Source organism: Scomber japonicus, chromosome 16 (assembly GCF_027409825.1).
Source record: "Scomber japonicus isolate fScoJap1 chromosome 16, fScoJap1.pri, whole genome shotgun sequence".
Lineage (NCBI taxonomy): Eukaryota > Metazoa > Chordata > Actinopteri > Scombriformes > Scombridae > Scomber > Scomber japonicus.
Genome location: NC_070593.1, coordinates 7,288,051 through 7,408,266, shown reverse-complemented (window position 1 = coordinate 7,408,266; position 120,216 = coordinate 7,288,051). Strand labels below are relative to the sequence as shown.

General features: G+C 37.9%; 3 protein-coding genes across 3 annotated transcripts; 2 read left to right on the top strand and 1 right to left on the bottom strand.

Annotated features, from left to right (window-relative positions):
- The first annotated feature begins 14,862 nt into the window (after positions 1-14,862).
- On the top strand, positions 14,863-38,325 carry LOC128375904 (M1-specific T cell receptor beta chain-like). Its single transcript, XM_053336317.1, has 7 exons — positions 14,863-14,911; positions 16,485-16,781; positions 31,480-31,542; positions 37,113-37,463; positions 37,558-37,581; positions 37,742-37,848; positions 38,021-38,325. Exons 1-7 carry the CDS (start codon positions 14,863-14,865, stop codon positions 38,036-38,038), a joined length of 909 nt encoding a protein of 302 aa, XP_053192292.1. The 3' UTR covers positions 38,039-38,325.
- An 8,916-nt stretch (positions 38,326-47,241) lies between these two features.
- On the top strand, positions 47,242-84,655 carry LOC128375840 (M1-specific T cell receptor beta chain-like). Its single transcript, XM_053336258.1, has 7 exons — positions 47,242-47,290; positions 47,380-47,683; positions 79,717-79,763; positions 83,649-83,999; positions 84,088-84,117; positions 84,278-84,384; positions 84,557-84,655. The coding sequence occupies exons 1-7, from the start codon at positions 47,242-47,244 to the stop codon at positions 84,572-84,574; spliced, it is 906 nt and encodes a 301-aa protein (XP_053192233.1). The 3' UTR covers positions 84,575-84,655.
- A 3,491-nt stretch (positions 84,656-88,146) lies between these two features.
- paplna (papilin a, proteoglycan-like sulfated glycoprotein) lies at positions 88,147-112,166 on the bottom strand. Its single transcript, XM_053335668.1, has 27 exons — positions 112,067-112,166; positions 109,495-109,557; positions 108,666-108,769; positions 104,905-104,965; positions 104,484-104,586; positions 104,194-104,324; positions 102,310-102,433; positions 102,065-102,145; positions 101,140-101,312; positions 100,590-100,713; positions 100,377-100,503; positions 98,206-98,410; positions 97,303-97,479; positions 96,980-97,130; positions 96,630-96,710; positions 95,293-95,425; positions 94,941-95,019; positions 94,578-94,704; positions 93,726-94,173; positions 92,010-92,168; positions 91,786-91,913; positions 91,173-91,227; positions 90,912-91,058; positions 90,211-90,338; positions 89,711-89,816; positions 88,742-88,917; positions 88,147-88,307 (listed from the first exon to the last, which is right to left on the bottom strand). Exons 2-27 carry the CDS (start codon positions 109,549-109,551, stop codon positions 88,147-88,149), a joined length of 3,546 nt encoding a protein of 1,181 aa, XP_053191643.1. The 5' UTR covers positions 109,552-109,557; positions 112,067-112,166.
- Between the last annotated feature and the right edge of the window lie 8,050 nt (positions 112,167-120,216).

The following is a 120,216-nucleotide window of genomic DNA, read 5'->3' as shown; positions in this document are numbered from 1 at the left end:
GACTGAGACAGCTGTACAAATACCCAAACTGCTGCTGTCACAGTTAATCGAAGACATCAGTGTCTATAATAAGCAGTAGGGGGCGCTTTAGACCTGTACACTAAATGCACTGTCAGATCTTGGTTAAATGTTATACTGCAGACTTGGCAAAGAACCACACGACTTTGGAGATTCCAACAAAGACAAATTCTCAGCCACCAAGCCTACCGATGAGAATGGGACATTCACAGTGAATGAACTGAAATCAGGAGATAACGGCTTGTATTTCTGTGCTGTGAGTCAACACAGTGATACAGATGCACTTGACAGCTGAACAAAAACCTCGGTGCACTGTTGGAACAACTGCTACCAACTCAGTTTATGTCCTGTACTGTACATCTCTCTCATACTGTAGGGGGACCTCCAGCACCACAAACACTCCCAGTAACACTTTCATGTCAAGTCTGATACAGCAGCTCACAGAAACATCACACACTGCAGAGACACTCCCACCTGCACCTCTTATTATCTGTCATTACATTGACAGTTACGGTATAAATAAGACTTGTATCACGTCATAATGCAGTGACACTCCCACCTGCAGCTCTTCATATCTCCAATTATATGAGACTCTGGCAGTTTGTGTCTAAGAAAACATGGAGATCATCATCATCAAACAAATCCTCTTCACATCTTCCATCTTTTTACTGTGGACTACAGGTAATTTACAAAAAGATCAACTATGGACTGAAGTCGTATTTATTTTTGCTTTTATAATAACTACATTTAATTTTGATGTGATGTCAGAGTTTATCAGAGTGCAACAAGAAAAAGTTCACCATGTTATCCTTTATTGTTAAACACACAGGTCTAACTGATGGAAATGATGTGAACCAGACCTCCATACTGTGGGAAGAACAGGGCACAAATGCAACAATGAGCTGCAGCCACACCAAGGGTGGTAGCTATTTCCAGATGTACTGGTACAGACAGCTGCCTGGAGAAACAATGAAACAAATTGTTTTTACAACAACCGCATCACCAAAAAAACACGACTTTGAACCAAATTTCAGTGAAGACGATTTCTCAGCCACCAAGACTAAGGCTGAGAGTGGGACATTCACAGTGAAGAACCTGACATCAGGAGATAACGGCTTGTATTTCTGTGCTGTGAGTGAACACAGTGATACAGATGCACTTGACAGCTGAACAAAAACCTCGGTGCACTGTTGAAACAACTGCTGCCAACTCAGTTTGTTTCCTGTACTCTTCATATTAGTTGTTTTATTATTTTATTTTATTTCTTTATTTTTCTTTTAATACCCCACCTCACATTTCTGGTTTTAATCACTTTATGTTATAGTTACTTTATTTTATTAATCTTTTATTTCATTTGGGCGCTCTGAATCTTTATATTTTTATTTTACCTCTGGTGTTTCCTCATTGCAGATTAATGAGAGTTATGATAGTGTTTCCTCAGTCCCTGTTTTTATTGAGTCATTATTTATATTTTATTTTGTTTGTTTGTTACTATGTAAAACAACTTCTGTTACATTACTATATATGCTATACAAATAAAGTCTGATTGATTGATCTCTAGTACTGTAAGGGGACCTCGAGCACCACATAGGTCATCATGAAGTCAAATGCTGGTAGATTTGTTTCACTCAGTAGCTAAAAAACAATGGTATTGTACTGAGTGTTTCATAACATTGGAAATCATTAACCAGTGGACAAAAAGATTAATTTTGAACCCTGTCTCTGTAGTTACATTAATGATTACAGTATATATAAGATTTTCATCTTAAAAATATGGACATTATCAAACATGGTCTCATCAGCTTCACTGTCTATCAGCTTCATACTGCGTTCAAAAAAATAACTTTTTACATTTACTGTAGATCATGGACTCATTAAATTTGGACGACCAAAATCCGAAACACAAACGTAGTACGAGTATTTCATCATGATATGACATTATTACACTAAAATTGCCACACACTCAAACACACACAAACACACGCATGCACACACACACACACGCACACATAAAAAGAAGTCGTATATACATTGATCAGAGGATCATGACTTCAGAGATTTTTTTTTCCACTGTTGGCAAAACTTTTACTGCAGAGGGACCTCGAGTACAATCACTGAACATCTCATCACACAGAGACACTCCCACCTGTAACTCTTCACATCTGTGCTGTAACGTCACACTTCTCATCACACAGACTGACAGTGACTCTGGTATCTAACTTCATTTTGATCACATCACAATAATGATCACAGCTGGTCTGATCAAACTCTCTGCAGCTCTGCTCTGTATTGTAGGTACGGTTCATCATCATGCTGACCACTGAAAGGAGAAGCTGTCACTTTACCTTTAAACACATAATGATGATTTTATATTCTGACTTTTATTTTTTACCTCCACAGGTCTAAGTAATGGGGATGATGTCACACAGACCCCACAGCTTTGGGGTGACGAGGGTCAGTCTGCAAAAATGAATTGCAGCCACAAAAAGGATTTTAGCTATACACAGATGTACTGGTACAGACAGCGGCCAGGAGAAGGGATGAAGCAAATAGTTTTCACAAGTACAACTTATTCACATCAATATGAGAATAACTTCAGTAAGGACAGGTTTCCAGCACAGAAGGACGATTATAAAACTGGATCTTTGACAGTAGATAAGCTGCTGCCTGAAGACAGCGGAGTGTATTTTTGTGCTGTGAGTAAACACAGTGATACAGATGACTGAGACAGCTGTACAAATACCCAACTGCTGCTGTCACAGTTAATTGAAGACATCAGTGTCTATAATAAGCAGTAGGGGGCGCTCTAGACATGTACACTAAATGCACTGTCAGATCTTGGTTGGTGTTCAGTGCTATTTCCATTACTTATGATTTTAAATGTTATACTGCAGTGTTGCAACATGTGGCTTCTTCACAGCACTGATAATGTTAATATGTGAAATGAAAGGTAATAACTGCAGAAAATGTTTCCTCTGTTGTACTCAATATAATCTCACTGAGATGCAACAGGGGTCATTTTAATTTTAATTTTTTAATAATTGGTTCAGCTTCACCCCTCTGCTATCTGTAGTGGTCACAGACTCTGTCCAAAGCTTCCAGTCTGTAGCTCTTCAACACGCTGTCAGCAGGACAGTGAGATGAGTTCAGTCCAGTGTGGAGGTCAGTGATGATGCCCTCAGGCTCTAAAGGGAATCTTTGTTGATAGATTCTGTTTCCTCTTCGATGTGTAAAATTTAAAAAGTTTGCGTGTCTGTTTGTGTGAGCGTGATGTCACAGAACTTGCCATCATGTGACACCTCACCTGAAATATTCATCAAATCCTCTCTGGTCACTTTATCAGTTGTTGTTTTCATCTTCCACTGCATCAGTCCCTCTTTTTTCAACTTGTTTATCAATGCATTCACAATTATCAGGCCTTTAAGAGAAACTTCAGACATTCAACTGCTGTGACATTTTGCCAGCGATGCCTAAAGCCACCTAGATAACAAGGTCATACACATGGAACATATTTGGTTTATGTGACCACTGGCCTGCAACTACTTTTATATGTTCTTTCCTAAATGTTGCATTTTTTCATTATACTTATATTAAAGCTGATGTCTCCTTTTAAGAACTGAGTTAACATTCTGCTTCATGTTTACAATGGTTTTCGGCGCTTGAACATTGTAACAAATAAAACTTTATCTATAAACTCAGATCACCTCTGTGTTTACTGCCAAAGATGGTGACCGGTACTTAGAAGCACCATCAAACATGTTGTAACCATGTTGTCTGACTAACAGAAGCTGATAAATGGCTGAATGTTAACTGACAACTATCACAAGTGTGTGTTATCTCACAGTAACGACACACCTTTTGTACAGAGGACTCCATCATGTGACAGGATGGATGAATGTCTCGCTGTACTGTAACAGTGTTCAGTAGTTCAACATGATCTCAGCTCTCATCATCTTCACTGTTTCTCTGCTCTGTACAGCAGGTATTATACTTCTGATAACATCTTTCAGTTAGTTTTGAACTCTGAAAAAGTAAAAAGTTAAAGTTGATTTTGAGCCCAACTGGTTTATGGTTTGTTTCCAGGTGGTCGTCATGTCAACCAAACCTCGAGACTGATGGTAGAGATGGGTCACTCTGCTCAAATGGACTGCAATCACAGCCTTGGCGGCATTTATTTTCAGATGTATTGGTTTCAACAGCTGCCAGGAGAGTATGAAACACATCGTCTACACCGTGCCTTTCAGCAAACAGCACGACTTTGGAAATTTTAGCCAGGAGAAATTCTCAGCTACAAAACCGGATTTTGAGACGGGATCTTTCACTGTGAAAAACGTGCAGCCAGAAGACAGTGGTGTGTACTACTGTACTGTCAGCGCTACACTGTGATGCAGATACTTGTGAGGCTGAACAAAAACCACAGACACATGACTGAATCTGACACTGAGACTGTTTTCACAATCATCAGACATAAAAACATGAAAATTAGAATAGTGAAAATGGGCACTTCATTAATGAAAGAGCAAAGTTACAATCTTCAAAAAGCTTCTTTGATTTAATTAGTTGGAAACCAACAAACGTTTGACATTTTGTATTGATATAGTCTCGCTCACATCAAAGAAATCTGTGTCTCCTCCCCTCTAAGTTTGTCCTGTAACATGTGTTCAGTCTGTCAGTCAGTGTGGAGACAAAGAGGAGGACATCATGATCACAAACATCAACAGCGTCACTCTGCTGCTTCTCTCGCTCTCTTGTAGGTTGGAATACAAAATGTTTGTTCAAAGATAAAATATTTCAGAACCATTTCTGTTCTCTTAATGTTTCTTTCTTTCTTAAATGCAGGTTGTTCGCTGAGCAGTCAAGTTCTTCAACTTCCATCATCAATTGTAGAAAGTCCTCACAATTCAGCAACAATCACCTGCAACCATTCAATCAGTTTACATGATGTAATATTGTGGTATCAGCAGTCAAGGGGGGACTCTGGACTTAAACTCATTGGATATGTTTGGAATACTGAACCAGCTGTTGAGGATCCATTCAAACAGCGCTTCAATGTGACTGGAGATGGTTCAACAAAGTCTCAACTTCATGTAGTAAAACTCAGAGAGTCAGAGGACAGTGGCATGTATTACTGTGCTTCTAGCAGGCACAGTGACACAGTTACCTTCTGGCCTCTACAAAAACCCTCCATCATCTATTTACACTGAGGAACAGCACACCTGCATCTGACTGCAGCCTGTCACAGGAAATCACTGATATCAGCATTAAAACCGCCTCTTCCTGTATCAACCAACACAACAGTGTACTGTATAAATCCTCCTCCTACTTTATATCCACACAGCTCTGTTCAGTTTGCAGTCATCACTCTTCTTTTGTGTTCATCTGCGTTTGGATCATGATCAGACTACTCATACGTTTAGCAGCTCTGCCGTTCTGTTTAACAGGTAGTATTACATTCACATCAAACACTGCAGAGACACTCCCACCTGCACCTCTTTATATCTATCATTACATTGACAGTTACAGCATAAATGAGATTTGGAGATTTAGAATATATTATGGACGTTAGCAAACATGGTCTCCTCAGCTTCTTACTGTTTCTACTGTGGAACAAATGTAAAGTACAGTGAGATCTAAGACTGGAAATATGGTTTAAGTCAATATCATGATGGAAATAGGAACGGTTTCAAAACAGTTTCAGACCAATAACAGTATATGAGTTTATCATCATGATATGGCACAATTCATCTGAAAGTAGAACAGTTAAATTACTGAATCATCATTGAGAACGAGAACAATGATCTCACTGCATTACAACTAAAAAACATTTTTTCACTCATGACAGCAGACAACAACAAGAGTTTTAAAATGGTGAACTGTATGTGAGTTCAAATATTCACTTGTGTTAACTTTAACCGTGTTTTACACACTGGTCTCAATGATGGGAGTGAGGTCACCCACACTTTTATACTGTTTAAAGACCAGGGTGACAATGAAACAATACAGAGCAGTCACAACAAGGATTTTAGCTACAACCAGATGTACTGGTATAGACATTTGCCAGGAGAAGCAATGAAGCTAAAACGTTTTACAAAAATGGACAAAATGGACAGGTTGTGACTTTGGAGATTTCAGCAAAAACTAATTGTCAGCCACAAAGACAGACATTGAGAGTGGGACTATCACAGTGAAAAATCTGGTTTGAGAAGAGAAAGGCTTGAATTTGTGTGCTGCCAGTGAAACAGTGACACAAACAAACTCAGCAGCTGAACAACAACCTCTCTGCACTTTTGGCACAAACACAGCTATTACAATTATCTAATGTAGAGGGACCTCGAGGACCACGAACACTCCTACTTACACTTTGATTCACCATGTGGATTACACAGCAGCTAACAGCATTAGAGAACGTCATCGATGAAACACCCACATGGACGCTTTTAGATCTCTGTAACTACACTGACTCTTAGATTAGACCTCCGTCAGTCTCTGACTCTAAAACATGGACATCATCAAACATGGTCGTCTGAGCTTGTTCACACTTCTGCTCTGGATAGAAAGTAAGACCAGTCCACTACATTTTTATAAACTTTAACTGTTATTATGTTATTATAAGCAGGTATAACAAGCAAGAGTTGAACATCAGTTTGATGGTCTACTAGTCTACATGGTTTCTGTAGGTGAGTTAAAATGTTCATTGGTAAACTTCAACTGTTTTACACACAGGTCTTATTGATGGAAATGATGTAACCCAGACCTCCATACTGTGGGAAGAACAGGGCAAAAATGCAACAATGAACTGCAGCCACACCAAGACTGCTGGATTTTCACAGATGTACTGGTACGGACAGCTGCCTGGAGAAACAATGAAACTAATTGTGTTCACCAGATTTGGCAATGAAGACCACGACTTTGGAGATTCCATCAAAGACAAATTCTCAGCCACCAAGACCGACATTTACTATGGTACTTTCACAGTGAATGAACTGAAACCAGGAGATAATGGCTTGTATTTCTGTGCTGTGAGTGAACACAGTGATACAGATGCACTTGACAGCTGAACAAAAACCTCGGTGCACTGTTGAAACAACTGCTACCAACTCAGTTTATCTCCTGTACTGTACATCTCTCTCATACTGTAGGGGGACCTCCAGCACCACAAACACTCCCAGTAACACTTTCATGTCAAGTCTGATACAGCAGCTCACAGAAACATCACACACTGCAGAGACACTCCCACCTGCACCTCTTATTATCTGTCATTACATTGACAGTTACGGTATAAATAAGACTTGTATCACGTCACAATGCAGCGACACTCCCACCTGCAACTCTTCATGTCTCCAACTATATGAGACTCTGGCAGTTTGTGTATAAGAAAACATGGAGATTATCATCATCAAACAAATCCTCTTCACATCTTCCATTGTTTTACTGTGGACTACAGGTAATTTAAAATATAATCAACTGTGGACTTAAGTCGTATTTATTTCTGCTTTTATATAACTACATTTAATTTTGATGTGATGTCAGAGTTTATCAGAGTGCAACAAGAAAAAGTTCACCATGTTATCCTTTATTGTTAACACACAGGTCTAACTGATGGAAATGATGTGACCCAGACCTCCATACTGTGGGAAGAACAGGGCAAAGAGGCAAATATGAGCTGCAGCCACACCAAGGGTGGTAGCTATAGATATATGTACTGGTACAGACAGCTGCCTGGAGAAACAATGAAACAAATTGTTTTTACAACAACCATATCACCAAAACACGACTTTGAACCAGACTTCAGAAATGATACGAGATTCTCAGCCACCAAGCCTGACGCTGAGAGAGGGACATTCACAGTGAAGAACCTGACATCAGGAGATAACGGCTTGTATTTCTGTGCTGTGAGTGAACACAGTGATACAGATGCACTTGACAGCTGAACAAAAACCTCGGTGCACTGTTGGAACAACTGCTGCCAACTCAGTTTGTTTCCTGTACTCTTCATATTAGTTGTTTTATTATTTTATTTTATTTCTTTATTTTACTTTTAATACCCCACCTCACATTTCTGGTTTTAATCACTTTATGTTATAGTGACTTTATTTTATTAATCTTTTATTTAATCGGGCGCTCTGAATCTTTATATTTCTATTTTACCTCTGGTGTTTCCTCACTGCAGATTAATGAGAGTAATGATAGTGTTTCCTCAGTCCCTGTTTTCATTGAGTCATTATTTATATTTTATTTTGTTTGTTTGTTTGTTACTATGTAAAACACCTTCTGCTACATTACTATATATGCTATACGAATAAAGTCTGATTGATTGATCTCTAGTACTGTAAGGGGACCTCGAGCACCACAAAGATAATCATGCAGTCAGCCAGTGTTGGCAAAACTTTTATTGCAGAGGGACCTCGAGTACAATCACTGAACATCTCATAACACAGAGACACTCCCACCTGTAACTCTTCACATCTCTGCTGTAACGTCACACTTCTCATCACACAGACTGACAGTGACTCTGGTATCTAACTTCATTTTGATCACATCACAATAATGATCACAGCTGGTCTGATCAAACTCTCTGCAGCTCTGCTCTGTATTGTAGGTACGGTTCATCATCATGCTGACCACTGAAAGCAGAAGCTGTCACTTAACCTTTAAACACATAATGATGATTTTATGTTCTGACTTTTTTATTTTTACCTCCACAGGTCTAATTAATGGGGATGATGTCACACAGACCCCACAGCTTTGGGGTGACGAGGGTCAGTCTGCAAAAATGGATTGCAACCACAAAAAGGATGCTAGCTATTCACAGATGTACTGGTACAGACAGCGGCCAGGAGAAGGGATGAAGCAAATAGTTTTCACAAGTACAACTTATTCACATCAATATGTCAGTTAGTTTTAAACTCTGAAAAGTAAAAAGTTAAAGTTTTTTTTGAGCCCAACTGGTTTATGGTTTGTTTCCAAATGGTCGTCATGTCAACCAAACCTCGAGGCTGATGGTAGAGATGGACTGCAATCACAGCCTCGGCGGTACTTATTTTAAGATGTATTGGTTTCAACAGCTGCCAGGAGAGTATGAAACACGTCGTCTACACCGTGCCTTTCAGCAAACAGCACGACTTTGGAAATTTTAGCCAGGAGAAATTCTCAGCTACAAAACCGGATTTTGAGACGGGATCTTTCACTGTGAAAAACGTGCAGCCAGAAGACAGTGGTGTGTATTACTGTACTGTCAGCGCTACACTGTGATGCAGATACTTGTGAGGCTGAACAAACAGACACATGACTGAATCTGACACTGAGACTGTTTTCACAATCATCAGACATAAAAACATGAAAATAGATAGAAATCACTTCAACAGTCGATTAGAGAGAGGAGGGAGAAAAAATAGCAATTTAAAGACCAAGAATTGATGAGAAGACGGATAACTTTGACGCAACATGAAAATATTACAACAGGGAAAAACACAAGTACCAAGCAGCTATGATCCACAAATGTTCATTTTCAAAAATATTTGATAACAAGTAAATTATATTACTGTACTAACTACATTTTTGAGTATTCTTTCAATTATTTGTTGATTAATTCATTTTTCTTTTAAAGTCCGTGTAAAGTCAATTCATTTAGTTACTTCTGTTGAAAAATGGTTACAGAAAACATGTGAAAAGGCTGATAACTATGCAGTGCTGAATTGTGGAGATAGAGCCTTAAACTGTTTCTCAACCTCTCATTTTTCCTGATTTTCTGAGCCTGCAAAAAATGGATACTCCATGACGTAGTGGCATGCCCGCGTGACCTTGGTCCCTCCCCTACTATGTAAGATCGAGAGTCCGCTCTCCGACGTAGTGTCCATGTTTCGGGTAGAGGTGGTGACTTTGATTGACAGGTGACACTTGGTAGGAGGCGGGGTTTCAGCAAACTCGGCAGGCACGCCCACAGCATTTGGGAGCCGAGACAGAGGCTGATTTTTACAAAACTTTGAAGCCTAATTTCATATATTTGGCGATTTTTTTAATCATTCCAATTTGGCATAACACACTTTTCTGTAGTATGTCAAACTCAGAACACATATTTATTCTTACTTTACATGTACTTTAAGCTCATTATTCATTTAAAAATGTGTGTTAAAATAGTGAAAATGGGCACTTCATTGAAATAGCAAAGTTACAATCTTCAAAAAGCTTCTTTAATTTAATTAGTTGGAAACCAACAAATGTTTGACATTTTGTATTGATATAGTCTCGCTCACATCATACAAATCTGTGTCTCCTCCCCTCTAAGTTTGTCCTGTAACATGTGTTCGGTCTGTCAGTCAATGTGGAGACAAAGAGGAGGACATCATGATCACAAACATCAACAGCATCACTCTGCTGCTTCTCTCGCTCTCTTGTAGGTTGGAATACAAAATGTTTGTTCAAAGATAAAATATTTCAGAACCATTTCTGTTCTACTAGTCTACAGGATTTCTGTATGTGAGTTAAAATGTTCACTGGTAAACTTCTACTGTTTTACACACAGGTCTTATTGATGGAAATGATGTCACTCAGACCTCCATACTGTGGGAAGAACAGGGCAAAGAGGCAAATATGAGCTGCAGCCACACCAAGACTGCTGACTTTTCTCACATGTACTGGTACAGACAGCTGCCTGGAGAAACAATGAAACTAATTGTGTTCACCAGATTTGGCATTAAAGACCACGACTTTGGAGATTCCAAAAAAGACAAATTCTCAGCCACCAAGCCTAACCCTGAGAGTGGGACATTCACAGTGATGAACCTGACAACAGGAGATAACGGCTTGTATTTCTGTGCTGTGAGTCAACACAGTGATACAGATGCACTTGACAGCTGAACAAAAACCTCGGTGCACTGTTGGAACAACTGCTGCCAACTCAGTTTGTTTCCTGTACTGTACATCTCTCTCATACTGTAGGGGGACCTCCAGCAACACCAACACTCCCAGTAACACTTTCATGTCAAGTCTGATACAGCAGCTCACAGAAACATCACACACTGCAGAGACACTCCCACCTGCACCTCTTATTATCTGTCATTACATTGACAGTTACAGTATAAATAAGACTTGTATCACGTCACGATGCAGCGACACTCCCACCTGCAGCTCTTCATGTCTCCAACTATATGAGACTCTGGCAGTTTGTGTCTAAGAAAACATGGAGATTATCATCATCAAACAAATCCTCTTCACATCCTCCATCTTTTTACTGTGGACTACAGGTAATTTACAAAAAGATCAACTGTGGACTTAAGTCGTATTTATTTTTGCTTTTATAATAACTACATTTAATTTTGATATGATGTCAGAGTTTATCAGAGTGCAACAAGAAAAAGTTCACCATGTTATCCTTTATTGTTAAACACACAGGTCTAACTGATGGAAATGATGTGAACCAGACCTCCATACTGTGGGAAGAACAGGGCACAAATGCAACAATGGACTGCAGCCACACCAAGGGTGCTGGCTATTACCAGATGTACTGGTACAGACAGCTGCCTGGAGAAACAATGAAACAAATTGTTTTTACAACAACGCAAAAAAACGACTTTGAACCAGACTTCAGTGAAGACGATTTCTCAGCCACCAAGCCTAACCCTGAGAGTGGGACATTCACAGTGAAGAACGTGACATCAGGAGATAACGGCTTGTATTTCTGTGCTGTGAGTCAACACAGTGATACAGATGCACTTGACAGCTGAACAAAAACCTCGGTGCACTGTTGGAACAACTGCTGCCAACTCAGTTTATCTCCTGTACTGTACATCTCTCTCATAATGTAGGGGAACTCAGTTTGTTTCCTGTATTCTTCATCTTAGTTGTTTTATTATTTTATTTTATTTCTTTATTTTTCTTTTAATACCCCACCTCACATTTCTGGTTTTAATAACTTTATGTTATAGTGACTTGATTTTATTAATCTTTTCTTTTATTTGGGCGCTCTGAATCTTTATATTTTTATTTTACCTGTGGTGTTTCCTCACTGCAGATTGCAGTTTCCTCAGTCCCTGTTTTTATTGAGTCATTATTAAAATTGTATTTTGTTTAGTTTGTTACTATGTAAAGCACCTTGTGTTATATTAGTATGTATGCTATACAAACAAAGTCTGAATAATTGATTGATTGATAGATTGACTGATTGATCTCTAGTAATGTAAGGGGACCTCGAGCACCACAAAGATAATCATGCAGTCAGCCAGTGTTGGCAAAACTTTTACTGCAGAGGGACCTCGAGTACAATCACTGAACATCTCATAACACAGAGACACTCCCACCTGTAACTCTGCATCTCTGCTGTAACGTCACACTTCTCATCACAGAGACTGACAGTGACTCTGATCTCTGACTTCATTTTGATCACATCACAATAATGATCACAGCTGGTCTGATCAAACTCTCTGCAGCTCTGCTCTGTATTGTAGGTACGGTTCATCATCATGCTGACCACTGAAAGGAGAAGCTGTCACTTTACCTTTAAACACATAATGATGATTTTATATTCTGACTTTTATTTTTTACCTCCACAGGTCTAATTAATGGGGATGATGTCACACAGACCCCACAGCTTTGGGGTGACGAGGGTCAGTCTGCAAAAATGGATTGCAGCCACAAAAAGGATGCTACCTATTCACAGATGTACTGGTACAGACAGCGGCCAGGAGAAGGGATGAAGCAAATAGTTTTCACAAGCACAACTTATTCACATCAGTATGTGAATAACTTCACTAAGGACAGGTTTCCAGCACAGAAGGACGATTATAAAACTGGATCTTTGACAGTAGATAAGCTGCTGCCTGAAGACAGCGGAGTGTATTTTTGTGCTGTGAGTAAACACAGTGATACAGGTGACTGAGACAGCTGTACAAATACCCAACTGCTGCTGTCACAGTTAATTGAAGACATCAGTGTCTATAATAAGCAGTAGGGGGCGCTCTAGACATGTACACTACTTATGATAACTGTGTGCATTTTAAATGTTATACTGCAGTGTTGCAACATGTGGCTTCTTCACAGCACTGATAATGTTAATATGTGAAATGAAAGATAATAACTGCAGAAAATGTTTCCTCTGTTGTACTCAATATAATCTCACTGAGATGCAACAGGGGTCATTTTGATTTTAATTTTTTAATAATTGGATCAGCTTCACCACTCTGCTATCTGTAGTGGTCACAGACTCTGTCCAAAGGTTCCAGTCTGTAGCTCTTCAACAAGCTGTCAGCAGAAGGACAGTGAGATGAGTTCAGTCCAGTGTTGAGGTCAGTGATGATGCCCTCAGGCTCTAAAGGGAATCTTTGTTGATAGATTCTGTTTCCTCTTCGATGTGTAAAATTTAAAAAATCCTCTCTGGTCACATATATCAAATAAATATGAACTATTCTTCAGCTGAAATTATGTACAGCAGACATGTATTACTCACATATGTGAACTTTAATTCAACTTTGATTAAGTAGATTCATGTATAAAAATATGTGGAGGACAACAAAAGGTCAAATCTATGATATAAGCAAGGTATAATCACTCCCAAATAATTGAGTTTATAAAATAGACTAGAATTAAAGATTAAGTTGTGCTTTGTAATATTCTGTTAAAAATGTATTCATTTTTTTTTTTTACTAGAAAAAAAACTATGTGGGTTTAAACAGGAGTTAAATAGTTATGTGGGAAATCCAAAAAGGACTAATTGGGACTTTCAGAATAAACTACACTATGAATAACAGACATGAGTGATTGAGTCTGAGTACTGATGATATTTATTAATCTGCACAATTTAACACACTAATGTCAACGTAACAGTTAAACATAATTTAGTACGAAAAAATATAACATCCTTTCACAACTATTATCTATTTATTATTATCATTACTGTATTGCTTCCTTTTATGAGGGGGAGTGTCTCTTGAGTCTTGACACAATGACACCACCCACATTATTTTACTGATGTACTCAGAGAAGGTGTCAGTGTGTTTAGTAATGAAAACACAGAAACAAGACGGCAGCTTTAAATTAAACCATAAAAAACACCATGATGTTCATCATCTGCTGCATATGTGTGAATGTTTTACTGGTTTCAGGTAATGAAATGAATTATTCTGAAATTCACTTTACAGTTTTTGCTTTTTTTTGTTTCAACAAATAGGATGTTGTTGCTTTTTTTAGGTTCATGCTATAGGCTCTGAGATATAAATTAATATAATTTAAGTGATTATTAGCACATGTATAACTGAGGATTTGATGTTTCTCCACAGGTTCCTCCCTCAGTGATCAAGTCCACCAGACTCCAGCTGTCACATACAAAACATTTGGAGAAACAGCCCAAATAAACTGTTCACATAGTATAGACAGCTACAACCACATCCTCTGGTACAAACAATTAAACAGCTGCAGTTCCTGGGATATGTTTACTTCAACAAAGGAAATCCAGAGCCTGGTGTAAATGTGACAATGAAAGGGGGGGCAGATAAAGGTGATATCAGCACATTAATAATTAAAGAAGTCGACCTGAGCAGCAGTGCAGTTTACTTCTGTGCTGCTAGTTTCCACAGTGCTACATATCACTGCTCCTCACTACAAAAACCTCCCCAACTGTATCACAGCTCCTCTGCACCTGTGTTCCTCCTATCATAAGGAGGCAGTGTATCTTTAATGAGACCTTTATACTGATGGTTATAATGTCAGGAGGAGGATTCATTATGACACCACCCACATACATGTTGATTTGTAGATGGGAGGTTTCCTCAAAGAAGAGGTTGGAAATAATCAGTAGAGCTGCTGATACACTGCTGATCATAGCAACAGTTCAGTTATTAAACTAAAGACAACATGATCATCTTATTTCTACAAATTACTTTTTACACTATTCTGGTTTCAGGTAATGTCATCACATTTTAGACATTTTAATAAAAGCTTTCAACAACATATTTTTATGGTTGGTTTAAATTACATTACCGGCTTTACCTGTGTTTAATTTTATATGGTATGTGTTATTTTGTTGATCCTTTCTCTACAGGTTCCTCTCTCAGTGACAAAGTCCACCAGACTCCAGCTCACATGTACAACAAACCAGGAGAACAAGTCAATATAAGCTGTTCACACAGTATTGACACCTACAACCAGATCCTTTGGTACAAGCAAGTAAACAAACAGCTGCAGCTCCTGGGATATGTGTATTTCGGCAAAGGAAATCCAGAGCCTGATGTAAATGTGACAATGGGAGGGGGAGCAGCTAAAGGCGATAATTGCACACTAACAATTAAAGAAGTCGACCTGAACAGCAGTGCAGTTTATTTCTGTGCTGCTAGTTTCCACAGTGCTACATATCACTGCTCCTCACTACAAAAACCTCCCTGTTAGTGGTTTTTCATCTCTGTATTACAGCTCTCAGCTCCTCTGCACCTGTATTAACTCACATCAGATATTATAACGGGAGTTTCTGTATGTGAAGCCACTTCCTCTCATCACACATGTCAGATCATCCACCTGCTTGTATGTTTACATTCAAAGTGATGATGAAAATATCTCACGATTAAATATATGAAACGTATTGTTACTATAAATGAGCTTTAAAGGAAAACTGTCCCATCATATGAACTAAACAACCATGTCTACATTTTAGACATGTCCTCTGATTTACTTTGTAATATTTAGACCAATAATAATTGATTACTCATAATAATATTTGTTTTATAGAGTACAATACTTTGTTCATCCAGTGGTTTGTGGTTTAATGATGTAACTGTTGCTATAATAGCTGTTATGAACTAAGAAAAATAAGCATGCATCATTTCATCCATTAGGGGCAATAACTAAATAAAATTAACTCTTAAAACTCAAATTTTAAAAAGTACTTTTGTCAAACTTCTTCTATTCCACTATCAGACAAATAAAAGATAATAGTTGAATACAAACCTTTATGAATATCTGGTGTGTATAAATGTTTGCAGAGTTTACTACAGGCTGTTTAGCTTCCTTTCATAAGGTGGCAGTATATCTTCATTGAGCCTGTGGTGTGTGACGTTCAGTGGTGGAGAATTAACTACGACACCTCCCACCTTTAAATAGTTGTGCTTGTTTTCCTGATCAAAGGGTTTACTCAGAAAAGGAGCTGGAAAGTATTAGCTACCAGAATATAGTGTGATGAAAACTTGGTCAGAACATAACATGATCCTTTTCTTCTGCATAGCTTTTAATATTATTCTGGTTTCAGGTACAGAAGTCTTTTCAGACATTTGTTCTTTAAAAAGGAGGATTTATATTTATTTAGCAAACCATCAGGTTTCTAAGTATAGAAACATTTTGGGTTTATTTTATGTGATCAAAATTAATTCATGATTTTTACACATATTCTCTAGTTATCATCTTCAGTTCCTGTCCTGTGCTTTCTCATTTTTCTATTTAACAGCATTCATCCTCACTTGATGTGATTGTTGATCCTTTTTCTACAGGTTCCTCTCTGAGTGACCAAGTCCACCAGACTCCAGCTCACATGTACAAAAAACCAGGAGAACAAGTCAATATCAGCTGTTCACACAGTATTCAGAGCTACAATCGAATCCTCTGGTACAAACAATTAAAGGACAGACGACAGCTGGACTTTTTGGGATACATGATGGGAGACAGTGGATTACCAGAGACTGGATCTGGTGTGAATATCACAGGGAGTGCAAATAAAGACCAAAACTGTACATTAACAGTTGAAGGACTGAAGCTGAACAGCAGTGCAGTTTACTTCTGTGCTGCTAGTTTCCACAGTGCTACATATCACTGCTCCTCACTACAAAAACCTCCCCATCACAAAGTGTTTCATCTCTGTATCACAACTCACAGTCTCTCTGCACCTGGATTAAACCATCATAACCAATGTTGGTCTCCTCTCACAAAGATCAGATATTAAAGGGAAGTTGCTTATATGAAGCGATGCAACACTTACTGTATCATGTCTCTCATTTCAACAGGATCATTACATTTCAGTGCTGCTGATGACGGTCAAAACTTTCATTTTATTAACCCTTAATAGTAATAAATAAGCATTGAAAGCAGGATTGTCCCATTATCTAAATACAAAACTCATTATTTAATACACACTTTTTTAAACATGCAGACTAAGTAGGCAACAACCAGTCCAGTGTCCACTAGTACAGATGCAGGAGTCCTTGGTCATGGATTTCACTTTCTGGAAAAAAACATCTAAAAAGCAAAAATCTTATCAGATGGACAACACTGTGACAAAATCTCATAAAGGGGGTTCTGTGGTCTAATTTGTGTCAGTTTAGGGGTCCATGACATGAAAACGTTTGTGAACCAACGCCCTATAGTTCTATTAAAGGTGTTTTTTTTTATAAATGAATATTGGTAGATACAAGTAAAGGGAGAAATATTTAAAACAATGAACTGTGAAAAGTTCTAATGCTAATATATCTGTAATGTATACGATCTAATTGATTGGGTCTTTAATTACAAGATTACTGCTTTTTCTAATGTCAAGTACGAGCATTCATTGTATTGACAACGGGGGCGGGTCATAATTGACATCACAATAATGTCAACGTAACAGTTAAACATAATTTCATTTAAAAACTATTTTCTTTTTGATCAAATAGCGTTCCTACATCTATTATCTATTTATTATTATCATTACTGTATTGCTTCCTTTTATGAGGGGGGAGTGTCTCTTGAGTCTTGACACAATGACACCACCCACATTATTTTACTGATGTACTCAGAGAAGGTGTCAGTGTGTTTAGTGATGAAAACACAGAAACAAGACGGCAGCTTTCAATTAAACCATAAAAAACACCATGATGTTCATCATCTGCTGCATATGTGTGAATGTTTTACTGGTTTCAGGTAATGTAATGAACTATTCTCAAATTCACTTTACAGTTTTTGCTTTTTTTTGTTTCAACAAATAAGCAGTATTTAAGGTTCATGCTATAGGCTCTGAGATATAAATCTATAAGAAGAATACATTTAAGTGATGATTAGCACATGTATAACTGAGGATTTGATGTTTCTCCACAGGTTCCTCCCTCAGTGATCAAGTCCACCAGACTCCAGCTGTCACATACAAAACATTTGGAGAAACAGCCCAAATAAACTGTTCACACAGTATTGACAGCTACAACCGAATCCTTTGGTACAAGCAATTAAACAAAGAGCTGGAGTTCCTGGGATATGTGATTTTAAACAATGGATATCCAGAGCATGGTGTAAATGTGACAATGGGAGGGGGAGCAGCTAAAGACGATAATTGCACACTAACAATTAAAGCAGTCGACCTGAGCAGCAGTGCAGTTTACTTCTGTGCTGCTAGTTTACACAGTGCTACATATCACTGCTCCTCACTACAAAAACCTCATCATAGTTTTAGTCTCTGAATTACAGCTCACAGCCTCTTTGCACCTGGAATAAACCATTCTAACCAATGTTAGTGTTTCTTTTGATTAAGATCAATTATTTTAATGGGAGGTTCTTTCTGTGGAGCGACGCCTTTAACTTCCCACCTCCTGTTATAAAAAACAGCCTCAGTTATTCAGCATGTCTACCGTGGCTGAATCTCATATTAAGAAGATCATTATGATGACTCTTATTCTCATCATATTTGTAGTCTCTTCTCTGTGGCTTCAAGGTACAAAAACTTAACAGTGTAACAGTGTAAGAGATGTGTAGGTTTTATAGTTTTTCATTAATTAAATATTTGTTCAAAAGGAACAAAAATTATATTTAATTTTGTATTTTCTCCCCACAGGTCAATCTCAGGATGTGACCCAAAATCCTCAAATAAGATGGACTTATGTGTCTGAATCAGCAGAGATGAACTGCAGCCACAATAAAGATGCTGGTCATAACCAGATGTACTGGTACAGGCAGCGTCCAGGGAAGAGCATGACCCTCATAGTCTACACAGTTTTTGGTGGGCAGTCAGACTACAAGGGGGCTCCAAACAAATATTCAGCTGTCAAAGATAACACACAGAGTGGAGCTCTCACTGTGAAAGAATTGAAGCTGGAGGACAGCGCTGTGTATTTTTGTGCTGTCAGTAAACACAGTGATGTGAGAAGTATGAGCAGCTGAACAAAAACTGCTTGACAATAAATTTGGTGATTTCTTTAATATCTTGACTTTTATATGTTCCCTGTAGGTGGAGCTGGAGCTCCAGCTCAACACATGTAACACCATGCAACTGATGAAGCTGGTTTAGAGAGGAAGGTGTTAACGCTCTTAAGTAACTGTTGTATTACTAAAGAGCTCAGAGTCATTCAGAAAGGAAGTCAACATGCATGCAACAGTGTTTCATCACTTCCTTTTCCTTCTCAAACGTCTGTCAGCCCCAATAAGTCATCAGTTGGATTTCTGTTACAAATTGTGACAGTTGTATCTGATGTCAGATCCCAGCAGCTTATATCCATAACACTTAAAATGTGTTTTGTTGAAGGTGTGAAAATGATCTGCTTCCTGGTTTTCTGTTGCCTGGCAGGTAATAACTTAAGCATTATTTTCTTTGGATATGTCATTAGTGTCATTTACCATAATTCTCTGGTTGTTTTCTGTCCAGGTGCTTGTCTGGGTCTTGAGGTCCGTCAGTTTCCCTCTGATGTCATCACAAAACCTGGTGATGTGCAGATTTCCTGCAAACATAATAAAACAGACTACAGATTGATGCTCTGGTACCAGCGCTCGCCTGGAGACACAGCTATGAAACTCATTGGATATTTGAACTATGAAAAAGTCAATATGGAAGACAATTATACTAAAGAAGAGTTCAATATCAGTGGAGATTTGAGTGTCAATACAGAAAAGACAAGCTCTCTTCTCATAAATATAACTCAACAGAAGCAGAGTGCAGTGTACTATTGTGCAGCCAGTAAAGCACAGTGACAAATCTTCCCTCTGAACTTTACAAAAACTCCACACAGTGTTTTATCATCTGTGGTTTGTAGTAAGACATGGAATAAACTGCTCCCACACACCTGCTTTGTGGTTGTATTTTAGTTTGATGAAATCATATCATCTTTACAGCAGCTAATGCAACTGTGTTTCTATTTCAGTGTTATTGGTTTATTCCAATTTTACTGGACAAGTCATCACAGAATAGTTTCTAATTCATGATGGAAAGAAAACATTTTTGTTGGGGAATCAGTTGAAAAGCAAAGAGATATCATAGATGAATGTTTGAAACTAAATGAAACCACTCCTCCTTTCTACACCTCACTTCACATTAACAGCAAAGACTATCATAACTTTTTTATCCACAACCTTCAAGTGACTCCACGATGATTATATTCGTCTTCTCTTGTTTACTCACAGGTAACAACTGATCATGGTGAAATAATACGTACTGTATTTACTTTCACATCTTATATCAACCATGTGTCAAACTCTGCTTACAGGAGGTTTTGCTGTTGGACTTCAGATCCATCAGTCTCCCTCTGCCATCATCAGAAATGCTGGTGATGATGCACGGCTCGTCTGCACCCATCAACAAACTGACTACAGAGTGATGCTGTGGTACCTGCAACCACCTGGAGGAGACCAGGCTCTGAAAGTCATTGGACCTGTGGGATACAGTAGAATAAGCTATGAAGAGTTATATAAAGCATAATTAAATATCACAGGAGATTTGAGTGGAAATACAGTAAAGAACAGTTCTCTATTTATAGCAAACCTCAGAAGGTCTGAGCACAGTGTGGTGTGTTACTGTACAGCTTGATATGCATGCTGAGGACAGATTTATTTTTAATGAGAAAAAAAAAACTAAACATCCTTTATCAACTGTGGTTTTCAATAAGGTCTTGAAAACACCTTTCATCAAACACCTGCAGTCAGGCTCTCAAGTGTCATGTGATCTCTACGTCACTTCCTCTTGTCTCTGCTGGTGTTTCATGTTCAGTCCAGTCACTCAGTCACAGCCCTCATCATCATAAGTGTCAACAGAGAATAAGCATGAGAGAAAGAGCCATAATGATGAGTTTTCTGCTGTATTATCATATTATAGGTAATGAGATTTGTTTTCTAGATCAACAAGTTTATATTTGGTTGTTTTAGTTTGAGCGGATAAACCCTGAGTCTGTTTGTTTTGTAGGTTTCTCTCTGGGGGTTCAGATCCATCAGTCTCCGTCTGATATCATCCAAAAGGTGGGTGACAACGTGGAGCTCATCTGCACCCATGAACAAGCGGAGTACAGAGTGATGCTGTGGTACCAGAAGTCTCCCGGAGACACAGCTCTGAAACTTATCGGATACGGATATTTACAGTTCTCAAATGACAACGTGGAAGAGCAGTTCAGGAAACATTTCAAATTAGATGGAGATTTGAGTGGAAACAAAAAACATGGTTCACTTTCCATAGTCAATCTAAATGCACTTGAACACACCGCAACATACTTCTGTGCTGCCAGGGAACCACAGTGTATCAAACACCCATCTTCCTGTGACAAAAACCTCCTCCTCTTAACACTCTGGATGTGATTGAAAATGATCCGTCCATCATCATGTGACATATGTGACTGTTTATCATGTTCATATTTTACTCCACTTTTCTTTCCTGCCTCACTCTAACACACTCAACAGCAGTATTTTTTTTTTATCCTCTCACCCAAAATTTTAAATACTTTTAACCGCTGTTTGATAAAGCCGGGTGCTGCAGACCAGAACCACATGATTCATATAGTCCAGATTTTGGTAATTACCATGAACTCGGTGAGACATGAGCCACATTTTTCCTCAACTCTTCCACCAAAAATATACAGATTTATAACATAAGTAACCAGTTCATTAACATTTCAGCAGTACAATCAATCTACTGCATCCCATCATTCCTCAGAAAGAAAGACAAAAAAAAAAACTGACTGAAAGACAGTTTCTTCGTGTCAGTGTGTGATTTCTCTACATCACTTCCTGTTCCTCCTTCTGAATCACAAAGATCCACTACAACAGAGACTCCAGTCTGTTCATCACATTCAACACGATGCCGTCTCATCTCATTATTTCCATCATCACTTTGTTTTGGATTAAAGGTAACACTCATTCATACAGACACCTTTTCACCTTAATTTGTAAATTAAGTCTCAAATATCTGAGGAACTGAGGTCTAATATTTATGTACACTTCACTGATTATTTCTTACAGCTGTTTCACTGTAATTTATCCAAGAATACAACAAAGTTTTATCACCTATGTGTAAGACACTACAGCACTACTTAACACTGTTTCTTTATCTCTTCACAGGAGTTTACCTCAATAACGAAAAACAAGTTTTTCAGGAGCCAAGAAATCTGCTGGGGAAACCGAACGATGAAGTCAAATTAAACTGCACCCATAAAATCTCGGGCTATTACACTATTCTGTGGTATCAGCGTTCAGCAGGAGACACAGCCCTGAAGCTGATTGCCTACATACAATACAAGGCTCCCAAAGTTGAGCTGTCTTTTCAAAGCCGCTTCAACGTGAGCGGAGATGGACAGACAACCGCTTATCTTCACATCCTGAACCTGAATCACAAAGAAGACAGTGGGGAATATTTTTGTGCAGCTAGTATGCACAGTGATAGAGACAGTGACTCTCTCATACAAAAACCTCTATAATGATGCAGCAGATAACAGCACACCAACACTACAGCACTGAAACCACACAATAGAAATTATTAATAGTTACAGTACAATTATTACTGTTAACTGGTTCAGTATGAAGTTGTTTTGTTCCATTTATATCACAGCACTGTATACATTTACTAAGTAAAAGAAAATGATGGAAATAATTATGTTTCAACTCATAATAACATCAATTTAATATTTAAATGTATATAGCACTGTTAACACTGCAAAATGTCAATAGATTTATGTTATTGTTTACTATTCAGCTCTCTCTAATCTGTGTAGATAAAATCACATGGATGTATTGAGTTGTTTCAGTCATTATGAATGCAGCCTCCTCCATTCATTTGAGTAAGACCAGTCATTAAAATGCAGGTTGGGGGGGGGGGGGGGGGGCTGCAGTGAAGCAAATATGTGCACATTTAGTACAAATTCCTGATAGATTAATATAAGTAGTATATTTCTGTTTATCTCACACTTTGTGCAACACAGAATAAAATGACATGACTGTAATAATTTTCCAGAATTGTAAAAACACCCACAAGGATCATTTTGGAAATCACTGAACAACCTATTTTAAGTTTGAGGTTCCAAGTCACCATTACGATGCTTAGCAAACATAATCAGCTGATCAAGTCTGCAAAATCCAGAATAGTCCAGCAGGATAGTGGAGAACAGATTCAACCAACAGGTGGAGACAAAACACACAGCATGAAGCTTTTATCAAGAGAACATGATGATGAGTTAACCAACACAGACACAATATCTCCCTGTTTTCTTTGTAAGATCTGAAAATAATCTTATATTATATTCAATGTAAATACTGTATCATATAGAACAGTTTAATCTAAATATGTTTTCTCCACAGGTCAGGTGAATGCTGTTACATTTCAGCAGTCTCCTCATCAGATAGTGATGGAGAGCACTAAGGTCCAGATTGAATGCAGTCATGATGACAGTAGCCTTGTATTAATGCTCTGGTACCAGCAGAGAAAGGACAGTGTGTCTATGACCCTCATAGGATATGGATATTAAACTTCTCAAAACTATGAGGGTCAGTTTGAAAAACAATACGAGTTGACAAGAGAAGACACGCTGAAAGGAGCTCTGACCATTCTCAAAGCAAACCTGTCACAATCTGCTGTGTATTTCTGTGCTGCCAGTAATGTGGTTTAATGCCACTCCCTCACTAAGACCCTGAACTCTACTCTGTAAATGAGACGTGTGCAGCGTCTCTCCTCATACAGACTCTCATTGGAAGAAGCTGCATTTCTCCTGCAGCAGCTCAAACTGTGAGGATGTCTGCTGCTGTCATCATTTTTCTTCTCATCTTACCTCAATGTAATCAAATTAGCTGCAACAACAGACAAAACAACTGTATGAATGATTTTTGTATTATGGCTTCTGTGTCAATCACTTTTCAAAATCTGTTTTCTCCACAGATCAAGCTAAGACTGTGACCTTTGATCCATCTCATCCAAGAATAGTCGCTGAAACTGTCAAAGTGGAGTTTAAATGCCATCATAATGATAGTGATCTAAATGTAATGCTCTGGTACCAGCAAACAGACAGCAGTGTGATGAATTTAATTGGATACAACTACATTGGCAGTAATCCTGAGTATGAGGAGCAGTTTAAAAATCGGTTTGAGATTACAAGAGAAGACACCCAAAAAGGAGCTCTGATCATTAAAAATGTAATTGTGTCAGACTCAGCTGTGTATTTCTGCGCTGCCAGTACACAGTGATGTGGTTTAATGTCACCACCTCACCAAAAACCCTGACGTCTTATTTTGTAGTTTTCAAATTCAAGATCCTGAGAGGCAGGCTGCAGGAATTTGCCTAAACAGCTGAAATATTGTTTTAAACTCTGATTTTAAACACTACAGATTGAGATTAACTTTGGTTATTTTTTTCAGTCTGAAAGTCTCAAAGAATAAAAGCAATTTCATCAAAAAAAGAAAAAAGTAATTAGTAAGTAAGACTTTAAGATTTGCCAAATTTGTCCAAATCCATTACTGGTGTTGTATATGCAGACTTTACAGAAAGTGACATCAGTGAAGATCAAAAACCAGATCAAGATCAGATTTCTATGGGTTTTTTGTGTGTGTAATTATGAAAATGAAATGCATGATCAATGAGAAAATCACAGTAAAAACACCTACGGAGTTTCTTCAAATGCCTAACAGAAAATAAAAGGAAAAAATTAACTACTTAAATTAACTCGCAATTAATCCCAATACTACAAAATCATGGATGACAAGCATATAGCAACATTTACACTTAAATCTGTGACCTACTTAATAATTCTAGCTTAGTTAGTTACATCATCACTGCAAACCTTTCTAATCAAACATTTTTAGGTGAAATGCATCCAAACCATCTAAACCATTTGCATTCCTTCAAAAGGCAGAGAGAAGCAAAGAGAAGAGAAATAATTGTCCAGGACAACTCAAGGTTTTCCAGGACATTTTACTTTTTCTCTTATTTACCATATGTTTTCCATGACTGGAAAATTTGTCAATCATTTTCCAGGTTTCTGTGTTTTTGGTGTACAGAAATGTGTGACCTGTCAGAATATGTGCCAGAGTCAGCTATAAAAGGCCAAAGAGTTCACCTGTCAGATGAGGCGTCAGTGTCCAAGAAAAGTTTTTTAAAAAAGTAGCGTCTCTTACCTTTCTTGCATTTCACACAGCACTTTGAAACAGCAACAACCCTTCCTCCCTCCTATGTCCCACCCCCGCACTCCTTTCCCCTCCACCACCAGTTTTCTTTTTCCCTGTGGGAGCGGCTGGAGGTGGAAGCCGTGACCCGCTTTTATCGGTCATTGTCAGTAACTACTGTCTGTTTACAGATATCTCCGTGGATCCACAACAGACTCTCTTCCAGGTGGGGATGTGCGTACGATTACGTAATGCAGAAGGGGAAAACAGGCAGGTCACTCGGCCAATCATATCATTGCGACCGAATGATATGATTGGTCAGAGTTTTCACAGAACTATATAAGAATTGAATAATGATGAGTTTCTATGCTAAGTTTCTCTCTAACATTTTAGAATTCCATTACCTTATTAATAGCATTTTAACCTAAATATAAAATGTGTAAAATGTAACAAAGGTAAGGATGCTGTTTTATCATGTAGCCTCTATAACTAATACTTACTAATACTTAACTTATGTACCTTAAAGTAGTAGTGTCCCTTGAATTTTGGGGGATTTAATCCTTTTTTCTTTAAATTGATGGCATTTCGAGTGGGCGGGACATTGCCGCCACATTCAGCATTGACCAATCAGGTTCCACTAAGACCCACCCGGTCCGCAGGTTCAGCCAATCAGCTCAACAGGTGATTTATAATTGAACACCTTTAGTACAAGCAAACAAGCAATGGGTGTTACTGTCAATGATAAAATATTATTCTCAACAACTAAACAACACCAACAGTGAAGGCGGTCAAATGAACTAAAAAGGCAGAGACAGTCAGGAAAAAAATATTTTTGTCAGTCACAAGATCAGTTGCAATTATGCAAGTAGAGGAAGAAGGTGTGGAAGAGGAGGAGTGATGTATGAGGAGAGGAAGTTAGCCATTTCTTATTTCTCAGAGCAGAGCAACATGCAGATGCTTCACCTGTAATTTTGAGGGAGTTGTGAAACATTGAAATTGTATTTGTTTTTATAGCCTACTCAACTGGTAATTGGTTGAAGTTGTAACTCCATGATGCCTCCAGCTTTATACATATATGGATTTTTACTGGTCATGCTTAAACGTAAGCCTGTAATCAATGTCAATGTATTGTCAATTATCAGTAATTTTCTCTGAATATATTGTGTCTGTACAGTATGTGTATCTTTCTCCTGAGATTCAGTGGTGAATCAGTACTTATGATAAAACAATGTATCTATAATACCTTGAATGTATTTTCTTCACAGGGACAGTGGAGAGTGTTACCTTTGAACAATCCTCCTCTCAGATTGTGAAGGAAGGCAAAGATGAGATCAGAATGAACTGCAGTCATGATGACAACAGCCTTCAAGCAATACTGTGGTACCAACACAAACAGAGTAATCAGTCTATGAGCCTCATCGGGTACACAGTCCTGCAGGGCAAACCAAACTACGAGAGCCAGTTTCAAGACAGATTCCAGCTGACAATGGAAGAAAGAGTGAGAGGATCTCTGATCATCCACACACTGAATCTATCCGACTCTGCTGTGTATTTCTGCGCTGCCAGCACACAGTGATGTGGTTTAATACAACTGCTTCACCAAAAACCTGCTACGGCATGGAAACTAATGACAGCTGCTGCTCATGGCTTCAGTTATTTTAGAATTGAAAATATGATGTGTTGTTGCTATTTACGGGACCTTTGACTAATTATTAGATATAATATTAGGTATAATACATGATGGAGAAACAAAACATGCTGCCTCTTAAAAATAAAAATAAGATGTAAATGATCAAGTTAACACATTGTGGAAGTTTCTTCATTATCTGAGATCATTGGAGTTGTTACATGAACTAACTCATTGAAGTTATGGTGTCATAATTGCACTTGCTAAGAATATAACATCTTGTTAAAATGAGCAGAAAACAATTACAACAAATTTGTAATTGTTGGTGAATGTACAAATAAAATGTTCAGTAATTCTATTAACCGTTCACATTTCTTTACACTTTGGATGGTGTTTTGCATGTTGTAAATTAAATACAATGATATCACCCACTTTCTCTTACTGAAAAATAGATGAGGTTCATCATCCTTCCTAAAAATATGTGTATATGTGTATATGTATGTGCACACTTCAAAGTAACAATTACAGTCAGTCCTACTCTCTAATCATGTGATCTTATGACCTCATGTTTCCCTTGCGTTTAACAAAGTGAGGTGTGACTCTGCATCATTCAGCTGGAAGAAGATTGATCACTAACATGTTTGTCACAGTGGTGTATCTGTCCCTTCTTTTACACTCAGGTGGGTTTTGTGTTTTCAAGTTTATCAACTTTCCATCATCTATCATCCATCGATGTGCGGCACACTGAAATATTATCCTTCATGTGCTGCAGGTCTGAGTGTTGAAGTTCTTCAGTCTGGAAATCAAATGTCTCAACCAGGAGGCACAGTGATGTTGAACTGCAGTATGGGTTCAGGGTTGAGCATGAGCAGCTACACCATGCTCTGGTACCGACAAAACCACTACGGAGGTCAAATGGATTTCCTACTAACAGGGTTCGACAAATCTGAGGGGCACTTCAGGTCTTTTCTAGACGCATCCAACAACAACTTCTCCCTACAAATCAATGAGCTGTTTCTCAATGACAGCAGCACCTACTACTGTGCTGCCAGTCACAGTGATGCACACAGGCCAGACACTCATACAAATATCAAGTCAGTCTGTCACAGATGGCACACAGCAGGAAGGAGCTGTGGCTTATTTGGTTTATTGTTACAGTTTAACTGTTCAATGATAATATGTTTTCAGTAGAGTTGAAGTCCTGAACTTTATATTACTGGAAGTTGGCTTGATATCCACACTGATTGATATCACTATAAAACATTAGTTATATATTGCTGGTACAACTGTAAAACTGTGAATATATCTCACCTGATCCAAATTATGAAACTATTAATAGAGAGCAGAATAAATAAATGACCTTAAGCTGGTTTCTTTTTTGTGTGCAGAGTAAAAACACAAAGATTGTGGAGATTTAAGATGTCAAATGCAACAACCTGTGATGTTTTTGATGACTTGAAGGGTTTGTAGCCATGTGATGAAAAGTTAAGTCATGTCATGATTGTGATTTTCTCTTTTATAACGTCCAGTATTCAAATATCTAAATGGGATGTCAACATTGACAGTTCATGACCCAATCAATTTATCACAAAATATTTTGCTGACAGTCAGGCTTTCTTTTGTATGTGTTTAATTCTCACAATCCTTGCGTATGACCAAAAACCCTTGAGAGGCAATTCTAAGTTACAGAAATTATGAGGACTTGATCAAAATCAGTTAGGCTGGCATGTCTGTGTTATGGTTTTGTATACCCTTATTGTCAAATGCTTTTTATAAAGCAACAGGTATTGTTTTACTTTTCTTATCCAAATTGAAATTAAATTATTTCAAGGCAAGAGGTCAATACAGTGTGTCAGTTCACTACATCATCATTACTGATGTTTCATATCACATAAAACAGATACGTTTGTTGTCTTATTTATTTCTTCTTAACACCCTGATCTGTTATAGATTCAGTAGTAACTTCACAATCTTCTCTAAAAACCTCCAAGAACATCTCACAGTGCTCTTTAGAAAAGCTGCAGTTGCTGGTCAGTGTCCACTAGGAGAGAGAAGCTGTACTGAGAAACTTCCTCCACATGACTGTGTGAAAGTGAGTCAATGTGGGCAGGGAGTTCTTAGTTAAAGTGTGAAAAACAGAGAGTACAGGGAGGATCAGATCATATTACATACAGTATGTTTTAACTGCAGTGGCAATAAATGAAGACAGGCAGAGTTATGACTGTGATGTAGACTGCTCTCATGTTTTTATACTTAAACATTTGACCACCGTGGAAATGAACGCTGTTTTGTTTGCAGTTCTAATATTCTCAAGTGAGAATGTTGTCATTAATTTGAAAGAACAATAATGATTTATCTTTTGCTGCAGTTATTGTATGCTAACTTGTTGTCTTCTTTCTTATTTTCCAGATTTCTCCTTCTGTGTAAAAATTGAACAGCCTCCATCTATATTCATCAATGAAGGAGACATGGCTGCAACTTTGCACTGTAAACAAGATGATAGCACATATTATAACATGTACTGGTACAAACAAAGCAGCGGTGGGGAAAAATTAGAGCTGTTATTTTATTCTACTGCTAAAAATTCATCAAAAATTGAACCTCCTTTCAAGGAAACAAAGTACAAAATGACCCGACCTGAGGTGCTTGATTCCACTCTGGAGATACTCAATGTTGAAGCCGGAGACTCAGCTGTGTATTACTGTGCCTCCAGTAAAGCACAGTGGTTCAGAAAGCTACAACAGCTAAACATAAACCTCAAGAGAAAACCAAGAGCAGGGATGAGTGATGAGGGCCAATGTGTTGAATTCTGAGGGTCACGATTTCGTTGGGATGTGAGACATGACAGACAACGACCATCTATGTGACATAAAATTGAGGATTGGGCCATTAATTTCAAAATAAAATATGTTATAAAAACAGCACAATGAATTTCTAACAGTTCACTGAAGGTATGAGAACTACTGCAAGTCACCACAAAGCAACACCACAAAGCTGATCGATTCAGATAAGGCACCAGGTGTTGAAATATTTGTCACATTCATTATTATTTTCCTCCATGCTTTCTCATCTGTGTCACTCTCTAATGAAGTCTCTACTTTATTATTTTATTATGATTTTCTAACAATATCAAAAGCACATTGGGTTTAAGAGTTTAGCAACCACTGACCTCTACTGGGCTCTTGTAGGATTACATATACATTTAAAATATCTTTTCAGTAGTCAGAATTCTTTAGTGTAATTAAAATACCTTTATGGTAAAGAATTATTATGATATAATTCAATTCCTTTAAAAAATGATCTCTCCTGAGCAGCTGTGACAGAACATCATATGAATGATGTTTCACAACACAGTAAGTTCCATTAAGAAGAAATAAATAGACAATGAAAGGTTTATAAGTTTGAGGTGTGTTTCACTATATTTCTTGTATCTTGTATCAACTGTGACTGTCTGATAAAGGTCATATACAATGTCTGTTTTCAAAAGAGGGTAATAATGAGCAATGTTTTTTGATATTAACTTAATATGTTTCATTTAATTAGTTTTTTTTATTTAGAGAATCACACACACACACACACACACACATATATGACTATATTGTTCACTGAATACACTAATGCGTAATGCATTATACATTGAAATGACAAACATTGAGCCTCATGATGTCATGACTCATGAGTGATTGATAATATACTAATTCACATTATGATTCTCCTCTTTCTCATATCAAACCATTAGAAAACATTATAACAACATGACTGAAATAAATCAATTAAAAAATGGATTGATTTAATGCATCGTAGGATCCATATCCTAAAGTATCAGTCACATCAGTCAGTGTATGTTACTGAGTAAATGTTCCTCCTCACTTCTCTGACAGCTGGGTGGGATAAAGAGGTGTGACCAAGAAAGATGTCACTTCCTCTGAGCAGCTAAAAACAAACACAGTTTACCTTTTCCTTCCATCCGTCTTGCTTCTTTTCTTAGCTGTCACAGAAATAGCAGCAGTCATGTTGGAGCTCGTTCAGCCGCCAGTCAGCCCAACCTCACAGCTGCTCCCACAGACAGAGAGAGATGGAGGCTGAGATATGGGGAAGCTGGGTGGGGGAGGCGGGGAGGAGAGAAAGAAAGAGTCTTTAGGTTTTTGTATTATGAATTTTCACCGTGGGGACAGGGGGCCACGGTGATACAATCCTATATAGCCGTCGTACAAAAACCTCCTCCCATTAAAAACCATTGTGTAGACTGCTACACGCTACTTTAGACACTTTTTAGAGCAGAAAACATCAAAATTATGATGGTTTGTGAGATGCCAGGCAACAATAGTATTGGGCAGTCGACTTTAATTTGGAAATTTGGCAATTTTTTTTTTTTTTATATAACTTTCAGTTCATATGTGCAGTACTTGCCGTTTGTTTAATTTACACTGACAAAAACAAAACATCTTTGGACAATATGAAGCTCATCTTCATGTGTGAACCTTCTTCATCCTGTGGATTATTAGACTGTGTCTAAACATGCTGATTATGGAAAGTTTAGTGACTTTTTGCTTGAGGAGGGATTCAGTGTGACACTGGAGCTGAAGCTTACTTTGGAAAGGGAACAAAACTCACAGTCTTGGGTAAGTCAGACCTCTCAACACTAAAGTTCACTGTATCAAATATAAAGCAGTAAAGTTGTTTGCATGACATTAAATGAAAAATCAGTTGTGATTAAAAAGCTGAGCTATTGAGCTAAAGTGAGAACACTGTGACCTACACTGAGCCGGCTTACTTTGGACAAGGAACCAAACTGACAGTTTTAGGTAAATATTTCAGTTCATTTATGTGTTTTGATAAAGTCACATTGCTTTAGAGTCTCTGTATTGATAAAAAAGATTTGTAAAAACTATCTAAAGGTAATTTTGGTAAAGAAAGGCAGAGGAGTTTCATGTTCTGTATTTCTGCACTGTGACAATGCCAACGAAGCATACTTTGGAAAAGGAACAAAATTGACTGTTTTAGGTACGTGAAAAATTATAAAGTTTGGACACGTGTAATACGCTTTGTAATTAGACCGGTGCATTAAGATACTGACTGTATTTTATAGTTTAAGTTCAGCTCAGTAGTTTTTGATGTTAAGCTTAAACACTGTGTCAATTATGAAGCTTACTTCGGCCAAGGCACAAAACTGACAGTTCTTGGTAAGTAAGACGATACAATTTCTTCTAATGAAATCATTTGTAAGGATAATAATATAATATTCATATTGATGTAATATTTGATACAATAAAAGAGACCAAAAAGTAAAGAAGCAAAGTACAAGCGGCACCTTGGCCTGTTTGAGCACTGATTGAGTGCACTGTGACACTGGTGGTGGTGAAGCTTTCTTTGGTGGAGGAACAAAACTGACTGTTTTAGGTAAGAAATCAGAACGATTGTAAAAAATTAGAAACTCTCTTTGTAAAGGAGTAGTTCCTATAGAAACTTACTGGATCTGAGTCTTTATAGTTCCAGTTCAGCTCAGTACTTTTTGATGTTAAGCTTAAACGCTGTGCCAATGTCGAAGCTTCTTTTGGCCAAGGCACCAAACTGACTGTTCTTGGTAAGTAAGACATCCACATTTCTTCTCATGTATCTATTTGTGAGGCAAATAAAACATAATGAAGTCTTACAGGTTGGTTGTTGAGGAAAACAGTTTAGAATTTTAAAAAAGCTGTAAAAATCAGACTACAGAGCAGCAGAAGTTGCTTTCTGGATTGAAATAAGGTGATATTTAACCAAAAGGTAAAGAAGCAAAGTAAAAGCAGCATCTTGGGATGTTTTAAGCACTGATTGAGTGCACTGTGACTCTGGTGGTGGTGCTGAAGCTTTCTTCGGTGGAGGAACAAAACTGACTGTTTTAGGTAAGAAATCAGAACAAATGTAAAAAGCTTTGTAGTTGACTGCACCTGAGTCTTTATAGTTCATGTTCAGCTCAGTAGTTTTTGATATCAAGCTGAAACGCTGTGTCAGAACGAAGCTTATTTCGGCCAAGGCACAAAACTGACTGTTCTTGGTAAGTAAGAGAGAAACTATTTTGTCTCGCTTACATCATGTGAAAGCTTTTGGTTTTTACTGTAAAATAAAGTTACATTTCATATGAAAGTAAAAAGTAAAGAAGCAAAGTAAAAGCAGCATCTGTTTTGAGCACTGATCCAGTGCACTGTGACTCTGGTACTGAAGAGGCTTACTTTGGTGCTGGAACAAAATTAACTGTTTTAGGTAAGAAATCATTTTAAAATTAATTAAATGTTGTTTTGGTGTTGGCTCCGATGTTGTCTTGTTAAGACTAAAAAATTAAAGAAGTAAAGTAAAAGCAGAATCTTGGACTGTTTTGAGTACTGATCCAGTACACTGACTCTGGTGTTGGTGCAGAGGCTTACTTTGGTGCTGGAACTAAATTAACTGTTTTAGGTAAGATTTCATTTTAAAATTCATTAAGTATTGCTCTGGTGTTGAGTCCTGTGTTGTTCCGTTAAGGCTAAAAAAAAGTAATGAAGTAAAGTAAAAGCAGCATCTTGAACAGTTTTGAGCATTGATCCAGTGCACTGTGACTCTGGTTATGAAGCTTTCTTTGGTGGAGGAACAAAATTAACGGTTTTAGGTAAGAAATCATTTTTAAAGTTTATAAGATATTGCTCTGATGTTGCTTTGTTAAGGTTTATTTGACACTGTAGAGTTATTTAAAGGCTTGACCTGACCATCCATGATCCAACCATGTGTTTAACAGTCACTGTGCTAAACACGCATTGAAATTCAGTAGTTCTTAAGAAACCTACTGCACAGTTCAGCTCAGTAGTAACAGAAATCAAATATGTACAACTAGTAAAACATTGAATACATTGGTTGGTTATGAAACACTTAATGGCAACCAAAAAGTGAAGAAGCAAAGTAAAAGCAGCATCTTGGACTGTTTTGAGCACTGAACCAGTGCACTGTGACTCTGGTGCTGGTGCAGCAGCTTCCTTTGGTGCTGGAACAAAATTAACTGTTTTAGGTAAGATTTCATTTTTAAGTTCATTAAATATTGCTCTGGTTTCATTTCATTAAGATGTTTTGACACGCAGTTACTTCAAAGCTGATTCTAAAACAGTATTAGTGATAAAAGTCTGTTTCAAATCATTACTAGGTTTAGTAGTTGTAAAATAGCCACAAAAAACATGAATATATGTTCAAAAGTAAATAATAAGTCTAGGATAAGTTACCTGTTTTGTTACAGTGGAAGTCTTTACATGTCAAAGAATGACAATGTTAGAATAAATTCAAAGTGTCACAGACAAAGAGAAGCAGTAGGAAGAGTTTTTGTTACGATAGAAACACTCTGTGCTCCTACAACGAGGCTTACTTTGGAGCTGGAACTAAACTCACTGTTTTAGGTAAGAAAACCTGCAAAAGTAATTTTATGATTCACAGCTTGTTCTACTTTATGTCAGTAAGAAAAATGTCATGTATGAAAAAATAATCCTTCAGACCTTCTATTTAATAATATAAAACTATTGATGCTGTAAAAGAAGTTCATCTTGGAGTTAGTTTATGTCTGTAATAAATAAGTCTGGTTTATGTTCTTCTGTAAAAGTACTGCAGCAATACAACATTTGGCTCAATGCCCAGATTATTACTCTCTCAGTGAGTTCTTATCAGCACTATATAATACTGTGAGTTCACAGTCAGAAGCTTACTTTGGAGCTGGAACTAAACTCACTGTTTTAGGTAAGACAAAACTATTATTGAAAACATAATGGCATAATATTCTCCAGGAAAAATGGCAAACCAGTTAGTTATACCAAGTTAAAGTTGAGTTTTTTTTTATTACTTTAAAATTGACCTTAAATCAGATGTTAGACCTTTTTCAGGTGCTGATTCAGTTTGGTATAGGATAGGTATTTATTACACATTTTTTGCCGGAGGGTTTTTCGTTTATGTGAAAAAAGAGCACAATGAGTTCACAGCTTTCAGTGCAGAAAGGTTGAAGAGCTTTTTTTGTAGCCTCGTATCAGTGTGAACAACTACGACCCTGCTTACTTTGGCAGTGGCACCAGACTGACAGTTTTAGGTAAGAAAATTACAGAAATCATATCAATAATGTTTGTTTTCTGAGCCTCAGTTAACCTTGATCTGGTAAATTATTGTTGTAAATGTTCAAAAATTCCTGGAGCGAAATTGTGTCAAAAGTGCCAAAGAAAATATAAAATCTACAGAATAAGATGAATCTCACATACGTGTTTGGTCTCGTCACCAGACTTTTACTTTTATAATTAATTCTTTACCTTTAAGCTGTGAGATGTTTGTAGTTTATAGTTCTCATGACAGCCAACATTGTCTCAGATTCAGTTTTTTAAAAACTGTACAAAGTAAATGAATCAGTGTGTGTTGTGACTGTAGTGTAGACAATCTGTTAATCATCAAAAAAAAGTTAAGTTAAGTTAAAGTGAGAGGTTCATGTAGTGCTTGAAGGTCTTTGTCAGTTTTTTACATGCAAGTCAGCAGTGTGCTACCGCGATCCTGCTTATTTTGGAGAAGGAACCAGGCTAACAGTTGTTGGTAAGATCACTGCAATAACTTAATAATATGAAATGAAACCTTCATTTTATTTAGTGAATTCTTGGAGCTGTAGTGTGTGTTTCTGTGCTGGTTTACTCTCAGTTCATAAATTTCAAATATATGAGCTGAGATAAATTGATAATAGCAGCAGGTCTTTGTTAGTTTTTTACATGCATGTTATCAGTGTGTTCTGGTACTTATCCTGCTGAGTTTGGAGAAGGAACCAGGCTAACAGTTGTTGGTAAGATCAGCTAATTTCATAAAACTAAACATTAATATGAAATTAAATCTTAAAGTGAGTATTGCCACCTGTAATGATCATGGTGTGTTTAGTGTTATTAAGATCACAGTTATACATTGTTTTGTTGTTTAGGTAAGAAAATGTGTCTCCTGTTAGGATTACTGTTGAGTGAAGTTTAAAAAAACTGCTGTTTTAAAGTCTTATTTATTTATTTCCTGAAAGTAAAAAATATGTTAGAGGTTCATTCGGCCATTGTAGATCTTTGTCAGTTTTTTACATACAAGTCAGCAGTGTGCTCTGACAACTACCCTGCTTATTTTGGAGAAGGAACCAGGCTAACAGTTGTTGGTAAGATCACTGCAATAACTTAATAAAACCAAATATTTATATGAAATGAAACCCTCATTTTATTTAGTAATTTCTTGGAGCTGTAGTGTGTTTCTAATTTATGAGCTGAGATAAATCAATAATAGCAGCAGGTCTTTGTTAGTTTTTTACATGCATGTTATCAGTGTGTTCTGGTACTTATCCTGCTGAGTTTGGAGAAGGAACCAGGCTAACAGTTGTTGGTAAGATCAGCTAATTTCATAAAACTAAACATTAATCTGAAATTAAATCTTCATGAAGTGAGTTTGGCCGCCTGTAATGATCATGGTGTGTTTAGTGTTATTAAGATTAGAGTTATACATTGTTTTGTTGTTTAGGTAAGAAAATGTGTCTCCTGGTAAGATTACTGTTGAGTGAAGTTTTAAAAAACGGCTGTTTTAAAGTCTTATTTATTGATTTCCTTGAGACAAAATGTGAGTGTGTGCAGGTTTGTTCTCAAAACTGCAAAAGAAAATGTAAATTTGAGATCAATCTTTCTGTTCTACGGTAAAAGGGCTTTGCTCTGCAGGCTAGGCATCAGACTTACTGTTGTAGTTGTAAAAATTGGCATTCAGAAGGTATTATAAAATCATTTATGATATCCATTTTCTAAGTTGCAAACATATGATAAAATGGTGTATTTCCTTTCTTGAATCAAAAAGTAAAACATATGTTAGAGGTTCATTCAGCCCTTGTAGATCTTTGTCAGTTTTTCACATACAAGTCAGCAGTGTGCTCTAACAACTACCCTGCTGAGTTTGGAGAAGGAACCAGGCTAACAGTTGTTGGTAAGATCATTTCTTATGGTAGTGTCATTAAACCTTTTTCTGAGGAAATCAAATCCAAATGACTTGAATCTATAATGATCATGTTTTATTTGGTGATGATGTTCAGTGTGAAAAAGTTCTTTATCTTTTTGTATGTCGGTATTCATGTCTAAAATGTGGTATCAGATGTAGATTAGAGGTTGGTTAGCAGTACATTATATGCAGCTCAATTGATTGATGCACTTTGTCTTTGCAGAACCAGACCATCCTATCACTAAACCAACAGTGAAAGTGCTTCCACCATCGCTACAAGAGTGTCGAAACTCAAAAGACAGCGAAAGGAAGAAGACCTTAGTTTGTGTGGCCTCTGGTTTCTACCCAGACCATGTCAGTGTTAAATGGAAGATCGGTGAGACAGAGACCACCGAGGGTGTGGCGACGGACAACGCTGCCCTGCGAAAAGGAAAGACCTACAGCATCACCAGCAGGCTGAGGGTTTCTGCTGAGAAATGGTTCAATCCTGACAATAAGTTCACCTGCATTGTCACCTTCTACAACCAGGCAGACAGTTATGAAGATTTTCCTGATGAAATTCGAGGCGTAGAAGGTATGTTCATTTATAATTCCAAAAATGATTTTTTGTAACAAATGTATATAAAGCTCATTTGTCCCTGTCTAATCTGTGTTTATTCTTCTATCAGCTGAAGGGGAGGGGATGACAAGAGGTAAATATATTATTTTGTGATTGTGTACACCTCAATGCATAAATTCTACCATGCTTATAATCACATACAGCATCTTATAGATTTGAAGAAGGATTTATGTATAACTGAATAATTCATCTTTGAATCGTGTCACTTATGTGAATGTTTGAACCTTCTGCAGAGAAATATTTGAAGGGCACACAGAGACTCAAACTCTCCTACGGTGTTTTCATCGCCAAGAGCTGCGTCTATGGAGCTTTTGTTGTGTTTCTGGTGTGGAAGCTTCAGGTTTGTTCCATATAATGTAGCATGATCTGTTTCTGTTGCTTAGACGCTTTGATTAGCTTTAATTTCCTGTACTTGACATAAAAACTAACTCATATATTTGATCATGTGCATGAACACAAAGTAAAAAGAGTTCATGACATTAAGACATTGTGTTTTTCTCTTTCTGTTGCAGGGAAAACACAACAAATGAGAGCTGAGCTGAAGCCTGAACTTCAGAGGTCGATTCTATATGTTTCTGTAAATAAAGACTGAAGTTACATATTGACTTTGTTGTATGTTGCAAAGTATTGGCTTTCAATATTCAGATGAATTATTCCTGCACACATGTAGAGGAACAGTCTTATGCATATTTTTGTTACAATGTCAAAGCTATAACTGGCATACAAATACTTTGGCATCAAGGTTTTATATTTGCTTCTATAATGTGTGTTAGTGTGTAGTTGTAAGCTGATGTTTGCTACATTTTCTTTCAATAAAAGTATTTCACATAATCTTGAAAAGCATGTTTTCTTTTTTTCTTCATAAATATTGAGCTACCTACTGAATGTTTATAGTTTGTGCTACAAATGATTTTCATGACATATTGAGGCAGTAAGACTTAGATCTACATATACAGTGTGTATCTAAACCAGATTCATCGTCATGTCAGACACTATTCATACTCAGTGGTTAACTGACAAAAAAAGCAACAAAGAAGAGATCACACAGACAAGATTGACAGTTGCTCCAAATTGCCCGCCCCCCCCCCCCCCCCCCCCCCACACACACACACACACACACACACACACAGCTCTCACAACTAATCAACTAATCTTACACTCAACTTCACTGTTTCCAGAGACAGTGTGAGGTATTTTTAGTAGGTCGCCTTTTCCTGCCTGTTTTCTGAGAAATCAGCTATTATTCACCCACATGTTGAAACAACTCAGCTCAAGAAAGCATCAGTTTTGTCATAACAAGATTTTCCAATGAGCAAACTGAAAGGTGTCTGAAGTGCTGTTTTCTGGTGACATTTACTTGATGATGAATTAAATTGAAACGAATTATCAGATTTTTTTTTTTTTTTTACTGATGCAAGTAGGTGCATCTGTTTTTCCCCTCACTTTGCACAACTGAGAATTACAGTTTATACTAACTTCATGAATAAAGACTCTCTTTCTTTAGGTTAAAGACCCACAGTAGAAAAGTAAATGTGAGAGTGTGAGTAAACCACATAACAACAGGAAATCAACGTTCTCATCTGTGTATAGAAGGATGTCAAAGCTGTTGTTGGTGAGGGAAACAAACGGGGGTTTGAAACCCTGCAGAGGAGTAGAGAGCGACAGCAGAGGAGAGGATGTGGTCACAGAGCAGCCTGCAGATCATTCTCTGTGCTGAGAAATGATGAAGGTGCAACCTTCCACTTTACCACAACCTCCGGCTCACAGAGTGCACCTGCATCTCTGCACCAACCCCTCCTCGACCGCTGCGCTGCACATCTCTGAGCAAACAGCTGGCAAAGTTTCCAATTCTGTGTCAACTGAAGCTACAGTATGAACATGAACATGTGTTTTAACACACAGAGGATGTTTAATGAGATCTGGTGCAAAAATATTGAAGTCAAATTTTTTAAGTTATGAATTTTATTGCAGTCAGAAAGATCAAAACCGTATCAGTTGGCCATAAGACAACTATCACACTTTAATTCAGTGGATGTTAGAATTAAATTGTAGTCTCATTAGTTTCATCTGAAATATTCTATGAGATGCTATAAGCCATGTGACCATGTCTGAAGCATACATTTTTGAAATGTATTAAATGCGTTTGTCCCACATCAAACAGTAAAAATATTTCTAAAGTGGGAATCAAAACATGTTTGTGCTCGCTGGAGTCAGATAAACAGGAAACAATGTCTGCTCTGACAACAGAAACATGGTGTGTTTGAAATCTGTGAGCAAGATATTGGTTATGAAATAAAAAAACAAAACAAAACATTGCTTCACAACCTCTGAAACTTTGCAGATCTGGTGCAAAAATATTGAATATTTTTTTTTAAAGGTGAATTTTATTGCAGTCAGGGAAATTAAACCCATATCACCAACTATTTAGCATTTATAAGCACTTAAAGATTTATAGTTTGGAGTCGATGTAATATAGTTGTAAGCAGATATACAGTAAGGACATTTAGGTGATTACTAATTTACAGCAGAAACAATTATAACTTGTTCTATAAACTTGTTCTAACCCTTATTAATGCTACACAGGAGGATTCAAATAAAGTGTTACAAAATGATGGGTTCATAATAAAAGACCATAGTAAATTCAATGCAAAAATGACATGTTAGTGTTTTACAAACTTTATGTTAGGATGTCAACTAAGCCAGCAGTTCACAGTCTGAGACCAGTTAATGCTCCCTCATTATGATACTTGGTGAAATTGACTGAAATTGGGAGAATAAAATGTATTCTACAAGATTTCAATGATTATTTGTCAGTAGTAGATTATTACACTTCAGCAACTAGACACGAGACACGAGGAAAAAGCTGCACCCACATGTTAAGTTTCAAGCAGCTAAATGAGACATTTGATTTGTCATATTGAAAGACTCCTTGTGGCACAAACTGAATATCAACTCACAAACAGGTTAAATCAAAATGTTTTTTTATAATCGCATAATTTATTTGAATAAATAAATAAATATTTAAAAATTACACGCTCCCTATATGTGATGATTTCGTGAGATTTATGTGTGAAATCATTTTAATAACCTGAAAATTATGATTTTCTAGAAAACAGAACAGGCTCAGTATGTTCAGTCAGTTATAACTTCATCAGTTCACACATACAGTAACAGTCAAAAGTTTAGACACATTTTTCCTTTCACTTAAATGAAAAAGTGTGACCAAACTTTAAACTGATCATGTATTTACTCTGAATGTCCTCAGGAGAAATTTAATCTCTAACATGGTCAGTTTTAAAAATATTTATATATGTAGAAAAGTAGATAATTATTTATTTATCTATCGACATACATTTGAAACAGACATGAGTGCTGCAAATGAAAAACTGAGCATTTAAGAAGCTTCAGAGAATCTACAAACTTTAATGACCCCTGCTGGAGAGAGTGTGAAATTACAGTATCAATTGAACTTGCTCCCACTACAAGTCTCTGGGAAACATGAATACACAGTACGCTGGTATATTATTGTGGATATGTAGTGATATAGATATACAGTAGAAAATATTAATGACATCTTTTCTTTTTTCCAAGTCTAACTCATAAAAACACATATTTGATAGCGAAATAAACATAAGAGTTTAATGGTACTTATGAATAAATACTTTCCTATATTATCATCAATAGACTCAGAGTCAGTTTGTCAGGCTAAGCTGTTCAATATCGGTCACTTTTCCTCTGTCTAAACTACGTAAGTACAAAGGGACCACTGGATTATTAACATGTTGATGTGCATGTGATTAGCGTGATGGCAAAGGTGTCACTAAAACTCACCTTGGACTGAGCTGCAGCTGTCTCTGCTCCAGCTGTTACTGAGAAGAGTCTGAGCTTTCAGCTGGCTGATCATCATGGTGCCATCTGCTGGATAAACCTGCAACACAGCAGCCAGTCAGAGCTGTGATACCATCAATGACCAATCCTCTGAGCCTTGATTTCAAGTGCTACGCCTCTGAATCACAACCGGACATACAAGTAGGATAAGAGTTTAGTAGCGCTTTATAAGAAATAATTTATAACTACATTGAATCTGCAGTTGTGAAAAAGAATCAATCAAATCAAATCAAGAGATCAAATCATCAATTGGAGGTGTCTTCCTGATGAATTTAAGATGACACTCTGACAAACACCTGCACTCATCTGAAGTTACAATCAGACGTTGTTTTTGTACATTTCTGTTGAATGGAAAAGCAGCTTCTCTCAGCCTTTTTCTTTTGGACTACATGTATAGTTTATGTTCACACCATCCTCCTCCTCTCTTCATTTTACTGTTACAGTGATGTTCTCTGGCCCACTGCTGATGAACTAACAGCACTTGAAAAGAAAGCTAGTAGATGACGTCTTTAACATGATATAAATGGTCTTCAGGTTTTCTTTTCATCTTCCGGAGATTAACGATGAGAAAGACAAAAGTATCCCAAACACTGTAAGACATTACAGAGCTAATGATGTGTCTCTCACATTAACAAACACCTCCTTCCATTATTAAGAGAACTGGTGATCTCTGAACATAATACTGTAACTATCAAGAATGAATAAAAAGGAACAATCTACTTTAATGTAGATGACATTAAGGCCTCATCATTTATCCTACATTAAATCCCAGCGATGTATTGTATATTTCTATATTGTCAATCAGCACAATGCTGCAGATTAAGAGATAAATCTGTCTGCAGGACAAACACGATGTTCACTTTATCAGTGTATTTATATGTTTTCTTTAGTGATGTCAGTTCAGTTAAATCATCTAATCTTCTGTGTGTGTGTCTCGGCATATAACTGAACATAACAGCACCAGGAGCTATGCAAAATGGAGTGGGGGTGGGCACTGTAGTAACATTTATACTCCTATGGAAACTTTGAATGACTTCACAGTAGTTGTGTGTACAGCTCACAGGATCACGTCACAATGCAGCAACACTCCCACCTGCAGATCTACATATCTTCAACTACATGAGACTCTGGCAGTTTCTGTCTAAGAAAACATGGAGATTATCATCATCAAACAAATCCTCTTCACATTTTCCATCTTTTTATTGTGGACTACAGGTAATTTAAAATATAATCAACTGTGGACTGAAGTGGGTATTTATTTTATAATAACAAACAAAATATAATTTTGATGTGATGTCAGAGTTTATCAGAGTGTAACAAGAAAAAGTTCACCATGTTATCCTTTATTGTTAAACACACAGGTCTAACTGATGGAAATGATGTGACCCAGACCTCCATATTGTGGGAAGAACAGGGCAAAAATGCAACAATGAACTGCAACCACACCAAGGGTGTTAACTATTTCCAGATGTACTGGTACAGACAGCTGCCTGGAGAAACAATGAAACAAATTGTGTTCACCAGATTTGGCAATGAAGACCACGACTTTGGAGATTCTGACAAAGACAAAATCTCAGCCACCAAGCCTAACCCTGAGAGTGGGACATTCACAGTGAATGAACTGAAATCAGGAGATAACGGCTTGTATTTCTGTGCTGTGAGTCAACACAGTGATACAGATGCACTTGACAGCTGAACAAAAACCTCGGTGCACTGTTGGAACAACTGCTACCAATTCAGTTTGTTTCCTGTACTGTGTATCTCTCTCATACTGTAGGGGGACCTCCAGCACCACAAACACTCCCAGTAACACTTTCATGTCAAGTCTGATACAGCAGCTCACAGAAACATCACACACTGCAGAGACACTCCCACCTGCACCTCTTATTATCTGTCATTACATTGACAGTTACAGTATAAATAAGACTTGTATCACGTCACAATGCAGCGACACTCCCACCTGCAACTCTTCATGTCTCCAACTATATGAGACTCTGGCAGTTTGTGTCTAAGAAAACATGGAGATTATCATCATCAAACAAATCCTCTTCACATCTTCCATCTTTTTACTGTGGACTACAGGTAATTTAAAATATAATCAACTGTTAACTGGTTCATAAATACACGTTTGCATGCTCATTTTATATTTGCTTTTATAATAACTAACTACATATCATTTTGATGTGATGTCAGAGTACAACAAGAAAAGTTCACCATGTTATCCTTTATTGTTAAACACACAGGTCTAACTGATGGAAATGATGTGACCCAGACCCCCATACTGTGGGAAGAACAGGGCAAAGAGGCAAATATGAGTTGCAGCCACACCAAGGGTATTAGCTATTACCAGATGTACTGGTACAGACAGCTGCCTGGAGAGACAATGAAACTAATTGTTTTTACAACAACACAAAAAAACGACTTTGAACCAGACTTCAGAAATGATACGAGATTCTCAGCCACCAAGCCTGACGCTGAGAGTGGGACATTCACAGTGAAGAACCTGACATCAGGAGATAACGGCTTGTATTTCTGTGCTGTGAGTCAACACAGTGATACAGATGCACTTGACAGCTGAACAAAAACCTTGGTGCACTGTTGGAACAACTGCTGCCAACTCACTTTATCTCCTGTACTGTACATCTCTCTCATACTGTAGGGGGACCTCCAGCACCACAAACACTCCCAGTAACACTTTCATGTCAAGTCTGATACAGCAGCTCACAGAAACATCACACACTGCAGAGACACTCCCACCTGCACCTCTTATTATCTGTCATTACATTGACAGTTACAGTATAAATAAGACTTGTATCACGTCACAATGCAGCGACACTCCCACCTGCAACTCTTCATGTCTCCAACTATATGAGACTCTGGCAGTTTGTGTCTAAGAAAACATGGAGATCATCATCATCAAACAAATCCTCTTCACATCTTCCATTTTTTTACTGTGGACTACAGGTAATTTACAAAAAGATCAACTGTTAACTGGTTCATAAACACACTTTTGCATGCTCATTTTATATTTGCTATATATTTATAATAACTAACAAACATATCATTTTGATGTGATGTCAGAGTTTATCAGAGTGCAACAAGAAAAAGTTCACCATGTTATCCTTTATTGTTAAACACACAGGTCCAACTGATGGAAATGATGTGACCCAGACCCCCATACAGTGGGAAGAACAGGGCACAAATGCAACAATGGACTGCAGCCACACCAAGGGTGCTGGCTATTACCAGATGTACTGGTACAGACAGCTGCCTGGAGAAACAATGAAACAAATTGTGTTCACTATTGCAAAATCCGATCCTGACTTTGAACAAGACTTCAAAAATGAGATGAGATTCTCAGCCACCAAGCTTAACCCTGAGAGTGGGACATTCACAGTGATGAACCTGGAACCAGGAGATAACGGCTTGTATTTCTGTGCTGTGAGTGAACACAGTGATACAGATGCACTTGACAGCTGAACAAAAACCTCGGTGCACTGTTGGAACAACTGCTGCCAACTCAGTTTGTTTCCTGTACTGTTCATCTTAGTTGTTTTATTATTTTATTTTCTTCCTATCCCTTTTTTATTATCTTTTATTTCATTTGGGTATTCTGAATATTTACATTTTTATTCTACCTCTGGCGTTTCCTCTGTTCCTGTTTTTTATTGAGTCATTACTTATATTTTATTTTGTTTTGTTTCGTACAATGTAAAGCATATTGTGTTACATTATTATATATCCTGGCCAACTGCATTACTGTCTACATTACCCTGCAAAGAGTAGTTTGAGTCGCAGAGAAGATCATTGGCGTCCCACTCCTAGCCCGAGCAGACATTTCCAAAGACCGATGTGCCAGAAAGACATCAAACATCATGCTGGACCCCTTTCAACCGTACCACCACCTCTTCGTGCTCCTGCCCTCTTCTAGGAGGCTACGAAGCTTCAGGGCCAGATCCTCCAGACTGTGTAATAGTTTCTTTCCCCAAGCCATCAGGGCAATTAACTCCCACCAAAAACTGCCCCTCATTCCTCCAGTCAGGGATTGAAATGGATGAGAACTGAATGCTAAATGCAGATGCACTTTACACCTAAGTAAATCAAACACTAAATTATGCTGCTATTGTGTTTTTTAAATCGTGTTGAATGTCTTGGTGGGTTTTTTTAAGTATTTAAATGTCCCTTTTATTTTGTTCCTTTTCTTTTTATGAGTGACTCTTCACAGTGTGACTGACGGTTGTTTGAACACCATGAATCTGGAAACAATAAATTGAACTGAACTGAATGAAAAGTGCTATATAAAGAAAGTCTGATTGATTGATTGATCAAATGATTGATTGATTAATTGATCTCTAGTACTGTAGGGGGACCTTTTTCCAACTATTCCCTTCCCAGTTTAAAACGGTGACTTTTACTGCAGAGGGACCTCGAGTACAATCACTGAACATCTCATCACACAGAGACACTCCCACCTGTAACACTTCACATCTCTACTGTAACGTCACACTTCTCATCACACAGACTGACAGTGACTCTGGTCTCTGACTTCATTTTGATCACATCACAATAATGATCACAGCTGGTCTGATCAAACTCTCTGCAGCTCTGCTCTGTATTGTAGGTACGGTTCATCATCATGCTGACCACTGAAAGCAGAAGCTGTCACTTTACCTTTAAACACATAATGATGATTTTATGTTCTGACTTTTTTTTTTTACCTCCACAGGTCTAATTAATGGGGATGATGTCACACAGACTCCTCAGCTGTGGGGTGACGAGGGTCAGTCTGTCACAATGAACTGCAGACACGACAAGGGCAGTTTATATTACCAGATGTACTGGTACAGACAGCTGCCTGGAGAAACAATGAAACTAATTGTTTTTACATCAATCACAACACAAAATCACGACTTTGAACCAGACTTCAGACATGACAGATTCTCAGCCACCAAGGCTAAACCTGAGAGTGGGACGTTCACGTTGAAGAAACTGGGGCCAGAAGACAACGGCTTGTATTTCTGTGCTGTCAGTGAGCACAGTGATACACATGCACTTGACAGCTGAACAAAAAACACAGCACACTGTTACCAACTGTGTTTACCTGCTGTACTGTAGGGGGGAACTTCAAGTACAACACAGAACAACTCACAATACAGTGACGCTCCCACCTGAAGCTTTCAACACAAACATGAACTCTGTTGTAACGTCACACAGACTGATACATAATGATGGTTTTATGTTGTGATTGTATACAGATGGCTTGCTGCTGCTTCTGTAACAGTTTTTAAACTATCACAGGTTTAATTAATTGAAGTGATGACATAAAGCTCCCTACGAAGATGCATGTCTGCAATTTCAAAACATTTGATAAGAAAATACACAGTAAATTATATTATGGTATTCTGAGGTTGTGAATATTATTTATTAATTCATTCATTATTCATTTCATTTCATTCATTATTTTTAAAAACATGTGAAATGAGTGAAAATATGTCCATCACCAAATAATAGAGAAAAGTTAACATTTTTAAATACAAAAAGATAAATTAGAAAAAAAATCTGAAAGTTTTCACATTTGAGAAGCTGGAACCACTGAATGTTTGACATTTTGTATTGATATATTATTTCACTGATCAAAATTATAGTTGATTAATTTGTCTGCTGATCAATGAACACCATGATAGAATACATTGTTGTAAGAAAGAAATTAATTGAAATTTTACAGCACAGCACAAGAGCTCACAGAGTCTCACTCACATCATACATATGTGTCTCCTCCCCTCTAAGTTTGTCCTGTAACACAGTTGAATCTGTCAGTCAGTGTGGAGACAAAGAGGAGGACATCATGATGACAAACATCAACAGCGTCACTCTGCTACTTCTCTCGCTCTCTTGTAGGTTGGAATACAAAATGTTTGTTCAAAGATAAAATATTTCAGAACCATTTCTGTTCTCTTAATGTTTCTTTCTTTCTTAAATGCAGGTTGTTCGCTGAGCAGTCAAGTTCTTCAACTTCCATCATCAATAGTAGAAAGTCCTCACAATTCAGCAACAATCACCTGCAACCATTCAATCAGTTTACATTATGTAATATTGTGGTATCAGCAGTCAAGGGGGGACTCTGGACTTAAACTCATTGGATATGTTTGGAATACTGAACCAGCTGTTGAGGATCCATTCAAACAGCGCTTCAATGTGACTGGAGATGGTTCAACAAAGTCTCAACTTCATGTAATAAAACTCAGAGAGTCAGAGGACAGCGGCATGTATTACTGTGCAGCTAGCAGGCACAGTGACACAGTTACCTTCTGGCCTCTACAAAAACCCTCCATCATCTATTTACACTGAGGAACAGCACACCTGCATCTGACTGCAGCCTGTCACAGAAAATCACTGATATCAGCATTAAAACCGCCTCTTCCTGTATGAGCCAACACAATAGTGTACTGTATAAATCCTCCTCCTACTTTATATCCACACAGCTCTGTTCAGTTTGCAGTCATCACTCTTCTTTTGTGTTCATCTGCGTTTGGATCATGATCAGACTACTCGTACATTTAGCAGCTCTGCCGTTCTGTTTAACAGGTAGTATTACATTCACTTATGAGATATGCTCTGAATGTTTGCTCTCCACTCATCATCATCTTTTTCCCCACAGAACTCTCAAAAAACAGCGTTCATCAGACACCTGCTGCCATGATCAAAGATCCTGGTGAAACAATCATGATAAACTGCAACCATTCAAACACTGATTTTAATATGATCCAGTGGTACAAACAGTCTGCAGGGAAAAGTGACATGGATCTTGTTGGTTATGCACGATTCACTAACCCATTTGTTGAAGATAAATTCAACAGGACTCTGTGGTGGGAAAAGTCGGTCATCTCTTCATATTCCAAAGCTGAGTCGATCCGAAAACGGAGCAGTGTATTTCTGTGCTGCTAGTGAAGCACAATGATACAAAAAGCCTCAGACCTCAACAAAAACCTTCTCTGATACACAGTCACAATCATCCAGCTGCTGATAACACAGAGCAGAGACACACTGAATGTTGAGCTGAGATACTGGATTTAATGTTATTACAGTTACATCCAAGGGGGTGCAGTGTTTCCCCACACATCTTTTTATAAGTGTGTTTTTTAACCATATTTGGGAAAACAAAGCAGCGTTTAAATCACAACTAACTTGTCAACTTGATAAATCTGGACATCTCCATGATGTAGGTTTAAGCAGGAGTAAAACTGTTATGTGGTAAAACAAAAAGTTTAATTAGGACTTTCAATTAGTGTACTATGAATAATAAACAGGAGGGGTTCATGAATTTTATGGTTACTTTCAGTGTGGTACGTTAAAGTGTGCGTACTGATGATAGTTAATAAGCTGCACTGTTTCATCACACTAATGTCAACATAACAGTCAAACATAATTTGATTAGAATTTTTTTTAATTTTTGATCTAATAGCGTTCCTTTCACATCTATTATTATTTATTATTATCATGACTGTATTGCTTCCTTTTATGAGGGGGGAGTGTCTCTTGAGTCTTGACACAATGACACCACCCACATTATTTTACTGATGTACTCAGAGAAGGTGTCAGTGTGTTTAGTGATGAAAACACAGAAACAAGACGGCAGCTTTAAATTAAACCATAAAAAACACCATGATGTTCATCATCTGCTGCATATGTGTGAATGTTTTACTGGTTTCAGGTAATGTAATGAACTAGTCTCAAATTCACATTACAGTTTTTGCTTTTAATTGTATGTGAACAAATCGGAAGTTGTTGCTATTTAAGGTTCATGCTATAGGCTCTGAGATATAAATTAATATAATTTAAGTGATAATTAGCACATGTATAACTGAGGATTTGATGTTTCTCCACAGGTTCCTCCCTCAGTGATCAAGTCCACCAGACTCCAGCTGTCACATACAAAACATTTGGAGAAACAGCCCAAATAAACTGTTCACACAGTATTCAAAGCCACGATCGAATCCTTTGGTACAAACAATTCAACAAAAAGCTGCAGTTCCTGGGATATGTTGACTACAACGATGGATATCCAGAGTTTGGTGCAAATATGACAATGAAAGGGGGAGCCAGTAAAGGCCAGACCTGCACATTAACAATTAAAGAAGTCGACCTGAGCAGCAGTGCAGTTTACTTCTGTGCTGCTAGTTTCCACAGTGCTACATATCACTGCTCCTCACTACAAAAACCTCCCCAACTGTATCACAGCTCCTCTGCACCTGTGTTCCTCCTATCATAAGGAGGCAGTGTATCTTTAATGAGACCTTTATACTGATGGTTATAATGTCAGGAGGAGGATTCATTATGACACCACCCACATACATGTTGATTTGTAGATGGGAGGTTTCCTCAAAGAGGAGGTTGGAAATAATCAGTAGAGCTGCTGATACACTGCTGATCATAGCAACAGTTCAGTTATTAAACTAAAGACAACATGATCATCTTATTTCTACAAATTACTTTTTACACTATTCTGGTTTCAGGTAATGTCATCACAGTTTAGACCATTTAATAAAACTTTCAACAACATATTTTTATGGTTTGATTTATATTACATTACTGGATTTACCTGTGTTTATTCATATGGTGTGTGTTATTTTGTTGATGTCTTTTCTACAGGTTCCTCTCACAGTGACAAAGTCCACCAGACTCCAGCTCACATGTACAACAAACCAGGAGAACAAGTCAATATCAGGTGTTCACACAGTGATGACAACTACAACAGGATCCTTTGGTACAAGCAAGTAAACAAAGAGCTGAAGTTCCTGGGATATGTGTTTGCAGGCAAAGGAATTCCAGAGCCTGATGTAAATGTGACAATAGGAGGGGGAGCAGCTAAAGGTGATATCTGCACACTAACAATTAAAGAAGTCGACCTGAACAGCAGTGCAGTTTACTTCTGTGCTGCTAGTTTCCACAGTGCTACATATCACTGCTCCTCACTACAAAAACCTCCCTGTTTGTGGTTTTTCATCTCTGTATTACAGCTCTCAGCTCCTCTACACCTGTATTAACTCACATCAGATATTATAACGGGAGTTTCTGTATGTGAAACCACTTCCTGTTATAAATAGCAGCTTCAAAAATTCAGGGCTCATTTCAACAGTATTGCTATAATGTTTCAGATTTTCACAACACATGTCAGATCATCCACCTGGTAATACAGGTCTTTGCTGTTTAGCTTCCTTTCATAAGGTGGCAGTATATCTTCATTGAGCCTGTGGTGTGTGACGTTCAGTGGTGGAGAATTCACTACAACACTTCCCACCTTTAAATAGTTGTGCTTGTTTTCCTGATCAAAGGGTTTACTCAGAAAAGGAGCTGGAAAGTATCAGCTACCAGAATATAGTGTGATGAAAACTTGGTCAGAACATAACATGATCCTTTTCTTCTGCATAGCTTTTAATATTATTCTGGTTTCAGGTACTGAAGTCTTTTTCAGACATTTGTTCTTTAAAAAGGAGGATTTATATTTATTTAGCAAACCATCAGGTTTCTAAGTATAGAAACATTTTGGGTATATTTTATGTGATCAAAATTAATTCATGATTTTTACACATATTCTCTAGTTATCATCTTCAGTTCCTGTCCTGTGCTATCTCATTTTTCTATTTAACAGCATTCATCCTCACTTGATGTGATTGTTGATCCTTTTTCTACAGGTTCCTCTCTCAGTGACAAAGTCCACCAGACTCCAGCTCACATGTACAACAAACCAGGAGAACAAGCCAATATCAAGTGTTCACACAGTATTCAGGACTACACCCGAATACTCTGGTACAAACAATCAACAGATAAAGTGCTGCAGTTCCTGGGATACATGAATGTAGACGATGGAAAACCTGAAGATATAGAGAATGTGAAGATAGAAGGGGGAGCACTTAAAGACCAGACCTGCACATTAATAATTTAAGCGGTCGACCTGAGCAGCAGTGCAGTTTACTTCTGTGCTGCTAGTTTCCACAGTGCTACATATCACTGCTCCTCACTACAAAAACCTCCCCAACTGTATCACAGCTCCTCTGCACCTGTGTTCCTCCTATCATAAGGAGGCAGTGTATCTTTAATGAGACCTTTATACTGATGGTTATAATGTCAGGAGGAGGATTCATTATGACACCACCCACATACATGTTGATTTGTAGATGGGAGGTTTCCTCAAAGAGGAGGTTGGAAATAATCAGTAGAGTTGCTGATACACTGCTGATCATAGCAACAGTTCAGTTATTAAACTTAAGACAACATGATCATCTTATTTCTACAAATTACTTGTTACGCTATTCTGGTTTCAGGTAATGTCATCACAGTTTTTAGACATTTTAATGAAAGCTTTCAACAACATATTTTTGTGGTTTGATTTAAATTTAGTTATTATCCTTTTATTTATTCTTATGGTATGTGTTATTTTGTTGATCCTTTTTCTACAGGTTCCTCTCACAGTGATGAAGTAAAGCAGACTCCAGCTCACATGTACATCAAACCAGAAGAACAAGCCAATATCAGGTGTTCACACAGTATTCAGAACTATGACCGAATCCTTTGGTACAAGCAAGTAAACAACGAGCTGCATTTCCTGGGATATGTGTATTTAGGCAATGGAATTCCAGAGTCTGGTGCAAATGTGACAATAGGAGGGGGAGCAGAGAAAGGCGAGAATTGCACACTAACAATTCATCGATTCGAGCTGAAAAGAAGTGCAGTTTATTTCTGTGCTGCTAGTTTCCACAGTGCTACATATCACTGCTCCTCACTACAAAAACCTCCCTGTTAGTGGTTTTTCATCTCTGTATTACAGCTCTCAGCTCCTCTGCACCTGTATTAACTCACATCAGATATTATAACGGGAGTTTCTGTATGTGAAGCCACTTCCTCTTATAAATAGTAGCTTCAAAAATTCAGGTCTCATTTCAACAGCATTGCTATAATGTTTCAAATTCTCACCACACATGTCAGATCATACACCTGCTTGTATGTTTACATTCAAAGTGATGATGAAAATATCTCATGATTAAATATATGAAACGTATTGTTACTATAAATAAGCTTTAAAGGAAAACTGTCCCATCATATGAACTAAACAACCATGTCTACATTTTAGACATGTCCTCTGATTTACTTTGTAATATTTAGACAAATAATTGATTACTCATAATAATATTTGTTTTATAGAGTACAATACTTAGTTCATAACAGCTATTACAGCAACAGTCATATCATTGAACCACAAACGACTTTACTATAGAATCTAAATGGACTGGGTGTTTAAAAAAACAGATTAAAGCATTTAACAAGCATTTAACAATTATCAACATGTATAGTTTTTAACTTTAATGTCAAGTTGCAAATTTCCTCATTGTGGGAGTCATAAAAGAATATCTTATATTAAGTTTAAGCATTCATTGCAGTGACAACAGGGGACAAAATTAATAAACAATGCTCGACTTCAAACAAATTAACATCTTCTATTCCATTATTAGATAAAAAGTTGCATTTGCTAGTTAAACCTTTGACAAACAAAAGTTAGTATGCTTCCTTTACGGTCAAGTATAAGCATTTATTGTATTGACAACAGGGCGAGAAAAATGATATCACTAAACATAATTTAATTCAAAATATATTTTCTTTTTGATCTGATTATTTATTAATTATTATCATGACTGTATTGCTTCCTTTTATGAGGGGGGTGTGTCTCTTGAGTCTTGACACAATGACCCCACCCACATTATTTTACTGATGTACTCAGAGAAGGTGTCAGTGTGTTTAGTGATGAAAACACAGAAACAAGACGGCAGCTTTAAATTCAAACATAAAAAACACCATGATGTTCATCATCTGCTGCATATGTGTGAATGTTTTACTGGTTTCAGGTAATGTAATGAACTATTCTCAAATTCACTTTACAGCTTTTGCTTTTTTTTGTTTTCAACTAATAGGACATTGTTGCTATTTAAGGTTCATGATATAGGCTCTGAGATATAAATTAATATAATCTAAGTGATTATTAGCACATGTATAACTGAGGATTTGATGTTTCTCCACAGGTTCCTCCCTCAGTGATCAAATCCACCAGACTCCAGCTGTCACATACAAAACATTTGGACAAACGGCCCAAATAAACTGTTCACATAGTATCAAAAGCTACAACCACATCCTTTGGTACAAACAATTAAACAAACAGCTGGAGTTCCTGGGATATGTGATTTTAAACAAAGGATATCCTGAGCCTGGTGTAAATGTGACAATGGGAGGGGGTGCCAGTAAAGACCAGACCTGCACATTAACAATTAAAGAAGATGACCTGAACAGCAGTGCAGTTTACTTCTGTGCTGTTAGTTTCCACAGTGCTACATATCACTGCTCCTCACTACAAAAACCTCCCCATCACAAAGTGTTTCATCTCTGTTTTACAGCTCACAGCCTCTTTGCACCTGTGTTCTTTCCTTTAATAATCTGGCAGTATATCTTTAGTCAGATCTGTATCCTGAGTCAGTGAGGTGTAGCGGTTGTTAATGTGACAGTTGTAATTTTTAGAAGAGGGTGGTGCACAATGACACCGCCCACCCAATGATTTCATGTTGGTTTGCTGATGGGAGGATTTACTCAAAAAGGAGGCTGAAAATAATCATCTGCTGATATGATGAGGAAAACATAACGATTCATTGTTACAGCAAAATTTGATCTTTTTTTTCTCTTCAATATATTCGCTCAGAAGAAACAAAATGATCATCTTATTTATAATCATTACTTTTAACATTAATCTGGTGTCAAGTAAGGTCATGAAGACAGTTGAGAAATTTTGTAAAAACTTTTTCAACTAAATTTGTTGATGTATTTGTTTTGTGTGCAGCCAGTATTATACCTTGCTGCCAGTTCAGCTGTTATAACATTGATTAGGATTTTAATTAAATTAATGATTATTTATCATATTTTTGAACAGTTTCCTCTCTGAGTGACAAAGTCCACCAGCCTCCAGCTCACATGTACAAAGTTTAAAGTTTAAATTAGAGAGGTGCACAACAGGAGGAGGAGCTATAGTACCAATTATACTCCTATTGAGACTTTGAATGCCTTCACAGTAGTTGTGTGTAGTGCAACTCACAGGATCACGTCACAATGCTGCGACACTCCCACCAGCAGCTCTACATGTCTCCAACTATATGAGACTGGCAGTTTGTGTCTCAGAAAACATGGAGATTATCATCATCAAACAAATCCTCTTCACATTTTCCATCTTTTTACTGTGGACTACAGGTAATTTACAATACAAATAATTTATTTTTGCTCTTATAATAACTAACTACATATCATTTTAATGTGATTTATCAGAGTCTAACAAGAAAAAGTTCACCATGTTATCCTTTATTGTTAAACACACAGGTCTAACTGATGGAAATGATGTGACCCAGACCTCCATACTGTGGGAAGAACAGGGCAAACAGGCAAAAATGAGCTGCAGCCACACCAAGGGTGCTGCCTACAACCAAATGTACTGGTATAGACAGCTGCCTGGAGAAACAATGAAGCAAATCGTGTACACTTTTCCAAATAGCAAACCTGACTTTGAATCAGACTTCAGAAATGATACGAGATTCTCAGCCACCAAGCCTAACCCTGAGAGTGGGACATTCACAGTGATGAACCTGGAACCAGGAGATAACGGCTTGTATTTCTGTGCTGTGAGTCAACACAGTGATACAGATGCACTTGACAGCTGAACAAAAACCTCGGTGCACTGTTGGAACAACTGCTGCCAACTCAGTTTGTTTCCTGTACTGTACATCCTAGTTGTTTTATTATTTTATTTTATTTTTTTAATTTGGTTTTAATACCCCACCTCACATTTCTGGTTTTAGTCAATTTATGTTATGGTGACTTATTGGGTTATTATGTATTTATATTTTTATTTACTTATTTGGGTATTCTGAATATTTACATTTTTATTCTACCACTGATGTTTACTCATTGCAGATCCATAACAGTTATGATAGTGTTTCCTCAGTCCCTGTTTTTATTGAGTCATTATTTATAGTTTATTTAGTTTTAGATAGTTTTGTTTCGTACAATGTAAAGCACCTTGTGTTATATTGCTATGTATGAAAAATGCTATACAAGTAAAATCTGATTGATTGATCTCTAGTACTGTAAGGGGACCTCAAGCACCACAAAGATCATGATGCAGACAGCCAAATGCTGGTAGATTTGTTTCACTCACTAGCTAAAAAAAAGAATGGTAATATATTGAGTGGCTCATAACATCTGAAAACTAATTTAACAGTGGACAAAAAGATTAATTTTGAACCCTGTCTTGGTAGTTACATTGAAGTATATATAAGATTTTAATCTTTAGAATATGGACATTATCAAACATGGTCTCCTCATCTTCTTACTGCGTTACACATGTAAAACAAACTTTTACATTTAGACGGAATCATAAAATTTGGACGACCAAAATCTGAAACAACAAAATCTCATAAAGGGGGTTCTGTGGTCTATTTTGTGTCAGTTTTGGGGTCCATAACATGAAAACGTTTGTGAACCACTGCCCTATAGTTAAAACATAACTAACTGCTTTATTTAAGTTAATATTGGTAAATACAAGTAAAGGGGGAAATATTTTAAATGATAAACTGTGAAACACAAAATTTCTACTGCTAACACATCTGCAATGTATACGATCTAATTGGATTGGGTGTTTAATTACGAGATTATTGCATTAAATGGGGGGGGGGGGGGTCATAATTGATATCACACTAATGTCAACGTAACAGTTAAACATAATTTAATTCAAAAACTATTTTCTTTTTGAACATATAACGTTCCTTACACCATTATCTATTTATTATCATCATTACTGTATTGCTTCCTTTTATGAAAGGGGAGTGTCTCTTGAGTCTTGACACAATGACACCACCCACATTATTTTACTGATGTACTCAGAGAAGGTGTCAGTGTGTTTAGTGATGAAAACACAGAAACAAGACAGCAGCTTTCAATTCAACCATAAAAAACACCATGATGTTCATCATCTGCTGCATATGTGTGAATGTCTTACTGGTTTCAGGTAATGTAATGAACTATTCTCAAATTCACTTTACAGTTTTTGCTTTTTTTTGTTTCAGCAAATAGGATGTTGTTGCTATTTAAGGTTCATGCTATAGGCTCTGAGATATAAATCTATAAGAAGAATACATTTAAGTGATAATTAGCGCATGTATAACTGAGGATTTGATGTTTCTCCACAGGTTCCTCCCTCAGTGATAAAGTCCACCAGACTCCAGCTGTCACATACAAAACATTTGGAGAAACAGCCCAAATAAACTGTTCACATAGTATTGACAGCTACAACCGAATCCTTTGGTACAAACAATTAAACAAAGAGCTGGAGTTCCTGGGATATGTGATTTTAAACAATGGATATCCAGAGCATGGTGTAAATGTGACAATGGGAGGGGGTGCCAGTAAAGGCCAGACGTGCACATTAACAATTAGAGAAGACGATCTGAACAGCAGTGCAGTTTACTTCTGTGCTGCTAGTTTCCACAGTGCTACATATCACTGCTCCTCACTACAAAAACCTCCCCATCACAAAGTGTTTCATCTCTGTTTTACAGCTCACAGCCTCTTTGCACCTGTGTTCTTTCCTTTAATAATCTGGCAGTATATCTTTAGTCAGATCTGTATCCTGAGTCAGTGAGGTACAGCGGTTGTTAATGTGATAGATGTAATTTTTAGAAGAGGGTGGTCCACAATGACACCGCCCACCCAATGATTTCATGTTGGTTTGCTGATGGGAGGATTTACTCAAAAAGGAGGCTGAAAATAATCATCTGTTGATATGATGAGGAAAACATAACGATTCATTGTTACAGCAAAATTTGATCTTTTTTTTCTCATCAATATATTCGCTCAAAAGAAACAAAATGATCATCTTATTTATAATCATTACTTTTAACATTATTCTGGTGTCAAGTAAGGTCATGAAGACTGTTGAGAAATTTTTCAAAACTTTTTCAACTAAATTTGTTGATGTATTTGTTTTGTGTGCAGCCAGTATTATACCTTGCTGCCAGTTCAGCTGTTATAACATTGATTAGGATTTTAATTAAATTAATGATTATTTATCATATTTTTGAACAGTTTCCTCTCTGAGTGACAAAGTCCACCAGCCTCCAGCTCACATGTACAAAGTTTAAAGTTTAAATTAGAGAGGTGCACAACAGGAGGAGGAGCTATAGTACCAATTATACTATTGAGACTTTGAATGACTGCACAGTAGTTGTGTGTAGTGCAACTCACAGGATCACGTCACAATGCAGCGACACTCCCACCAGCAGCTCTACATGTCTCTAACTATATGAGACTCTGGCAGTTTGTGTCTCAGAAAACATGGAGATTATCATCATCAAACAAATCCTCTTCACATTTTCCATCTTTTTACTGTGGACTACAGGTAATTTACAATAAAATTTATTTAGTTTTTATTTTATAATAACTACATTTCATTTTCATGTGATGTCAGTGTTTATCAGAGTGCAACAAGTTCACCATGTTATCTTTTATTGTAAAACACACAGGTCCAACTGATGGAAATGATGTGACCCAGACCTCCATACTGTGGGAAGAACAGGGCAAAAATGCAACAATGAACTGCAGCCACACCAAGGGTGTTAGCTATATATATATGTACTGGTATAGACAGCTGCCTGGAGAAACAATGAAGCAAATCGTGTACACTTTTCCAAATAGCAATCCTGACTTTGAACCAGACTTCAGAAATGATACGAGATTGTCAGCCACCAAGCCTGACTTTAAGAGTGGGACATTCACAGTGAAGAACCTGACATCAGGAGATAACGGCTTGTATTTCTGTGCTGTGAGTCAACACAGTGATACAGATGCACTTGACAGCTGAACAAAAACCTCGGTGCACTGTTGGAACAACTGCTGCCAACTCAGTTTGTTTCCTGTACATCTTAGTTGTTTTATTATTTTATTTTCTTCTTATCTTTATTTTGCTTGTAATACCCCACCTAACATTTCTGGTTTTACTCAATTTATGTTATAGTGACTTTATTTTATTAAGCTTTTATTATCTTTTCTTTTGTTTGGGTATTCTGAATATTTACATTTTTATTCTACCACTGATGTTTACTCATTGCAGATGCATAACAGTTATGATAGCATTTCCTCAGTTCCTGTTTTTATTGAGTCATTATTTATAGTTTATTTAGTTTTAGATAGTTTTGTTTCGTACAATGTAAAGCACCTTGTGTAATATTACTATGTATGAAAAATGCTATACAAATAAAGTCTGACTGATTGATCTCTAGTACTGTAAGGGGACCTCCAGCACCACAAAGATCATGATGCAGACAGCCAAATGATGGTAGATTTGTTTCACTCACTAGCTAAAAAAAAGAATGGTAATATATTGAATGGCTCATAACATCTGAAAACTCATTTAAACCAGTGGACAACTGTGCTGCTAGTTTCCACAGTGCTACATATCACTGCTCCTCACTACAAAAACCTCCCCAACTGTATCACAGCTCCTCTGCACCTGTGTTCCTCCTATCATAAGGAGGCAGTGTATCTTTAATGAGACCTTTATACTGATGGTTATAATGTCAGGAGGAGGATTCATTATGACACCACCCACATACATGTTGATTTGTAGATGGGAGGTTTCCTCAAAGAAGAGGTTGGAAATAATCAGTAGAGCTGCTGATACACTGCTGATCATAGCAACAGTTCAGTTATTAAACTAAAGACAACATGATCATCTTATTTCTACAAATTACTTTTTACACTATTCTGGTTTCAGGTAATGTCATCACATTTTAGACATTTTAATAAAAGCTTTCAACAACATATTTTTATGGTTTGATTTATATTACATTACCGGCTTTACCTGTGTTTATTGATATATGGTCTGTGTTATTTTGTTTATCCTTTTTCTACAGGTTCCTCTCACAGTGACAAAGTCCACCAGACTCCAGCTCACATGTACATCAAACCAGGAGAACAAGTCAATATCAGCTGTTCACACAGTGATGACAGCTACAACCAGATCCATTGGTACAAGCAAGTAAACAAACAGCTGCAGCCCCTGGGATATGTGTATTTAGGCAATGGAAATCCAGAGCCTGATATAAATGTGACAATGGGAGGGGGAGCAGCTAAAGGTGATATCTGCACATTAACAATTAAAGAAGTCGACCTGAGCAGCAGTGCAGTTTACTTCTGTGCTGCTAGTTTCCACAGTGCTACATATCTCTGCTCCTCACTACAAAAACCTCATCATAGTTTTAGTCTCTGAATTACAGCTCACAGCCTTTTTGCACCTGGTTAGAAACCATTCTAACCAATGTTTGTGTTTCTTTTGATTAAGATCAGAGCAGAGATGCTGGTCATAACCAGATGTACTGGTACAGACAGCGTCCAGGCAAGAGCATGACCCTCATTGTCTACACAGCTTTTGGTGGGCAGACACGCTGGGGGGGGGGGGGGCCTCAAAGCAAATATTCAGACACTCTTTTTTGTGCTGTTAGTAACCCTAACCCACAGTGATGTGAGAAGTATGAGCAGCTGAACAAAACCTGCTTGACAATAAATTTGGTGATTTCTTTAATATCTTCATATGTTCCCTGTAGGTGGAGCTGGAGCTCCAGAAATACTCAACACATGTAACACTATGAAACTGATGGAGCTGGTTTAGAGAGAAAGGTGTTAACGCTCTTTAGTAACTGTTGTATAACTAAAGAGCTCAGAGTCACTCAGTGATCTCTGTTCATTCAGAAAGGAAGTCACATTCTTCTTTTCTTGGCTCATTGGTAATCATTTTTACTATTCAGGAATTCCACTTCACCTACAGTTTCTTTTTCTTTCTCTAGGTGTTTGTCAGACTGTTGAAATCTACCAGTGTCCTTCAACTCTGCTCAGAAGACCTGCAGACAAAGTCCAGCTGGTTTGCTACCATGAAAAAACTGACTACGCACTCATGCAGTGGTACCACAGATCCTCTGGAGAACGAGCTCTGAAATGCATCGGACATGTGTATTACTCCACCATAGAGCTTGAGGAGCCTTTCCAACAACATTTTAATATCACAGGAGACATGAGTGAAGACATAGCAAAGAACGGCTCTCTGTTCATAACCAACCTAAAGACTCCTGAACACACTGCAGTGTACTACTGTGCAGCTCGCTATGCACACTGACTACAGATCCTCTCTCTTTCATTCAAAAACTATGAACCAACTTTAATCAGCTGTTATGGTTTTGAATAAGAACTTGAACAGACCCCTCCCAGACAGCTGCTTTTTCTTTCAGGCATTCATCTTTGCCAGCCAATGTTTCATCACTTCCTTTTCCTTCTCAAACGTCTGTCAGCCCCAATAAGTCATCAGTTGGATTTCTGTTACAAATTGTGACAGTTGTATCTGATATCAGAACCCAGCAGCTTATATCCATAACACTTAAAATGTGTTTTGTTGAAGGTGTCAACATGATCTGCTTCCTGGCTTTCTCTTGGCTGGCAGGTAATAACTTGAAGTATTATTTTCTTTGGATATGTCATTAGTGTCATTTACCATAATTCTCTGGTTGTTTTCTGTCCAGGTGCTTGTCTGGGTCTTGAGGTCCTTCAGTTTCCCTCTGATGTCATCACAAAACCTGGTGAAGTGCAGATTTCCTGCAGACATAATAAAACAGACTACGGAGTGATGCTCTGGTACCAGCGCTCGCCTGGAGACACAGCTATGAAACTCATTGGATATTTGTACTTTGAAAAAGTCAATATGGAAGACAAAGAAGGATTCAATATCAGTGGAGATTTGAGTGGAACTACAGCAAAGACAAGCTCTCTTATAATAAATATAACTCAACAGAAGCAGAGTGCAGTGTACTATTGTGCAGCCAGTGAAGCACAGTGACAAATCTTCCCTCTGAACTTTACAAAAACTCCACACAGTGTTTTATCATCTGTGGTTTGTAGTAAGACATGGAATAAACTGCTCCCACACACCTGCTTTGTGGTTGTATTTTAGTTTGATGAAATCATATTATCTTTACAGCAGCTAATGCAACTGTGTTTCTATTTTATTTTATTGTTTTTTTTTCTAATTTTACCAACAAGTCATCACAAAATAGTTTGTAATACACTCAGCAGTATTTTTTTTATCCTCTCATCCAAAATCTTACTTTTAATCGCTGTTTGATAGAGGTGCTGCAGACCAGAACCACATGATTCAACAGGTTACATCATAATATAATTTGAAAGGCTGCTATACTCCAGATTTTGTGGTAATTGGTGAGACTTGAGCCACATTTTTCCTCAACTCCACCAAAAATATACAGCAAAAGTGACCAGTTCATCAACATTTCAGCAGTACAATCAATCTACTGCATCCCATCATTCCTCAGAAAGAAAGACAAAAAAAAACTGACTGAAAGACAGTTTCTTCGTGTCAGTGTGTGATTTCTCTACATCACTTCCTGTTCCTCCTTCTGAATCACAAAGGTCCACTACAACAGAGACTCCAGTCTGTTCATCGCATTCAACACGATGCCGTCTCATCTCATTATTTCCATCATCACTTTGTTTTGGATTAAAGGTAACGCTCATTCATACAGACACCTTTTCAACTCATTTGTAAATTAAGTCTCAAATATCTGAGGAACTGAGGTCTAATATTTATGTACACTTCACTGATTATTTCTTACAGCTAGTTTCACTGTAATTTATCCAAGAATACAACAACGTTTTATCACCTATGTGTAAGACACTACAGCACTACTTAACACTGTTTCTTTATCTCTTCACAGGAGTTTACCTCAATAAAGAAAAACAAGTTTTTCAGGAGCCAAGAAATCTGCTGTGGAAACCGAACGATGAAGTCAAATTAAACTGCACCCATAAAATCTCGGGCTATGACACTATTCTGTGGTATCAGCGCTCAGCAGGAGACACAGCCCTGAAGCTGATCGCCTACATGGGATACACGAATCCCAATGTTGAGCCGTCATTTCAAAGCCGCTTCAACGTGAGCGGAGATGGACAGACAACCGCTTATCTTCACATCCTGAACCTGAATCACAAAGAAGACAGTGGGGAATATTTTTGTGCAGCTAGTATGCACAGTGATAGAGACAGTGACTCTCTCATACAAAAACCTCTATAATGATGCAGCAGATAACAGCACACCAACACTACAGCACTGAAACCACACAATAGAAATTATTAATAGTTACTGTACAATTATTACTGTTAACTGGTTCAGTATGCTGAATGACAGCAGCATTTCTATCCCATGTTTTCACTACTTTATAACAATTAATCATGCAATTCATGTTTATTTGTTGTATTAATAGTGGATATTATCATTTTAAACTATTCTATGACATTTTAATGTATTTCAAGGCACATTATCTGTATAATGTAGACATTTGAAACATCTTATCCTGTTTTTTATAGTTTTTGACTGTAAAAATTAAAAATAGAAAAATATGGGTGCTGTGCTCATAGGATCATTGTTGTTGTTATAAATCAATGTTTTGGGCTGTCTTGATGACGATGTGTCATTCAGTGTAGCAAAAATATTGTCATACATTATAACACCAATATTTTATATTAAAATACAATAACTTTTTTTTCCAGTGTTTTACCAATGATGCATGAAATACGTGGTATTTTGTACCGGTTGTGTGTTTTCATTCATTTACCACTTTGGAAACAAAAGTTTTCATGTGATCACCATGTAATCACAGAGGTAGAAAAATTGAAGGGGGAATTCCAATGAATAAAAAAGACAGAAGGTACCAAACTGGTCTGAAGAATGTTCAAAGGATGTGTCTCGAAAATGATTGCCTGTGTATCCAAAGTCTAATATGGCATAGAGTTCCCTTTTTATCTAAAACGTTGCACTGGACGATGTGTCTTCATTACCATCAATACAGGCATTGTATTGTATTTTAACTCCAAAACACCGTCGATGCCATAAATACAATGAACATATGAACACAATACAAAAACCATAATGTACTGCAGCACCAAATATGTATAAATCAGTGGCTGAAAATGGTCTCCAACAAATCTACAATGTACTCCTGTTTCAGCAGCATTTGCCAAAAACTACAGTTTCCAGCCATTTATAAAGTGATTCATCATTGAGGTGGAAAAGGGTGATCATCCTGGGCCCTGTTTTTTGAATGGTGTGGATATACTGTTCATTTTTCCCTTAGTAAACATGTATACAGCAATATAAGAGGAGGAAGAGGTGAACTAATTGACCAAACCGATATAGTTTTTATTGGATAAATCATCATAAACAAGCACTTGCATTACATTACACACAGTACCTACATGTTACAGAGAAAGAAAGTTATTAGAAAGGGTATACTGAGTATAAAAACAGCATATACAAAAATCTATGGAAGAAAAATTAATTAAACAATTAAATCAATCAATTAAAGAAAAATTTGAATAGAACTCTTGTAGTTGGCAGTCCTCCAGTTTATGTTTCAGCTGTAAAGATAAAAGAAACAGTACATCCAGTTAAAAGTACATTTCTGCTGCTACCTGGTGAAATACTACTGATTATGTCAAGACAGTACAGATGAAAGGTAACTTCTTAAAGCAGTTCTCATCCACCCATGTGTAGTTTTTGGACTCAATCCACACAACCTTTGCGCAGTGGTTGTTAAGGGGGTCGACGCGTTTGGTACTATTCCAGTGAGCGTACGTCACACCAATCCCTGAGGTCCACATCCATGTGGGATCACAGCCAAAGATGGACCTCTCCAGACCGATCCACACCCCTTCAGGCAGGACTGTCATATTTGTCTTATTGTTCAGGAGAGACTGCACATCACACCACACACACGAGTTGGTGATGTGAACCAGTTCAGAATCTTTTCCACGACGACAGGTCTTCAGGGCATCAATCCAACTTTTAGGCTCCCGGTGGAATTTCAGAGCTGCACCACGTCAACACAAAATACAAAAAGCAAGGTAAGATTTGAAGTTATAATACAAACACACACATACACTGCACATCCCCACATCACTTTCTAATAAGACCAGTGAAGCCACAGTGATATTCAGTGCGAGTGAGTTTTATAGATCTTATAAAAAGGAGTATGTTTTGGGGAAACTCTGCCATCATAAGCACTGGAAGGACAGTTATATTGTGTCAAATAAAAGTACTTGCTTGTATTGCGACCAGTACAGCTGATTAAGTAGTGCTCTTGCTCAATTTGTATGTCCACTGTACACTCATCTGTTGACTGCACGTGTATGATTATGTTCCGATTTTGGTTTCTGTGGAAGAAAAATATACATCTGATGAAAAAGCTTTTGAAAAAAAAAAAAAACACATGCTGGCAACCAGCAACATCATCAAAAATCAACACTGCAACTAGTAGGCTACACAAAAGACCTGCTTACCTCTTTTCACTGTTGAAGACATTGGAGCATTGGCAGTTTTTTACACATTTATCAATATTCTGACGGGATTCATTGGTCAGGAAAAATGTATCATTAATGAGACATGCCTTTATGCGCCCTGATAAATGGAAACATTGAATACAAAACAAAACACAGAATTGATTAAAGTGGAATTGCAGATGCATACGAGAACACTGATGTACTTGCTGGCTAATTTTCTCATGGCAAATATACAACAGGCATTTACTCCAAGTGCTCACATTTAGCTTCAAACAATCTTGAAAAGCAATCATGCATCTCCCTTAATAACAGACAAGTGAAGATAACAGAATTTATCAAAAGATTTGCAGTGCTTACCAGTTACGTTCATTAGTTTAATAACATTATTGTCGCTTTGATAGAACATCGTAGTAGAATTTGTGTTGTTTGACACACTGCTCTTTGGGGGCCAGGCCACGAACATCTCTTTGAATTTGGAGTTTTCCACAGCCTTACATTTCAGCTCCCAAATCCATCGCCCACCTTCGCATTTTAATCTAGTAGTCCAGTTACCCCCACAATTGTAAGGGAAACTGTAATTGGCTCCTTCTTTGGGCCATGGTTCTACCGTCACTGAAACCACGAGCAGCGGGATAGTAACTGTAATACAGAAGACCACATCAGCACTTTCATTTGTTTGTAGTTCATTTGTTTCTATTTTTTCCCTTATTTACTAATGAAATGTATATATTGAGGAAAACATGTAGATACATAAATAAATACAGAAGTTATATAAATATATGTATCCCCCTATGGGCACCTTATTTTTTAAACATGATTAAATTACATACTAAGAGGACCAGGGCCACCCATGACCTTCTTTTAAATAATTTGCAGTGATGTTAAATGTAATTAAACATAAAGGAGGAGAGATTTATGATACAATGAGGAGAGATTCATGATTTTAAAAAAAGAAACTGAATAAGAAACAAGCAAAAACTCCCCCTTAAAATGCCTGATGGCTAAATTACAGTTACATTTCTGTTACTTCGGATAACCCACAGACCTGTGGATGAAACACCACATATTTGAAATGTCTTTTCTCAGTGAGCACCACAAACTAAATCCAATTCGCTTCTGTTTCTGCTGTGATTGAAATGTCAGATATCTGAAAACCTGATGAAGTAGGCTAGATACAACTAGATGTAGGTAAAGAATTTGTTTTCATGGGTGAACTGTCTCTTGCATTCTAACAAGGCCGGTAACATACCCAGCAGCAGCAGTAGACAGAACAACTGTGCCATTGCCTGTGAACACATAAGGAAAAAAAAGTTTAAAATGGAGGAGAGAACACACCTGATATGCAGATCACTGAGCTCATACCCACGTGAATTTCATAAATAGATGTGTTGGATACCTCTGGAATGGTTGTTAAATGTAAATAACCAAATTGCATGACTGTTTTCTTTGCTCTGTACTTTGGTAGTCAAATACTCAAATTATAGTGTGCTACTTGTACTTCTACTTAATCTGAAAAGTGATGCTCAGTTACTCATGTTACTATGGACTTTGACAGATTTAGGGGCAGCTAAACCAATGTATTAGTAATTTAGTTCTCTGAAGACTTTAATTGGTAAGTGGTGGGCTACTGACCACACAGACCACAGTGTGCTCCTCTTACTGTCTCAACACATGGAAGGAAAACAGTAAGAAGTAAATAATGTTAATTTGCATATGCCTTTGCATTTTATTTCAATAGCAAATTAAATACACAGTGGGCCTTTATGTGCTATTTTGGGGACCAGCGCAGAGCAAAGGTACAAATGTGGAAGGAGAGGGAAATTACAGTGAGAGGTTTATTCAAATGAATCAGCACTGAGACAGTCGTTGTATTCTAGTTGAAATTTGGTCCTAGATGTTACCTTGAAAACAGACATTTGTTTCTGATACATCAGTCTGATACTGTTTTGGTGATTTTATTATTAAGAGAATCAAACTAAATACTTACTGCAACAACAGATTAATGCTTAACATATTAATCATTAATTTAACTTGTATAAATTTAACTTTGTACTTCTCCTTCAGTTCAGCAGGACTGATATGTTGATAAATCTGCAGCCTTTGAGAAGTGTGGCGCCAGAGCAGTCCTGTTATACATGGCTCTTCACTGTGTTTACATTCATTAAATCACCTGATGTCACCAGGCAGCTACAATATAACCAAACACATCTCTACACACATCAGACCGGTCGTTTATAACTTGATATCTTGCTTTTTTATGAAGGAGACGTTAGCATGGCTCATCAGCCAACTTTCTAACAAAATTAGCGTCTCATGTTTTGTTCTTGAGACACACTGCAGACATTGTAGAGTAACAAGAATTACTAATTTATGTGATCGATATAGCTACATTAAAGGCTTCACCAAATCACTTTATTTATTGTTTTTTTATTTCTATTGTTATTATAGTAACTAATGAAAATAACACTCCCTCTGTCTTTGGCTGCAGATTTTTGGTGATGTGTGTTCATGTCGTGACACTCTGGACTGGCCAGACATTTCCTGAATAAAAGCTATGGGTTAGTTCATTTCTGTAGCATGTTAATGAAAAATACCTAATATTTATTACAAAGACTAGCCAGTCTAACGTCACAAGGAAATAACTTTTTTTTTTTTCCTTTTAAATCATCCACAGTTTTCCCCAATTTAAATAACAATTTCATTCATAACATTTTCATAATTCATAACATTTAAGTAAAATAATTTGACAGGATTAATCAAATTGAATACAGTTTCTGGTATTGTATTAAAGCAGGTTTAATGAATAATAAACTTACCAGATCAATGAGGACTCGGCTCTCCTGACTGTGATGGCAGGGTGGACAGGGAAATATGAACAGTCTTTGCAGTACATTACTTTTTCAAGCTGAGTGCCACACCCACACATGGATGCTCATTTGTTTAAAAGCTGAGCAACAGGCAAAATGGAAGAGAGATCAGTAATTTTAATGACGCTGACTAGTGTGAGGGAAATTGCTTTTAATTATTAATTTGTATGTTTTTATATGCAGGTGAATTATTTGTATCCTTGGGTTCTTGTTTGTTTTGCTCCCTATAATATGCAAATGCACATACACACTTAACCACAGAACCATCTCTTGTCCAGTTGTTTTGTTTTTTGTCTCATCCAACATTTCAGATACCTCTTACCTAATTTACAAGACAAACTTCCTCTTTTTCTATTTTTTCTCACTGACATCCTCTGTTGGGTCAGGTCACGTACACACTACTTTTACTAGATAATACCAGCTGCATTCGTCAGTTCTGAACACTGTTCTGACCATTGCAAGAGTGTAATTCTGTTTTGCTTCTAAAATTAATTAAAGGAACCTCAAGATTCAAGACTCAAGATGCTTTGTTGCTTCTCGCTGAGGTCATTTTTTTCCACCACAACTAGTATGGCTCTATTCATCCTGTATATAGTTGGAGCTCTGACAATGTCACACACACACTTTTAATCTAATCTTGATAACTGGGGAAACTCAATTCATACTCAAATTAAATGGAAAAGTTTTTCATGTTCCTCCGAGAGAAACAAACAATTATTATCTGTTTCCATAAACCACATGTAAACCCAAATTCAGGGGCCTTGCAGGATGTTTGGTCAGATAGGATGCAAACATTTGCTTATATGTCATACTTAACTTATTCAAGACATACATTACTCATTGAGATAAAAATCTCGTTTTTTCAACAGAAAACTGGACAGGATGTCTGCAAAACCTGAAAAAAAAAATCAGACTCCCCTCCTTTTTCCCTCTCTGTTACCACTAGTTACAAATAACTTTACACATATGTAGCTGAGGTCAAAGTATGCCGGCAGAGTGAAAATGGTTGGTGTTGCATTTTTAATATAAGAGGGGAGTCAGATTATGACAGATGTGAAATATAACCTGAAAAAATCTGACTCCCCTCCTTTTTCCCTCTCTGTTACCACTAGTTATAAATAACTTTAGAGAGCTTAAGTTTGGTCTAATTTTCTGAAGAGACAAAAGAAACCTAACAAGAAATAAACATTCCTACAATTTGTCCATTAATAGAATATTAACTTAACCTTGCAGAATGATACAGAAGAAACATTGGGAGGCAACAACGCAACCCACTACATTTCAAAGTGTATTATATCCTCTTTCAATATCCTCTAAGATTAAATAAAGACAAAATAAGAAACACAAATGACAGTTTTTAAAGATCAGAAATGCTCCAGGATTAGCTGACAATCACACAAAAGCAAAATCTGACGTCTTGACTGGCAGTAGCCAATCAAATATGTGCAAGTTTAATATAAGCAGTATATTTCTGTTTAACTCACAATTTGTGCAACACAAAATAAAATGACACTACTGTAATAACTTTCCAGAGTTGTAAATACAAAATACAGTCCAGCAGGATAGTGGAGAACAGATTCAACCAACAGGTGGAGACAAAACACACAGCATGAAGCTTTTATCAAGAGAACATGATGATGAGTTAACCAACACAGACACAATATCTCCCTGTTTTTTCTCAGAGCAACACTTTTTAAAATCACATCAGTATGCGACAATGTCTTCATCTGTGCACACGTTTGCTTTTCTCTTCATCTTTTTGTAAGATCTAAAAAACTATTTTAATGAATGAGCTAATTATATTCAATGTAAATACTGTATCATATAGAACAGTTTAATCTAAATGTGTTTTCTCTACAGGTCAGGTGAATGCTGTTACATTTCAGCAGTCTCCTCATCAGATAGTGATGGAGACCACTAAGGTCCAGATTGAATGCAGTCATGATGACAGTAGCCTTGTATTAATGCTCTGGTATCAGCAGAGAAAGGACAGTGTGTCTATGACCCTCATAGGATATGGATATCAAACCTCTCAAAACTATGAGGGTCAGTTTGAAAAACCATTCGAGTTGACAAGAGAAGACACGCTGAAAGGAGCTCTGACCATTCTCAAAGCAAACTGTGTATTTCTGTGCTGCCAGTAATGTGGTTTAATGCCACTCCCTCACTAAGACCCTGAACTCTACTCTGTAAATGAGTGTGCAGCGTCTCTCCTCATACAGACTCTCATTGGAAGAAGCTGCATTTCTCCTGCAGCAGCTCAAACTGTGAGGATGTCTGCTGCTGTCATCATTTTTCTTCTCATCTTGCTTTCATGTAATTCAATTACATGAAGAATAACACACAAAAACAGAAATTTAATTGTGTTTTCAATTATATTAAGGTTTTTTTCTAGTGCTACTTCTTATATCTTTTCTATAACTCTAAAATTTGGGTTATTTTTTCTTCCACAGGTCAAGCTGAGAGTTTGAAATTTCAGCCAACTCATCCCAGAATAGTCAACAAAACGGCCAGGATTGAAATTAAATGCAGTCATGATGATAGCGGGCTCTATTTAATGTTCTGGTACCAACAAACAGGCAGCGGTGTGATGAATTTAATTGGATACAGCTACAGTGGCAATGACCCCACCTATGAGGGCCAGTCAAAGAATCACTTCAATATTACAAGAGAAGACATCCGAAACGGAGCTCTGATCATTGAAAGTGTGAATGTGTCAGCTGTGTATTTCTGTGCTGCCAGTACACAGTGGTGTGGTTTAATGTCACCACCTCACCAAAAACCCTGACATCGTATGTTGTCGTTTTCAAAATCAAGATCCTGAGAGGCAGGCCAGGGGAATTTGCCTAAACAAGTGAAAAAAAATTTAAACTGCGATTAAAATTAATTCAATGAATACATATTTTTAGAGTCAGACAATCTGTGGTTGGGTTGTGTGTGATTACTGTATGAGAATGAAAATGCATGACCAATGAGAAAATCACAATGAACAGACCTAGTTTCCACAAACTGTGTAAAAATAACAAAGAATCACTGCAAACCTTTTTAAATCATACTTTACTGTATGTTTTATCTTGACAGCCATTACCAAACATGGTACCTCTAGTGTCACTAACATTGAGATCTGTGTTTTTGGTGTACAGAAATGTTAGAATATGTGCCAAGATCAGCTATAAAAGACCAAAGAGTTCACCTGTAGGAGGAGGTGTTAAAAGAGAGATCTATACTTAACATTTATGCCACTGTTTGTGTATGAATACTGGCATCCAAGGTCACACATTTTTTGGTTAACAGCTGTCAAAAACTATGACTATATCAGTTTGCAAAGGGAGCAAGTCTATGAGTATAGGATAAAGTGTGTGATAATCTGATATAACACCAGTGTCTACAAATATTAAACTGCTATACTTATAACCTTTGGGGGGAAAATCCCAAAAAGCCAAGAGCACAACAGGAAAACTCTAGTTCAGACCTGAAATAATGTTACACATGAATTGCAAAACGTTAGGGTAAGGATTCACAACAACCACTGATATGACTGAAAACCATTAATGTTGCAAATTAACTGACAATGGTACTCCAAAGTCCCAACAGTAGCTGACTTACACTAAGCACACTGAGACAGTTAGCACATAAAATGTCTTCACTAATTTAACTACTGTGAGCAAAAATGTTCTGCCAGCTGATAGATAGCAGACACATGACGGCAGTAGGGGCGGGCGCAGGAAACGTTAGCCAAAAGCTTCACAAACGTTACCTATATATCAAAATGTCAGTTTAACCGCCACATCAGTTCAATTACCGTATGTCACCATTACATCAGTTAAGTTACATGACTGATATAACTTAACTGATGATCAATTAAGTATTTGAGTATTTGATTAAGTGTCCAAGAAAAATAAATAACTAACTGCTAACTACTGACGATCATTTAAATTATCGATAAATCAGTTAAATAACCGTCACATCAGTTAAGTTACTGTTATACCAGTTGCCGTTGCATCAGTGTTAACTGTCAATCAATCAATCTGTATTTATATGACGCCAAATCACAACAAAAAAGTCATCTCAAGGCCCTTTTCACATAGAGCAGCTCTAGGTCTACTCTTTAATTTAATTTAATTTAATTTAATTTAAGGACACCCAACATCTCCCCATGAGCAAGCACTTAGTGACAGCGGCAAAGAAAAAAATCCCCTTCAACGTGAAGAAACCTCAAGCAGAACCGGGCTCCAAATGGCTAGAGCCTGCTATACAAACGTTAGCTTGGCCGAGCATTCAAACACCAATGTATTGAAGCCAAAACATCAACCATACATGTTAGCACAAGTATCAAATGCCTACCTCGTTGAAGAAAAACTGGAAGTCAAGGTATCTTGACGACGACCAAACTCTTTGGGAACATTTCCAAGTTATTTGCAACAGAAAAACTCTCCAGGAATGCGAATTGTTTGACAGTCGTTTTTGTTCCGAACAACTGTTAAAATAACATACAACCCGTTTAAGGCGGTCTTACTCTTGTTTTAAAACTAAAATTAATTAACCTCAAATTAATTTAAACACGGTAAACGTTACTGTTGGTTTTAACCTCTGTACCTTGACTTTCGGAAATTCAAAAATTAACGGCTCTTAGAGTGGGCGGGGCATTTCCGCATCATTAAGCATTGGCCAATCAGGTTCCACTAAGACCCAATCAGTCCGCAGGTTCAGCCAATTAACATAATGGGTGATTTATAATTGAACACCTTTACAGTACAAGCAAACAAGCAATGGGTGTTACTGTCAATGATAAAATATTATTCTCAACAACTCAACAACACAAACAGTGAAGGCGGTCAAATGAACTAAAGAGGCAGAGACAGTCACATGATCAGTTGCAAGTTTACAAGTACAGGAAGAAGGTGGGGAAGAGGAGGAAGTCGTGATGTAGGAGAGGAAGTTAGCCATTTCTTATTTGACACGTAGGCCAATAAGTTTTCTCAGAGCAGAGCAACATGCAGATGCTTCACCTGTAATTGTGAGGGAGTTGTGAAACATTGAAATTGTATTTGTTTTTATAGCCTACTCAACTGGTAATTGGTTGAAGTTGTAACTCCATGATGCCTCCAGCTTTATACATATATGGATTTTTACTGGTCATGCTTAAACGTAAGCCTGTAATCAATGTCAATGTAATGTCAATTATCAGTCATTTTCTCTGAATATATTGTGTCTGTATGTGTATTTTTCTCCTGAGATTCAGTAGTGAATCAGTACTTATGATAAAACAATGTATCTATAATAACTTGAATGTATTTTCTTCACAGGGACAGTGGAGAGTGTTACCTTTGAACAATCCTCCTCTCAGATTGTGAAGGAAGGGAAAGATGAGATCAGAATGAACTGCAGTCATGATGACAACAACCTTCAAGTAATGTTGTGGTACCAACACAAACAGAGTAATCAGTCTATGAGCCTCATCGGGTACACAGTCCTGCAGGGCAAACCAAACTACGAGAGCCAGTTTCAAGACAGATTCCAGCTGACAACAGAAGAAAGACTGAGAGGATCTCTGATCATCCACACACTGAATCTATCCGACTCTGCTGTGTATTTCTGCGCTGCCAGCACACAGTGATGTGGTTTAATACAACTGCTTTACCAAAAACCTGCTACGGCATGGAAACTAATGACAGCTGCTGCTCATGGTTTCAGTTATTTTAGAATTGAAAATATGATGTGTTGTTGCTATTTACGGGACCTTTGATTAATTATTAGATATAATATTAGGTATAATACATGATGGCGTAACGGAACATGCTGCCTCTTAAAAATAAAAATAAGATGTAAATGATCCAGTTAACACATTGTGGAAGCTTCTTCATTATCTGACATCATTGGAGTTGTTACATGAACTAACTCATTGAAGTTATGGTGTCATAATTGCGCTTGCTAAGAATATAACATCTTGTTAAAATGAGCAGAAAAAATATGTTTGTACACTTGCAAGGTAATTGTTGGTTAATGTACAAATAAAATGTTCAGTAATTCTATTAACCATTCACATGTTTTTATACTTTAGATGGTGTTTTGCATGTTGTAAATTAAATACAATGATATTACCCACTTTCTCTTACTGAAAAATAGATGAGGTTCATCATCCTTCCTAAAAAAATATGTGTATATGAATGATCCAAAAAAACGTTGAACTCAAAATAAGTTATGATCCTCAAATTGATGCAGAATTAACGCACACTTCAAAGTGACAATTACAGTCAGTCCTACTCTCTAATCATGTGATCTTGTGACCTCATGTTTCCCTTGCGTTTAACAATGTGAGGTGTGACTCTGCATCATTCAGCTGGAAGAAGATTGATCACTAACATGTTTGTCACAGTGGTGTATCTCTCCCTTCTTTTACACTCAGGTGGGTTTTGTGTTTTCAAGTTTATCAACTTTCCATCATCTATCATCCATCGATGTGCGGCACACTGAAATATTATCCTTCATGTGCTGCAGGTCTGAGTGTTGAAGTTCTTCAGTCTGGAGATCAAATGTCTCAACCAGGAGGCACAGTGATGTTGAACTGCAGTATGGGTTCAGGGTTCAGCATGAGCAGCTACACCATGCTCTGGTACCGACAAAACCACTACGGAGGTCAAGTGGATTTCCTACTAACAGAGTACGACAAATCTGAGGGGCACTTCAGGCCTTTTCTAGACGCATCCAACAACAACTTCTCCCTACAAATCAATGAGCTGTTTCTCAATGACAGCAGCACCTACTACTGTGCTGCCAGTCACAGTGATGCACACAGGCCAGACAGTCATACAAATATCAAGTCAGTTTGTCACAGATGGCACACAGCAGGAAGGAGCTGTGGCTTATTTGGTTTATTGTTACAGTTTAACTGTTCAATGATAATATGTTTTCAGTAGAGTTGAAGTCCTGAACTTTATATTACTGGAAGTTGGCTTGATATCCACACTGATTGATATCACTATAAAACATTTGTTATATTGCTGGTACAACTGTAAAACTGTGAATATATCTCACCTGATCCAAATTATGAAACTATTAATAGAGAGCAGAATAAATAAATGACCTTAAGCTGGTTTCTTTTTTGTGTGCAGAGTAAAAACACAAAGATTGTGGAGATTTAAGTTGTCAAATGCAACAATCTGTGATGTTTTTGCTGACTTGAAGGGTTTGTAGCCATGTGATGAAAAGTTAAGTCATGTCATGATTGTGATTTTCTCTTTTATAACGTCCAGTATTCAAATATCAAAATGGGATGTCAACATTGACAGTTCATGACCCAATCAATTTATCACAAAATATTTTGCTGAAAGCCAGGCTTTCTTTTGTATGTGTGTAATTCTCACAATCCTTGACGTATGACCAAAAACCCTTGAGAGGCAATTCTAAGTTACATAAATTATGAGGACTTGATCAAAATCAGTTAGGCTGGCATGTCTGTGTTATGGTTTTGTATACCCTTATTGTCAAATGCTTTTTATAAAGCAACAGGCCTTTTGTTTTTGTTTTCTTGTACAAATAATTTAAATTAAATTATTTCAAGTTAACAACCTTATCTGTTATAGATTCAGTAATAACTTTGATAACTTCTAAAATCCTCCAAGAACCTCTCACAGTGCTGTTTAGAAAGGCTGCAGTTGCTGGTCAGTGTCCACTAGGAGAGAGAAGCTGTACTGAGAAACTTCCTCCACATGACTGTGTGAAAGTGACTCAGTGTGGGCAGGGAGTTCTTAGTTAAAGTGTGAAAAACAGAGAGTACAGGGAGGATCAGATCATATTACATACAGTATGTTTTAACTGCAGTGGCAATAAATGAAGACAAGCAGAGTTATGACTGTGATGTAGACTGCTCTCATGTTTTTATACTTAAACATTTGACCACCGTGGAAATGAACGCTGTTTTGTTTGCAGTTCTAATATTCTCAAGTGAGAATGTTTTCATTCATTTGAAAGAACAATAATGATTTATCTTTTACAATTTTCTTTTTTTTTTGCTGCAGTTATTATTGTATGCTAACTTGTTGTCTTCTTTCTTATTTTCCAGATTTCTCCTTCTGTGTAAAAATTGAACAGCCTCCATCTTTATTCAGCCGTGGAGGAGACAAGGCTGCAACTTTGCAGTGTAAACAAGATGATAACACATATTATTACATGTACTGGTACAGACAAAGCAGCGGTGGGGAAAAATTAGAGCTGTTAGGATATTCTACTAGTGAAGATTCATCAAAAATTGAACCTCCTTTCAACGAAACAAAGTATACCATGACCCGGCCTGACATGCTTAATTCGAATCTGGAGATACTCAATGCTGAAGCCGGAGACTCAGCTGTGTATTACTGTGCCTCCAGTAAAGCACAGTGGTTCAGAAAGCTACAACAGCTAAACATAAACCTCAAGAGAAAACCAAGAGCAGGGATGAGTGATGAGGGCCAATGTGTTGAACTCTGAGGGTCACCATTTTGTTGGGATGTGAGACATGACAGACAACTACCACCAATGTGACATAAAATTGAGGATTGGGCCATTAATTTCAAAATAAAATATGTTATAAAAACAGCACAATGAATTTCCAACAGTTCACTGAAGGTATGAGAACTACTGCAAGTCACCACAAAGCAACACCACAAAGCTGATCGATTCAGATAAGGCACCAGGTGTTTAAATATTTGTCACATTCATTATTATTTTCCTCCATGCTTTCTCATCTGTGTCACTCTCTAATGAAGTCTCTACTTTATTATTTTATTATGATTTTCTAACAATATCAAAAGCACATTGGGTTTAAGAGTTTAGCAACCACTGACCTCTACTGGGCTCTTGTAGGATTACATATACATTTAAAATATCTTTTCAGTAGTCAGGATTCTTTAGTGTAATTAAAATGCCTTTATGGTAAAGAATTATTATGATATAATTCAATTCCTTTAAAAAATGATCTCTCCTGAGCAGCTGTGACAGAACATCATATGAATAATGTTTCACAACACAGTAAGTTTCATTAAGAAGGAATAAATAGACAATGAAAGGTTTTATAAGTTTGAGGTGTGTTTCACTATATTTCTTGTATCTTGTATCAACTGTGACTGTCTGATAAAGGTCATATACAATGTCTGTTTTCAAAAGACAGGTGATAATGAGCATTGATTTTTGATATTAACTTAATATGTTTCATTTAATTAGTTTTTTTATTTAGAGAACCACACACACACACACACACACACACACACACACACACACACACACACACACACACACACACACACACACACACACACACAATAAACTTGACTTGACTTGACTTGATATATATATATGACTATATTGTTCACTGAATACACTAATGCGTAATGTATTACACCTTGAAATGACAAACATTGAGCCTCATGATGTCATGAGTGATTGATAATATACTAATTCACATTATGATTCTCCTCTTTCTCATATCAAACCATTAGAAAACATTATAACATCATGACTGAAATAAATCAATTAAAAAATGGATTGATTTAATGTAGCGTTAGGCTCCATATCCTAAAGTATCAGTCACATCAGTCAGTGTATGTTACTGAGTAAATGTTCCTCCTCACTTCTCTGACAGCTGGGTGGGATAAAGAGGTGTGACCAAGAGAGATGTCACTTCCTCTGAGCAGCTAAAAACAAACACAGTTTACCTTTTCCTTCCATCCGTCTTGCTTCTTTTCTTAGCTGTCACAGAAATAGCAGCAGTCATGTTGGAGCTTGTTCAGCCACCAGTCAGCCCGACCTCACAGCTGCTCCCACAGACAGAGAGAGATGGAGGCTGAGATATGGGGAAGCTGGGTGGGGGAGGCGGGGAGGAGAGAAAGAAAGAGTCTTTAGGTTTTTGTATTATGAATTTTCACTGTGGGGACAGGGGGCCACGGTGATACAATCCTATATAGCCGTCGTACAAAAACCTCCTCCCATTAAAAACCATTGTGTAGACTGCTACACACTACTTTAGACACTTTTTAGAGCAGAAAACATCAAAATTATGATGGTTTGTGAGATGCCAGGCAACTATAGTATTGGGCAGTCGACTTTAATTTGGAAATTTGGCAGAATTATTTTTTTAAAAATAACTTTCAGTTCATATGTGCAGCACTTGCCGTTTGTTTAATTTACACTGACAAAAACAAAACATCTTTGGACAATATGAAGCTCATCTTCATGTCTGAACCTTCTTCATCCTGTGGATTATTAGACTGTGTCTAAACATGCTGATTATGGAAAGTTTAGTGACTTTTTGGTTGAGGAGGGATTCAGTGTGACACTGGAGCTGAACCTTACTTTGGAAAGGGAACAAAACTCACAGTCTTGGGTAAGTCAGACCTCTCAACACTAAAGTTCACTGTAACAAATATAAAGCAGTAAAGTTGTTTGCATGACATTAAATGAAAAATCAGTTGTGATTAAAAAGCTGAGCTATTGAGCTAAAGTGAGAACACTGTGACCAACAATCAGCCGGCTTACTTTGGACAAGGAACCAAACTGACAGTTTTAGGTAAATATTTCAGTTTATTTATGTGTTTTGATAAAGTCACATTGCTTTAGAGTCTCCGTATTGATAAAAAGGATTTGTAAAAACTATCTAAAGGTAATTCTGGTAAAGAAAGGCAGAGGAGTTTCATGTTCTGTATTTCTGCACTGTGACAATGCCAACGAAGCATACTTTGGAAAAGGAACAAAACTGACTGTTTTAGGTAAGTGAAAAATTATAAAGGTTGGACACGTGTAATACGCTTTGTAATTAGACCGGTGCATTAAGATATCGACTGTATTTTATAGTTTAAGTTCAGCTCAGTAGTTTTTGATGTTAAGCTTAAACGCTGTGTCAATTATGAAGCTTACTTCGGCCAAGGCACAAAACTGACAGTTCTTGGTAAGTAAGACGATACAATTTCTTCTAATGAAATCATTTGTAAGGCAATAATATAATATTCATATTGATGTAATATTTGATACAATAAAAGAGACCAAAAAGTAAAGAAGCAAAGTACAAGCAGCACCTTGGCCTGTTTGAGCACTGATTGAGTGCACTGTGACACTGCTGGTGGTGAAGCTTTCTTTGGTGGAGGAACAAAACTGACTGTTTTAGGTAAGAAAACAGAACAACTGCATACATTTTTGTAATTGAGTTCCTTAAGAAACGTACTGCACTTGAGTCTTTGTAGGTCTAGTTCAGCTCAGTAGTTTTTGATGTTAAGCTGAAACGCTGTGCCAATGCTCAAGCTCATTTCGGCCAAGGCACAAAACTGACTGTTCTTGGTAAGTAAGACGATACAATTTCTTTTCATGAAATAATTTGTAAGGCAAATAAAACAGGTGTAGAGTTTGGTCGTTGAGCGATACAGTTTAGAATTATATACAAGCTGTGAAAATCATACAATAGAGCAGCATGTTGTGCTGTTTTGAGCATTGATTGAGTGCACTGTGACTCTGATGGCCGTGAAGCTTTCTTTGGTGGAGGAACAAAACTGACTGTTTTAGGTAAGAAATCAGAACGATTGTAAAAAATTAGAAACACTAGATAGAAACTCTCTTTGTAAAGGGGTAGTTCCTATAGAAACTTACTGGATCTAAGTCTTTATAGTTCCAGTTCAGCTCAGTAGTTTTTGATGTTAAGCTTAAACGCTGTGCCAATGTCGAAGCTTCTTTTGGCCAAGGCACCAAACTGACTGTTCTTGGTAAGTAAGACATCCACATTTCTTCTCATGTATCTATTTGTGAGGCAAATAAAACATAATGAAGTCTTACAGGTTGGTTGTTGAGGAAAACAGTTTAGAATTTTAAACAAGCTGTAAAAATGAGACTACAGAGCAGCAGAAGTTGCTTTCTGGATTGAAAGAAAAGTCATATTTAACCAAAAAGTAAAGAAGCAAAGTAAAAGCAGCATCTTGGGATGTTTTAAGCACTGATTGAGTGCACTGTGACTCTGGTAGTGGTGCTGAAGCTTTCTTCGGTGGAGGAACAAAACTGACTGTTTTAGGTAAGAAATCAGAACAAATGTAAAAAGCTTTGTAGTTGACTGCACCTGAGTCTTTATAGTTCATGTTCAGCTCAGTAGTTTTTGATATCAAGCTGAAACGCTGTGTCAGAACGAAGCTTATTTCGGCCAAGGCACAAAACTGACTGTTCTTGGTAAGTAAGAGAGAAACTATTTTGTCTCGCTTACATCATGTGAAAGCTTTTGTATTTTACTGTAAAATAAAGTTACATTTCATATAAAAGTAAAAAGTAAAGAAGCAAAGTAAAAGCAGCATCTGTTTTGAGCACTGATCCAGTGCGCTGTGACTCTGGTGCTGAAGAGGCTTACTTTGGTGCTGGAACTAAATTAACTGTTTTAGGTAAGAAATCATTTTAAAATGAATTAAATATTGCTCTGGTGTTGGCTCCGATGTTGTCTTGTTAAGACTAAAAAATTAAAGAAGTAAAGTAAAAGCAGCATCTTGAACAGTTTTGAGCATTGATCCAGTGCACTGTGACTCTGGTTATGAAGCTTTCTTTGGTGGAGGAACAAAATTAACAGTTTTAGGTAAGAAATCATTTTTAAAGTTTATAAGATATTGCTCTGATGTTATTTTGTTAAGGTTTATTTGACACTGTAAAGTTATTTAAAGGCTTGACCTGACCATCCATGATCCAACCATGTGTTTAACAGTCACTGTGCTAAACAGGCATTGAAATTCAGTAGTTCTTAAGAAACCTACTGCACCTGCGTCCTCACAGTTCAGCTCAGTAGTTTTTGAGGTTAAGCTTGAACGCTGTGTCAGTACGAAGCTTATTTCGGCCAAGGCACAAAACTCACAGTTCTTGGTAAGTAAGACATCAAATTTTCTTCTCATAACAGAAATCAAATATGTACAACTAGTAAAACATTGAATACATTGGTTGGTTATGAAACACTTAATGGCAACCAAAAAGTGAAGAAGCAAAGTAAAAGCAGCATCTTGGACTGTTTTGAGCACTGAACCAGTGCACTGTGACTCTGGTGCTGGTGCAGCAGCTTCCTTTGGTGCTGGAACAAAACTAACTGTTTTAGGTAAGAATTCATTTTTAAGTTCATTAAATATTGCTCTGGTTTCATTTCATTAAGATGTTTTGACACGCAGTTACTTCAAAGCTGATTCTAAAACAGTATTAGTGATAAAAGTCTGTTTCAAATCATTACTAGGTTTAGTAGTTGTAAAATAGCCACAAAAAACATGAATATATGTTCAAAAGTGAATAATAAGTCTAGGATAAGTTAACTGTTTTATAAACTACAATACATTACAGTGGAAGTCTTTACATGTCAAAGAATGACAATGTTAGAATAAATTCAAAGTGTCACAGACAAAGAGAAGCAGTAGGAAGAGTTTTTGTTACGATAGAAACACTGTGCTCCTACAACAACGAGGCTTACTTTGGAGCTGGAACTAAACTCACTGTTTTAGGTAAGAAAACCTGCAAAAGTAATTTTATGATTCACAGCTTGTTCTACTTTATGTCAGTAAGAAAAATGTCATGTATGAAAAAATAATCCTTCAGACCTTCTATTCAATAACATAAAACTATTGATGCTGTAAAAGAAGTTCATCTTGGAGTTAGTTTATGTCTGTAATAAATAAGTCTTGTTTATGTTCTTCTGTAAAAGTGCTGCAGCAATACAGTATTTGGCTCAATGCCCAGATTATTACTCTCAGTGAGTTCTTATCAGCACTATATAATACTGTGAGTTCACAGTCAGAAGCTTACTTTGGAGCTGGAACTAAACTCACTGTTTTAGGTAAGACAAAACTATTACTGAAAACATAATGGCATAATATTCTCCAGGAAAAATGGCAAACCAGTTAGTTATACCAAGTTAAAGTTGAGTTGTTTTTTATTACTTTAAAATTGACCTTAAATTAGATGTTAGACCTTTTTCAGGTGCTGATTCAGTTTGGTATAGAAAAGGTATTTATTACACATTTTTTTGCCGGAGGGTTTTTCGTTTATGTGAGAAAAGAGCACAATGAGTTCACAGCTTTCAGTGCAGAAAGGTTGAAGAGCTTTTTTTGTAGCCTCGTATCAGTGTGAACAACTACGACCCTGCTTACTTTGGCAGTGGCACCAGACTGACAGTTTTAGGTAAGACAATTACAGAAATCATATCAATAATGTTTGTTTTCTGAGCCTCAGTTAACCTTGATCTGGTAAATTATTGTATTAATGTTCAAAAATTCAATTGTGTCAAAAGTGCCAAAGAAAATATAAAATCTACAGAATAAGATGAATCTCACATACATGTTTGGTCTATGCATCAGACTTTTAATTTTAAAGTTGATTCTTTACCTTTAAACTGTGAGATGTTTGTAGTTTATAGTTCTCATGACAGCCAACATTGTCTCAGATTCAGTTTTTTAAAAACTGTACAAAGTAAATGAATCAGTGTGTGTTGTAACTGTAGTGTAGGCAATCTGTCAATTATCAAAAAAAAGTTAAGTTAAGTTAAAGTGAGAGGTTCATGTAGTGCTTGAAGGTCTTTGTCAGTTTTTTACATACAAGTCAGCAGTGTGCTCTGGCAATCCTGCTTATTTTGGAGAAGGAACCAGGCTAACAGTTGTTGGTAAGATCACTGCAATAACTTAATAATATGAAATGAAACCTTCATTTTATTTAGTGAATTCTTGGAGCTGTAGTGTGTGTTTCTGTGCTGGTTTGCTCTCAGTTCATAAATTTCAAATTTATGAGCTGAGATAAATCAATAATAGCAGCAGGTCTTTGTTAGTTTTTTACATGCATGTTATCAGTGTGTTCTGGTACTTATCCTGCTGAGTTTGGAGAAGGAACCAGGCTAACAGTAGTTGGTAAGATCACTGCAATAACTTAATAAAACCAAATATTTATATGAAATGAAACCCTCATTTTATTTAGTAATTTCTTGGAGCTGTAGTGTGTTTCTAATTTATGAGCTGAGATAAATCAATAATAGCAGCAGGTCTTTGTTAGTTTTTTACATGCACGTTATCAGTGTGTTCTGGTGCTTATCCTGCTGAGTTTGGAGAAGGAACCAGGCTAACAGTTGTTGGTAAGATCAGCTAATTTCATAAAACTAAACATTAATCTGAAATTAAATCTTCATGAAGTGAGTTTGGCCACCTGTAATGATCATGGTGTGTTTAGTGTTATTAAGATTACAGTTATACATCGTTTTGTTGTTTAGGAAAGAAAATGTGTCTCCTGGTAAGATTGCTGTTGAGTGAAGTTTAAAAAAAAACTGCTGTTTTAAAGTCTTATTTATTTATTTCCTTGAGACAAAATGTGATTCTGTGCAGGTTTGTTCTCAAAACTGCAAAAGAAAATGTAAATTTGAGATAAATCTTTCTGTTCTACGGTAAAAGGGCTTTGCTCTGCAGGCTAGGCATCAGACTTACTGTTGTAGTTGTAAAAATTGGCATTCAGAAGGTATTATAAAATCATTTATGATATCCATTTTCTAAGTTGCAAACATATGATAAAATGGTGTATTTCCTTTCTTGAATCAAAAAGTAAAACATATGTTAGAGGTTCATTCGGCCCTTGTAGATCTTTGTCAGTTTTTCACATACAAGTCAGCAGTGTGCTCTGGCAACTACCCTGCTTATTTTGGAGAAGGAACCAGGCTAACAGTTGTTGGTAAGATCATTTCTTATGGTAGTGTCATTAAACCTTTTTCTGAGGAAGTCAAATCCAAATGACTTGAATCTATAATGATCATGTTTTATTTGGTGATGATGTTCAGTGTGAAAAAGTTCTTTATCTTTTTGTATGTCAGTATTCATGTCTAAAATGTGGTATCAGATGTAGATTAGAGGTTGGTTAGCAGTACATTATATGCAGCTCAATTGATTGATGCACTTTGTCTTTGCAGAACCAGACCATCCTATCACTAAACCAACAGTGAAAGTGCTTCCACCATCGCTACAAGAGTGTCGAAACTCAAAAGACAGCGAAAGGAAGAAGACCTTAGTTTGTGTGGCCTCTGGTTTCTACCCAGACCATGTCAGTGTTAAATGGAAGATCGGTGAGACAGAGACCACCGAGGGTGTGGCGACGGACAACGCTGCCCTGCGAAAAGGAAAGACCTACAGCATCACCAGCAGGCTGAGGGTTCCTGCTGTGAAATGGTTCAATCCTGACAATAAGTTCACCTGCATTGTCACCTTCTACAACCAGGCAGACAGTTATGAAGATTTTCCTGATGAAATTCGAGGCGTAGAAGGTATGTTCATTTATAATTCCAAAAATGATTTTTTGTAACAAATGTATATAAAGCTCATTTGTCCCTGTCTAATCTGTGTTTATTCTTCTATCAGCTGAAGGGGAGGGGATGACAAGAGGTAAATATATTATTTTGTGATTGTGTACACCTCAATGCATAAATTCTACCATGCTTATCATCACATACAGCATCTTATAGATTTGAAGAAGGATTTATGTATAACTGAATAATTCATCTTTGAATCGTGTCACTTATGTGAATGTTTGAACCTTCTGCAGAGAAATATTTGAAGGGCACACAGAGACTCAAACTCTCCTACGGTGTTTTCATCGCCAAGAGCTGCGTCTATGGAGCTTTTGTTGTGTTTCTGGTGTGGAAGCTTCAGGTTTGTTCCATATAATGTAGCATGATCTGTTTCTGTTGCTCAGATGCTTTGATTAGCTTTAATTTCCTGTACTTGACATAAAAACTAACTCATATATTTGATCATGTGCATGAACACAAAGTAAAAAGAGTTGATGACATTAAGACATTGTGTTTTTCTCTTTCTGTTGCAGGGAAAACACAACAAATGAGAGCTGAGCTGGAGCCTGAACTTCAGAGGTCGATTCTGTTTGTTTCTGTAAATAAAGATTGAAGTTACATATTGACTTTGTTGTATGTTACAAAGTATTGGCTTTCAATATTCAGATGAATTAATTCTGCACACATGTAGAGGAACAGTCTTATGCATATTTTTGTTACAATGTCAAAGCTATAACTGGCACACAAATACTTTGGCATCAAGGTTTTATATTTGCTTCTATAATGCGTGTTAGTGTGTAGTTGTAAGCTGATGTTTGCTACATTTTCTTTTCAATAAAAGTATTTCACATAATCTTGAAAAGCATGTTTTCTTTTTTTCTTCATAAATATTGAATTACTGAATTAGACTTAGATTACATACAGTGTGTATCTAAACCAGATTCATCGTCATGTCAGACACTATTCATACTCAGTGGTTAACTGACAAAAAAGCAACAAAGAAGAGATCACACAGACAAGTTTGGCAGTTGCTCCAAATTGCCCCCCCCCCCCCCCCCCCCCACACCCACACACACAGCTCTCACAACTAATCTTGCACTCAACATCACTGTTTCCAGAGACAGTGTGAGGTATTTTTAGTAGGTCGCCTTTTCCTGCCTGTTTTCTGAGAAATCAGCTATTATTCACCCACATGTTGAAACAACTCAGCTCAAGAAAGCATCAGTTTTGTCATAACAAGATTTTCCAATGAGCAAACTGAAAGGTGTCTGAAGTGCTGTTTTCTGGTGACATTTACTTGATGAATTAAATTGAAACAAATTATCAGATTTTTTTTTTTTTTACTGATGCAAGTAGGTGCATCTGTTTTTCCCCTCACTTTGCACAACTGAGAATTACAGTTTGTACTAACTTCATGAATAAAGACTCTCTTTCTTTAGGTTAAAGACCCACAGTAGAAAAGTAAATGTGAGAGTGTGAGTAAACCACATAACAACAGGAAATCAACGTTCTCATCTGTGTATAGAAGGATGTCAAAGCGGTTGTTGGTGAGGGAAACAAACGGGGGTTTGAAACCCTGCAGAGGAGTAGAGAGCGACAGCAGAGGAGAGGATGTGGTCACAGAGCAGCCTGCAGATCATTCTCTGTGCTGAGAAATGATGAAGGTGCAACCTTCCACTTTACCACAACCTCCGTCTCACAGAGTGCACCTGCATCTCTGCACCAACCCCTCCTCGACCGCTGCCCTCCACATCTCTGAGCAAACAGCTGGCAAAGTTTCCAATTCTGTGTCAACTGAAGCTACAGTATGAACATGAACATGTGTTTTAACACACAGAGGATGTTTAATGAGATCTGGGGCAAAAATATTGACGTTAAATTTTTTAAGTTATGAATTTTATTGCAGTCAGAAAGATCAAAACCGTATCAGTTGGCCATAAGACAACTATCACACTTTAATTCAGTGGCTATTAGAATTAAATTGTAGTCTCATTAGTTTCATCTGAAATATTGTATGAGATGCTATAAGCCATGTGACCATGTCTGAAGCATACATTTTTTAAATGTATTAAATGCGTTTGTCCCACATCAAACAGTAAAAATATTTCTAAAGTGGGAATCAAAACATGTTTTTGCTCGCTGGAGTCAGATAAACAGGAAACAATGTCTGCTCTGACAACAGAAACATGGTGTGTCTGACATCTGTGAGCAAGATATTTTTATCTCCACAGCCAACCCTGAACTGTGGATGAATTTAGTTAAAAGTTACTGTTTTTATCGTTGGTTATGAAACAAAAAACAAAACAAAACATTGCTTCACAACCTCTGAAACTTTGCAAATAAAGTTTGAATCATTATTTTTACAACCAGGCAGACCAGAGTTGGTGTCCTGCAAAGCTGAGTGATCCACAATGGATTTCAATTTCAAACTGCCTTGTGCATGTTTGTCTTGATGGACTTGGCGAGCGTTGGTGAGATGGTACTGTCATTTTATATAGCCGAGTCTGTGTTGTTATTTTTTTTGTTCTTGTTTATCTTCAAAGGTTTGCGTGCATTTGTTTTCATTTCTCTTTAACAGAAAACCAAAGATAAACTATCTACAGGTAAACGTTAAGAATATTAAATCATCAGTTTCTTATTCCTAACTTGCACTGAGTCTTAAAGCTGAGAGGTGTAACATTAAAATATAGAAACCAGAGTAAAGATGTCAAATCCTTCCACTCATATTGAATGACAAGAAGAGGCAGGAATGTTTCGTGTTGAAATTGTCATCTTCATCACAATTATATTTACATAGCCTATACAACAATATCAAAAAGATCAAAGATAATATGGGGCATTATACTTCTTATGGAGTCTGTTTCCATTAATAGACAGTAAAGAGTCTTGAATAATCCCCTGAACAATAATAATAATAATTAATTGAGCGTGTCCATACACAAAAGCAAAAACCCACCTGCTTCTGGTTCTGTGACGAAGACTAATTGATGCTGCTGAGCAATTATCTGGCCCACCTGGTATTTATTCAACTAACTCTGATGACAACCACCTGGTGATGCTATTAAAGTAAAATTAAGAACTTGTGAGAGCAAATGTGCTGCTGTGTTCAGAGTAATTCATTCTTATATTTCAGGCTTTCATTAAAATACAAGGCTGTGAAAGTTTGTTGGACTATAACTTCTCTTCAGTAACAGGCCATATTTAATACAGTAGACTGAATCGTATTATTGCTAAATTACAATTATGAAAAGTAAACTTAATACATTTAGTAATGTAATGTAATGTAAAATATATTAATCTTTTACAGCACTACAGCAACCAGACACAAACACTCATGTTCAGTTTCAAGCAGTTGTATGTCATGTTGCATGACCCCCAGTGGTGAAAACAAGAACTGCAAGTCCTGTGTAGGATTCACATACATCAAACCACCAGAAAGTTTTATCAAAATATTATTTTTATTGTCAAATAATTACATAAAAATAAACAATATGAGGTTAAAATAGAAGGCCATAGTCTGGTATGAGCTCCTTGTACAGCCCCGTATCAGTGAAATGCCGAAACATTGATTAAAAAAAGGGTAGTGGTCAAAACAATACAGCAGATATTTAATTTTTACAACAATCCTTTTAATGACCTTACAGTAAAGTTAACATGATTCTCTAGAAAACAGAGACCATGTAGGTCCAGTGAGTAATAACTTATGTTAAAGATGTGGCAAAGCAAGGAACAGAGAGAAAGTCTGAGTCAAGCTTCATCTCATTCAATAGACTTCACAGGTTTATACAGTACCTACATTTTTAAGGCACCTAGTTTATGATTTCCAAATTCAGTGTTTAACAGACTCCCTGAACAAAGAGCTCAGTGTAAAGCTCCAAATTCAGATTAAACTACACCTACAGGAAAGCGATGAGTCCCTTTTTTGTTGCATTCTTGTATTGTGACTCTGCACAACCTCGTCAGATAGTTTTGAGTCCTTTTGGCAAATCGCAGCAGTTCAGAGTTGAAAGCTCAGTTTTGAAAAATGCAGTCCTCCACAACTCCAACTCCAAGGTTTCAAACCCTGCCCTCCTCAGTCCCCCCTCTACCACCCGCCCCAGAGTTTTAAAACCCAACCCGGCTTTTACCCTAGCCGACTGAACCTGTCATTCTTCTGCGTATGCCTGGTACAGCTGGCGCAGCAGAAACTGGAGTAGTATGGGTTGGAGCAAAGTCGGGCGTAAACAATCAGCTCACAGTTGGCAAGCTCAGGCTGGTCCACGCAGTCTGGCGGCACATCAACATCTGCAGCAGCAGAATTGAGAGACAGTGTCAGGCTTTGACCCTACTACATTGATTTCCTTTGTTTCATAAAATCACATTAATATGCAGAACTGTGCTTCATGTTCTGTGAAGCAACTTAATCTTGAAATGAAAAATGTAACTTTTATTACAGTACCAGTCTTCTTCCTAACCCTAACCCTAACCCTAACCTTAACCCTAACTCTCATCACATTAAATATCAGAGGCCTTGCAATCCTGGTTTCAGACATCTTTGCAGAATAATGAAGTGAAACAATACAGCAGTATCTGTATTTTCTAATGAACCAATAAGCTAAAACTAAAATGTATAGCCAGATATGAGAGGAGAAGACATATTTTTGTTTGATATGAAAGCAACTAGATTGAGCGTGGTTTGATGAGATACATTTTTGGATGAGTTAGATTATTATTCTCACCTTGCTGCGTGTCTTTCGTGACCCTCACTTCAGCCGTGGCACTCACAGAGTAGATGCCGGTGTAGGCGTTACAGGTGTAGGTTCCCTCATCTGAGGGTTTTACATTATACAGGATCAGGCTGCCATCAGTGGATCGCAGGATGTTACGGCCGTCTGGACGCACCGGCACCCCATTTCTAAAAAAACAAAAAGAGAGAGCATAAAGAGAAAAGCCTGTTACAATTTATTAGCTTTAACTGAAGTTGTTTTGAGTTTTTTTTAATTATTTGTTAAGGAAAATTGTGTTTTGGGTCAGATCAACTTCAGCTGCAGAAAAAAAGTAATCAAGACGTGTTTGTCTTTTTAAAAAAATCTTGAAACAAATAAAGACATTTTCTATTTGTCGAAACAGAAGACAATATAGCCTAAAAAGTCATAGTCACTCCTTTCATTCCTTATACAATAACTAAAAAAACACATAAGTAGTTACATTTTGAAGTTTTGAAGACATTACCTGACTATAAAAATGATCATTAGACCATGTAGACTTTAATCACTATATTGTTTGTCACTATATGTAGTCCAGATAGTAAGTATTTGGACATTTACACACTAGTTCTTCAGGCTCTGAGCTTCAGCATATTCAATTTAAAATAAAGTAATGGACACATCAAGTCTCAGCTTTGATTGGAATAGCTCTAAATTAATATAACCTGTGTGGCCTTTCTAACACATTGTGCCCAAATTGCAACAGTTTCAAAGTAATAGGACATAACTATTAAATGTTTCTTGCGCAGCTGTGTGTTTGAGTGTCAGTTCATGCACATAAAAGTTCACATATGGCCATTTAGATTGAGATAGTGTTTTTTTGTCTTGCTTTGAAACCAAACTGAGAGTGTAGCTTCATGCTGTGCTGGCTGTTCTTGAGATCAATCCATACTATCCATACTGACAGGATAAATACTCCGACTCGATCAAGCTAATAAGTACCTGGACCAGCCGATATTGACGTTGTCTCCTGACACCACACAGGGGAGCCGAGCTGTGCTGCCTTCAGACACCTGGATGTTATTAGGAGCTGTCGTGATCCTCAAGTCTGTGAGGTAATGAAGTCACAAAAGAGGGTCAGATTTATTTTAAAATTCTTATACCCTCATAAATTCACACATATTTTTGGGACCTCAAACAGTGTCTATTTTAATGATATTCAGATATGTACAGTAAAACTACACGTAATACTCTATATCATCTATTTGATCTAACATACATACATACATACAAGAGGAAACAGCTTTTATTGACCTCTACTGGTGACTCTTTGACATTGCACCATCAATATAACTTCACGTCTCTGTCAGCCATAATGAACATACAGTACGTCACATTGTCAGATTTGACTTAAACCTCTGGATCCTTAAATTTAGGATATTTAACAGGTTTAAATAGTATGTAAGGTTTATCATGATGGGAAACATGTAAATAAAACTCACCTTGGACTCTGAGCTGCAGCTGTCTCTGCTCCAGCTGCTGCTGAGTGGACGCTGTGCATGTGTAGACTCCAGAGTCTTCAGACTTCAGTGGGCCAATGATCAGGGTGCCATCTGAATGTTGGACAAACCTGCAACACAGAAGTCAGTCAGGTCTTCTGTTCATACTGTTATTATAGTGGGAGCATCCTACCATAAAAATAGATCATCAATAAGGAAACAGTGCAATTGGAACTTTTACAGTTTCAGTAGTGTGTTGGAGAGAGTTAACAGCTCAACAACTTAAAGGGTAACAAAATGAGTTTATAGGAATCATTTTGAGACTATATATATATATATATATATAAAACTCAGTTATGTGGAGCATGGATCCAATTATTCTAGCTGTATAATCAATTTGACAGGATATATTTATGTGAAAATGCATGAAACCATTCATTAAAGAGCCACGAGAGCAATCTTTAACAATTAATTACCACTGCAACTGCAATCTGAATTAGTTGTTTGACTATATAATTACAATCATTTTGATTTCTGTATTAAACTGAAGTCCAACAAAAACTACTTCTTACCACAATCTTAGCCACTGTCTTACATTTTCTTACACATCGCACAAATAAATGTTTGCTTTCTTTTAGACTTTGACAGTTCTTTTGAATCATAGTTAGATATAAATGTAATATTAAAGTGAAATACCAATTTACCTGGAGTCACTGGCAGGCTGTCCATCTTTTGTCCACTGAATGTGGACAGACGGAAGTGCAGAAGGAGGGACAATTGTGCAGGGAAGTTTGGCAGTTTGGCCTCCTCGCATTTCCAGCACAGATGAACCTGACCGCTCGATACTGAACCTGAGAGAAATGATGTCTGTAACTTAAAGTGTTGTTGTTTCTTACATTTTTATTTGAAAGATATAATAATAATTAAAGCTTTTGTGTATGGACACAAAAAGGTATTATTCTCACCTCGGGAATGGACCATCTCTGGGCAGTGAGGTGGGAATCAGCTGAGGTGATCTCTCTGTGCACACACACGATTGGACACACACAGACACACACACACACACATGATTGGACACACTGTGAGCGCTCTGTCCATAATTCACTTACATAATTGCATATGCATATGCACCAGCTAACTTTATTAAGGTCAATATGTTCTGACACAACCTATGACATAATCTATGACATCAGAACTTCATCCCAATCTTCTGGACTAATGTAGGATGAACTATTTGATTTAAAATCAGTCAAATTAAAGGTCCTATTCTGACCCTAATTACACACACTCCTCAAGAGCTTTCTTTGAGTGCTCTGATCTTGAAAGGCTTGATATCTGGAATTTACTGGACTATCTACACTGTAGATACATATATCCATGTATGTTTTGAAATTGTAAATTGAAAAAAAAACTATTTACATTTTATTAAAATGAAAAAACAAACACTGTCCTGCAAATGACATCAATCCTGCAGGCACAGGCTGTGTATTGTAAGTCTGAGAGGAACATTGTATTGTAGATTAACTCAAGATTAAGGAAATATTGTGATGCTAATTGACTGCAGATTTGCTGAATTACCTGTGACAGACAGGTAAATGTAGCGGTGGTCTCTCTCCCGTTCTTGAGTAGCCACACACAAGAACCATCCAGAGTCTGTCTTAGTGAGAGGACCAACCAACAGGGAACCATTAGGCTGTTGATGATGCCTGCAGAAAATATAAAGGTATATTAAGCCACTCTGGTTAAATTACACTGTGTAATACATGTGTGTGTGTGTGTGTGTGTGTGTGTGTTTTACTAACCTGTGTGTAGACAGAGCGATGCCATCTCTTCTCCACTCTACGATGACAGTAGATGATGGAGGCGGGCTGACTCTGCAAGGCAGTACAACCGTCTGGCCAACTAAAGCCTCCACAGTGGACGGATCTGTCTTATCGATGGTCACTCCGCCGAGGGTCAAACTGAGGGAAAGATGAGGGAAAACAAGCAAGGAAGAAAGAGAGGAAAAGAAAAGAAAAAAAGACAGACATACAGGAGGAGGAAAAACATGACAGAAAGAAAAAAAAAGATGGAAATAAAAGAACATTGAAGGGGGGAAGAGAATGAAAGAGTCACCTTATGCTCTACTGTTGGTACTTTTATTAGCAGTCACCAAAGCGAGCATAAAGGTCGCCCGCAACCAGGCTTCAGCAGTTTGTCAGAGAAAAGCTCAGAGTATATACGCATGCAACATGAACAGGGACAAGACAAACACTGCAACCTTCACCCACAAAAAGACACATATAGACTTATGAATCGACAAATGTTAAAAATCAAAAGGTTGTGTCGACACTCAAAGAGACAAAGGGTGATTTTCCCTCCACCAGATGAAAAACCCAGATATAAAACAATATGAGAAGTTCCCAGAAAGATACTGTTTGCCAAAAAGCTGCCCCATGAATGAAATACTACAGCTGTGGAAGCTAGGATTAGGCTAAATACACAAACAGGGTTTAGTGACAACACACACAACGAGAACAGATGAAGCATCACAGCAGAACCTTTATTAGTTTTGATCTAATGACATTGAAATGACAAACACAAAGCCCCGAAGGTGGCGAATGACATGGTGAGGTAGCAGGCACAAAGAAGCACAACAAGACAACTAACACAAGTGTAGGCAGACAGTGAAAAAGTCCCAGAAGCGTGACGCAGAAGCACTGTCCATGTAGGGTTGCTGTGAGGTTGTCAACTTGTCCTGACGTTTGGTCAAGGTTTTGTATTTAACAAAGCAAATGTTTAGATTATATTAGCGTCACAAGAATGATGTGAATCTACATAATGAGGATGATGCATAAAATAAAGCCCAGCACATGTGAAATGTTCTGTTGCACATATAATTAAAAAATGTAAACGTTTAATATAATGTTTCTAAAGAGTCATTTAACACCAAGCCGAAAAGTCATGTCTCTGATCACAGTAGGTGAGTGCTTATGGTCAGAAGTGTGATGTCATGGTGCACTGACAAACCTTGGAGTACACCTTAGAAACAAGATTTTCAATGGGTGTTAAGTTACTCTTTAACTTAAAACTAAAAGAAGGCAAGATTAACTGCTTATTTTGTCTTCACTTAGATTTTTCATCTGTTTCACAATCACAGATGCTTCATTAGTGACTGATAGGTTTTATTGGAAATATTAAGATCTAAACATCTGATTGTAATAATGTGAATTGATTTTCTTTATTTTTGGCGCTATTTGAAAATTCTGCATCTTGTTTAAATTAATTTGTGGTGTCTTTTATGACCCATCATATTTTGGGGGTTGGTAAGTGACATACTCAATTTGTCTTTGGAAGTAGTGACTTTCAATCTTCAGCTCATTCTTTGACCCTACTCAAAACCAGAGCACAGCAAACTGGATTGGAGCTCCTTCAGCAAAGGTAGGAAGGTTGTGAACAGCATAATGAAGCCGGTGGAGGTGGGCTTTGGGGCAGGGAGTTAGCCTTTGGCTCTGCTCCCGGGGTCCTGAAGTTCTTACCTCGCTGATGGGCCAGTGTGCTGAGCAGCAGTGTCGGGGGAAGGCCGGCGTGCACGCAAATAGACCCTGCCCCTGTGGGCATTTGTGGCAGCACTGGTGGCCTGGCTGCCGGTGGATGTCGAGCCACCCTGGACTGTGAAAACCCTCCCCATGTTGCGTGAATGCCCGTCTGTTGACCCTGCTCCTCCAGATGCGGTGCCTGCTTCAGATGCTGTCCTTCCAGATGTAGATCCTCCTCTTGACGGTGTCTCTACTATTGGCTGGCTGCGTCTGGGGACCTGGCACGTCCTCTGGCACTCTGCTCGGGTCATGAAGTTGTTGTTGTTGCCATGGCAACTCCCGAACCAGAATTGCTTACATGAGGAGGTGATGACATCATAGTGGAAGCGTGATGTCCAGCTACTGCAGGAGCCGGCGGCGCGAGGCAAGGAGCAGATGGAGCGCTCAACTACAGCAAAGAAACAGAGCACATGAAGTTACAAACATGCACATTTCAATATCAATATCAATATCTATCACTTATTGATCAATGGAGGGTTTGTGGTGCAAAATGGCATAATTTTTCTAACAAACCTTTTACCAAGTGGAATTGGGATTGGGATTACTTAAACCTAATACTAAAAAGTTCACTGGTGCCACATCTGGTACCACCAAGATGTTAAATCTCTCCAAAGAGGAAATCTGGATTTACAGTATATTAGTTAAAACTATGACACTGAAGCTTCTGTAAATCACCTGACAAAAAATTGTGAATTAATAATATTTTCTCCAAATCGCAGAAGACTGTCATGTTACAACCAAAAAGTAGCAATGTTTTCTCTAGTATGTGTGTGTATCTATTCAGTCTCTTACTGTTGTTGGGTGGGTTGGGGCAACTCTCCCCATTGGGTCCCCCTGCAGGTGTGGTGCGGTCATAACAGCACCCGAATTTGGTGAGGCGGCACTGCACTGCATTCTCAGTGGGAAGAGAAGGAGCAGGCTGAGCAAACAAGACAGATTAGAAGATTAGGAAAAATCATCACACACACCAAGTTCAAGAAAACATTTTGTCCCCTAAAAAGATTTTTTTTAATTTTCTGCATTTAATTCCAGGCATTATCTTTATCATCTTCAGTCTAGTCTGTACATTTTCATCCTTTTCTATAATATATATAGAAGAGTCTGCTCCAGCTAGCTAACATGTGAAACTATGAGATTTAATGTGATTTTGCTTACAGTGGGTGCCACATACTCCAAGCAGCCCTCTTTGTTGGGGCCCTGAGCAGTCGTCAGTCCATCTCTGCAGCAGCCATAACTAACACACAATAAAAAGAAGCAGGTTTAAACAATAAAACAGTTTGTACCAACACTTTGCGCCAAAAATAACAAAAAAATGTGCAACTGTAACATTTCGAGGAAAGTCTCCACCTCAGTGTGGTCAGTTAATGATAACATGTGGTCACGCATGATGCAAAACAATCTGTGGTGAGAGTGGTTGAGCCATAAAACTGACACCCAGACAAAGACACTAAAACAGAGTCCATATGTAACCTCAACCACAGCGTAATAACAGGGTAGAGATGGTTACCTGGTCTGAAGGCAGGATGGTTGAACAGGAGCCGGAGTGCAGCCCAGACCACCGGGGCCCCGAGCTGAAGTGCGTCCGTCTGGGCAGCAGCCATAGTAGGTCTGGCGGCAGTGGAGGGCCGGAGGGTCACGGACTGTATTTGTGTGAGTCCATACATTCAATTCATACATCGAGCATACAGACTAGACCTCATAATGTAATTCATGGTGCTATAAACAGAAGCAATAGAGACGTTCACACATCGCTTTACTAATTGTGGTTGAGGCCACACAGTGAGCGCTGTGACAAAAGAATGCAAACAACTGCTGCAAAACAATTATAATTAACCACAAAAAAAACATTCATAACACCTTAAAACAGAAAATGGGACTGAATTGGATGTAACAGTAATGAGAATAAATAAAACCACAACAACTGAGCACACATACAATCCCTCAAACTTGAAATTCCTGACCACTGGGACAACAAACGGTGCCGGAGAATGCCAGAACATGCCAGAAACACCACAGCCAGAACAGGCACACTTCAGTGCTTCAGAAATATTTTAATCAGGCTGACAATGCCCACGGTCCCCTGAAAACATGTCAATCAGGCCCAGATAATTAGTGCTGGGACAGGGGCTGGAGTGGGAGGGGGCTGATGGGGACAAAGTGACAGGAGTTATATCAGCAGAGAGGAGGAGAGCAGGGGAACTGAAGAAGAGGAATAACAGGAGTGATCACACCTACAGTTCCATGTCTTTGGTGCAAACACTAGTGGAAAAAGTTTTAGTTATAAATGTGAATGTGAATGTGAATATTTAGTAGCTCTTATCCAGAGATCAGCTGGTGTGACGGTTGTTTTGATGATGAATTTCCGCCTTGGTGGAAAATAAAGCTTTATTTTATTCTATTCTATTGTAAATAAAAAGCTGGGGGGAACATTTTTTTTTCCAGACTTGGCAAACCAAAAGTATTCCTAATTCATGTGTTCATCAAATCATTAATAAATGATCTTAAACTTCAATAAGGTTGTTAACGGCATGTTTTAAACTCTTTCTAGAAAGTAAAGCTGACACTGTTCATTATGGGCTTGTACACTATATACTATGATGGGCTTGTACACTGTATACTAACCCTAACCCTAACCCTAACCCATATTTCACTCTCTCTGCTGCTCTCACAGTGAATAGAAATACATGAAAATAAGCATCGGTCCAATTGCTAAATCTAATTCTAATTCAGCTTAAACTGAAAACATTTTGGCTGTGAACACAACTGTAGTTTTATGGACAAACTAATGATACTCTGTCTAGGAAATGGCATGAATCAGCAGATAATCACTGAGATGAGTCTGACCTGTTGCTTCGTTTGGCACGTAGGGCTGGAATCCGTTCCGTGTGTTGTTCTGTCCTCTTGGGTCCTGAATGCTGGGGACAACTGCACACAGAGCAGAAAGATCATACACCAACAATGAAAGCAAAGTATGAACTTTAGACTTTTCTTTTTTTTATGCAGGTCATACTGTTTTATTTGTGATGCAGTTCTTTTTGACACTTTTTTTTATCAGAAACAAACGGGAAACTTTGTAATGTGTACATCAGGTTTTTTTTCCCAGCATGGACAATCAGGCTATGTAGAGCAGTAAAATGAAAGTGTGGTCCCATAAATATGCCGGATTTAGGAGCCCATTTTTCATGTATGCTCACCCTGTGGGCTGTTGCATGGCTGGGTGTTGCAGCGCCCTGATGTGGAGGGTTTGGGGTAAGGGGCACATTGGGCCACGGGGTACAGGTTACCCTGTTTGTCTGCGCAGATCACTTTGCGCTCTCGTGAGCCGGAGCCACAGCTCCTAGAGCACTGGTGGAGAACAGAGAGAGAAGATCATCATTAAAATTTTACCGTCTGTTGGAATCAAAACAATATTTCATATGTCAGGAAAAATGACAACAAGGAACTCCGACATATACTTCACTCTGACATATATGTTCCTGCCTGTTTGTGCTTGCTGTGTGTGTTTATTTGAGCTTACCAGTCCCCACACTCCGACTTGCCAGTTAATCTGCATCGGGCAGGCGGCCATCTCACAGGCTTGGACGGAGGGCGGGCGGAGCAAAGTGCTGCACAATGTGTCCTCCAGCCTCACGCCTCTTGTATCCACACAGGTGACCTCTCTGGTCTTTTCACCTGAACCGCAGGTCACTGAACACTGCAGACAAAAACACATTTTCTAACACTCTCTTGAATGTTTAAAAAAGGAGGATATCATTTCAGTGAAGTACTAGAAAAGAGAAAAACAAGAAAACATTGATTTGCTAAACATAAAAGCATAGTTAGTTTTAAGCATAAATTCTCTTCCTTACATTCACTTTTTAAATGTGTGCTTTGGGTTTAAAAGGACTTGTCTACCTTAAGTTTGAGCTTCACATTTAAGCTCAGTTTTAGATCTAAGACTTTTCACTTGGATAATTACATTTAAGTCTCAGAACTGAGCATTTCTATCCAAGAGATAAATACAGAACAAACCCGCAGGTAATTTAACAAGATCGGTTACTATTTTGAAGACATTTCCAGATTCTGCCAAGATGATTCTTACCGCTGGAGTTTAAATATTGACTTGTTTCCTGACAGTGGATCCAGCCAAAAAAGTTGAAGTTTATTATCATGCCTACTTATCCATTTTATTCTTTATAGATTACCTTTCTGGAATAGGAAAAATAATCAATTAAGATTTTTTTAAAAACACATGAACAAGGAGATTGTGTTTTTGGATTAAGAAACAGTCATAAATTGGGAATACAGGCTGAAAAAATGTTCTTTACTTTGCAGCAGACAGAATATATTTCAGTCCAGTTGAGTCACCAATCAGAGGAAAGATGGATGTTACATAATCATTTAATCAAGCTCTTTGATCTTAGGATCTTTAGTTTCTCACCTGGCTCCAGCTGGTCACTTTGTACTCTGCACACTTTTGCATGTTGCAGGTCTGCAGATTGGGTGGGGCCGCGGAGTAGGCGGCACAAACGGCATCCTCCACCACGCGAGGTCCTGAGGCATCATGGGTGACGCACTGCACGCTGCGCACCTGAGAGCCTCCACCGCAGCTAACTGAGCAGATATTCCACTCCCCGGTTTTCCAGCTAGGGAATCCACCAGGAAGGAGGGGAGACAGGAGACAGAGGTCAGAGGTCAGCGGATGGAGCAGCAGTGAAATGAATTTCGAAAATATAAGTTCTCATCTGATGAAGAGAGAAACAACAGATCTAACGCTGAGAAGTCAAGCTTTCTCGGGATGAGGCTTTTGCTCGCTGCTGTCTTGATTCGTTGCTTATATTTAAATTTTCTACTTTGTCTGGGAGGATTTTCCTTTTTCATTTTCCTCAGAAAATTTTGAAAAAAAAATAAAGATAAGGGGAGATGACTTTAGGATGAAACTTCACTTGTTACTGATGGCCAGAATGGACAACAATCCAAAACTCAAATGTATTAATATTCTAATAATACAAAACACAAAAACAGCAAATATATATATTTTAGAAACCAAGGAATGTTTTGTATTTTTTTCTTGATGATAGAATTTAAATGATAAATTGATGTGTGTGGATTCATTTTATGTCCATCAACTAGCCATTTACTAGATTATTTGACTAACTGTGTCAGCATTAATTAAATATTAACCATTAATATTTAAGTTAGAAATGTTAATTTCATAGTTTAAACACAAGTCAGATTTTGGGATGAAACCCTTCAAATGCAATTAAATCTTCTAAAAGGATGCATGGTTTTAACACATAGATATGCTAAAAACCACACATTCTTTTGGAGACTGCAGTGCTGAAAAAAAAGTGCAGTAACCCAGCCACCAGTCACTCCTTGCTGAAAGTACAGGAAGTAAATAAAGTAATGACTAGAAGCAATAATAAAACAAACTGGAAAGAAGAGTTAAAACAACAACTAAAAAAGAGCAAGCTCACATTTTACCACCCACATTTTACCTTCTTTCTACACGTCAGATGTTTCCCGTCTTCCATGCAATATATCTTTAAATTGAGGAATAATGAGGGTGCAGTTAGCGTCACCCGAGCTTCATAAACGTCTCAGGTTTCTGAGCGGCAGCAGCATCAAAGAAAAGTAGCAGGAAATACCACAGAGTCACTGACTGAAGCCCCGGCTATTTACTACCACACCACTGCTGCTGCGTCTCATTCAGATGTACACAATCACCAGCAGCCCCTGCATGACGAACTTTGACCCATGAACACCTCGCAACACACAAGCTACATTAATAGACGCACACAGAGAGTTTTTGCTATGGCTATCAGGCAGCAGCCGAGTTCAGAGATCAGGTAGAGGTAACACAGGTTAAAGAGGGAGGTTTTTTTGATGGAAGACTGGCATCAAATCACCCTTCAGTCTCCCCACGGAGAGACGTTAGGCGTCTCTAAAACAAATTAGGGCCATTAAAGGGTTGAAATAAGATCTCTGAGCTGGACAGTTGCCCTACGCCTCATTCTCACCCCAAATGGAGGAACAGGCTTTGCACTAAACACAGACGCTACAGTCAAACACCTCTGAAGGGGGAGAGTTACTGACTAATCAATCATTATTCATGCTTTAATTGACATTTCTTGATTATTTGAGCACTTTTAGAGATCAGTAGCTAACGATTTAGGTAGTTCAGGTAGGTTTCCCATGCTCAGGAAGTCAGTGATGAGTGAAAATGATTAAATAATGATTTAGGTCTCCCCCTGTGTTTGCAGTGACCTACAGCTTCACTACTGGATGACCACAGAACCTTGGTTACCTGAATACATAGGCTCTGGGTTTTTTTGAGGATCTCCAAAGCTGTGGTGGATACAGGTACGCCATCCTTTCACAGTCATAACAAATCAACAACATTAAAAAAAAAGCTACTCTAAAATTACATCTGGCGCATCAGTAAATAATATATGAGCACAAACAGAAATGCTGACTTCATCTTGATTCTATTCGCTTCGCCATGAAACAGAAATTAACTCTGATTCTAGGTGATGTTGAATTTTGGTCAAATCTGCCAAAATCTTCTTAAATGTCAGATTTCATCAGTGTTGTCTGGCTGTATCTTACCTGCGGACCTGTGGGCAGGCTTGAGGGTTGCATGTGCGGTTGCTCTGTGGCCTTGGCAGAGATGCACAGAGATAGTCGGGGTAGGACTCATTATCAATGGTGCAGAAAACCAGACGAGACTGGTAACCTAATGAAGGAAGAGATTTGTTTTTTACTTCGAACACTAGCAGGTTGTCAGGTACAGGTTCTGGATTTAGGGTGTGTTTTTCTGACCTGATCCACACTCTCTGCTGCAGGCGGACCATGATCCAAAACTCCAGTAGTAGCCCTCACTGGAGCGTGTATTGGGAAGGTAATATTCATACTCCACTCCCTGGTTTGGCTCCTGGCTGATCAGCTGAGAGGACAAAATATAGATAAAGAGATTGAGATTATTCACACAGGGAATGAGTGATGTTGGCCAGTAAGTCAGTCCGATCCAAAGCAACAGCTGACCAGATTCATGGTTCTCAGTGGATGGATCCCAGTGTTTTTTAACTCAATAATTGTTGTAAAAGCTCCACCTTACAGTTCAAACTTTCAACATTTTAATAACCCTAACCAACAGATTTCCATAAACATTGCTGTGGATATTTATGGTCCTAAGAGAATGAATGATTTTTGCTAAACTTTCTGTAGCACCACCTTCAGGTCAAAATCCCTGCCTCATGATTAAATAAACTTTCAATTTTAATTCAATTCTAAAATATAAATGTAATAAAATAAATATCCAGATGAAGAAATCATAAAGACAAAAGTAATCCCATTGTGACTATGATCTTACCTCAATAACAAGTGGTTCAGTGGTGGGGCCGCGGCCGATGATAGTTTCAGGGATGTTGGCACCCTCAGCGCCTCTCTGGTAGTACAGCACGGTGCCGGCGATGGGTGTCGACCGGGAAAAATCAATTGCCCAGTGGCCATTGAGGTAGTATTCCCCGCGCAGGTTCTTGACAGCTGTCCATGTGTAGCAAGTTAAACGTTTGTCAGTCATTGGTAGTAAATGCTTGATCATTAGTCATCTTTAGTTAGTTATTAGTCATCCTGCACTATGTTGGTTTTATGCAGTCACACTTGATTGGAGTGTGTGTCAGATGTCACATGCCCTTACAAGTGGTTCTAGAAAATAGTGCAATCAGAGTGGTAAACTGGACATCTGCTAGCGATACAGATGTAACCTGCTTTTCACAGCTGGATGTCAGATTTAAAGGCTCCCTGTGGAGTTTTCTTGCAAACAAACAAGACATTTTCTCATTTAGTGTTTCTAACCAAAGTGTTTTTTGTGTATCATTGAGGTCTAACAACTGATTTTCCTTCATTATAAACATTTGCAAAGTCAATTTTTCTTTTAATTCCTGCACTGTACATCCTTTTATTAGCTTGCAGTCTTCTCTTTCCCTGCCTTTGGTGGTGCAAGTGCTGCTGTGTTCATTGTCACATCCCTTAGATCATTAGAATAGTGTGAAACTATTAGCAGGACTGCGTATCATGTCCTGTGTGTCTTCATGCATGAGACTCACTCATAGACAACTGATTTACTATCGTGCTGCTAAAAAAAGAAAACCTCCACAGGGTACCTTTAAGTTCTTTAAAGGTTTCATATTTGTTGCCTGAAGTCTGGTCTCTTCTAATTTTCTATTCATGAACATCTTATTTGTTGTTAAATTATTTATTTGTGTCTCTTCCTTCTCTCTCCTCTCCAAACTCACCAAGGTAGTTGCGTGAGGCCACGGTTTCTCTGATGCTGATGGTGGTGGCTCCGACAGGGATGATGAACATCTGGTTGTAGCCTGAGATGCAGATGAGACATACAGTAACTCCTTCCTTTGCGTTAGTCTAACAATAAAGTTGATCTATATACTACAAGTGTTGCTGGAGTTTTGACCTTTTTAGATAAATGTGATAAATGAAAAAATCTGTTGGTGTTTGCCCAAGTTAAAAATGTGCTTCGTACCGGATGGCAGGTTGCTCACGGAGAAGGTGCCCTTGACTACGTGGCAGTTCTGTCCAGTGCCCCCACACTGCAGGCAGGGGTCTTCCTGCTGAGCAGACTCCAATATGTTGTCACAGCCCAGACGCTGGAGAAGGAAAAAAAATAAAAATTATAAACAAAAGGTACTAAAGTCAAATCATTATATTAGTTCTTAGGTTAATCTACAACCACAACAACAACAAGCACCAAGAGTTTATGTTGACTGTTTAATTGCAGTCAACATAAACTCTCAAGAAAGCTAAGTTCCAATTACAGAATTGCAGGTTCAAGGGCCAAACCAATGCAAGACCTGATTTAACAAGAATATATGCGGGAACACACTGTTTCTGTGAAAGTAACAATCTTAAAACCAGGGAGCACAAAACTGGAATAGGATTTTAAATATGTTTTTTTTATATATACATATATATATATATACATAAAGTTTAAAAATAAAGACATGAGAACAGTATGAGGTTTGGTCAGCTGCTACTATCCACAGACAAGCCAAACCAGACGTGATGTCAGACGTTAAATAGCAGAGGTGTTTCCTGAGGAGAAGGTTAATAGGTTGTTGCAATAATTACATGAGAACAGAAAGAGAACAGTAGAAGTGTTTGACATTACCACATAGTGAAACTAATCTTTGATGCTGCTGCTCAGCTCCTCTGGCTGCGTCCGCTCTGATTAATAAAGTGAGGCTCTCAACCTCTGAAATATTTTCCTACTGTGTCTTTGTTTTACTAAAAAAATATGGGTGGGACAGACTATTGTTTATTAGTTATCTATATTTTTCTTAAACCAACTAAACAAGTTCATTTACATGCTCTGTCTCAACTCTGCTCAGTGTTTGATCATGTAGCTGCTTATATTATGTAAATGGCGAATGGCAAGAGGGCAAGGTCAGACAAGAGTGGAACATTTTAAAAGGAATTACATAAGCCTAATTAATATCAGTTCATAGAAATAAACATAGTACAAAATATAGTTTCAAGTAAGTTAACTTAGTAATTCATCATTGATTGTGTGTCACAATCCCCGATGGCAGTCCACCCTGAGTCAGACGCATTCCTCAAACCTACATTGTTGTTCATTTGTTCCTTCGGTCAATAAACAAGTTGATCTTAAAAATGTCACTTGACTTATTAGACAATAAAACTGCACTTAAAAGTGGCAGCAGGGATTCCTCTAAGGGTACGTGCAGGGGAAAAGTCAACAAGGGCATGTTGAGACTAATGAAATGTAAATCTCCTTCAAGATGTTGAACTTTAAGGACACTTTTGTTTGGGAAACTTTATGATGAAGACCAAGTTCTGCACTTGAGAGGCCAAAACGTTCTTATGGTTACGTCTCTCTGCTGCCATCTAAGATGCATTAAACCATTAATATGAATCTTAAACTTAGACGTGTGTGTTACAGGAGACTCTGCCACTTAGAGGCAATAAACAAGAAGTACATTAAATCACATTTAAGGATAATGTACGTGTCCCATTAAAACGTTATTTGCTGGTAGAGTTATTTCAGAGATCACCATCTGATTTCATAACTTTGTTTTTGTTTGTTTTGACATTCTTAGTCTGCGAAACAGCAAATGACCCTAATTTTGGGCTGCAACTGATGATTTTCATTATGTAGTAATCTGAAAAATTCTAGTAAAAGTGTCTAATCCTTCAATTTGAGAGGCTGTAGCCATCAGATGTCTGACATTTTTGCTTTAAAAATTACTAAAATGATTATTCTACTATCAAAATAGTTGACAATTCATCTTCTGTAGATTGACTAACCAATTAATCAACAATCAATTAATTCTCAGCATCTTATAGGAAACATGCTCTCCTATCTTATCTTATGTCATGTGTAACCTACCTTGCAGACTCCTTCCACACAAACATTCCTCCGCCCAGGGTGACAGGGTGTACCATCGACCACGGAGCTGCGGTGGCGATAGTAAAAGTTCTCTCCTCTTGGCATGCAGTTCAACTCACAGGGATTCTCAGCTGTACGAGAGACGAGCATCACATCAGGGTAAAGTTACATTTTCTCAATTAATCTTAATCTATGTTTTACACTCACTAGTCATTTTACTGCCAGTTTGTGTTGCTCAATTTTGTAATTACGTGAATCCAAAAACACTAATCTTTTACTTTTCTTATTACCTCCATAATATGGGAGCCACTTATAGCGTTTCCCTTGGAAGTCAGTTCCATCAAACTGGGCGCACTGCTCCTCACGGAAATCCCTGGATCCCTCTGGACAGTCCTGAGCCAAACATAGAGGTCAAAGGTCCATAAACAATTAAGCAGACATGAATATAGGTTTAAAACTATGTGAACTGTCCAACCAACACAAACAATATAACTAATCAGGTTTGTTTATTTAGGGAGGGTGCTCAGTATTTAAAAAAAATATTCTTATTTACTTCAGTGTTGGCTGTTATTCAAGCATGATACAGTTTGATTAAGGATTTATTCATTTAGGATATAAACCAAGCACACACTGAAGATAAATATGACAAACACAGAGCTTTTATCACATAAATAATTGAAAGCAGAGGTTTTTTTGGATGTGTTTATTCACCTGGATGTTGCAGGAGCGATAAGACTTCTCTGGTCCCACACAGTTGTGTCCGCCGTCGGCCCTGTACATAGAAAAGGGAGCATGAATATTTCACATTGTTGGTTGAAGCCATACCTCAGTTTGTAATATGCTCCTCAGAGAATGAATCCTGAAGACTTTGATGATCTCCTGACTCTCCTGACTGATTGTAACAACTATGATGATCCTCTGATTTTCCATTGAATGCCATCATCAGATCAAAATGTGTCCAATACTTCAGTCCTAAAACATAAACTATACTTAGTGTTTAGTGATAAATAGAAAATGTAAGCATGGTAACACTCTAAAGTAAGATGGTGACATTGGGAAACATTACCTGCCTCTGCATGTTAATATTATCATAGAGCGCATGTTAGCATGCTGACGTTAGCATTTAATTGAAAGCAGATCTACCACATGATTCTCTTACAATCATGGGTTGGAAAACAGTATTTAACCACAATGAAATCGTTCTTCTCAAACCTGAACATTAAAATTAGATGAAGACACTGAAATTATAGTTATTGGTGTTTATTCTTAAAGAGGCAAAAATTTCAATCTGAGACACAAAGCCTGGGTGTCGTCATAGATGATTATTTAAACCTTATATTGACTACATCAGCATTTTTGTACCTCAGAGATATTGCAAAAGTCTAACTGCTGCCTGTGAACATTGCAGTACTAAATGTACAAACAGTTAAAATAGAGAAATATGGAGAGGTAGTGTTTTCTTATTATGGGCCAAAACTGTGGAACAACCACTTATCCTTAAATCTGTATCCCTGGTGCTTATAAAATGTTACTGAAAGTATTTATTTTAATCTTGTTATTTCATTTTATTCCCATTATACCCTGCTTTGTAACGCTTCTTTGCCATTATTTCTTTAACAATCTTATGTAAAGCACTTTGAGCTATATTGTATGTATAAAAGGTGTTATACAAGCAAAGGTCTCATTATAATTTTAATAATTAAATATTACTATATTTTTATCCACAAATAAGTATTTTAATCAAACTAAAAATGAACTTGATGACTTGGTGAGACATACAGACTCACTGTATGTAAACACAGCTCAAACTGCATGTGAAGAAATAACACGTGTCTGCTGTGATATTTAGAGGGATTCCTCTTTAATCTGTTCCTGCATAACCCAGACAGCAGAAGCCTCAACATCAGCATTGTTGAACCCAAACCACGCACAAACATCCATGCTCGCAGCGGTGAGCCGTGAGACAGCAGATTATTGTGCTGCCCTCCCTTCCAGCCATACTGATAACTCATGATTAAGTCACCTCCAAAAGTACCTGCCCTTAAGCCTGAACACAAGACACGCTCCTGTCAGCACGCCAAAACTGAAACTAAAACATGTTCAAACAGTCGTTCACAACATCCAGTCTTCGACCTTTGAGCTAAGAATGGAAAAAAAAACATCAACCAGTTCTGTCATTTGAAAATGATAAAGGTACAAAATTAAGATTATAACCTCCAAGCATATAGATTAATTCAAGTTTTGACAAAATAACAAACTTTAAAGACTGTTTTAGATGGAGGACAGGTTAAAAAAAAGGAAGTATTGCAATATGGGAGTTCCTGTAAAGCACACAATGATTCAACCAGTGTAATCATAGTACTTAAGGTTGTGATGAACCATCCAACTAAGGTGAAATAGTGGGCAGGACGTTTCTCCATTATTCATCATTCGATTGAGGGGAAACAGACTCACTACTGACTCAGTGACTGATTGTACAAACATGTTGAAAACCGGTGGACAGATTAATGGAAAACATCAAAACTCTGCAGCCTTCAGAGACCTGTCAAGCCTCACTGCGACTACTAAATATCAAACAAGTACAATCAGAAAAGCTGTTTGGACATGTTAAAGAGATGGCTGATTATATACGTGTTCTGCCTGGTGGGCATCTTTTTTTCCAACATCACCCCCCACCCCCCCACCCTCCACCTCCACTTCCACCCACCCTCCCCACCCACCCAACACCTCCCACATCAAGCTTGTTCTTTTCTTATAAAATACCCTCAGAGTTATTGCTCAGTCACTCAGGCACACCTACATACATTCTGCATTTAATAAGCATAGCAGATGTAAACACGGTAAATGCAGCAGATGAGTGACAGATAAGATTTGGTCGGAACATGAAATTATTTGATTGTTGCAGATTTGCAGATTTGCATATAGCGAGTCGGGATGTCTAAGAAAAAAATGACGTAGCCGTGACCTTTGATTAGATGATGAAAAACATTTGAAGTAAGTGTAAGCGGTGGGGGAAAGTAACTAAGTAGTAGTTTGTCTACTCAAATACTATAATTAAGTACAATTTTAAGGTACTACATTGTACGCTAGTTTACCACACGACATTCTAGGGGAAATATTGCACTTTTTGACTCCTCTTTCTTCCTTTTTTCTTCCATATTTTCCATTGTAAGTTTGTTGGGGTGAGTTTTTCCTTATTCAAATCAAGAGTCTAAGGATAGAGGATGGTTCATATAGACCCCAGTATTAATAATGTAATAATGTCATATGTAATAATTAGTAAGAGAACCCATTTGTCTGAAGAATAAGTACTTTAAATGTGATACTTTAAGTACTGTTTGCTGATAATACCATTTACTTGTGATGGATTTTAGATTCGGCAATCTCGAAGTTCACCAATTCGGTCTCTTTGGCAGCATCATAAGGTGTTAACTGGTAACTGCAAGTGTGTTTTTGGACCTCACTCGACCTCACTCCCAGAGATACAAACAGTGTCGCTCGCTGTGTGACGTCATGCTGGCATAAGCGAATTGAAGAGCGAGTCTGTTGCATCAGGTCAGCTAACTGCGTCACTAACGGCGCCGCTTGTTATTTGAATGTACGGCGGGAAAGTCTCCATCGACACGCGTTCGTAATAGTCATCATACTGCAAATACAACAGCTTTCATCAGCTGGCCAAAGGCTCCATCAGCACTGTGTCTAACCTCATTCAACGATACATAGTGACTTAACAGACATGTATATAAGTGACAATCTTTGAGATTATAACTAACTACAAGAGAAGGAATTGGGCACTTCTTCCATTACTGAATGGGTCAAACAAGATACACACACCACTTCACTGATCATGAATACAGATCATTATACAGTATGTGTTACATGAGGCAACATGCCGGCTGGAATCCAGCAACAGAAGCTCTGATCATAACATTTACAATCTCAGCTGGCAACAACACCAATCACTCCCCCCTCCGTGCTGTTTTATCAGAAGCAAGATCAGCAGCGTTTGAGAAGCAACCCCAAAAATGGACAGAGAACTATATTTAAAGGCATGACACTTCAAAAAACCTGATGTTTAACTGAAATTTTTGCACCACTTCTGAGGTTTTTTTTTTTCAACCAGACAGAAATGTTCTCTCCCCATCAGATCCTCTTCAGCAGCCAACAGGCAACACCCAACAAAGAAAAGTCCTTTCAATGTCAAAAGGCCCCTCCCTGCAGTCTATTCTGGATATAAGACAAGTCTAAGTCCTCATGACTTCAAGGCATTCTTTTACAGTCAAGATACAGTACAGAGTGTGCACATGAACCTCACAATTAGCTTTATTCACGGAGGATAAAAGACCTGTATGAGTGTCTATTCAGGGCTTCACAATGACTAACTGTGAGCTCACATGCAGTGTGTGTTAATACATGTATGCAGGAATGCTGATGTATGTGTAGGTACATTGAAAGCATAAATACAGACATACCTCTGAGTGATACACTTTCTGGTTCTCATGGTTACACCGCTGCCACAGGTGCGACTGCATTCACCATAAGGACCCCATGCACCCCAGCTATCCTGACTGGGCACCTGGACACAGACCAAATCCGCCATTATGTCAATTTTTGAGGCAACATGGATGATAAGAAAAAATGGAAGTTTAAACATCTCTAGAAGGTTATGTGATACGATCAGACTGGATCTTGAGGTGAGATTGTTTTTTCAACCAAGTCTAACATAATGCATATTTTCAATAGCGACTGCACACAAAGTTTTCAGCTTGGCAAGTCATCCTTGTAAACAGTTTGGAAAAGGGCAGGCAGGTGATTGGATGAACCATCTATCAACGTCTTATCTTGCGAGGCAGCTGGATTTACAAGACCACGAGATAAGAAGATTTTGTCTTATCTCGTGGTCTTGCAAATCCAGCTGGGAAGGTTAGCTAAAGGATAATAGAGAAATCATTCACGTATCAGAGATTAAAATGCAGAAAATGTATATTTTATGAAAAGCCTAACAAGGATACATCTTGAGCCTTTTTTGTCTCTTATTACAAGGCATCAGATAGATAAAGAAAAATATCTAATGATGGAATATACTGGTATTTGTATTTGACATTATGCTGTATCACCAATAAATAATGTTGGATTTAGATGCATTACACCAAAAATACTGTATGCACTCCTGATATTTAAAAGAGAAAGCTTTGTAGTTAATTATAAAAAGAGTGTGAAGTATCAGATGTTTGTATTTTTGTATTTGGGGACTCTTCATGCAGCTTCCACAGCTTTTTATTGATGTGTGTGAGAGTTTACCATGAGCGCCGGAGCCAGGAACAGCTGAAGGATTACCAGAGGCAGGAGCATCTTCATTGTACCCTGAATAAAAAAAAACAACAAAAAAAAAAACGAGACATGCAGAGTTAGTCACTGTGACTAATGGAGGTTATTACACATTGAGCAACTTTGTCGGAAACAAGCCAGGGCAATGAGCCAGGAAACAGAAATTAATGTGAGACGCAGGTCAACATCTACAACAGCAAGTAGAGACTGTCAAAGATCCCAGAGCAAAAAAACACTCCTACATGTCTGATATATATCTGATCCAAAACAGTACACACACAAAACAATCCAAACACATAATCTGCTTCACTTTTGATTGACAGATTGTACATATCTATGTGTTGTTGCCCTAAAGTGTTTCCTAAAATACCACCAAGTCTATAAATCCATTATAAATCAGTGTGGAGTCATGATTTAGTTGCATATTTTCAAGTATGCAAAGAGCACAGACAATCAAACTGAAAGTACAGGTTGTAACAGTGTGCTCTGTGGTTTGGTTTGCTGCCACCAACCACAGCAGATAATGGACAGCTGGATCAAGCATCTGTATTCCCTGCATGCGTCTAGTTAGCAGTGTTTGTGTTACTGATTAATGTCTCGTTAAAAAACAGCACTGGTTAGTTTGACCGCCACGCATCGCTGAGTTTATGTGGTGGTTTTGGAAAGAGAGTTAAACATTTTATAGGGTTTTTTTTCTTCAATTCAAGACTAAGTAAGCTAAAGTCTGAGTTATGTGGATTTCACTGTCCAGGACCAATAACACAAGCATAAACATCCAGCATCCTCTTCATCAGTCATTTTTATACAGAAACAGCTCTTTAAGTTCATCTAAGTTGTGACACCTCCAGCCTTATCATTTCCCTCCACTATCTGATCACTTAATTGCTTAACTGAGCTAAAAATGTATCCTTTGTTGCTTATCGAGCTGGCTGTTTGTTTTTTTTCCAGGGCAAATGGAGGGTTTCCTGCCCCCACTGAGACAGAGAGGGGGGTGGAGGGACAGGGGGGGGGGGGGGGGGGGGGGGGGGGGGGGGAGTCGAATGGAGCTGCCAAACCACCTCTGACCTGCCTGGCTTGGCCACCAAATGCCCCAACAGTGCGGAGAGTTGCCCTGCAGCCACAAATGCCCCACAGTGAAAAGAATTCAGAGACAGTCTAGATATTTAATCTGTCTTTCTCAGACACATGAACACAGAAACACTGCACCAAAAGCCCCCACACCCCTTGACTATATACTCTATATACATCTAATATACATCTATTACTGATTATTTCCATTCCTGATTAAGAAGTTAGCCGTTCAGTCTAATCATTTAATCTATAAAGGTTTCTGTTGCCCGCTGTTACATCTTCAAATCACTCATATACGTATATTCAAGTTAAAATGATATAAAACAGAGAAAAGAAGCAAATTCTTACATTTCAGAGGTTGGAAATGCCAAATAATAAATTACTTAAAATGATCAACCGAAAGCCAAAGTGGTTCAATTAATATCCACCAATGAAATTATTGATCAGCTGATAATGTCAGTAGTAGCCTAACTGAATAGTAACCTTAAATGTAATGTTATGTGATTAATCCACCCATTAATTTCTGATGAATTGATTGTTTCTTGGTTCATAAAATGGAAAAAGTCCATCCCAAGTTTCAGAGCTCATGGCTTCTCTTACAGATGTCTTGTTTTGTCTAACCAAGAAATGTCAAAAACAACAAAGTCCTTCTGGAGGCTGCAGTGTTTAAGTTGCTTGATGAATGACTTAATGATTAATCTACTATAACAAAACATTTGACTAATTATTCTCCTTTTCAATTAACCAGTTTTCAGCACTGATCCAAACATCTAACCAGTCACCTACTCCGTTTAAATAGTCCTGATCTTGAGCTCAAATCAGCCCATAAATGAGTTAGAGATTCTCTGTCAGATTCATACATCACTCACTTCTTTGTAGTGCCAACTTCTTCTAATCTCTTAAAATCACAGGCTTTTACTAGCTTTCATCCAACAGTACTAACAGTTATTCAGTCCTCAAGTGGCAAGCAGTGTCTTGTGTCCTGTATTGTGTGTGTGTCTGATGCTTGTCTGCATCGAGCACCTGGTCACCTTTGAACAACATTTTTGGATTTTGAATGAAATGAAAATCTATTATATTATTCTAAGAAACACAATAATAAATCAACAGTATATAATTAACTCATTCTTGTCTCTCTGGGCAGCTCAATGTGGTAAATTGCAACTGTATAGCCTCCAGACGTATATTTATCTTTTGTGATGATCCTGTAATACTCCTATCATGCAAAAGAGAGCAGGTTACTTTCAATTTAGGCAACAAACTTTCTTTTTTAAGCCTTTCTCCCAGACTGAAACTTATTCCTCTTCGCTAATGAATGTTTCTGTTTTCGTAGAGCACCCAGTCCCCCCCTCTCCTCCCAACCCCCCCTCCCCAAAACATGTGATTTTTCTTCAAATCCATGCCATCTAAAAGAAAAATCCCATATCAGAAAAAGCCTTCGCTGTCATTTAAGTGAAATCATCATGCTGCTCACCCTGTTCAGTGGTTTTAAAAGTCGGTTTCTTGGGAGTCCAACCCGCAGTGGGATCCTCGCGGTGGACGTTTCAGGGCGCAGAGAGCTGACAGCTGCTTTCTTTCCGGAGCTTTGACTTGAAGATGCGTCTGGAAGGAGCTGTCCTGGATATATGAGGACGCTTATCAGGCTGGACCTCTTTGTCTCTCTCCCCCACCTCTCTCTCTCTCACACACTCTCTCTCTCTCTCTCTCTCTCCCTCCCTCTCGCGCTCTCTCTCTCTTTCTGCGTCCAACAGGAAACCGACAAGAAGAAGCGAAAGTCCTGTTTCAATCGGGGCCAATTACAGTCCCTCCAGACAGAGATGAGGCTCTTTGACGCGCAGTCTGTAATTTCGGACTGTATAAATAACAGCTAATCAAAGTGTTCGTTTGCTGTAAAGTCCCCATCATCAGATCCTAAATGGGGATTTGAGAAAGTTTATTCCCACTTTGCTGTGACCAACGCGTCATTATCATGCTCTCTCCCAGCAGTGCCACACATGTAATGCCAGGGTTATCATCCAAAGACAGCTCCATGGGAAGTTTGGGGTCTAATGGAAAGGCAGAGTTATCATTTTTAGCTGGAAATGGATCCTTAAATGTTGCCTTAGTTTGTAAAAAAAAAAAAAAAAAAAAAAAGAAGAAGAAGTTGTTCAGTGTGATTGTATATCTGGTAGGATTCAATATGATGATTTTAACCCTTAGTTTTCTTCACATTGGCTTCACTTCCTCATTGTCTGGCTCCCTAAAGACCTCACAGCTGTTGGCTATGTTTTTTAATGTTTTTTTTCTCCCTCCTGACTTTTATTAATTTTGTTTATTTTGCTCCCTTTTAGTTCAATAGTCCATCTTTCTCTAACAATACATTGTCATAATACTACAGGCTTACAACACATGCACACACACCCTGTTTACACATGATTATAATACCATCAATCACATTCACACAGTCAGTTAAGCTTAGTCATACATAAAATACACATTTACACCAACATGTCTGCACATATCTACACCGATATGCATTTCAACAGCCACAATAAGAACCTAAAGGGCACTCGTTTTTTAAACACATTTTTGTATCGATGTCTATTGCTTAATGAAGGTAAATGGAATAAAAATCCATGTTTGATCTCTATTTTAATATTATATTAAAACTCAAAATAAAAGTATTGAAGGGGTAACGCGTCCTGTGACAGAAATTGAGCTTGCACATTTTGTTGCAGGTGACACAGTACATGTTGATTGCTATTATTACAATAAATAAGGGCATATTTCCTATTTGATATGTTATATGAGTTTACAGTATGTTATCCTATGTATCCTATGGCATTACTTATGTTTGAACTGTTTAGACTCACAAATGTCTTACGAACAAAGTGTCACAAAACTCTAGTAAGAGAAAGAGTCCTGAATAATTTGCTGTCAACAACAATCACAGATATACTGATATAACATAGAGCACATGGTCATTCAGTGTGTTTAAACATGCTTTACAGGATTTCTGAAACACGTCATCAGTTCAAAATTGTGTTTATAAATGACTCTTGTAAAATTAGGAAAAGACATGAAATATAAAGCTGATAAAACAAAGTTAAGTATGTTTATGAACTATTAAAAGAGGAACCTCAGGGTTAAAAAAGCAATAACCTGTTTTTTTTGTTCTAAACCATTAAAAACACATAATCTCTCAGAAGGATTTGATATTAAATCTCTATAATATCCCAAACATGTTGAAATTACATGAAAACTACATGGAAAAGAGATTATTTTGGGTTTATAGGAGGAAACCACTGAACTAAAGCTATGTTTAAACATCTGCCAATTCCGCCAAAAGATCCCCCCTCCCCATCCTTCCCAGTACTCCTCTGTCTTTTGGGGGGTGAGGTTTTTCAAAACTGGCCTCTAAAATGAAACGCCCAAAACTACTGAAACTGTGCAGAGTTATGTGGCTGTGGGCTTATGTAAAAATACATTCTTTATGTAAAGTGTACTTCTTGTGAGCTAACTTCCTACTGTTTACATCTATGGTGATTTCTTATGTGTGTGTGTGTGTGTGTGTGTGTGTGTGTGTGTGTGTGTGTGTGTGTGTGTGTGCTTGTGATTCATTCAGAAAGGGTGTGTGAGTGAAACGGAAAGCCATGGTGGCCTCAGGATTTTTCTTCACATGTGAGTAAGCCAAAGGAAAAACTTTTAAAACCCCAAATATGCCACCGAAACCTCCTTCAAGCCATATATTTGTTTTTCTGGTGACTTGAAGAATTATTTTACATGTTCAGACCAGAATGAATGACTCTCAGGCTTCGAGAATGAATGTTTAAAGTTGTATTATACTTCACAGGTGACCAGAACCTTTATGAAAGGAGGGAAAGTTCAAACCAAAATGCAAAACAAGCGTCTAACTCAGCCTCCTGTCAGTCAAAACAGCACTTATATCCAATGAACCATCAAACACAAATTCAATTACCTCCTCCTCCAAATCCATCTCAACCATCTATCTATTTATGCCACCAAAAAGAGTACAAGCAGTAGCCTATGGGCAGCATAATAAGTAGTTTGCAGCACTAGTACAATATGTACTGCTGTATATGTTCTGTACATTGCGAGGGTGGTTTCCTTACATATAAACCAAGGCAGTAGTGGAGGAAGTACTCAGATCCTTTGACTACACTGGGAAAAGCCCCTCTTGAGAAAAGTCCTGAAAAATGGCCCCTATGAGTGTCTTACTATCATATATTATACTATTACTTTGTTATTGTTGATGTATTAATGCGTATGTAGCATTTTTCAGTTGTAGTTGGTTCGATTTAAGACTATTTTACATATTGTTGGGTAGTTCAAAGGGGGACATATCGTGAACAGGTCTATATATTTTATTTGAGGGCTTTCCTTCGCATGATTCTTCGCATGATTTACAGTTCAAGCCAAGTCTCGCCAATTTATTTATAGCGCACATTTAAAAACAACAGATGTTGACCAAAGTGCTTTAAAGACTAAGAGTAAAATTAGATTGATGGTCACAATCAAACAAAACCACAGGATCAAATATAACAAAGCTGTCACTAAAGAAATTTCAAAAATCTGATGAATTTACAACACAAACAGCATTGTTCACATAACAAGTAAATACTTTCATACCAGTGTGTGGTCAGGCTGGCATCACTTCAGGAAGATGACTGAGAGGGTAAAGAGAAGGGATGGGTCTTTAGATGGGTGTTAAAGATGTCAGTGGGGGGGGGGGGGGGGGTGATCTAATCATCAGTGGCAGGCTATTCCACATTTTTAGGTGAACAACTGAAAAAGCTTGATCACCTCTGGTTTTTAACTGGGTGCGTTGGATGGGGAGAAGTGATCCATTAGCAGATCTAAAGGGTGGTGGAAGAGGTGGAATAAGGAGATGAGCAGTTCAATGATGTAACCTGATGCCAGTCTGTGCAGTTCTTTAAAAATGTACCTCACTGGTAACCAGTGAAGAGAGGCTAGTACCGGGGAGATATGGTCTCTCTTCTTGGTACCAGTGAGGAGTCTTGATGCTGCATTTTCAACCAGCTGCAGGTGAGACAGGGTTGACTGACTGATTCCTACATAGAGAGAATTGCAGTAGTTGAGGTGAGGGGAAATAAACATGACCCTAACCAAAAGGAATCAAACACTCTTTATTTATTTACCTTATAATGCCTCTTTATGCAGCCCGTCAGTTCAGCCTCTGTCTGAAACGAGCCGTTTTAGCTCCTGTCTCTTTAAGGCCCGCCTCTTGATGAGCCCACTCTGTTCTGATTGGTTAACTTCCAGAAGAAACAATAAGTAGTGGTAGGATTTCACTTCTTTTTCTCCTTAATGACTTAAAATGAGCTTCCTCCGTAGGGTGGCTGGGCTCTCCATTAGAGATAGGGTGAGAAGCTCAGTTGTCCGGAGGGAGCTCGGAGTAGACCCGCTGCTCCTCCGCATCGAGAGGAGCCAGATGAGGTGGCTCGGGCATCTAATCAGGATGCCTCCCGGACGCCTCCCTGGTGAGGTGTTCAGGGCACGTCCCACCGGTAGGAGGAGGAAGACCCAGGACACGCTGGAGAGACTATGTCTCTCGGCTGGCCTGGGAACGCCTCGGGGTCTCCCAGGAAGAGATGGACGAAGTGGCTAGGGAGAGGGAAGTCTGGGCTTCCCTGCTTAGGCTGCTGCCCCCGCGACCCGACCCCGGAAAAGCGGAGGAGGATGGATGGATGGATGGACTTAAAATGGCAACTTGCCAGATACATCCATACATGTACAACGATGGTTTGAGGGAGAAATAGAGATAACTTTAACAAAGTGTCTGAGCAGGGAGAAGCGCTGGCGTTTGATAACTTTTTACATACATTCACCTCAAGTTTTAGAATTTAACATAGACATCCAATATTACAACAGTAGAAAAATGGCAGAAAAATGATATTTTCCCTTTTATACCAATGGATCACATTTTATCAGTTGATCCTATGTTTTGTATCTAAAATATAATTTGTAAAGCAACTACAATATGTATGTAACAAAATATATTAACCCCACTACAACTGATATTGTAAGAAATATATATATATAATATTTGTTTGTTAAAGATGAAACTGGTGGCTTCAAATCTTTCTGTTTTGTGAGGTCTTGTGTAAAATCAGTGTGTACTTGTGTCTCTTTGTTAAGTTTCAGATGTTTGTGGTTCCACCAAAGAGACATTTCCTCTTGACAGATTTGTTTTTTGTTCTTTCCTATCCAACTGATTTATCTGGTGACTCTTTGGAGGGGCCTGACCCAGAGAGAGAGAGACTGCTTACGCATTAAAGATATACTATGAAGGATTTGTCAGTTGGTGTTTCGAAACACAAAGCGTTCAAAGCTGACCGCACATCTCCGGCTTAACAAGCAAGTAAGAGAGAGAGAAAGAGCAGTGATTGTCGAACAAGCTAGAGAGTTAATATAGAGAGCGAGAAGAACGCTGTGAATCAGACAAATAAATTGTTATTGGCTGGAGAATACGCACCCACTGCCCTAAAGCTGATGCCCAGAAATGTACCAAACACAAAATAATAAGAAAATAAGAAATTACAGGCAGAGGGCAGAGTCTCTGTAGATAGATACTTCCAGTATGTCATAAGTGATGATTGAGAGAGATTATTTTTATACATGTCTATAGTGTTAGGAAAATCCTGCTTAGTAACTTTAATAGTATATGTTAAACATACCTGTGCTCTAGCTCTATTACTTATCCACAAGAGTAAACTGTTTTTTACTTTCTCTTTCTCATTTGGATGCCTGAGCTTCACTGATGTCTGTGGAGAGTTTGACACCAGAGGACCTGACCTTAAATCTGAGCTGAACACGTGTAGCCTACTTACGAGCATGATTTAAGATATCACAACTACTTTGGAGCCAGTTGTGGCCCAGTATACAACTTCCAACTTGAAGCACACTTACACTGAAAATTGACTGTTCATTGAAGTAGGAGTCATTTTGTTTCCAGGATTTAAACTTTCGAATATTTGGTATTTTTCGTTGAGAGAGGAAGTAGATGTCAGTTTAATTTATGTTTAAACTACCTAACTCTGTGGAAAAAAACACAGTAGATACAAATCATTATTCCATTGTTATTGGCATTAATATCAAATATGTCATCTCTCTCTTTTTTTAATTAAAAGTTACTTCTTGTTGAAAACTAAACTCAATACAAGATTGAAAAAGATTCAGATTTTATGAGGATTCGATACTGAAGTCAGGTTCAATAAAATCCCATCAAATCCCAACTCTAGTCTTTCTACTTCAACATGAGTAATCATGAGTTTCAGAAACCTGACACAGAATGACAAGCGTTTTATTGTGGTACATTAATAATACACATCAAACCACATTTGCTCTGTTTTTCTATGGAGTGTGATCCAGTGTGGAGTGAGACATCTTCGAGTCTCAGGTCAAGACATCTCACACGGCTGGGGGTGGGAAGGGAAGGGATAATCAGGTATTTTTAACCCTTTGAGTCTACAAAGTCCAAAAATAGGTGACCACCCACTTGTTCTGGTCCCTGAACAACCCAAATAATACCAAGTGGCTGTAATTAAATAAAATCTTTACAGGTGAAGTGCAGGCTTGCTGTCAGGCGTGTTGTTTTTATGAGCACAATGCCTCGTGGGTAATCTTTGCCCACTCGTGAACCAGATTCCACACATCCACATTTTTAGAGACCTCCAGTTTTGATCCCCGGTCATTAACTCTAGCCACGGCTTTAAAAGGAGCCCTCAGCCACAGGATTTAAGCTAACATTTAAATTACTAAGCATGGCACCCATCACCTCCAAACCTAAAATGTACACATACGCAGACAGAGAAGGGAAAAAAACACACTTCCTATACGTTTAAGAAAACAGCTGTGCCCAGTTAAGACTTCATGCCCACCCAGTCTTTATAAATCTTCTGCAACAAGATGTTTTTTCCATCCACTTTGTCTCGTCTAGTCTTGTTTTCCTCCAGGAATCTGTTTTGAACACACCCAGGTCACATCCACCTACAGTCATGTTTTCATCCTCCTTTTGGGGTCTTCAGAGCTGCCGACTGAGCTTCTGCGCCTGCCTCTCCTTGGCGTTAAAGGCATATTTTGTGTCCTGTAGCTGGTCTATAATCTCCTTCGCCTCCTTCATCTCCGCACCGAGTTGGTTGTACTTCTCCACCAGCTCCTGGTTCTCTCTCCGGAGCTCCACCACCAGCTGGCTCAGTTCCTCGCTCTGCCTCCCGCAGTGCATCTTCAGCTGCTCCATCTCTGACAGAGTCTCCTCCATGCGCTTCACCAGGCTCTCAAGCTTGTCCTTAGACATCTTCTCAATTTTTTTTTTTTGCCTTTATGGTATTTTTGTTCTTGTTCTTGTTCAAGCTTTGTCTCCTTTCTCCTGTGTGGCTGAGTGTCTGTGCTTGTTTGCCGTCTGCAGCGATTATTCAAGTCTAATCCTCAATTCCTTACATGTCTCACATGGTGCAGTCATCCCTCCTGCACTCTAATCCCCTTAGTAGAGCTATCCTTGGAAACCTTTAACGCACACAGGTGTGACACATAGCCACCCAGTCTCCTGTCTAAGTCCCCTCCATACATAGGATGACAGTGATTGACAGGTTACATCAGTTCACTCTATAGTCTCATCCACTTGTCAGCAAACAGACTTAAATCCCTACAAAAGGAATGTGACGTCTAATATGACATCTGTAGAGAAACAGTAAATAAGACTTTCTGTGAGCAGGAATTCTTCATCGTTTGGAGAAAATTAAGTCATCAGTGACGGTTAATCTTATCTGGGAATGCAGCCCAGCAGAGTTTCAAGAGCGTGGTGTAACCTAATCTGAGCAGAACAGGTGTCTGGAATTGATGCAAAAGAAGCTTCATGGAATTAACTCTAGTTGTTCACCAGCCGATCTCATCATGCCAGAATGAGGCCTCAATGAGGGTGTGTTAGGTAAGTCGCAGTATGAGGCTAAACATTCTGGGTAAACTGCCATACTGTGCCACTGTCCCAGACTGCAAGGCCAAACGGTCCCCATGGTGACAGCTAATGCGTCCAGCGCTCTGGGCAACGTGCCAACCGCGCCTGTCAGCCAGTTGGCATGGAGGGACAGCGAGCGCAGGATGTCAGTGTACCAGCACGCCGAGGAATTTCCACAATGTTCCCACCGTCTGCAGGGATGCTTTGCGTCAATTCCCGGGAGGGTTTGCTTGCTGGAAATCAGTGCAAACAAAGCGGGAGAGAAAAAAGCGTTTTGTTACTGTGTTGAACTGTTAAACCAGCACGCCAGGGGCGCTGACCTCTGACCTCTGTGTGTGTGGGGCAAGTGAAAAGAGAGATTAGCACAGTATCACAGAAGAAACAACTCACATCACACAGCTCTTTCTGTTAGCTTGTGCTGTATATCATGTATTAAGTGCTGGAATGTAACTAAATGCATTTAGTCAAATAATGTTTTCAGTAGCTTTTAATTGAATTTTGCCTTTTTAATCAAATGTATTATTTAGTATTTAGCAATTCTGTTACTTTTACTTGCCTCTTTTAGTCTAGTTTTATTTTTATTGTTCATTCATTCTCTTGCATAATATAGCACTTTTCCTATTTCCTTGTATATTTAATGTGCTAGATGC

Excerpts from the sequence above, each read along its gene's own strand:
- LOC128375840 (XM_053336258.1), top strand. The coding sequence starts at position 47,242 with ATGATGACAAACATCAACAGCGTCACTCTGCTACTTCTCTCGCTCTCT. Across the intron at positions 84,000-84,087 it reads TGAAATTCGAGGCGTAGAAG|TATCAGCTGAAGGGGAGGGG; the intron begins GTATGTTCATTT and ends TGTTTATTCTTC. Across the intron at positions 84,118-84,277 it reads AGGGGAGGGGATGACAAGAG|AGAAATATTTGAAGGGCACA; the intron begins GTAAATATATTA and ends AACCTTCTGCAG.
- LOC128375904 (XM_053336317.1), top strand. The coding sequence starts at position 14,863 with ATGATCATCTTATTTCTACAAATTACTTTTTACACTATTCTGGTTTCA. Across the intron at positions 31,543-37,112 it reads AACAAAACTCACAGTCTTGG|AACCAGACCATCCTATCACT; the intron begins GTAAGTCAGACC and ends TTGTCTTTGCAG. Across the intron at positions 37,464-37,557 it reads TGAAATTCGAGGCGTAGAAG|CTGAAGGGGAGGGGATGACA; the intron begins GTATGTTCATTT and ends TTCTTCTATCAG.
- paplna (XM_053335668.1), bottom strand. The coding sequence starts at position 109,551 with ATGAAGATGCTCCTGCCTCTGGTAATCCTTCAGCTGTTCCTGGCTCCG. Across the intron at positions 102,434-104,193 it reads GTGTGGAAGGAGTCTGCAAG|CGTCTGGGCTGTGACAACAT; the intron begins GTAGGTTACACA and ends TTCCTTCTCCAG. Across the intron at positions 101,313-102,064 it reads GGCCTCACGCAACTACCTTG|CTGTCAAGAACCTGCGCGGG; the intron begins GTGAGTTTGGAG and ends ACACATGGACAG.